Source organism: Astyanax mexicanus, chromosome 2, assembly GCF_023375975.1.
Source record: "Astyanax mexicanus isolate ESR-SI-001 chromosome 2, AstMex3_surface, whole genome shotgun sequence".
Lineage (NCBI taxonomy): Eukaryota > Metazoa > Chordata > Actinopteri > Characiformes > Acestrorhamphidae > Astyanax > Astyanax mexicanus.
In genome coordinates, this window is record NC_064409.1 from 10,855,329 (window position 1) to 10,999,507 (window position 144,179).

General features: G+C 38.1%; 6 protein-coding genes across 25 annotated transcripts in view; 2 read left to right on the top strand and 4 right to left on the bottom strand.

Moving 5' to 3' along the window:
* Positions 1-10,543: 10,543 nt before the first annotated feature.
* On the bottom strand, positions 10,544-32,399 carry msrb3 (methionine sulfoxide reductase B3). Of its 4 annotated transcripts, none has more exons than XM_007259743.3 (7): positions 32,246-32,355; positions 28,964-29,196; positions 23,272-23,380; positions 20,266-20,343; positions 19,431-19,459; positions 12,270-12,367; positions 10,544-11,479 (listed from the first exon to the last, which is right to left on the bottom strand). In XM_007259743.3, the coding sequence occupies exons 2-7, from the start codon at positions 29,088-29,090 to the stop codon at positions 11,306-11,308; spliced, it is 615 nt and encodes a 204-aa protein (XP_007259805.3). In that variant the 5' UTR covers positions 29,091-29,196; positions 32,246-32,355; the 3' UTR covers positions 10,544-11,305. The 4 variants fall into 4 exon arrangements, with proteins under 4 accessions (XP_007259805.3, XP_007259807.3, XP_007259806.3 ...); XM_007259745.3 differs by lacking the exon at positions 28,964-29,196 and adding an exon at positions 27,314-27,478 and having other exon boundaries at positions 32,246-32,336; XM_007259744.4 differs by having other exon boundaries at positions 28,964-29,131; positions 32,246-32,334.
* Positions 32,400-35,162: 2,763 nt separating this feature from the next.
* On the bottom strand, positions 35,163-47,569 carry lemd3 (LEM domain containing 3). The gene is made up of 13 exons (XM_007259742.4): positions 46,093-47,569; positions 43,005-43,045; positions 42,592-42,661; positions 41,311-41,387; positions 40,974-41,053; positions 40,664-40,809; positions 40,415-40,516; positions 39,720-39,822; positions 39,316-39,494; positions 39,126-39,207; positions 38,138-38,243; positions 37,913-37,991; positions 35,163-37,778 (listed from the first exon to the last, which is right to left on the bottom strand). The coding sequence occupies exons 1-13, from the start codon at positions 47,519-47,521 to the stop codon at positions 37,615-37,617; spliced, it is 2,658 nt and encodes an 885-aa protein (XP_007259804.3). The 5' UTR covers positions 47,522-47,569; the 3' UTR covers positions 35,163-37,614.
* A 1,374-nt stretch (positions 47,570-48,943) lies between these two features.
* On the top strand, positions 48,944-74,648 carry wif1 (wnt inhibitory factor 1). The gene is made up of 10 exons (XM_007259741.4): positions 48,944-49,207; positions 49,381-49,523; positions 54,268-54,376; positions 55,756-55,896; positions 60,515-60,610; positions 64,239-64,334; positions 64,433-64,528; positions 69,605-69,700; positions 70,830-70,925; positions 73,658-74,648. The coding sequence occupies exons 1-10, from the start codon at positions 49,066-49,068 to the stop codon at positions 73,786-73,788; spliced, it is 1,146 nt and encodes a 381-aa protein (XP_007259803.2). The 5' UTR covers positions 48,944-49,065; the 3' UTR covers positions 73,789-74,648.
* An 11,593-nt stretch (positions 74,649-86,241) lies between these two features.
* On the top strand, positions 86,242-89,203 carry vhll (von Hippel-Lindau tumor suppressor like). The gene is made up of 3 exons (XM_007259740.4): positions 86,242-86,468; positions 86,597-86,731; positions 88,378-89,203. The coding sequence occupies exons 1-3, from the start codon at positions 86,258-86,260 to the stop codon at positions 88,539-88,541; spliced, it is 510 nt and encodes a 169-aa protein (XP_007259802.4). The 5' UTR covers positions 86,242-86,257; the 3' UTR covers positions 88,542-89,203.
* Positions 89,204-91,741: 2,538 nt separating this feature from the next.
* Positions 91,742-99,714, bottom strand: tmbim4 (transmembrane BAX inhibitor motif containing 4). The gene is made up of 7 exons (XM_007259739.4): positions 99,526-99,714; positions 97,367-97,475; positions 97,155-97,260; positions 97,015-97,048; positions 95,397-95,514; positions 95,263-95,308; positions 91,742-93,983 (listed from the first exon to the last, which is right to left on the bottom strand). Exons 1-7 carry the CDS (start codon positions 99,614-99,616, stop codon positions 93,777-93,779), a joined length of 711 nt encoding a protein of 236 aa, XP_007259801.2. The 5' UTR covers positions 99,617-99,714; the 3' UTR covers positions 91,742-93,776.
* A 4,697-nt stretch (positions 99,715-104,411) lies between these two features.
* grip1 (glutamate receptor interacting protein 1) overlaps positions 104,412-144,179 on the bottom strand; it is a 554,262-nt gene continuing 514,494 nt past the window's right edge. For 6 of the 17 annotated variants that reach the window (XM_049473333.1, XM_049473330.1, XM_049473334.1 and 3 more), the window contains 11 exons: positions 143,699-143,844; positions 133,607-133,811; positions 132,082-132,221; positions 129,804-129,989; positions 120,083-120,251; positions 116,082-116,120; positions 115,652-115,763; positions 114,496-114,540; positions 110,565-110,798; positions 109,461-109,607; positions 104,412-107,881 (listed from right to left, as the gene is read on the bottom strand). In XM_049473333.1, coding sequence (XP_049329290.1) covers positions 107,618-107,881; positions 109,461-109,607; positions 110,565-110,798; positions 114,496-114,540; positions 115,652-115,763; positions 116,082-116,120; positions 120,083-120,251; positions 129,804-129,989; positions 132,082-132,221; positions 133,607-133,811; positions 143,699-143,844 — 1,687 coding nt within the window. In that variant the 3' untranslated portion in view covers positions 104,412-107,617. The remainder of the gene's footprint in view (positions 107,882-109,460; positions 109,608-110,564; positions 110,799-114,495; positions 114,541-115,651; positions 115,764-116,081; positions 116,121-120,082; positions 120,252-129,803; positions 129,990-132,081; positions 132,222-133,606; positions 133,812-143,698; positions 143,845-144,179) is intronic. The other 11 variants (XM_049473336.1, XM_049473328.1, XM_049473329.1 and 8 more) reach the window with 7 other exon arrangements.

The following is a 144,179-nucleotide window of genomic DNA, read 5'->3' on the forward strand; positions in this document are numbered from 1 at the left end:
CTGGGTCAGCGCTACAGCTCGGTTACAGGTGCTCCTTCCTGCTGCGCTCGTTTCGGCCCGAACAAGATTGTTTGCGAAAAGCCACAGTTCCAAAACGTGTCACATATAAAAGCTTTGCTAGCGTAGCAGCCAACTGCCTTCCGTCAGGCCCTCAGACAGCTGTGGGGTCACGCCCAGGCCACAGTCACAGGGTTCATCAGGACATGTGCACTGGACGCAAACAGAGTAGGTCAAAACAATCTGCCAGATTCAAAACAAACAGGGCAAGAAATTACTTTCTGCGGCCAAAAGGACGAGTGGAGGGGAGGGAAGGGGGGGGGGCGTGAAAGGTGCACTCCAACTTCCATTCCCACACACCCTATCCATTACCCTCCCCGTAACTGCATAGAAGCACACATATCCACAAAAACACACGCGCTCCTAAACCAAACACAAGGTTGCGGCACGCCTCATCCCCCTTAACCAACTTCAAAACATAGGGCTGGCCTTTAATTCCCAGCCCTGGGAAAGGAATGTCTTATTGAGGCTGCAAATGAACTATGTAAGGAGCATAGATCACCCCCAGACACTTCCTGATAGTAATGCTCGAAACAACAAGCCAGCTGGATCCCCCCACCCCGTTTATTTGTGTTCGGCATGCCAGAGGGGTGGTTTGGCGATCGCCTGGTGGCATTCCAAAAGCTGTGATTTATCGCTCGCTAACCCCCGTGTTCATTTAGCAAATCACAATTTACAAACAGCTCCAGGGGCTGGAGTGTTTTTCATCTATTTATAAAGCCTTTCTGAAGACAAAAGTTGTAAAGAATGGAAGAAAGGTGCATGTGTAGGAACTGCGAAGACAACTTCATTTTATGTTTTGTGTTTTAAACATCCCTGTGAAATCCTTGTCTTAATATTTTTCTGAGATAAATGTGAATACAATATACACATATGAGACCACTTGAGTTTCTGAATCATTTTCTCTGATTTTGCTATTTATAGGTTTATGTTTGAGTAAAATCAACATTGTTGTTTTATTTCTATAAACTATGCACAAAATTGCTCCAAAATTCCAAATTAAAATATTGTCATTTAGAGCATTTATTTGCAGAAAATGAGAAATGGCTGAATAACAAAAAAGAGGCAGAGCTTTCAGACCTCAAATAATGCAAAGAAAACAAGTTCATATTCATAATGTTTTAGGAGTTTGGAAATCAATATTTGGTGGATGAAAACTGGTTTTAATCTCAGTTTTCATGCATTTTGGAATGATGTTCTCCTCCACCAGTCTTACACACTGCTTTTGGATAACGTTATGCCACTCCTGGTACAAAAATTCAAGCAGTTCAGCTTGGTTTGGTGGCTTGTGATCATCCATCTTCCTCTTGAATAAATTCCAGATTCCAGGTTTTTAAATTGACTCTGTTGGTAAGCGGCACATTTTTTAGACATGTTAATAATTAATAGTGCATCACTAGCTAGCTAGTTTCCTTGTTAATAAGTATTTGTAAACATTAGCTAACTATCTAGTTAACTAGTTGGGCACTGGCACCTTTCAAATCTAAAAGAAAAAAAGCAGAAACTCTTCTAATTGTTTAATTTCAAATTTTTCATTGGTGAGATACATTAAACTAAATACATGTCCTATATTGTTCCATATTTTTGCTAAAAAGCTAATCTAGTAGAATGCCTTTAGTGAACACTAGAGACAGTTACTCTGAAATAAACAGCAAGATAATTTTTTTTAATACTTTTGAGTTAGAAAAAGCAATGAATAAGCACTACAGGGGTTGGACAATGAAACTGAAACACCTGCCATTTAATTGCACATTGCACCAGTAAGAGCAGAGTGTGAAGGTCAATTAGCAGGGTAAGAGCACAGTTTTGCTCAAAATATTGCAATGCACACAACATTATGGGTGACATACCAGAGTTCAAAAGAGGGCAAATTGTTGGTGCACGTCTTGCTGGCGCATCTGTGACCAAGACAGCAAGTCTTTGTGATGTATCAAGAGCCACAGTATCCAGGGTAATGTCAGCATACCACCAAGAAGGACCAACCACATCCAACAGGATTAACTGTGGACGCTGTAAGAGGAAGCTGTCTGAAAGGGATGTTCGGGTGCTAACCCAGATTGTATCCAAAAAACCTGAAACCAAGGCTGATCAAATCACGACAGAATTTAATGTGCACCTCACCTCTCCTGTTTCCACCAGAACTGTCCGTCGGGACAATAAATTATTGTCGTCTAAAACTAGGTGTTTTAGTTTCATTGTCCAACCCCTGTGTGTCCACATAGTGTATGTACACTATTTTATATGGTATTATGCTCAAATAAAAAGGTACATGTGCCTTCCTTTGACATAAGAGCTGAAAACCTAAACAGTGCAGCAGCAACAAATGTGTTAGAAGGCTGTAGGAATGACCACAGCTTCCAGAGGCAGGGAATAATTAGGAAAACTAGACAAGAGGTTTAGTGAGGAAGTGTTTAAAGAGGCTGATAATTGCAGCAGAATTGGGCAGAGAGGCCTGAGCAACATCTTGAGAATAATTGGAAATACCTTGATATGCCTAAGCTCATAGTTTACACACAACAGCCACCTACTCTAGTTAAAGAAATACAAAAAAAAACCACAAAGCAGCAGCAGAAGCGGAAGAAAAATATTCAGCTTGCAGGTCTGAACTGGTCTGCAATTAAGGAATAGGTTTCTCCTCTCTGCTCTAATGATTATTTTCTGATTGGTTCTTCCGCTGCAGTACTGCAGTCGAGCTCAGATGCTGCACATTTGGAACTAATCGAGTGAAAGGCGCACTAGGTATGAGAGAGAGGCTGAGCGTGAGTAGTTCCGTTGAGTATAGCTTCTACGCTCCAGGCCCCCGGCCACTCTGTGGCCCAGCACTCGACCCTTCATGTGGTTTCTGTCAAATTGCATCATTTGGAGCAAGGCCACAGGCAGACTCTGTCCCGCTGCCCCCACACCGCCCGCCGGAGAAAAAAAAGAAGGGAAATACTTGGCAGGAGTTAACAGAGCTGAAATGAGATCACTGACTTTTCTGAAGGAGAGGAGTTGCTTCGCATCCATCAGGCTGCTGCTTGATAAAGTTGGCGGAGCTGACAATTCTACAAAATTCTGCTGTTTTTTTTTTTTTTTTTACCCCTTCTCCTGTATTTTCAGTGTAGAAGCACATCCTCCCTTTCTCCTTCTCTGCAGACTGACCAGATCCAGGAATCTGAAGCATCTCAGTTGTGGGAGCAGAGGGGTGTTGTCGTTTAAGACTCTTAGATGTAGAGTGGTTTTTAGGGTGGTAATGAGCACAAGACAGAAAAGATAAGTTTAGCCAGGCAGATAAACGGCTGTATCAGAATAGACCAATTAAGCTGGAACATGCGGCTTAGTCTCTGCCCCCGTAACGGTTCGGGATAGTGGACTGTAATGAGAAGCAGTGGCTGAGCATGATGTGAGATACTGTGGAGTGCTTTTTGTTCCTGGTGTTGTTGTTTTTTTTTGTGGGCAGAGCTTTTATATAGATTTTATTCTTGTAGGTGGGGGTTGGATTAATTTCTTAGTTAGATTAAGATCTTAGTGGAAATAGAAAGGTTGAAAGGAATATTATGCAGCATTTTTTTTTAAAACCTTCAAAAGTCAGGTTGAGGCTGCACTGACAGTAATAAGTGTGAGGCAGTAATAATGTGGCTGCTACTGCACTGTGTAACTTTGGTGGAGCTGCAGGAGACCTATTGAGACCTCTTATGTAAAATTATGTAAAATTACTCTTCTATATCTGCCTTAGATCTTCTTTTATGGCTTTGTATCTTTCATCTTGCATAATGCTGCTTTTAAAAAGCTTGAAGGATCATTAATTACAATCCAACTGGCCAATCTCTGCTTTGCCTTCTGAAAGCGCAGCATAAGTTCTACTAAAGACTCTAATGCTAAGTCACCTAATTACCTATCCAATCAGCTGTTCCCTTCTGCCTTTAAATAAGATCATTCATTCAGTACCTTTGCTGCTTTTCAGACGCTGATGGTCGTTCTTACTCTCCTATTTCCCCACCGCCTTCAGGTTGGTCCCGTTTGGTTGCCTGGGGGTTGGCTCCGCCCCTGTCTCTAATGTATGACAGGATCAGCAGAGTCCAGATGTATCAAGTCCTGGGCCGATGACAGGGCCTACGCCAAAGACTCTACTAGAAGAGACTGTTTCAACAGCTCCTTGACAAGACAAACTTTAAGCATCTTTAACAAATGCACCATTAAACCCAAATAGAAACCAGCATGGTTAGGTTAACTGCAGGAGCACAGATTCAAATCAGTGTCAAATCAAGATGAGATGAGATTCTATTTCTAGTTAAATATGGTTTGTTGCCATGTAGAAAGTTGCATCTCAAACAGGTTAGTGTATCAGTGTGAGGACTCCATGTGCAAAGCCTCCTGAGATACCACAGTGGTGTTACAGATTATATTGGCAAGCAAACAGACAGCATAAGCCTGTACTGTCCAACATTATCAACAAGACAGGAAGTAGATATTTATGTGGTGCCCAGCTTGGAGATCCTAGGGCTCATTGGCAGTGTTTAGGTGGTATAACTGCTGGTATGTATCCTTTTGCTTGGGCTAAAGCATCTACAGTGTAGAAGAGGCAACTAAAGGGGCTAAAACAGGAGAGTGTGACATGCTTGGGTTGCGCCATCTATCACACAACAACAGTGTTGATAAAGAAATAGCTTGTGAAAAATGAGCAACTACCCGAAACATAAGGACCTTTCCTGTCAAAACCTTTCAAAGCCATTCAGTTTCAGTGGTAATAAGTATCTCAAGGTTGTTCCATTCTGCCTCTAAATAAGATCCCTCATTCAGTACCTTTGCTGCCTTTCAGACGATGATGTTCGTTCTTAATCTCCTCCTTCCCCACCCCCTCCAGGCTGGTCCCGTTTGGTTGCCCGGGGTTGGCTCCACCCTGTCTCCAATGTACGACAGGATCTGCAGAGCCCAGATGTATCAAGTCCTGGGCCGATGACGGGGCCTACGCCAAAGACTCTACTAGAGGACTGTTTCAACAGCTCCTTGACAAGACAAATTTTAAGCATTTATAACAAATGCACCATTAAACCCAAAGAGAAACCAGCATGGTTAGGTTAACTGCAGGAGCACAGATTCAAATCAATGTCAAATTAAGATGAGATGGATTCTATTTCTAGTTCAATATGGTTTGTTACCATGTAGAAAGTTGCATCTCAAACAGGTTAGTGTATCAGTGTGAGGACTCCATGTGCAAAGCCTCCTGAAATCCCACAGTGGTGTTACAGATTATATTAGCAAGCAAACAGACAGTATAAGCCTGTACTGTCCAACATTATCAACAAGACAGGAAGTAGATATTTATGTGGTGCCCAGCTTGGAGATCCTAGGGCTCATTGGCTCATTGTTTAGGTAGAATAACTGCTGGTATGCATCCTTTTGCTTGGGCTAAAGCTCCTACAGTGTATAAGAGAAAACTAATGGGGCTAAAATTGCGCCATCTATCACACAACAATATGTTGATAAAGAAATAGCTTGTAAAAAAAGAGCAACTACCAGAAACATAAAGGAATTCTCCTGTCAAAACCATTCAAAGCCTTTCAGTTTCAGTGGTAATAAGCAGCTCAGGGTTGTTCCAACTGTAACACTTTCTGAAGGTTCATCTGAAAGGTGAGATAACAACAGTCAGACTGATAATTTTGTTTCTACAGACACCACCATTTTTGTGACATCCATAAAATGTCCTTCGTGGTCAGCACTGTTCCGTAATTGACATACTTGTTTGTCTTCCGGACAAAAAAAGACGACATCATGTTGAAAATTGGCTTGAAAGAGTCCAGCTGCCCACCCCCCCAAAACCTACATCCTACAGCCACAGCCCCCTCTCTCTGCGCCAGCGCCCACCCCCCCAGTCTAAACACACCTGACTTGTAAATATTCTTTATTGCATTCGTAACGTAAACACTCTCAGCGACAGGCCCGTTGGACGACTTTTCCCACACTCGTGGAGTAAGGCTGGCCACTCTGTTCTCTAAACAACAGCACTCCGGAGAGGGTGGCGAGCGGGGTTGACGTCACCTCTCAGGGCTTGGAGCACTTCCAGCCACCCACTGAGAGAATCACCACCACCCAACTACCCTACAGCACACTCGGAGGTTGCCTGGGACTTCTCCTCTACTGTGGCACCTTGGGACGACATACCCTGAGCAGCAGTAAACTGAAACAAAAGAAAAGGGATATGGTTAAGTGTTAAAAATAGCTTAAAAATTATGAGTTCCTTTGATTTTACGAAATTGAAAATTTATGGAATATAATCAAAAGGAAGATAGATGAACACAAGCCATCAAACCAAGCTGAACTGCTTGGACTTTTGCACCAGGAGTGAAGGCATAAAGTTATCCAAAAGCGGTGTGTAAGACTGTTGGAGGAGAACATGCCATGATGCATAAAACTGTGATTGAAAACAGGCTTAATCCACCAAATATTGATTTCTGAACTCTTAAAACTTTGTGAATATGAATTTGTTGTCTTTGCATTATTTGAGGTCTGAAAGCTCTGCATTATATTTGTTATTTCAGCCATTTCTCATTTTCTGCAAATTAATGCTCTAAGTTACAATATTTGTATTTGAAATTTGGGAGAAATGTTGTCTATAGTTTATAGAATAAAACAACAATGCAAATCATTTTACTCAAACATATACTGATATATAGCAAAATCAGAGAAACTGATTCAGAAACTAAAGCAGTCTCTTATTTTTTTTCCTAAGCTCTACATGAACAAAATTATTGGGACACTTGCTCTTTTAGTGTTTCTTCTGAAATCAAGGGTATGAGGTATGGATTAACAATCTGTACTGTCCAGTGAAGGCTCTCTTCTTTTAGATTTTGGATCATTGCTATCAGAATCTGATTGCATTCATAATATGAGTGTTAATGATACCAGAATATTGAATGATAATCACCTTACCTCATACCTCATGAAGATGACCCGCTGCCATTCTGAGTCACAGCACAACAGTCTGGCACAGCTACCCACCAACTCTCATTTCTGCCGATTTCTTCTGTGTACATAATTTTTTTGACCATAATTGTATTACGAGTCAAGAGTACATAGTTTTGTTTGTTTTTTCTGGCCTGTTTTACAGCTCTGTACTCATTTGAAGGAAGACATAACAGTGTTTAAAGCTCACAATGTAGGAATCCAACCACAGCATCTTTACAACAATCTTAAAACTGTTAAATCTGTTTTTTTAAAGGCAACACTTAACAAAGAAATACATATGCATGCAAACTTAAATTTAAAGTACAATCCGCAAGTAAATGATTTAAAGCTCACGTCTACACAAGGTAAACCTTTTATTACGTTACCAATTGGTTAATTAAATACAAAGCAATGCAAACTGGATGATATTCTTTCAAAATTATAACAGTTGAGAAAATTGCCAGATACCACCACACTGCAAAAAATCCACTGGCAAAAACTAGATAAAAATCTACTTAAATTGAGACATAAACGCTTAAATTAAGCAAAACAATCTGCCAATGGGGTAAGCTAAATTTTCTTGTAAAGTATTCTTAAAATAAGCAATGACAAAGCCTCAAAATGAGTGAGGTAAGACTCAAATGAAGCAAAAATAATTTATTTCTATCTTAAATTTCTACACAAGTATCAGAATAACTTGACTGGTGTATTTTTGTGTTCATTTTGAATTACAATTATTTAAAATAAGGTAAAAATCAATCTTACATTTACAATGCTTAGTAAGACTAAAGATATCAGAGCAAGAAATAAGATTTATTGCTTGAAACTAGGTAATTTCACTTGTCAATATTTCGTTTTTTTTTTGCAGTGCATTGCTGGTTCTAAGGAGTATAAGAGGTTAAATGATAAACACATCATAACTGCCATGGCCAAAAAAATGATTTTTTTTGAGTAGCGTTTACAATTAAGAACCTTAAGACTCCACTACACACACACATTCACCTAATTCAAAAAAATCTTCTTCACCATTCTGTTCACTTTGCCTGGTTGGTCTCTCTGCTTGGTATCAGTGCTAAGAGTCACATCCAACATTGATCTTTTCAGCACTTGTGTGGCACATTTAAACAGAACCCGAGCAAACATTGACTTTTCAGTCAAAGAACCAAAGGCTCTCCGCCGAACTACTTCAAAGGGGAGCAAAACAGCAGATAAATATTGCCTTAGTTCAGGCCTCTGATAGGCTTGGAGGTGGGCCACGTTCTGCTCACTGTGAAATTGTGAGCTGTGTTAGGTAGCGTATATCTTATCAGTTCATATAGTCAAACATGGTCAACGTGGGAATACTCGAACTGCTAAAGGTCACTGTTTTAAATCAATGTTAGATATAAAGCAAACGTTTCACTGATGTGAAAGGTCAAAACCTCTTAATGCTGAACAGATTAAAGCTTTGAAGCAAATGAAGGGATTTGCATTTCATTTCAGCACTGCAATTAAGTCATAGATTGGAATGTAGATGACTCAATTACTTGCATGGCTGTCTTACATTTTCTCGTCAATTAGAAAACTTACTTTACTTAATAGGCTGGTTTTACAAAAAAAAAAAAAAAAAAACAGACACAAAAATGGTTTCTGACGGTTGCTTTGTCTGTTATTTTATTGCAGACAGGATAAACACAAGATTTAATTTAACTTGAATTTCTTAATATTTATCGATTTTAAGCCTGAAAAAATTGAGATGGTAAAGGATTTATGAATTTAATGACATTCGTCCATAAAGTGTTTAAGATTTTACTTTAGGTTCCCTTTGCAAACATGTGTGCAGAAGTGCAGGATCATCTTTGTCACATTCTTAATTAAAAATTCTGAACATATGCTATAATTGGGACAGATCAAGTCTGCAGGTAGACTAGTCCAGTACCCATGTCCTCTCCTCCACAACCATGCCTCTGTAATGTGTGCAGAATGTGGTTTTGCACTGTCTTACTAAAAAAAGAAAAATGCATGAAAGTCTCTAAAAAAGGAAGCATATGATGCTCTTAGGCCTCAATGTACATTTTGGTACCACTTTAAAATAAGACTACCGTTATAAAGGTTTAATAAATGGTTTACAATTGGTTTACTAATGGTTAGTAATTAGGTTGTAAATGCCTTAAAAATCTTTAACAATCAGTTATAACTCATACGTAGAAAGAGCAACAGTGACCTGTTGTTTGCCAAATAGTGAACCCACAGCCATCTATATTGTAGCACTTCTACGTATGTGTTATAACTGATTATTAATGATTAAGGCATTTTCAACCTAATTAGTAACCATTAATAAACTAATTGTAAACCATTTATAAACCCATCTTATTTTAAAGTGGTACCTACATTTTTTTCATTAATGCTTTCATCACAGATGTGTGCTGACACAGAGAAAACAAAACACTTTCTGTGAGGAACATTTTTATTATTAGACATTTTGATCATTTTCGTTTGTTACAAACTGGATATCCTTTGCCCATCTTTGCTCATCATAGACTCAGCTCTCCTGGATGCTACTTTTGTACCAAATCATGACGGCAAACAACTGATGACATTATCTGTTTAAAATTACATTATGACGAATTTCCTTCCCCTTTTTACCTCATTACCATCTCTAAAACTCTCTGCGTTCCCCGAACATTTTTGAAATTAGTTGCAGGTCTGGTGGATGTATATTTAAAAAAAAATGTTTTTTTTTTGTTTTTTTTTGTCATTTGCAATTTCCATACTGTTTCCAACTTTTTTTTTCCCTGAGATGTGGTTGTACATATGTTAAATGATTTTGTAGATCAGCTCATTTTGCCTAGCAAAGTAATTTAATGTACCCAAGTATGGGAGAGCAATCCATCAAATTACTGAGCTTGAAACAATGCTGCGTTCCAAAATGTTTTGCTTAGGAACCAATTATGATATTCCTCTACTACCAGCAGCATTGTTTCGAACATGCTCATACTGCATGATAATGAGGCTGCAAGTGTAAAGAAACATTTGAAGTATTTGTATTTAAATGTCTTTTAATAGATCATTGCTGTCATGCAAAAATTTATTTATTTTTGACTCTTTCCTTTTTACATACTTAACAATTGTCTTTTTGCAGTGTGTTAAATTTTCATTTTCTAAATAAACCAACTGTAAAGCTCCAAAGGGAACAAATATATATATATATATATATTTTTTTTTATATTGACTTTCACTAAAAGTTAAGCAGGATCTTTTATTACCTATACGTTTTCAGATTTTTACGTGCAAAAGTGTCAATTTATTAAATCTCAGTTTTCTACCTTTATTTTAAAGGTTAAAATTTAGATCTGGCTTTTACCTCTTTCAGGTCAGGTCAATACAATGCCAGTACTGTAACTTGGAGCAGCTGGAGTTAATGTACGTCTTGTTCAGTAGGCACACAGCCACTCCCCCTGATAGTTAGAGTAGGTATTTGATGTCCTATCACAAAGAAGGGCTCATGAGGATTCCCGTGGGCTAAACGAATGTGTAGATTTACGGGTGTGAGATGAATTCATACACACAAAGTCTGCCAAACTGTACTCAATAATTCTTTAATAACACTTGTCAACACCATCAGTAAATCAACACCCCTCCCCCTATCACAAAAAAATCCACTCCAAGAGGAAAAAAAGAGGCACCGCCAACAGGGAGACAAAAAGCACCCTTAAAAGTCAGGCTACATTTGTGTTCAGACTAAACATTTGTCATCTGTTCCATTTTATTTGAAAGAATGCTTTGTTCTCTGCTTGATGCTTATTTTACCGCTTACAGGAGCACTTTGCATAGCATTTTCCTGAAACCCATGACCTCCCGGTATCAAATATCACTTCAAAAACAACACATCACTCTGAGAAAGTACACATATATAATTCATTTACAAGCAACAGCATCCTGCTATATGTTTGAGGAGAAAATCCCACAGTCCATAGTCTTCCACTATCAAAACCTCCTAGTGGATGATAAAAGCAGTAGTGCAGATTTCCGGGAGAGCGGGTTCACTTTACAGACATCTCGAACATTTAGGCATAGGTGCATTCTGATGGGCAGTTAACTTGAGGAGGCAAACCAGCCAAGGCCATTGAAATGATGCTGTTGATGTTCTGCTACTAAAAAAATAGTTTTCTGGTTCATGGAGGACCAGACCAGATATTTAAGGTAAGGGTGTTCTCGTCTTATTGCTAGGCTTACCTGTAACATGTCAGGTTTAATCTGGGTTTGGTAGTCCAGGTGATTTTTAAAGGGATGTACCCCCAAGGGTCTGAGGGTTTGATATTTGCTTGGTCTCCAAAAGTTCCTCTCAAAGCTCACTCTTACTACAGGACGCTGACTGGCCTGTGGCTCCTCCGCTTGGTTCGACCCCTTCAGCAGCAGCGTCTTTGGGCTGGAAGCTGAGGGAGGCGGAGTTTATGCAGTAGCGCTTCCCAGTTGGCCGCGGTCCGTCGTCAAAGAGATGTCCCAAGTGAGCGCCACACTGAAAACATGCATTAAAACAGTCAAAATATGTTCATTACAGTAGTGTTTTTTGCATACTGTTACTGCTTTAAAATGACTTGTTTGAAATCTAAATGACTTTCTTTACATTTTGTCTAATTTTTGAACGAAAAGCATTACAGTATTTGACTATAATTATAATTACTAGAGATGTGAATTGGTGAACCGTACAATTTGATATATATTGCGATATATGAATTCAATATATTCAGATAGTTTTTAAAACTGTAATCAAGACAATATATTGGGATTTGGGGGAAACTGTCTTATTGTAAAAACAGAAATTTGAGTAAAGCCTTGAGCAGATTATAAACAGAGTAGACATATTACAACACTACACAACTGTTTTTGCTGTTTTGTAGAATCTGAACCAATATATATATATATATATATATATCAGACACTACACAACTAGGCATGACTATGCGACCATATTCCTGAGCACATGTGTAACCATGCATGTGACTCGCTTTTCCTAGAAGATTTAGATGCCAATATGGAGGTGCACAAACTTGCTGCAGTCATTGTTTGGGCTGCTATTTGTGCAGAAGCAAAAAAAATGTTGGTTAAGAAAAAAAGGCTGTAACTACTTTTTCTATGTGACCCACTATGGTTTTTGTTATAGATAAACAGTTACATCAGCAATTTGCATCTAGCGGGATTTAATGTCTTTGGTCTATGATCTATGGCTTTATAGTGCCACCTTCTTTATGCTAATCTAGGCAGAAGACAGAGCTAGTTCACCCCTAATAATTGAATAACTTTCCTACCTGACTGCAGGCAGTCTCCACTCTGTGCATACCATAGGAGAAATCATCCATAGTTGTTATAGATTCCTCTTTGATCAGATCAAAAAATGATGGCCATCCTGTAAAAAAAATAAATCAAAATAAATAGAGTAAGAAAGAAGCACGGATTGGTTGTGTACTGTAAACTAAGTTACATTAGAAATTCATTTATGCATGAGTGTGCTGTGTTTATTCATCCTTGTTTGCTCTAAACTGGAAGCTCTAACGCGACGGAATCCCCCTACTACCTCCTGGCTTCTTCGCCTTTCCGTCTCGGCCTTCGCTCCGTCTACAGGACAAGTTCCTTTTTATCTAACGCTGCCAAGCCACGGCTAAGCGTTTATTTTTGTAGCTCATTCCAGACTAGACGTTTGGCGTGCCCCCCCTCCAACTTCCCTTTCATTGCTTAGGGAGATCCCTGCCTGCCTCGTAATTAAAGGGCAGAATACAGCAGTGGCCTTTATTAAACATAAAGCACATTTCAGCGTGCTCAGAATGTAAAGCAGCAGGGTATGTTTGCCAGGATATGTTTTTGAGAAGGGCTGCAGAGGATAAGAAGCACAGTGCCCCCTATAGCTCTTTACCTTTACCCTCTATTTTTTCCCCCCAAGTGTTTAAAAGAAGGAACAGTCTAGCGCCCTCAACCTAAACTTTATCTGCTGCATGTGTAGCAGCATGTGGTTTGATGCAGCGAGAACAGAAAACCTGTTGTCACTTAAAACAGAAGCTAATGGGTAGGGTAAGATAAGGAGCTTTTAAATTCCTTCTTTGTATGAATGAACACATTTTGGACGCATAAAGAAAAATGGAACTTCTTTATGGAATCAACAAATATGGCATATTTAAAAGAACCCTCTATAGCAACTTATTTTTTAATCTATGTTCATCAGGCTAAAATGACTTGAATCTCATTTTTATGCCCTAATGTGACACAGATCAGATTTTTTCAGGGGGGGTGTGGGAGCTTTAATACTATCTTTTTTATTAGCATTTTTGCAGTTCCTATATGAAAATGAACAGTCACATTTCTTGTCTCTTTTTGCGTGTATGTATGTGTATTAGTCCTGTTGGTAAAGGAGGCCTTATTGCAGGGGTGTCCAAACTACAGCCCGTTTCCTTTTTTGGAGCGGCCTGCAAGGTATTTTAGAAATAGAATGAAACTTGGCCCGTTGTTAAGCAGGTTTTTATAATGTGAGATTCAAAGTTTGGACGCTAGGTGTCAGAAACGGGCCAAAGAGTCTAAAAGTGGAGAGGGTGCACATTTCTAGCACAGATAATCGGGCCAAAGAGTCTAAAAGCGGAGAGGGTGCACATTTCTAGCGCAGATAATCGGGCCAAAGTGTCTAAAAGCGGAGAGAGTGCACATTTCTGGCGCAGATAATCGGGCCAAAGAGTCTAAAAGCGGAGAGGGTGCGCATTTCTAGTGCAGAAAAACAGTGCAAAAGAGTCTAAAAGTTGCCGTAATTAAGGAGTTTATATAAAGACACATTATGAAATTGAACATCAATTAAAAAAATCTTAATTTACACAACACTGTCAAAGATAAAGATAGTAAGTCAAGTAAAATGGTGTGTAAATAAAATATTTAGGAAAAAAGTATTATTTAAAGTGGTGTATTTCATTATTTGTTTTATTACGGAGTGGGGCCCGTGACTTCAAATATATTTTTCCACTTTTTGGCCCCCAACAAAAAAAGTTTGGACACCCCTGCCTTATTGGAAAGTGTGTTTATTCAGTGGCCAGCTTATGTTTTTATTTGCACAAGACTAGGCTCTGATCTTTATAAATGGGGAGAGACTAAATATTTAAAACTGATATTAATATCATGTAAAAACATATTTTAAATCACTACATCTCATTCTGGTTATTGCGTTTATGCAGAACTGTATATCGAAGAGTAGTTTCTCCACTACTGTCACACTCTCCCACTTGTTGCTGAATGACAGCACTTAACAGATGAATTGTCAAGTGCTATAAACACATACTCAAGTAACCCAGTTAGCAAAGGCATGAGCCATAATATTCAGAATTTACTGTAAGCTTCAGATTTATTTTCATCACCACCGCGAACAGTCTTAACGTTTTTTCTAGAAACTGATGATTCCACATCAGACCACTCTGAATCACTGCTTGCGTTTTAACCCCTTTTAATTTGGTACAAATATTAGAATTCTTCTTTAAAAGTTTTCTTTTTGAGTTTGGAACTCCTCTTTAACATAAAAACCTGAAGGTTTCTGAAAATTCTGCCTGCACCTTCTTCACAAATGACTTACTTCTAATTTCTATATGCACCCCACATTTCTGCAGGAAGTTGTGGCATTTGCAAAGCTTAGACAGTCAATGAAAGACAGTCAGTGAGCTAGCAGGCTATCTCTGCACTGCACAACTTTCATTTGAAAGATTTCTGCTCTGTAGCAGGAGAAGCGAATGGAAAGAGAGGCCGTGCTGGCTCACGGGTGGTCCCGCTCATGGCTCCCTGGATAGCTGGAGAATCTGGAGGAGAGGGAGCTATGGCGCTCTCGCATTTACACTGCTTCAAATAAGCACACTTGCTTTAGCAGCCGTCCACATTAATACACAGAGTAATCACAGCTAAAGGCCTCGCTTCGGGACTTCACTTCAGATCTAGGTGGCGAGATCGAAGTATGAGTTACGACTGTTGTGAATTCCCATGCAGGACAGTTTGAAACAATTTTGGTTTGAATTAGTCATTCTCTGGAGCGCTGATGATTCAGAGGGTATGAAGTAAAATGTTGGCAGGCAAAGGTAATATAAAATGAAAATATTTAAATCTGCAAGCCTTGGCTCAATTTTTTCTCTGAAGTCTTTTCTATCCCTGGAGCTAACTTGATTCAAAACATAAGTGAAATCAAAAAAAGTTATTTATAAAACTAAAAAAAATGGTACGGGGGCAGGAGCAGTGGGCTGAGCTGAAAATAAACCAACCCCTAAGGTTTCCACCGCCTTAGCATTATCCTGCCTTTCACCCCGAGTTCAATAACCAACAGCATGTTCCTTCTTAATTGCTAAGCGGTACCATACATTGGTAATTCTAGAGCCTTTTTCCTTTCAGCCAACTAGACATGAGGCCCTGACGGTTGAGACCATATGCAGAACATCAACAGGGGCTTAGACAAAGCATGGGTAGCGAGGGAGCACGTCGCAGACGCTTATGCGTCCAACCGACCAGCGACACCAGCGCGCTCTGATTCTATGGGCCTGCGGGGACCATCCTTAGCCCAGGTAGAGTTATCCCTGTGTTGGGAGATAGATTTAAGCTCTGTAGGAGGCAGATCACTGGCGAGATGCTATCTGTGGTGAAAAGCAGAAGTCAATTCTTCACCCCCTTCCAGGCCCAGCACACTCCAGCCTCCCCCGACCATCAACCCCCTTCTTTTCCCTCCTCCCCAGCTAGGGAGGCAGTGCTTGGCCACAACTACAAAGAAACGAAATTCCACTCAGACACAGGAAGCTCTCAGGGGAATATAGGAATCCTATGAGTCAGAGCAGGAGAATCCCGGCGGATCGTTACTGCGCTGATCTAATGGAGCTTTTTATCGGCAGGGCGAGCTGCCCAGTGAATGGAGCAGTGTAGCAGCGCTCTAACAAAACAGGAAATTGAGTCTATATGAGGCCGGGGCTGCTGCACGGGCCGCATGCAATGCAGGAGGTTTTGGCTCTCGTCTCCTCAGCGAAGACAGAAATCCTATTTTTTCAGGACGGGGGCCCACATGGTTCCCATTACAGGTTGTTTTCTGTGGAGAATTCTTGCATGCATACAGATTGAACAGAGAGCGAATAAAAATAGTGTGCGCAACACCACAAGAGTAAATGTTTTGGAGTCTAGAGCTGTGAGGCATTAACAAACTGTCCTTGCATCACGTCAGTCAAAACGTGGACAGTTTGAGGGACTTTCCGATATGAGAAAAAGCAGTTGTAGGATAATTTCTAAATCATTTAGATCAGTAAATATCCATGAAAATACTCAGCCACAGTAAAGGTGTTCGTCCAGACCAATTGACTTTGTTGTGCAGGTGTGAAAGGTGTCACAAAAAGTTCTGACCTAAGATCTAAAATGTTTTGATTAAAAGATTTCAATCTGAAACAAGTAAAACAGTTTGGTTTAAATGCAGTGTAAAAACAATTTGTTGGTTAGCTAATAACCACAAAGAATAATATATCAGCATCATTCCTAAAAATATAATACTAAAAAATATATATTTTTAAAAATCTTCCTTTTGAGACCCATGTTTGTAATAAGGATGAGTGTAAATGTAAGGAACCTTTAAAACACTATTTACTGCTTATGTGTTTTTTTTTAACACAGTTCTTCATAGAAGCAAAAACTGTTTCTTTATCACTAAAAGAACCTTTCAAAGAACCTTAATTTTCAAGAGTCTATACTAGGCCTGTGCTTCCTGACCTCCTGCTCACTGCTGTAGCAGTTCTAGAGCTTCATTAGATAAAAGTATGTGAGGGAAAAAGAGGCATAAATAAACTAGACACAATCATTTTTTTTCAGTGAGATACAAACATGCTCAAAGTTATGCGCTAATTGCAAATAAAGATGGAATCGCAATGTTCACTGCTCACAAATTAAGATTTGGGGAATTCCAAAGGATTACATATGACAGCAGCGCAGTGTTTACAGCCAATAGATTAATCTCAGAAGGGCAGATAGTATTCATTAAAATAATTGGCTGGATATTTTGTAAGCTTCTTAAGTCAGTGTGTTTTTTTATGTAGGTAATGTATCTCAGATTAATAAGCATGTGAGCTTTTGTAGCCTGCACTTAGCGCCTATTAGACAGCTGACTGAGTACACATTCGTCCTTGCAATCAACCATAAAGAGGGTGAAGAGGTCAAACTCTCCCTTCGGAGGAGTAGGAGCAACACAAAATGAGCGAGAGGCAGAGACAGAAAGAAAGAGTCAAAAGCACCAAGTTTATACTTATTTATACTAGAGTCACAGAGATAATTCTGATATAATGTACATCTCAATTCAAAGTCTGTAATGGCTACATTTAACAGACCAAATGAGTAGCACCTAGTAATAATTCTGAAACTACTAAAGGTAAAGGTAGACGTGTGCTTTATTTTAGCTAGATTCGCTTTACCAGAGGAGGTCCGGTAGTGTAATTTGTAAGTGATCTGACTGTTCAGTTTACACAGGATAATTGATCTGCGCAATTTCCCCAAATTACTCTAGATTACTTGGATTGAAACATCATAGCCTGGACTTTCATGTCAGTATTTAGCCCACAATTAAACATACAAGAAAGATCCTTTCCCAGGCTAAAACAAATTGTACTGGGACAGTCATGTGACCTCTCCAATTTACCAATGATGTCCAACAAGCTTTGCAAGGGGTACTTTGCAGATCAGCTTTCTTTTCTAGTTAGCATATAAGAGGTGTGGATGTCTATTAGCAGGTTTGTTATAACAGTACTGTGTTTAATTTGAACGGAAATACTTTTATTGACGGAGCTCCAGGATCAGCAAATACAAGGCCTTTTTAAACTGCATTGGTTCAACCTGAGAAGGACTACAATTTGAGTGATTACCTATGAGAAAAAGCTGTGGTTTTAATGTATTATTGTATTTTACAGTATAATTTTATTTAACTAAAATATATATTTAGGACATTACATGTTTAGCTCTTTAAAATATTGTAACCGCATAATTATGGTGTTATATAATCATTAGACCAGTGGCATAAAATGGTCTTAAAATTACAAAAAAATATTTTCAGGACAATTCAATATATTTATAATAACTGTGTTAGTGTGAAAGATCTAAATGCAATTATTACCAATTGTTTTAGTGTAAAAATCCTATCTTAGTATTGTGACTTACATTACTGTATATCCAACATTGGTCAAAATAATTAATGCTTCTAAACTGACGCACATATGCAAAAAGACAATGCTTCATAACAGGTTTAAGTTTCATCCTACTCATCATCACAGGAGCTTTCAAGCTGTTCTAATGGCTGAGAACTGTGCTCAACATAAAGAAAGTGTTCAAGCTTGTTACCTCCTTAGTTTCCTAAAATCTTAATTTTTCATCTTTCGTTATTTCTTCCTACACACAGTTTACAGTATATGTCTTCCAATTCAGTTTGAACAAAGACATCACCACAAATATTTATCCTACCACTGAAAACTTTCCTAAATGGTGTTTTGGTCATTTTCTTTCTCTGAGTTGCGTTGCAAAATATTAGATATGTATCAGATATAAAAGTGGCCCAAAAAAGAAATGAAAATGTCAGATTAACACAAAAGTGTACTTCTGTACTTTTCACCCTGCCACACTTGATAACATCAGTGTCACATATGACAAAAAAAATACTAGATTCAGCCCACTTTTATTATATGCATAAATATAGCCATGTTCACACGGATGATTACATGTCCTGGACCTGTCTGCATTTGTTTGAATCCTTTTGATTTCTGTCTTAACACTGACCTAAATATCCAGACTTTTGTGTTCCATATTTGAATTATAGTCAGGCCCATATCTGCAAAATGATACATTAGATTTTTAACATAGTTCTTTAATATTCACAGGCTCACAAATCATCACAGTGTGTTTTGGGCCATTACACTTATGCTGTAATCATCTACTTTATCTGTCTTTCGTGGTTTTACAGGCTTGTAAAACCACATTCCTTCTTAAAATGTTAAAATTGTTGATTTGGCCACTCTTAAACATTCACCTCTCTCTCTCTGATAAGTTAGTTTTGCATTGTCAAACTGAAATGTCTACTTCACTTGTATCAGCCCCTCTCTAAAGCACATACAGACCACAGACCTTAAGAGTTCCCAGGAATAGCTACCAAATGCAATTTCAACACTTGAACTCCAGACCTTTTATAATTTTTAATCTGTCATCAATAATGGGAGAACAGGCCACAACTGGCCACAAATATATTTTTTCAGGTCTAAAAAATGGTGGAACAATACGAAAAACAGCTCTAATTCTAGTTTCTTTTTATTCAATATTTTTGTTTAACACCTTGAATTAAAGCTAACTTTGCAGATTTTAACTGGACATTAAATCATAGATTTTAAAACAACAACAACTCAAAATCATATCACACATTCATAAAGCATAATTTTAGTGTCAAATGTAAAACATACCTGAGCCCGATTCAAATTTTTTATCTGACCTGCAATACAAAGTCAAACAGTTATTACATTTTTAAAAAAAGTCCAGATTTGGGTTGTTCAGCAATACTTTTACAGAACATGGGAGAACATTTTTCATCTTGTCAAATCAGAGTCCAACACCAACCTCAATCTTCCATTCTGAAGCTACTCTTTTCGTGAGTGTTTCATTTTCTCTCATTCCTCTAACCCCTCCACAAAAAAAGGGAAATATCTAGTGAGCAATAAGCAGGCAATTTGTGCACTCTGGGATGAGAGTTTGGAGGAGGGAAGGTATGAGGGCTTTGCCTGTCTCCTTTGAGAACATCGTTTGTGAGATATGGGCTAACGCCAGCCATAAATTCAGCAGCCTTTGATGCTCTCCAGCGAGCTGTGGGAAAAAGGCGACCTGGTAATGGCTCCTGGGCCGGTTTCGGACACCCTGTCAGGTAGAGTTAACCTCAGGCTGCCCGCAGCCAACTGGGCCTGCAGCTGGGCCACGTGTGGAGCAGCCAAAACCACCAATTACACCGCACCAGAGACACACAGTGGCTTCAGCTGGAGCGTGAGCTTGGCTACTGCGTTCTCCAAGCACATCCAGTGCTTACAAAACAATAACTCGCACATGAGCTACATGAGCCTTTCTGCTAGGAGTAGAACAGATATGTAAGCTCTACTTTTATACTTTCATAGAACCCCAGTGTTTTTACATCTTGCTTACATTTTGTAAGTTTGAATGGCATAAATAAAAAAGAAATCATGTAAAATAATAACTAATTCAGTGACTAGAAATTAACTACCAAAAAAAAGAAAAAAAGAAAAAACTTACTTGAACAGAGGGGTTCCGCAAACAACACAGGTATACGTTCCTTCTTCTTTGTGGTCTGCATACTCTCCTCTGAATGCACTAGAAAAGTAATCATACATGTAAGTGTTTATTCTATATCCTTAAAAAAAGGCTACACAGCAGTTTAATAAAGCCCTTAAAGTGTAAGTTTTGTACTGCTTTTTGCTGCCTGCTAAACACTCAAAAAAACTTGACAGTAATGCACGTAATGTTGCTATTCCGCAACACTTAAAAATACGTTTTTGCACTAAGGATACCAAGCGAGGAAGTGTTTCAGGTGTATTTTTCTTATCTTCCTGCAAACACATGAGGTGTGCAACAGTGCACAATTGCTCTTAGATCTCTATATAATTTTCTGCATTAACGCTGTATCACAGAAATGTACTGACATTCCCCCATACCATCCTCCATCATTTTTTGGAATGTGTTGAATGCCTGTAATGCAGGAATGGATGTATATAAACAAAATGTAATAAAGTTGACCATATAATGTAAAATATATTGGTTTTATACTGTCTGGAATAAAAAAATAATAATTTGTTGCTGTAAAATATCAAACGCAAAACAAATAATTTATCAAAAACAAAGTAAGTCTTAAAGAAGTATTTTGAAAATGATCACTATGCAAAACAATGTAACTCACGGTACAACATGTAAACTGACTGTAAGCAAAGTGGCCTCTTTTGTGTCTTCAGTACAGTCTAATTTCCTGTTTTGTAATTTTTTCTCTCTCATTAATATAGACACATGTATATTTTGGCACATCTGTTTACATTTGTATCTACATAAACTATTCTTTGCATTTATCTTTTATATTGTATCTCCCCTCTCTGGGGTAGTTTGAAAAATTGGAAGAAAAATAAAAAAATAAAGTAAATATATATATATATATATATATATATATATATATATATATATATATATATATATATATATATATATATATATATATATATATATATCGAAGTATTTTCATAGGCTTTCTAAATTGGTAAAAGTAATACAGATAATAGTTTTAATTTCATATATATTAAGCATTAATACACAATTAAATCAACATGTGTGGTCAAATATGTGCATACCGTGTATTTTCAGCAGCTTCAATCGTGGCTTTGTCAACCATCTTTAAGAAGCGGAACTGTTTTAGAAGTCTCTCTTAGTTGTTAACAAACTGCATTTTTGTTGTTTTCACTGAGGTTTCTCTCACTCATGAATCAAGAATGAAGAATCAGAATCAAGCCAGTTCATCAACGGTTTCATTCTGACCGCTACGGTTAAGAGGCTCAACCGTCTACTCAAACACCGCTATTCCTGATCTGGCTGCGGTGAGGGCGACATGCCGTGGGACAGCGTATCTAAAAGGGGAGCAGCTCGGTTGGTAACAGGCTGGGCTGCAGCCACAGGCCACACTGCCGGCGAGCAAGCCACAAGCCTCAGAAAGCTCAGCACCCTCACCCACATGCAGGCTCGGTGCCGGAGGCATTTTTCACATTCCTCCTACCAATGGGCCGACAAATACTTTCCCCACGTGTGCTTCCCAGTGAGAGGGGGAGACGAGCCACAGAGTTCCCCCTTCTTCTCTCCAAACGCACCCTGACGCCCGCTGGCACAGTCCTGCCACTCGCTTGCGCCCTCAACCACTCAGCTCCGCCAGGCCAAACAGGGCCAGCAACAAGCTCGGGCCAGTCGGGAGGCAACCGTCCATACAGGCGTGACAGGAAGTTCATGTGACACATCTCAGAAACATTTCTCATCCATAAATCTGTACGGCGGATGTTTTGAATATTTGCACAGCTCTTTGAATCCAAGAAAAAATAAAACGGATTAAATAAAAGGAAAGGAATGAAACAAACAAAACATTAAAATGCATTTTGGGTTTCAATGTTTGAACTCATTTACCTAGAAAAAACAACAACAAAAAAAACATTGCGCACTCTGTAATGATTGTGACGTCACAGCAGCTCTTAGCTTTTCATGCATAAAAGCCAGATTCAAACGCACTGCCAGATTTCAATTTGCATAATAAATGACAATTAAAAGTTGTTAACTCTCAACTGTCCTACAAAAACTAGACTAGTTTAAAAAATGTGTTAAAAAAGCGTTCTCATATTTATTTATCTTTTTTCCAATTCTTTCAAAATCATCTCACATAAACATCATGATTAAATTTATATTTAAAAGCCTGTTTTAAATGTATTGAAATCATTATGATGTCATACTCAGTACTGCAGTGGCACTGACATAATGGTGCAGTGTGAGTCTATGTTGAGTCAGTATGAGGGGTTCACACACAGCAGACAACCAAAAAATAAACCAGAAAAGCTTCTGTCTCTTTATATTTACAAGGTGGATGAGCTAGGGTGGATGAAACGTATTGTTGTATCTGAACATTATTATATTACTATATTTATATTATATGTTTATAAAATAGGTAAATATACAGACATATAAATATATATATATATATATATATATATATATATAAATATATATATATATATATATATATATATATATATATAAATATATATATATATATATATATATATATATAAATATATATATATATATATATATATATATATATATATATATATATATATATATATATATATATAGGTAATTTTCAGCTGTATTTTACCAAACAGTAGTACAAGTTTATTTATGTTTTTATTTAAAGCAACTGAACATGCACTTGGCATTGGTCATTAATTGCAACTCATTAACATGACAATTTTTTATGGATTTTACAGAATATATGTAAAATACTACATAGAGAGCAGAGTTCACCACCATGGTGACTTTATGAATAGGTCTTACATACCATGTGCAGCTCAATAACCTCTGAAGTAATATGAATATTAATAATTTTCACTGATCAACCATAAACACAGCCCACAGAGGCTTAGGCTGAAAAACCCTTCATTTGGGTACCTGAAATAACCTCCAGGCCATAAAAGTGTTTACTTCACAGAGTGATGGTCTCACCTTTCTGTGCCTTTCTCCTGAGTGACATGATACTGCATGGGAGTCAGGCGCTTCCTCAGCTCCTCCTGAGGAAAGCTTTTGGGCCACGTCTTCTTCGAGCGGCATGTCCCTAGAGAGGTTAAAAATGTGTAGAATGCAAGTCAGTGTCTCCAGACTTGACTGCGACTGATACTACTGCCACTGCAAAAGAAAGGGCAAACCAAACCAAGCCATCATATAAGCAGTTTTAATGACAACCACTGTTCCAAGCAGGAGTCAATGCTTACTGTGCTATCGGTGTGTGGCGAACATGAAATTATGCGCACATTCCTATATATGCATATATATTTTACAGACACGCAAAAGCATGCACTCAGATGCGCCTGAAGATGGTAAAGCACATTTATCAGGAGTACATGCTGCTCTAAGTGATCTGGATCATTTTTGTATTTTGAGAGCTTTGGTTCTTACACTGACATGGCAAAAGTCATAGTACATACATATATAAATTGTATATAAATTAATCATAAAGTGTTACCTCAGGTAACAGCTTGGAAATGCTCACACCTGTATGAGTTGTGAACTGTTTTCTTATGAGTAAAGCTAAACATTTGCAAGCTAACGTGCTCATGGCAAGGCGACATGAATTATTGATTGTTGCCAGATGGATGAGACAATGGTGAAGTTTGAAAGGATGATATTTAACACTTCTCGTTTCACAGCGTCACATTTGTACCAGTAATAAGTCAAATAAAGCATTATACCAAACACAGTGAACGATTTTGACTGAAAGTGTATGTCTAGAATGGTCAGTGCAAATGGACAAGCGACTAGTTCTTGTTTCTACTCCATGACTTTTGTCACGTCAGGGTATTTCTTGACTCTTGCCTGGAAAAAAAACATACAATAACAATGGGAACACTGTACTACACACTTAAAAATAAAGGTGCTTCAAATGGTTCTTTAAGAAATGCCATAGAAAAAACTATTACCCAAAAATGTAGAGTGGGAAGACCCTTTTTTATGAAGTCTTGAAAGTTTTTATTTATTTTTTTTCAATTCAAAGGTTCTTCACACTCACATATTACTGATATACATTATAAATCAAAAGTGGTTCTTCAACAGCATCGTTCAAAGAACCATTTCAAGTACCTTTATTTTTAAGAATGTTCAAGACAGCAGGTCAGTGCAAAATGATGTGCTACAGCCAAAGTATATCACCACACACTGCACTCTGTTATTTACAGTGAAATTACGACTTCATGTAAACGTTCATGTTACTTAGGGAAGGGAGTTTCTACCACTACAGGCAACAGTGAGAGCGCACAGACTGTCTAAGGTTGCAACAATGGTGACCTCTAGAGGTCAAATGAGACTTGAGTTATTATCCCCACACGGGGGCAGTAGGTTTTTACCAAAAGTGAACATTCCAACCTCCCAACAATAAAGACATTTCTGCACACCCTTTTCCATCCATGAAGAAAATGACACTGTGTATTAACAATTTACAACACCAACGATCCAGTGAGACTAAATACAACATGCTATAAATCAGAAATTCCTTCATTTTAACTCCTAATAACCCTGATAATAAACTTTGCAAGCAGGGTTTTCACAATGGGTCCCGTCTGCACCGCTGGGACCACTGTAGATAACGCTGAAATACAACTTCCACCCATTATTTCTTCTTTCAGCTAATATTAATTAAGTCCCCCTCATCAGATCAGAACACTTTTACGATGCACGTGGGGCCTGTGGTGGCTGTGTTAGTTAGTGCTGCTGCTTTGCAGAGGGGCTGTGCACTGGGGCTGTCACTTGGGCTATGTGGAGAACTTTTCCCCATCTCCCCACAAGATTGAAACCATGTGAGCAGATGAAATAATGGGGTCTTTAAAAGGTCCCATTGGTGAATGGGCTTCATTGATGGGCCCCTCTCTGTCCAGTGAGTACAAAGTTACTTCTGACACAAATTCAGGGAGGAATGGGGGCAGAGAATGCAGAGGAGGGGTGGTGGGGTCCCTTCTTTACAGGACTCCCCCATATTCTTCCTCTCTGTTAGGGCACTTCTGGATCATATTAGAGACCAAGAGAGAGAGAGAGAGAGAGAGGAGAGAGAGAGAGAGAGAGAGAGAGAGAGAGCTGTAGCTTTATTTATTTGTCCAGAAGAGCTTCTGAAGAGGCATCTAAAGAAATTTGGGAATTTGACCCATGTTGTCTCTGCAAATTGTTTAGTTTTTGAGTATCAAGAGCACATTTTTCCCAACATTCTGCCTCAGTATGATTCTATCTGTGTTGTTTTAAATAGCTGCTATCCGTCCCACAATTTGTTGTAAAAACAAAACACTCAGACTCAGGGAGACCAGCAAAATTCAGGCATAGTCATGTCTGTGTTCAGACTTGTTACACCCCAGACTAAGCTCCTGTGGATTGTGACCAGGGGTCTACCTACTACACTACATAAAAATGTTGTGCAATTCTATTATCTAACGTACAATCTATTTAGGACCAAAGTGACAAGTGATTTAGAAAAAAATAAAAGAATACACTCGAAGCTCAGCTGTGCATGCAAGCTTATAAAAGAAGTTAAAGAATATGTTAGGAGTTAATCCATGAGCAACTGAAGAATCTAGAGAAAGGAGGGACAAAGAAAAAATGTGACATTTCATAGCAAGGGGTTGTCAAATGCAGAAAAAACCCTTCACAAAAACAACAGCGCATGCTGTTCCTCTGTAATCTCTAAATTATATCTGAATTTTATCTCCTCTCCCAAGACTTATTCTGACAACTGTCCTTACTAGATCAGCTGACACAAGTACTAATCTGATATTAGTCATTTGACAAATTTAAAATAGGAAAACCTCACTCACATTCATGTCACTGATCTAGACAATCTAATTAAATTCTTAGTAAGTCTGGCACAATAATTACATTTTTATCATACAATATATGGACATAACCTTAGTATTTTATGCTGAACTCAATATTACCCATTGTGTTTATTTAGCAAGAAGAGCCCATTTTTGTGAATGAGTAGGTATGATGGCTTTCTTTAAAATGAATTGATTTACTTATTTACTTTATTTATGGAAGTTCACTGCTCTTCAAAAGAAATGTGCAAATACATTATTACACTGTTGTAAAATCAAGTGTAATAAAGTGCCATGATAATGTCCTAATATGACCATAATATCATTTATAGAAATCATTTTTTGGGCAGTTCATCGACCAAAAAAAACTAATTATTGTAACAGGCCCCCAAACAACACTCCCCAAACAACTACTGAGTTCATATCCCTGTGCAGCAATGTTGCAGGGTTTTAATTCGCCAAAAGAAAAAAGAAAAAAGGTTTTCTCAAACTAATCATCAGGAACTTTCCAGGTGGTGCTTAAAATGGTTATTTGAGTGATTCATTAAATGAAACATTTTTATGAAAGAACTATCTGCCTGAAGACCATTTTAACAGTTTATATAACAGTTACAGTTATGTAAATGTTCTTTAAAGTTTGTTCGCAAAAACATCTCTTCTAAAGAACAGTTCTTTATGGGACCAAAATGGCAATGCTCAAAGAACCTGTAGCACACTCTTTTAAAGATCATTTAATTATTATAAATCTTTAGGAACTAAAATTGAATGAAATTAAAATAAATATTTAAACTTAAACAAAATAAACAGTTTGGGTCAGTTGTTAAGTAAAAACTTCTTATTAAGTAAAAACAAGGGGTAACTCTTTTAGAGTATATATATATATATATATATATATATATATATATATATATATATATATATATATATATATATAGTCATATTTGTAACTGAAATAATTTCATTTATAGGACCCAAATTACATTTGTGTTTCTTCTGAACAGCAGAATTTAAGTTATGTTGTCAGGTTAAAAACTCTGCAAGGAGGGTTTTCCTGCAAGTGACTACAGTTCGAACCCAACACGAGCCCCTTGCCAAACACTCACGCGTGCGCACAAAGAGGGAAGCGTGTGTTAGAGCTCGCAGAGGCAGAGCACACTACACACACACTGCACACACACACATAGCATCCAGTGGACCTGAGGGAAGCCCGCAGGCCTTGAGTTTAACAGGTTGGCTTTTGGTCACCAGATGCAGCAGATTGAACCCGGACATGGCTGCTGTTACCACTGATGCTGATGCTGATGCTGTTGCTGCTGCTGCTGGAAGGAGAGCAAGCGACAGAGGGCCGTCTGCCGCTCAGGCTAGAAAACAAAAACACAGGCGGGGCACAGGAAGGACAGAAAACACAACACTGGTCAACACAGGATGTCAGTCACAGACAAGTACACGTACGGTAAAGAGGTCAACCACAGAGCGGCCAACATCTCAACTCTCATGCAAGGAAATGCCCTTTAAATGACGGGATGAAGGAAGAGAGGATGGTAGGTACAGATCATGGTGTTAACATCAAGCACCTATTCCAAATGGGATTCCTCGCAGGCAAAGAGACTGAACTGATTTGAAATGAATTTCAGTCAGAGGATTTACACACTAAAGGAGGACTAGAGAAAAGAACAGGGGGTTAATAATGAAGTTAGAAAGTTTCAATTAAAACAAGGTAAGATTAATTACACATAAAGCCAACCCCTCCCAGAATAAACATCATACATAATCATGTTTTTTCCCTGCCATACCTGTGAAGATCCTCAAAACAAGAAATGCAATGAACAAGCTTTATTCCACTTGAGTACTGGCTTTTTATAGCTTTTGAGGTGCTGTCATTTCTGAAAAGAGTTGTACAGAACAAAGCTAACGAAAAGAAAATGGTTATAAATAGATAACCAAAGTAGAATGCGGATGAAAAGGACTTGCCAAAGAATTCTCTGTCTGTCAAAAACACCAGTGATCACTCTGGCTGTAGCACATTAAAGACCCTCTGATGGGAAGAAAACTAACCTAAAAGCAAAGGGAAGACTATGTTATTAGCTGGGGTCTGACTGATAATATACACAAACCAGCCATTGCATTACAATCAAAAAATTCCCGAAAATTGCTAGTAGCTGATTCTTTAGATACTGTATAAATGAGGCATCCATAGATTGCATGAAAGATTGCATTTTAATTCAAGCTTATGATCCAATAGGTCCTTTGATCTCTTTTGATAGTTACTGACAGCAGTAAACTAAGAACACACTGCAAGTGTTGCATGATGTTTCATAACAATTTGGCCCTTGTAAAAAGTTTCTTACATCCTTAATCAATTACATAACATATAGTATCAGTCAAATGTTTGTACACATCTTCACATTTAAAGTTTCACATTAAAGCTTCACATTTAAAGTGTTTATAAATTTAATTACATTTCTACATTAAAGGTTAATAAAAGGCATTAATTTAAAACATAAAAAATAAATGTTTTGTTTCTTTGCTTAATTTTACATATTGGGAAAAAAATAACTTAAAATCTTAAAATCCAGGAAATAATTAGAATTTTAAGAAGTTCAGTCGTATCAGTCAGACCCAACTAGTAACTCACTTATACTTTATATGGGTGAAATGAATGTGGTGCCTCATTAACAGGTCGGCTAGAGAACACTAATGGGGGAAAAAATAAAACACTACCTTTAACACTGTTTTGTCAACTAAAGTAAAATGTGGTGACACAGAAAGCTCATTAACAGCCTTGGAAAGACAACCTCCCTCCTCAGGTGGTCAAAATTAAAGCTGAGGGTTTTAAGTTACAGTACCTAGTGAAGCTGGTGATGTGACATTAAGGAGCCGCCCCACATTCAAGGTGGTCCTTCTGTGCTGGCGCATCGCCAAGGACACAACCGGGGCCACGGGGGCCAGGCACCGGAGAAGACGCCAAGCCATCCTGGCTTATAGCAAACTTGAGCAGAGACAGTGGGGCGGAGCTATACGGAAGAAGTTGGAACGAGTGGGCGAGGGTCACTCAGCAGAAAGGTGTGAAGAGAGCAAGCTACAGAATCAAACAAGTTTAATTTCAGAAGAGCACTCGCTAGTTCAGGCCTAATCTTCAAAATTAGACATTCATTAATAGAGGGCAGTAATAAATTAGAGCATAATGCATGTATGACAAGACTGCAACTGAAGTAACAGAACACAGTTTGAGATTTAAAAGGGCTAGAGTTTATGTGAGAGGTCCATCTAGTGGCAGATAGGAAGCAGATTCTGGGACACAGAAGAGGGATATTTTTATCTCCTGGCCAAAAGTGTCTGCTAAAAGTGTCTGCTAGGTCAGCACTAGCTCATCAGAACCTAATGTAATTCAAATTGGCCTTTAATTCCTGTAATAGTCTTCAATTAGCAGGCATGAATAGAACATGTACAAATTATTTACAGGACTGGGCATAAGATAATAAGTTATTTACAAAAGGTAACAAAGCAACAAAAATCAGAAACACAAACAGTTAAACAAATATCTTTGCTTCAAACTGGCAGTTTTACAGAAGAAGGAAAAACTTCTTAGTTGATTCAATTGAAAAATATTTTGTTGCGTGTAACTGTGAAGCATTTTGACAATGTAAAGAACAATGTAGTTAATTGTTTTTGCACTGCATCAATGATATGCTACTCTAGCTATAGCTTCACTTTGCTAGGAGATTATTAGATTAATTCTAAAAAAACACCTGAGATATATATTCAATATTGTTTACTTTAACTGTTAGTAGTTTTAATGTTATGGCTGATTAATGTAACTTAGTGGGGGAGGGGCAACGTAGGAGGCAACTTAAAAACATAACATGTGGAATGTACATTATTTATGTTCTGGCACATTATTTTATTTATGTTTCCTCAATAAATTAAATCACGATAAAAACGTAGTTTTTTCAGTTATTTACAGTTATTTGTGCCAAAATGCTCAAAAATTACGATTTATTGGTGTAAGCGAGGCCACATTTTAAAAATACACAGACATGAAGCACTAGCACTGTCTATAAATAGCAGGGTATGCTCAGTTCTTCAGCCTGTGCCTGTAATTGTTCCTAACTCAAGGTCCACGCCACTTGCATTCCATCGACTGCTGTGGGTCATTCTGTAATCCTTCTGAATCCCACAGTGACAAATTCCAAAAATAAATCATATTGACATCATTTAGGTTCATATAAATAACTACCAGGCATTACTGAGCACCATTCCCTTATTGTTTCTGTCAGAATCTGCAAATGAAATCATCATTCTAAGGCCTGGTTTTCCAAACAGGAAACAAGACATGGACTATACTTTTATCTGCTTCAACTGTCACATAATTCAGATAAATTTCCTTATCAAGCTCTTCTAAGATACTAAAGACTTATATCTTACCCACTTCTACATTTTCTACAATTCTACAATACTCAACCGATGCAGAGTCACTCTTTAATTAAAAATTCTAGACCTTCACTTGCATGAGAAAAGTCCCTCATTTATTGAGACAAGCCACCTTCCGTAGACAGTATCTAGGCAAAGGTCACATCATATGTTTTGTCTTCTGTACAAATGTCCAAATTAAGACAATTCAGTGAGACAAAAAAAAAGGACACAGCATCAGAAGATCAGTAGATATGGTGAAATTCATAGCTTCAGTCTGCTCCCCCCAGATACTCACAGCTTTATATAACCTTATAAGGCTGTGATGGCTGGATGAGCTCTGTGCTCTGTAAACTTCCAGCAGACATTTCCACTGAACCTAGTTGATTTGCATGCAATCTTCCAGTGCTATGAACACAATGCTCCTTCTAAATGCCATTCAGTCCTAGTATGATGAGGAGCCTACTCTGTCAAGCAATTTGCTGGTAAATGAGATTGGCAGCCAAAGGTTAACTGCACAAGCCACTATTATATTTTTTAGAGATCCGGAACTGGTTGGAAATGTTTATGGTTGATGGCTGGCTATATGAGCTAATTAGTTAACAGCTTTGCTTTTAGTTTGGGGAGGCATTTCATGTTTAAACAGTGAGCTGTGTGCTTTATCAACAGCTTAACTAATTATTTTATGAGGGTATTATATTGGGCCTTATGATGTATGGCTGGCATCAAGTCAAGCTGCTATTATCTGTTATGTAATTTATAAAGCTACTCACTGAACCAGAAGGTCCATGACATTCTTGTATAACCAGATAGCTAAATAACTAACAAACAAGATATACAGCTCTGCAAAAAATGAAGAGACCAATTCAGTTTCTGAATTAGTTTATCTGATTTTGCTATTTAAGGTATATGTTTGAGTAAAATAACATTTTGTTTATTTTATTCTATAGGCTACGGACAACAATTCTCCTAAATTCCAAATAAAAATATTGTCATTTAGAGCATTTATTTGCCGAAAATGAGAAATGGCTAAAAAACAAAAAGACAAGCAGAGCTTTCAGACCTCAAACAATGCAAAGAAAACAAGTTCATATTTAGTAAGTTTTAAGAGTTTAGAAATCAATATTTAGTGGAATAACCCTGTTTGGTTTGATGGCTTGTGATCATCCATCTTCCTCTTGATTATATTTCAGCGGTTTTCAATTTGGTAAAATCAAGGAAACTCATACTTTTTAAAGTGGTATCTTATTTTTTTCCAGAGCTGTAGTTAGTAATGGCCAACTAATAAAACAGACTTCTACAAAATACTCGTTTTACTAGCTAGCTAACGTTAGCTGTTTTTAAATTAGTGAACTCAATACACAATAACTAGCCAGAATCCGTTATAGGAAGCCTGAAGTTGAGTTTGATGATAACGAGCTATCTGTCCATAAAGACTGACAGCAGGCTGTTGACAGCCATCCACAGAAACAAAATAACTATAAAAGCATAATCAACACATTACACAGTACCGTTATTTCCTAGCTACAAAATTAGCTAACCTAGCTACTTAGCTAAAGTTTCACTGCTGTCTACAGTGCTAAACACAGTGAAACATAACCTAAGTCGTCAGACATAAGCTAGCAACGGACCCTAACAAACACTTTAACTAACGCTGACTCTGCGCTGAGGCTAACTGGACACCTTTTCATTCTTCTGATGAACTAAAGCGAACATACCAGTAAACAGAAGCAGAGCCAAACTCAGGAAAAAGCTGGAGAGAGGAGGACTGGCCGGTCGGAGGCGGACGAGCTGCATTTGTTGACAGCAGCTAAAGCGGTCAGTCAGCGTCGGGGTGCTCGGGAATGTGCAGTGCATTGTGGGAAATGCCTTCCCCACAGTGCCACAATCGCCAAATATGAGCAATAACGCCCGTTTACCTTCACACAGCGGAATAAAGAGAACCAAACACATAAAACACTCGCAGAAAATACTAATGGATACTCTTATATCCCCCCCCCCCCCCCTGTTATAAACGGAGAAACAATGATATTATCCTGCCTGTTAGCATGTATGCTAAAAACTTTACACTTTACAGTGTGGGATGTTTCCAGAAACTTGCCATTTAAAGCAGCTCCATAATTTTAAACACCTGTTTAACTTTACATAGGGGGTTGCACATCACTGCTTGGGCGAAATGTGCTTAACAAGGTTATTCACTAAAAATGAAGAACCAAAATATCGTTTTATATCCCCAGTGTTATAAACTGAGCCAGTCTGGTAACTGTTAGCTTAGCTATAATCCTGCCTGTTAGCATGTATGCTAAACCTTTACACTTTACAGTGTGGGATGTTTCCAGAAACTTTTCATTTTAAGCAGCTTCAGAATTTTTTAATCACATTTTTACCTTTTCATAGGAGACTAACAACACTGCTAAAACGAAATGTGCTTAACAAGATTATTCACAAAAAAATAGTAGACAAAATATCTTATTATATCCAGTGTTATAAACTGAGCCAGACTGTTAGCTTAGCTATAATCCTGCCTGTTAGCATGTATGCTAAATTTCTCCACTTTACAGTGTGGGATGTTTCCAGAAACTTGTCATTTTAAGCAGCTTCAGAATTTTTTTATCACCTGTTTACCTTTACACAGGGAACTAAACAGCACTGCTAAAACGAAATGTGCTAAACAAGATTATACACTGAAAATTAGTAGACAAAATATCTTATTATATCCCCAGTGTTATAAACTGAGCCAAACTGGCAAATGTTAGCTTAGCTATAATCCTGCCTGTTAGCATGTATGCTAAACTTCTCCACTTTACAGTGTGGAATGTTTCCAGAAACTTGTCAGTTTAAGCAGCTTTAGAATTTTTTAATCACCAATTTACCTTTACATAGGGGACTAAAAACACTGCTAAAACGAAATGTGCTAAACAAGATTATTCACTAAAAATTAGTAGAAAAAATATCTTATTATATCCCCAGTGTAATAAACTGAGCCAGACTGGTAACTGTTATTTTAGCTATAATCCTGCCTTTTAGCATGTATGCTAAACTTCTCCACTTTACAGTGTGGGATGTTTCCAGAAACTATTTATTTTAAGCAGCTATCTGTTTACCTTTACACAGGGAACTAAACAGCACTGCTAAAACGAAATGTGCTAAACAAGATTATTCACTAAAATTAGTTGAAAAAAGTTCTTATTATATCCCCAGTGTTATTAACTGAGCCAGACTGGTAACTGTTAGCTTAGCTATAATCCTGCCTGTTAGCATGTATGCTAAACTTCTCCACTTTACAGTGTGGGATGTTTCCAGAAACTTGTCATTTTAAGCAGAATATTTGTATTATCTGTTTACCTTTACACAGGGAACTAAACAGCACTCCTAAAACGAAATGTGCTAAACAAAATTATTCACTAAACATTATTAGACAAAATATCTTATTCTATCCCCAGTGTTATAAACTGAGCCAGACTGGCAACTGTTAGCTTAGGCATAAGACATTATTTTATAGATTTGCCTCACTTGCTTCTGTCTCTGTACATCTCAAAATAATGACTTAGTATCTCAAAATGATTAAGTAATAATACTTAATAAGTAATTAATTAGTATCTTAAAATAATGAGATAGCAGTTTACTTAATAAGATGACAAAAGTGAGCTGGACTTTTTTTAAATTTAGGTGGCAGGAATGGGCTTCCATAGTATAACCTTCTGTGAAACTGTAACTATACTGTATACTATACTATACTATAAAATTTGCTAAACACTAAGAAGTGATGCATTACTACATCCCCAGTCAGAGAAATATAATTCTGCCTGTTAGCATGTATGCTAAACTTTACTTTTATTACACTTTACTTTGGGAACTTTACATTGGGATGTTTTCAGAAACTTCTGTCATTTAAAGCAGCTGCAGAATTTTTGTATTATCTGTTTACCTTTACACAGGGAACTCAACAGCACTGCTTAGACGAAATGTACTAAACAAGATTATTCACTGAAAATGACAAAAGCAATATATTATTATATACCCAGTGTTATAAACTGAACTAGACTGCTAGCGTATCTAACATAACCCTGCCTGTTAGCTTGTATGCTAACTCCCACACTTTACACTGTGGGATGTTTCCAGTGGACTTTTGATTTTTTTTTGTAAATAATTAATCTTTTTTAGCACATTGTGTCTAAGCAGTGCTGTTTAGCCCCCCATGTAAAGGAAAAGACATTACAAAAAAAAAAAAAAAAAAAAAAAAAACACACACACACCAGTGCCTGAATCTTCACATAAAATCATGAGCCAAATGCGAAAATTTCAGATGACGGAACAGACAGTCAGCACACTATGTGCTTTTCAAAAGTAATTAAACATCAAATATTGACAAACTGATAACATTTAATTTGTTAATTTTTTATTTTTATTATTTCTGTTTTTTTATATTTTAAGAGTTTTACCCTTATGTTTTTTAAAGGCCAGAGACACTTCTGTAGAATGATCCCTTTGTATTTTTAAGTGGATTTCACTTGTAGATATTCACTTTATGTAGATATTAAAGTCTATTTGTTTGTTCCAAAATATTTAGTTGGTGTGCTCAACTTTTTTTCTTTTTTGTGAGACCTGAGAACTGACGACGCAGAACACTTCAAATTAAAAACCCCTAATAAACCTTTAATTAGAGCAGTTTTAACAAGACAAGTGACAAATTACATTAAAACATCTGAAGCTTTAAAAAGCCTGGATTATTGTACACCTTCCCCTCTGGCTTGCAGGACAGGGACATTGGTCAAAACCATACAATGTATTGAGACTGCTGTAGAATAATATTACATTTTACAGTTATAAATGTACAGTGTTTACATAAGATACATCAGAGAAAAGAAAATAAAAACATCCAGAATGCAGATGCAAGTCAGGTGACACTTTGGAGACGTGCCACACCAATCCAACTTTACATTCACTCTCTTTACAAACTGCAGGGAAAATAAACAACCAAAAAAATAAAAGGTTCAACAGGCAATGCCAGGCTACAGACATGAAGGAAGATTACAACGATGTGTGCAAGTACAGCAAAAATAACTCCTGGCTTCAATTTTTAGTGTTTTTATATCTTACACAACACCAGCTCTGTTCAAAGTTAAAAATCCCCCTTTACCCCAAAAATAAAAAGCAGAAAGGGTGTAGGGGCACTAGTGTGGTAGCATGGTCAACTAATGAAGGGTTTGTATTAACTAAAACCATGTGTATACATTATTTTAGACACAAGGACTCAAACTTCATGTCATTACAACATAAAATATCGAAGGGAGATTAATAGAGGATAAATCTTTAAGCAATTAGACGTTTTGGACCGTTTAAAAATACGAATACATTCCCAACAAATGCAGTGCCAGTCAATAAAACAGCACAAAATTAAGGCACGATTAGGTTATTTGCTGCAGAGGAGTGCACCTGTTTTTTTACTGCACGTGCATCGCTTGTACATCCCGCTGCAATATTCCAACTGCACTGCATTTCCCACAAATACAAAGCTCTCACAGAGCAGAAATCATGGAGACTAAAGGGGCAGATTTACTAAAACTAACTTGGCTTCCTGCAGTTTAAGTCAATCTGGCCCTTGATGTTCACTAGGGGACAAAGCAATTTCTATTTCATAGAAAGGTATACAAATTTACTAGGAAAGATTCAGATCACCTCAGAATATGCAATTACGCTTTATTAACCTCAAATTAACACCCACCGCAATTTTTTACAACAGCTGGCATCTTTCTGTAGATCTGAAAAGATATGACTAACATGACAAGCTTGTGAATCTCTGTAACATATGAACAGAATGGGTATGGCTTCTCAGACCCATGAATGAGATGTAGTAAACCTGCCACAAGTGCAACCATGCACATGAGTACGAGTACATTGTCTGAATAGAACCTCTTATACATGGCCATTCTCACCAAAATGGGCAGTGTAGAGGTGGTATGAATGCCAACAGACAAAACCAGGTCAACTGCACCACCTGTTGACCAGACATAGCTTCAGACATACACTGATCACTTTGGCAGGCAGACAATGCTGGATGAGTAAACAAAGTCAATACCAAACTGCACCAATCATAATGAAAAAGCACATTTTATCATGAACAAAATAATATAATAATTATAATAATACATTAGAGTATACTGGAATACAATCAAGATGGGAAGATTGGGGTAGTCAGTAAACTAGAGAGGGAACCATTTTAGCTCTCCACACACCTTTCAAAAAAATAATAAAACACTGACTTTCTCTGAACTCAGAAATGAAACAATGTAGTTGGCAAGAAACGAATTAGAGCTTATGACAACTTGCAGTTTTATACAGCTGATTTCAGCCACCACCATTCAACAAAATATTTACAGCATCCCTTCCAGAGTGTGTGCATGCCATTGTTTCTGGACTAAAACTACAAAAAAAGAAAATGAAAAATAAGGAATACATCAGCTAAAACATCTTCTGGGAAATAAACATCCATTATATGATACAATTCAAAGCTTAAATATAGGGATACTTTAACCAGCACATGCAGCTACGTACGTATAGCCTGACAGAACTCCTTTCAACTATGGAGGGGAGTTAGCTGGAGAAAACTGGAGGGAGAAGAGCAGAACCAGCTCTATTGTTTTACTTTCTCAAATCTGGACCATGAACTTAATTTGAAGGTGTTTTTTTCCTTGTTTAATCCTTGAAGTCTGTAAACAAAACAAAAAAACAGGCATAGGAAAAAAAACATTATATATATTTAGTGTCCACTGCACTGAAGTTGAGGAAAAGGGATATGAACGACCAGCTCTTCTAAGAAAAGCTCTGATAATTCCACATATATCCACCACCAGTCTCGATCCAGTGAGCACACCCCCCTGCTCAGCATAAGCCAAAAGATGCAGTCAAGGAACTCTTTTAAACCGACCTGTGAGTGATGCTAGCAGGGTGTAGCACTGTGTCCTCCAGCCCACAAAGAGGAGAGACCTCTTGAGCATGATTCTTACTGGAGAGAGGAGAGGAAACAGGAAAGAAAAGTGTATCACGGAGTTGGTGGTGGAGGTTAGAGGGAGGGTTTGTGTGGCCCTCAGGAGAAGCCCAGGGAGCTGGATGTGCTGGAGCGCTGGTGTAGACGAGCCATAGTGTTCATACTTGAGCTGGAGGCCTTTAGAGGTGTGTTGCAACCCAGTGCCTGTGGGAAACGTTGGTGGTATCGGTCCAGACGCAGGTATTTTACTGTCACAAGTTTCCCTGGGAAAAAATGAGGGGAATCAAATATTCAATAAAGCCATAAAGCAGTTTGCAGATAAGCACAAGATCATTGTAATCTGTGGTGAGTGCTGTTTCACAAAATCCTTTCTACTGTAATTATTAAATCCATTTACCATCAAACCAAGAGCCATGAAGCGCTTTGAAAGCTTTCCCAGCATGCTCTGCTGAAAGGCACTTCACATAAACACAGCCCTATAGGGACAGAGAAGCACAGGATGAGACTTTTCATACTTATATTACAATAAAGTTAATGTTGATGTGATGATCTGCTTTGACATTACATTTTGATCTATTAGCAAACAGTACACTGAAAAGAACAGTGAATATTGAAAAATCACCTCTCTTGAGTTCTTGTCAACAGCAATATGGACAATTCCATCATTGTCGCTGCATTTCTCCAGAATGGCTTCATGAATGGCAAGATGCCAGTTTTCCCCCACTTCCCTGTTAAAAGCAGAAAAGTGATTAGAAAAAGTGGGTTTTCTGATTACAATACACTGTCCTAATTTTTCTGCCTAATCAAATGTTAATTTCCAAACAAAACTTGATCAGGACCACAATGTAAAGAGGGCCACAGGCATAGACTAGTGCTGATGTATGCTTCAAAACTTCAAACCAAAGTCAGTATATCAGAATTTTAGAATTATTATATAAGGCCATCTGGTACTTTTGACAGTGTTGACAGTCCTGCTGGAAAATGAAATCTGCATCTTCATTAATCTCGTCAGCAGAGGGAAGCAGGAAGTGCTCTAAAATGTCCTGGTAGATTCCAGCAGATTACATGATCCACTAAACCATTACTGACTGTAGAAACATCACAATAGACCTCAAGCAGCTTGGAATGTGTGCCTCCTCACCCTTCCACTAGACTCTGGAACCTTGATCTACAAATAAAATGCTTAATTTATTGACAGTTAGTGATGGTTGGTGAGCCATGTCATCTGCTGTTGTCGGTCCATTGTGTTCTATCAAGTTTAAAGTCAGCACAGCTGACTCAGGAATTTTTCATGCTTCAATATAATGACTTTGCACTTGAAAGAACACAATAGAGTAACAACAGCAGATGACATGTTTCATCAAACCATCACTAACCATAAATTATCCATTTAAACCATCAGAGATGTAGATTTAATATTTGACATCACCCAGTCATGAGCACATCAGCAACCCTTGAGTCTCTGTTTAAAAAAAAAAACACTCCACAACTAAGAGGTATGAGTGATTCCAAGCCATGCCCTGAATTAACACATCATGGTAAACTAACATACTGCAATCCCATGACTTTTGGCATCTCTATGCATTTTCAATCTTTATGAAGATACTTACATTACGGGGTCAAACATGTTCCGAATCTTTAGACATGGCGTCAAGCTGTTTGGTGGTGAATTCCTCCGATCTAGAGGGAATGCTAAAATATAAGACAAGACCCGCATGTTAAAAGATGAGGCCTTTCAATAACAAATACAAGAACTGTATTTGGCTGTGATGGCTTATGGTATGTCCCAGACAATCTTACCTTTGCCCTGCCACATTTTTGAGGGTATACTGCCCATCTTGTCACAGGACATGGAAGGCTGGAGCCACCTCCACACCAGAAAATCAGCTCCCCCAATTCTCTGCGTTTCTGTCCGGATGCGAGACTCGTTGGCAGAGAGGAAGGTCATAGATCTGTCCCATACTTTCTTCATCTTCCTCCTGATATTAACACACAAAAACCACCGAGACATTAGATTTCCAGCAAAACAATCTATGTTCATAGGTGACTTGGTGTTAACAAAAAAAATAGCATCTTTACCAGTAGCTCTTATTGTTTTCATACTATAACCAAAAAAACAATTTTCTTATTTTGATGAAGGCTTTGAAAAAAGTGGGGGGAGGGGGGGAAGGAAAATGCCTGTGGTAAAAATAATGTATTCAGACCTGTCCTGAGGCTGCACAAGGGAGTCCCGCACATGGACGATGGGCAGGTATGGCTGCAGGTCATTATTCTCCTGGCATGCTTCATTATGGCTCCTCAGCACATCTGCTCACAAAGAAACAGAGCTTTTAAACAGGCATAATTTGCCTCGAAACATTTTAACTTAAGGTAGATGAAGCAACCAAAAAAAAAAGTCTGTTAATGATCCCCGATCTAGGACCTGTCTTAATTAATAAGGTCAAATTAAACCTGCATTCACACTAGCAGGCGACAGAGTGACAAGCAACAAATCAGATAAGATTTTCTCTACCTAATGCAAATTATGACTCAGTGAAGCAATATTCTAAACCAATTGGTCCAAGGCATTCTTCTGACCAAGGTCCCCAGACTCTTTTCTCCAAGTTTGGTTCCTCCCTAACTTTTGTTCTAATACTAAACAATGTGAAAAAGAGGCTAATAGCCACTGCTTCTTTTTTGTTTAGTTTATATGAGGCATCTTTGCACAAACAGAGAGACAGTTTTAAAAATATAAAGCGTGGAAAAAATGTAGTAGACTTTGTTGGTATCTATAGAGGATTGTATGCTCAACAGGCTTAAGGTCTACAAGTGTGAACACAGGGTAACAAGAAAGAAATCTCATCTTACATCAGTACTTCTACTCTGAAAAGCTTCATGAACAAAATACAGGTGTCCATACCTATAATTCTCTCCACCATATCATACATCTGCCTGGTCTCTTCCTCCTCTCTTCTCCAGCGGTATTTCATGTAATACACCAAGCCCCAAAAACCACCAACGGCTGTTAGGATACAGAAAGAAAAGCAAAGATTGACCAATGAATGAAGTCATATAATACTGTTTTATATTAAGTTACCTCCTGTTCCACTAAGGGGCACCATCATGCAAACCCTTAATTTAATATTGGCAAAAGTGCTGTGAGACATACCAGCGAGGACGAGGACAACTCTGTAAATCACTGTGAAGAAGGCTCGTCGGAAACGGCAGACAAAAGACAAGCGTGGGTGGGTGGACTCCAGACGGGAGATATCAGACACTTCCTCCACTGCTTGCGCAGGGTCAGCTGCAATCAACCTGAAAGCCCAGCCACCATGAATGAATACAACAGGTTTTTACACAGCTGATCCACAGATGTTACTGTGCATTTGCATTTCATAACTGAATTTAAAATCTTCCAGAAATCTAAGAAACACACAAAATAAAACACAGACACAACTATTTCATGTGTTGTTTGTTACCTTATTCCAGCAGTTTCTCCAGATTTAATAACCCACTCAAGAGAAATGTGAATCCAATCTTCATAGTCCTTATTTCGGAGCTACAAGAAGACAATATAATATTTTTAAGCAACTCAATACATTCTTACAAACCCTGCAAAGCTACACAACACAGTAATTGAAGTAATTGAAGTAACTAAAGCAGACGTGAGTGAGGATATGTTTTAAATCAGAACAGACAGCTCACTTTCATACACTCAAATAATTTAAAAGCCACTTAGTAGGAAGGAAATGAGAAAACCATTACCAGAATGTTAAAACACAGTCCAACACATTACATATTCCAAACTAAACCTACCTTTAGATACTCAGCAGCCTCAGAGATGGAGACACTCCTGTTTAACGGCAGGTTTAGATCTCGGCAGTCATGTTCCCCTGAAATAAATGAAAAATGAAATATTTTAAGCGCAGCTTTGACACCTACCACGTTTTGTCCGGACCTTCTGACTTTTCAGTTTGGACCCGAACCAAAGCAGCAGGAGTAAAAGGGGCCAAAACCACAGACCAGACCAAAGGACAAGAGTTTGGTCCCACCAGTAGGTGGTCTAGGTTTGGTTCTACTAAACCACGGTCCGGAGTGAAAACACCCTAAGTGATGCTTATTAGTATTTGAAACTAGAATCAAAAGACTTATTTACACCTGGCATTGGGCTTTTTGAATCAGAATACTACCTGAAAAAAACAGAGTAGATTCAATTTTACATACAAAAAGCACACCAAAATGCACATCATTTATGTTTACTTCCTGTTTGCTATTTCGGACCACGCCATCAGTCACATGATTTGTAATTAGACTGAACAGGATGGAGAGAACTCAGAAGACCTTTGTGATGGAGTTACGGTGGTGTCTGCTCCGAAGCCATTACCCCATCTCTGATTAGTGGAGCCAAGAAGGAGAGATATGAGTGAGTTAAAAATGATTGTGAAGGGTGGAAGACAGTCATGAAGACGTGAAAAAGATTGTATTTAGAAAAATTGTATTTATAGGATGCAAGATTGGAAGGTGGGCTTAAAGCATGTTCTTTAATTTTCCCTCCTTCAAAGTTTTTGTTTGAAATGCTCTAGATGGTGAACATAACATGTTTAACAGTTTTAACACTGCCAAAAAAAACTCAATCAGAAAACAGAAGTCTATTTAGACTGCAAAAGATCAAACTCTTTAATATTGCTGGTAAATATGCATAAAAGTACAATAGGAGGGTGATGTCTAGCCCTTGCATACTAAGGCCTATAAAGTAATCCTCCAGCTATTTTTGAACTGTAGCTGACGTAGCATCACTGGGTAGCCAGAGCACTGGGGAAGAGGCACAGTGTCTCAGCTCAGCCTCTAGCAATACAAGCTAACGGACGCCTGTGCCGACCAACATCACATTAGAAGAGCGCCATCTTCCCACTCTGCCTGCTAATGGTAAAGCATCCTGAACTCAAACCGAAGATCCTTGAATATACCCAACTTTACATGCAGACAAGTAAATCCTGAACATGTCCCGATCACCAAAAAACAAAATGTTAATTCCAGGTGTAAACAGGCTCATATTTACAGTAACTCCCACAGGATGCATTTGAAATCTTAAATTACCTGCAATATCAGACAGATGATTGTGCAGGTGAAGCAACAGGCTGAGAATGAGGTCTCGCTCGCTGTTGGTCTAGAAGGAAAAAAACAAAGCACTGTTGTGTTAGATACCATATTTCTGGCGACTCAACCAGTTCTACCAGGATATTCTATTGTTACTAACTAAGTGAGCCCATTAGTCTGACATTATTAAGATGCTATACATACCAGCTTTCAATCAAAGCAAACCAAAAAAATTAATGTATCATATTTCTAGCAAACAAATTGTTTGTTTAGCACCTCAAAACACTGCAAAACATTTTTAGTTGTTCTAATGTAAATTCATTTTAAAATCTATTTTTTGAAGAGAAAAAAAAAGATTACAGATTTTTATAAAGATAACCAGCAAAGATTGCACAAAGACACTAGGTACTTACATATGCGTTGTCAAAATCTGCACCGAATGGGTGGGTCTTAACTGCAAAAGAAAAAAGAAAAAAAGAGCGGATGCTTTTACAGCAGTAATAGCTATAAGCTTTTTAAAGTCAGCTTAGCCTGGTGAGAGAATTACATTCCAAGCAAAGGCAGGACTGCATTTCCCAGTCATGTCTGTTGAGGGCAGACACATGCAGTGGCAGGGAGCATTTGAGTGTCTCACCCTTGTCCTACTGTCTGCTAGAGAACATAATTGGTTTCATTCCTCTCATCAGCCACGAAATAGTACAGACAGATCTCCCTGCAGACATGCTAGTTCTCTGAAAGACTGGGGATGGGGTCAAGACAAAAAACACAGGGCACTGAGTATTCTGTATAATAAATAGTAGGGGAAAGAGACAATTTGAGCTGAACAAAAGTTCAATTTGTGTGTTTCATTTGGTCCTTCTGAGACATTGTAACACTAGATAAAATTGTTCAAATGATAATTATTTATTTACACCTTTATCTGCAGTTTTAACTTTATGGAAACAACTTCAGTTTTTAAACCTTTTAAACACTTGCGTAAACATACAGACTGGCAGATAAATGTATAAAAGTCAATCAGAAATGGCTCCAATTCTCATATTGGTGCGTGCCTAAAACATCACATACACCCTGAAATCCACGAGTATCGAAATTGTATGGTAGTATCCACTAATGTCCTGCCTGAATGTATCAGAAAAGAAACTGGGAGTAAGAAAATAACAGGAGGACCCCTGCATCGCTACACAACCATTCCCAATAATACGCACACCATACAGCAAACATCTGATGTAAGTGGCACTGGACGCAGTCAGGCAGCCAGCCAGCAGTCAATCACTTTAGCTTTGGCCACAGACTTCTCAGGTCTCTTGAGAGACGAACAATTAGGCCGCTTTAGTTCGTCTGTGACCTAGATGTCTGCCACTCGCTCTTCACGCAAAGCTCCCTCCCCGAGAGCCTCCATGGGCACACCACACACTCAGGCTTTCGTAATACACCCACTGGCTCCTTCTGCCATAGCGGCACTAGACAGAAAAAACGTTAGGCCTACTACTACACCGTTAAACATCAAAACTACAACTGCTGCAGTGTCAAGCCTGCCTCCAGCTTATCACAATGGTGTGGGTACTGGTTCACATCCTTCCCTCATGTTTAGAAGACTAAACATACCTTAACCTAAATGTAAACTATATGGCCATTAGCTGTGAGGAATTTCCACATACTAGCAAGGCTAAAGACTGTTATTTTCCAGTCTAACTGCAGGCAGCAGCAGCAACTTCACAGAGGAACTTTTTTTTGTAGCTAACAGAACTGTCCTAAACTGAAGTTCACAGCACTTCCTCTGCTGAGAAAACCTAAAGCTGACCCAAGGAATGACTCAAGTATAAAGCTGGTATGCTCAGAGATCAAGCAGAGCTGATAACACACAATTATACTACACTGACTTACTGATTCATTCTACTTCTTTTGAACATTTCATTACTGCAGCACTGTGGTAGGTGAACACAGGGCACCTACAATGAGCGCGAGTCATACCACAAGGCAGATGGAGAGGTGGAACACACACATTCCACTGCCTTAAGGGGTGTTTCGCTCCTGTTCTGATGGTAATGCCACCCCTTCATGCAGGCCAAAGTGGCATATTCTGTTTCCTGTCTGAGGGTGCGAACAGCTCAGGGTGACAAGTGGTAACGTGTGTGTCTGACACGTCTGACTGGGATAGCAAACACAGTCATTTAAAGGCTTTCGAGGTCAGGTTCAGTCCTAGACAATTTCAGCAGTTTCATTTTTTTTCCATTGAAAGCTCTAAACAAAATGAGACATTCATTTAAACATCATACATGGGTCTTATGAGCACTGACCACATAACAGTCTTATGCATGAGAACACAAACACTGGTTAATCATTTTGACTAACAACTATGCTTATTTAAGCAGTCTAAAGAAAACTCAAGGAGCTAAACCAAGCATTAACAAACAAACATGTTTGAAGTAGAGTATCAGTGAATGCATCTCTGAAATAAAGCAATGAAAGTTACTTAAATCTTACTAGGGCTGCACAATACATTGTTTTGAGACAATCCCAATGTGCACATGTGTAATAGTCACATTGCATAATGTACAAAAGTCAAAAAAGGAACATAACCCACACGTCATATTATAACTTCCCTGATTCAAAAGGAAGTTCTAATGTACACTGCTCACACTTTATCACAAGCAGATTATTTCGATCCAATTTAATTTAATTTAAAGCAATTTTTGTTACACAGAGCGCATTAATAATATCAAGATCAGGTTGGACTGTTGACATTTTGTGACTACTGAAAAGATTTGGTGAAAAATATTAAAGCTTGCAAATTATCTCAGTTAACATAATCTTCTTAACTCAAAGCATGATGTTACTAAATTTTTTTGTGTAGCACCTTATAGTTGTCACTGATCATTCTTGCAATGGATTGACCTGCAATGTTGGTGTTCCAGTCCAGAAGTTGGGTTGCAATTAACTATTATTTTGGTAATTGGCTAAATTGTGGACTATTTTTTTCCTGATTAGTCAACAATTATTTCCATCCCTTTTAAAATGAAGTAAACTGTTAAACGTGTGTAAAGGTGCTCTTTAAATGCCCAGATTATGTTTAAATATTAAATATTCTGATATTTAATGAGTAAACATGCAATCTAATTGTAACTGTGTTTAGGCACTTTTTGGAGTGACAGATCATTATGAGTGTAAACTGTATGAGTGATTCCACTGCATTTCTGTCCCGCTTAGTTTGTGTAACGCAATTTTGATTATCGACATTGGCGATTTTACTGAATAATCGTAGCAGCCCTACAAAGAAGACTAGTACGTCAGATGCTAAATTAATTTCACCCACCAGTTCCATTCAGTTCAGCATAAGACTAAGATCTTCAATACGCATTGGCCTTAAACTGTGTCTGGGAAACATTCTCAGAAAAGAACTGTGAATGAATCTCAGTCACTACTACAACACATCTGTCTGCACATCAAACAAACTCACTGTTCTCAAACCAATTATCTAATCAGGATTTTTTTAATACTTACTGACGACCTCGTCTGTGGACCCAGTACCCCTCATTCTCAGGTACATGAGGCCAAGCAGCACGAAGAAGAGGCAGGCAGCGGTCAGGAGGAACATGGACAGGTAGTGTGCGCTGAAGCCGCCGGTGCCAGACGCCTCCTCCCTCCGGAACTGCTCCAGGAGCTCGTCCTCGGGGGCTGGCTGCTTGCGTTTGGTGGAAGCCTGCCCGTAGCTGTGGTTCGAGCCGGTGTGGTTCGAATGGTTGGGTCGATAAGTCGTTGACAGGCTGTTGTACGACGAGGAGAATCGAGGTCTGAGGCCGAGGCTAAACGAGGAGCTGCTGCTGCCTATGCTGGTGGTCGCGCCCTGCCCGCCGTCGACGTGGTTCCTGGGGCTGCTGCTGCTGCTGTCAATGTCCCCGCCATTCTCGCCCATGATGCCGGAGCTGAAGCGAGCGGGCCTCGTGTAAATGCGGTTCAGATCGAACTCATCGCGCTTTGCGTTGGATCTCCCGGATCCCGCGGACCTCCCGTCCTCCTCCTGGTCGTCTTCCTCATCCGGCTCCCTGCCTCTTCTTTTGGCCGGAGACGGGGAGGCTTTGGATACGCTTCTCCTGGGCAGCAGACGACGTTCGCGTTGGCGTTCACGGTCCTCCAACTCCTCCTCCTCCTCCTCTTCTTCTTCCTCCTCTTCGTCTGTGTCTGAGTAATCCCCCGCCAGCTTACTGCTGCTGCTTCCACTGAGCGCTGTGTAAGGCTGTGTCCTGCTCCCGTTCAGAGCCCGACTGCTCCTCTCGGTCTCCTTCTGCTTCTCCTCCAAGCTGTTCTCCTTCCCCAGCTGGGTGTAATCCTCATCCCACGCCAGGTTAGAGCGGGACTCCCCTAAGCTCGCCTTACCCCGGTCTGCCCACCACGCAGACGCCGCCACGAGGCTACTTTTCCGACCCTCCAGAACCCCGAGAGCCGACTTTCTGTGGGCGACTCCGGCGCCACTTTCCTGGGGAGGCCTCAGCGGCTGCAGCCCCAGCCCGGAGCCCCGCTCTCTCCTAGAGCCGCTGTGATTCAGGCCTGCTTTGTGCTGGGGAAGCTCCGCGTCCGACTCGTCCGAGCTAAAGCCCAAAACAAACTTTCCCGGCCGCTCCGACCGCTTCGCATTCAGCACCTGGCGGCCCCCAGCCGGCCTGGCGCGCACGGCCGCAGCTCCCGCCGCTGGGTGGCCGTTACCGCCGCCGCTGTTGTTGATGCTGCTGCTAAAGCTGCTGCTGCTACCGCCGCCACCGACACTGCTGCGCCCCTTACTGCCCCTAGACCGCTGCTGCTGTTGCTCCTCGCGTAGTTTCTTCAGCTTCTTCAAGTACACAGGCCGCGTGTTCTCGGTAACCGGGCCGGGAGTGAAGCCCAGCTGTTTTAACTCGGAGAAAAGCTCCTCGTCCGTTAGCTGCGCCGCCGCCATCTTCACACCAAACTCGCACAGGACGCGCTGCAGGAAGTGACGCAAGAGCAGCCAGTAAAGTCGGGCAGATGAAGTTCAGCAGCGGAATGATCAGCAGATTAACGTTTACATCACCACCACAGACTAAAATCACCACAAAACCCACTACAAAACACACAAATAAAGCCCTGTATTCAATAAAAAAATAATAAGAATATATACATATATTTTAGCCGTGTTATTTCACCAACTAGCACAGTTAAGATGCAAAAAATATGTATAATTTAAGTCATAGACTAAAATACCCTCACACAGAATAATTAGTTATGTAGTTTTTTTTTACACTATCGGACACACATTTAAGATCATCTTAATTTTTCCCTTTAATTTGCCATACAGCTCTGAAAAAACAACTACTAATAGAATAGGGTTTTAAGTGGATTAAGATTAAGTTTATTATATTTCCAGTGCTTTTATGTGTAAGTTATGTACAGAACATATGAAATGATCCATGTTAATAAAAAAATATTATGTCAAGGATTTTTAAACTAAATGTTATTGTTTATTTAAGTAATTTAGTTCAATATCTTAATTCATGGACCAATATTCCCTCACTTAGGATTTTGTACTGTTATTTTATACATTTTATTCTAAGATGATGACAAATTATTAATATTAATGACAATTAAACTTAGTTTTTTCATGAAATTAATTTATATTTTAATGAATGGTCTCAAAGTGTTCACAAAATATTTCTTATGTACAGCTCTGTAAAAAATAAGAGACCACTTCAGTTTCTAATTCAGTTTATCTGATTTTGCTATTTATAGGTATATGTTTGGGTAAAATGAACATTGCTCTTTTATTCTATAAACTAAGGACAACATTTCTCCTAAATTCCAATATTATTTGCAGAAAATGAGAAATGGTTGAAGTAGCAAAAAGATGCAGACGCAGGCTCAAATAATGCAAAGAAAAGAGTTCATATTCAGGTGTAAGAGTTCAGAAATCAATATTTGGTGGAGTAATGCTGTTTTTTAATTACAATTTTCATGCATTTTGTGTCCTCTTACACACTGCTTTTGGATAACTTTATGCCACTCCTGGTGCAAAAATCAGGAATTATTGTTATTATTATTATTATTATTATTATTATTATTATTATTATTATTATTATTATTATTATTATTGTACCTTTATAGAAATTAGTTGTAATGTGTGACTTTTAATCTCGGAATAATAACATTTAAACTCTGTATTATTATTATTATTATTATTATTATTATTATTATTATTATTATTATTATTATTATTATTATTATTATTATTATTATAACAGCAGATTGATAATAATGTTGTGGTCCTGTTCTGGCACATCACGCCACCGTGTGGCGGGCGCTCGGAACTGCAGGTCCCGGCGTCTACAAGTAGCCCTGCGAAGCAGCGCAGACATTTCAGTCTGTCAATCCCAGAGGCGGTGACGATACATTTAAACCGGGATTTCAGCGCGAGGAGGGACACGTTAAACCCGGCTCTTCACTCAGCATCCAGAGGGGTCGTTCGAAATGGCTCGGGGGTCTCCTGCTCTCCAGTCTTGCCTGAAAACTTACTTTTTTCTACTTTTGGGAGCTTTATCAGCCGGAGCTGCCCCCGAGCAGGGGAGCCTGTACATGTGGATTGATGCCAACCAGGCCAGGATACTGATAGGTAAATAGTTCTGTGTGTGATGCTGTGGGGCAGTGTGGAGGTCCTGGATCTTCTGAGGGGGTTTCAAACTCTAAAACTTATTTTTTGATCATGTAAGCAGGTTGATATTGCTGGGCTTTAAGGAGGAAAAAGAGAGAGAGGAGCTCTGAGTTCTGGCATGTTTTCTTTCACAGGTTTCGAGGAGGATATCTTGATTGTGTCAGAAGGACAAATGGCCCCGTTCACACACGACTTTAAAAAAGCCCAGCAGCGCATGCCCGCCATACCTGTCCACATCCACCACGTGAACTTCACCTGGCAGGTCACTGATGATCAGGTATGGAGAATATATTGAGAGGTATTATGGAGGTCAGTCTGTTTAGATCTGTAATAGCAGTGTTATAATATGTTTAGAAAGTGAATGTAAAAAGAATGTATCTTTGGTATGGAGCTGTTATAACACCTGTGCAAACATTATAGTCACAGGGCTCTTACTGAAGTGCAGCTGTGGTGATTGCAGCTCTTTGAGTAAAGCTCAATATGTTTTTTAAAGCATGCTCACATTAAGAAACTACACTGAAAAAAAAGTTTTTATAGGCTTTGCTTACTTTGTTTTAGTATGTTTTAATAGGTTTATAGGATTTCCCTGTAAAAAAAAATCTTGTGATGTTGTGATTTACAAAGAACGAAATATTATACATTGAATACATGAATTAGCCGTCTTCTAACAGCTTTTATTTGACTATTTGATCAAGAATGTATTTATTAATAAAAAAACAGCAACATTTTCTGTAAATGTACACATAATTACAGTTGTATATACAACTCTTGAAAAAAATAAGAGACCGTTTACTTTCTGAATCAGTGTCCCTGATTAAATGTAAATGTTTGAGTAAAAACATTGTTTTTTTTTTATTTTATAAACTATGGACAACATGTCTCCCAAATTATAAATAAAAAAATATTGTCATTTAGAGCATTTATTTGTAGAAAATGAAAAATTGCTCAAAAAACAGAAACGATACAGAGCTTTCAGACCTCAAATAATGCAAAGAAAACAAGTTCATATTCATAAAGTTTTAGAGTTCAGAAATCAATATTTAGTGGAATATCCCTGTTTTTAAAGCACAGTTTTCATACATCTTGGCATATTCTCCTCCACCAGCCTTACACACTGCTTTTGGATAATGTTATGCCACTTTTGGTGCAAAATTTCAAGCAGTTCAGCTTGGTTTGATGGCTTGTGATCATCCATCTTCCTGTAGTATATATAATATATATACAATAAATAATATTGGAAAAATGCATAAAAGAAATTCTGGCAGCAGGGTGCAGGAAAATAATATGTAAAAAAGTAATAATAAAATTTCCATCACCCCTGCTTCCAGAAAGTCACAGCGAGTGATTGTGAAGTACATAGGTTTTAAAATTTCTGTTGTAAATTTTTTTTTTAATTTTTTTGGCAGCAGTGGTGCCAGAAAAAGTATGTAAAAAAAAAGGTAACTCACCGGTCCGTAACTTACAGAAAATGACAGTTTTTATATAGATATTATCTGGCTCCACTGCTGCCAGGAAACTTTTTTTTTTAGATATTATTTTCCTGTAGATTATTTGCAACTTGTAAATCATGTAAATTACATTTAATTTCATGAAATTAATTATACATGTTCTTTAATTGGTCTAATATATTTGAACTGGTCTAAAATAATACAAGGACATTTATACTTTGGATTTAGTTACAAATAAATGATAAAAAAATAATACAATTGTAATAAATAACACAAATAATATATATTTATGTATATGTATGTGTGTGTGTGTTGCCTGTAGTGATTCCTCAGTGTGCGAGCTTATCTTTAGTAATATGGTATGAGGTGCTGAAGGCTGAGCGGTGACCTGTTGAAGGCGGCTCTGAGCTCCCCTGTTTCTGGTGCTATTGTAATGTCCATGTCCTGCGGTATTTTACGTGCTGGTGTGGTGGAGCTGCCTCCTCGGATCAAAGCCTCTGCATGCATGTGCCAAACATCTGGGCCATCAGCCCACTGAAACATGCTCCACTCTTTCTCACTCTCTCTCTCTCACATACACACACTCTCTCTCTCTCTCTCTCTCTCTCTCTCTCTCTCACACACACACACTCACACATATACACACACACAGGCCTCAGGACATGTTTTAAGGCCAAAACTCTATTTGGAAGGGGCACTGTGCATGTTTGATCCTCATTGCTATCCATCACTGGTTTGGTAATAAGCGGTGGCTAAAATGACCTCCCTACTCCTCCTTTACACATGGTCTGTGGGCTCTGAAACTTCATCATTATGTGAGTTTACTGGCTGAATGAGTGTTTAAACAGAGCAGCAGCTCCTTCTTAAATATCTATTAGCTTCTAATACGTCTCATTTCTGCAAATTTGAGCAATTATAATTACACCATATCTGATTACAGTGTAGACCCAGGCACTGTCTGGTTTCTTTGAACTTTAAAAGGAACTTCAAAGCTGAAAAATGATTAATTCAATATGATCACTATGTCATAGCAGATACATTACTATTCCTGTATGATTCCACAATGGGTTATAGAAGTAAGTACATAAACAGACATGGCATGCATTAGGTAATCCCTACTGTTGCTGTTGTTGGGGGTATTGTTGGGGGCTTCACAGTTTGGTCACAAAACTTTCTCCTGGCTAAGTGTATTGGGTTGATTGGCACCTACGTTCAACTGGGAGGGGGGGGATCTTGACTTTTAGAATGCTAGTATCATATATATTTCATTTCTCGACTACTGATTTTTTTTTTTTTGGGGGGGGGGGGTCTACCAGTAGACCAGGGCATTCAACAGGTCCATAGTCTGTACACATTCAAACTGAACAGGTTCAGAGACCTAAGACACTTTTAGTTGTATAAAACATTAAGTTTAAGTAAAATGTACTGAAGGTACTAAATATTGATTGTGGAAACAACTGAAAAGTCATAGATGTGATCCATATACATCAATGCAGTTCATAACTCTGAGTGTGCCTGTGACACATTTAAAATATTAAATGGTTGATGCAACTTAAAGATCTAATTTAAATGTTAAAATGAACAAAAATACTCATGTAACTCAACTTACTTTTGTTTAAAAACTTTGCTCATTGTTAAAGTGCCCTGTTGCATACTCATTTATTTAAATGTAGATGACAAGATATGTATGCAGGTTAAATGAAAAAATAAGTTAAAGCTGTGGTTACGGGTTCAACAGGTTTTGATTGATACACCACAAAATAGGGCTGGGTAATATTGAAAAAATCAAATAAATTAAAATAAAATCTCAACAATCTAATTAAACATATGAGAGATTTTCTATTGCAATTCTTTCAACCGTTCAGCAGCTTTTATATTGAAGAAAGTCCAAAAATAACCTTCTTATATTTTAGGAAATTTATTTATTAAATATTAAAATCACTGCCACATTAAAGTTCTACAGGTTCCTGACTAAATCACAAGCGTATCTACTGAGATCCCTCAGACAGGTTCTATATGTAATGATGCACAATGTCAGTTTGAAAGTTGCATTAAAACAGTAATTTAATCAGCACTACCAATAATGTTAAAATCACTTTTTGGATTTACATTGTGTGCGCCATTCTGTTTACACATACAGCTCTGATTTTACCAAATTTACCAAATTATACCTCTGGAATATAATCAAGAGGAAGATGGGTGATCACAAGCCATCAAACCAAGCTGAACTGCACCAGGAGTAAAGGCACAAAGTTATCCAAAAGCAGTGTGTAAGACTGGTGGAGGAGAACATGTCAAGATGCATGAAAACTGTGATTAAAAAACAGGGTTATTCCACCAAATATTGATTTCTGAAAACTTTATGAATATGAACTTGTTTTCTTTGCATTAATTGAGGTCTGAAAGCTCTGTATCATTTTTGTTATATCAGCCATTTCTCACTTTCTGCAAATAAATGCTCTTAATGACAATATTTGTATTCAGAATTTGGGAGAAATGTTGTCTGTAGTTTATAGAATAAAACAACAATGTTTAATTTAGTCAAATATATACCTATAAATAGCAAAATCAGAGAAACTGATTCAGAAACTGAATCACACATATTTACGTTCAGTTTAAGAGACTGGAGTCAGCATTTACGGAGTCTTCAACATAGAAATTGCAGATGAAACAGAACTGCAGTCTGTTTGTCTGTGTGTTTGGCCTGTGCGCTTCACTTTCTTGTTGTCAGCTTGTCTTCTGGATCTCGCTTTCACTAACGATGTCTCCGTGCACATTGAGATCATAATCCACAAATGGCACGTCGACCCAGCGGAGAAGAGAGAGAGAAGTGGGGCTGGAAAGGGAAAGGGAGAGGAGGTACAGAACAAAGAGAGAGGTACAGAAAGAGGGAGAGTGAGAGAAAGAGAGGGCCCACTCTCTCCTCAGCTCTGTTACTCCACACTTCAAAGCCTGCCGCTGAGGCTTAAGAACAAAAGCCTGGGGCATAAAAGGCTGGCGGCGAGAGTTATCTGTGTTGGTTATTACCATTCAGCGGTAGGATTAGCAAAGCTCTCCACACGGCCTGTGTGTTTTTCCCTTCATCAAACGCCGCCATGCTCCAGAAACCTAGAGAGGAGAAAAGGAAGAGGGAGCAGTAGAGAGAGAAAGAGAGAGAGAGAATGCCGCACGTCCTTTGCTTTCATCTCGTTCTGGGACATTTTTTGTGGTGTGTGTGTTTTGCCCCGCTGTCACGGCCATTCTGACAGGGATGTAATTTTCAAAGGTTGAAGAGCATTATTTAGGCCGGAAAGCCTCATCCTATTTCGGAGTAAATAAACCCATTCACAAACACACACGCACAAACCAAACGCTCCCATTCACTCCCCGCAGATATATGTGTCTCCACCGCTGGGATGATTTACACAGCGTAATTGAATTTACGAATCTCTTTTCAATGGGCCTCTGCTGGCCCCAATCGCCCTCCTTCAGCGGCAGGGCACTGGAGGCCCACGCCTCCACTATAGAGGCTTTGCAAACTTTTGTTATTTAAAAAAGGTGAAAGAGCAAAGACGACGTCTCTGTCCTCCGCAGGCCGAGTATTTCTACGAGTTCCAGTCTCTGCGCTCATTCGACAAGGAGATCATGGACGACCCCATCGTCAACGTCCCGCTGCTGGGATCTGTCCCACACAAAGCTTCAGGTGAATAAGCACTACACTGCAAAAACAGAATAAAACCTACATAAATAACATGTGGTAAAAAGCAGTTGAACTTGGCTTATTTATTAGCTCAAATCGTTTGAATCAAATAATGGTCCATTCCAGTTATTTATTAAAAATTTTAGTTCAATAAGAATTTTTACAGTATAGAAATATCCAGCATGACGCCACAATTTATTAGATAGATTTTTTGGCAATTATTACATCTGTTTTGGTTGTACTGGAAAGTTAGTGCACCCACACACAAGTTCACCATTCTTTAATTTTGTGTGTTATGAAACTAGGACGCAATCCTAGTTTCGGTTTTACGGCATGTCAGTGTAAATTGCAGCCCCATGTAAAGAAATACAGGCAACATTATAGTACCAACATAATTGGTGCTCTCCTCAACGCATTAGCGTTTCATTTTAGTGCATAAATGGTGCTGCATAGTGAGAAACCTAACCTAAAGTACACTATATTTCCTATTCCATAAATTAAATTCAAAAGTCAGCATAACTTGAAAACACATACATTTGTTGTCCGGTAAGGTAAGAAAGTCAAACTAACTCAATAGAAATTAATAGTTGAGATATACACTCATACAGTTCATGTAAGTAAGACCAAAGTTTTGGATTTAGGGTAAATGAATTCAATTGAGTTATACTGAATGCAGAGATCTGAGTTGATTTAAGTAAATATAATGACCTTTAGGGTGTGGTGTATTTGTAGGGTAGTGCCACGTTCATGAGTAACACACCTTTTCCATTGGCTCCTGTGGCTATGTATTTGCATACTGGGTGTATCTATCCCCTTCTTTACTCACCATTAGTATGTGGTCATTTCCCTTATGTTCACATGTATATATATTTATATATATATATATATATATATATAGATAGATAGATAGATAGATAGATATAGATATATATAGATATGTATATATAAATATATATAAATATACATGTAATAAATATGCCATCAACACCAATCCCCAACTCTGGACAGGTTTTAAAATCTGAACCTCGAATCCAGATTATAATCCTGGTTTTGCTATTGCTGGAAGGTAAGGGAACAGTGTTAATGTAAATGATTGGTCACTTAGCATCACACCTACCAAGAATTACGAAGTCCAGGCCTGGACATTGGTTTAAGTCAAGATTTAACTTTAATAGATTAAGTAAAATTCAGTTAATTTACTTAACAAGTGCATTGTTTGTCAGCGTGTAAACTCAAATGATTTAAGGGATTGAAACTTAAATGATTTAAAGCAATAGCTTTCCTCAAATTATTTAAGTTCACTTAACTTACTGTTTGAGAAACAGCACTTTATTACCCACGGTTTTTCCACACTAACACAGTGAATGTGTGTGTATGCTCAGTGATTCAGGTAGGCTTCCCCTGCCGAGGCGACCAGGATGGGGTTGCAGCGTTTGAGGTCACTATCTTAGTGATGGATGGGGGTGGAAACATTATTCTGAGGACCCCACACAATGCCATCTTCTTCAAGACCTGCCAGAGAGGTTAGATCCAGCATCCCTGCTTATTCCCACTTCTATTCACACATCTGTTCTGTATCCACGTCTGCTTATAGACTGTTCAAAGAACACCTCTGTCACTTCTCCACCTGATCTGTAAACATGTTTGTTTCCAGGGATGTAACTTACTATGAATATATTATTTAGTCATATATTCAGTCATAAGTTCTAGTTTTTAATTTACTAGATTTCTCTCTCTCAATTTTACTTGCTCTCATTGGATTAACAACAAACTGATGAACAACTTTGAGCATGGATAACTGTTTGAGTCTTGTGAATAATTGCAGTTATCTGCTTAGAGTTATTCAATAACTGTGATTTAGTTAATTGTGAGTAACTAAACAGTGTCTACAATCATATGATTAATTGTAGGGATTAATTACAGAAAATTGTGCAGTTAATCGAACAAATCCCCCATTAAATCACAAAATCAAGCACAGTTTATTTGTATAACTGATGTTGACACAAAGTAGTTTTGAAGCCGTTGATTCTAGTAATAATGACTTTTAAAATAGTTAATATTACATAAACACTTTAAGACTGGGACTAATGAATGGACTAATATAGATTTAGAAAAAAAAAGTTTCCACAAGCCTTTACTTGTGACAGCAACAAACTACTGGTCTTAAAAAGTTGTCAGAGCGAGTTATAATGACCATAACTCTTCTGTTCAAAGGAACATTTAGTATTTTTGGTTGGGTTGATGCGTTAAACCATAGTGGATGTGTGCACTTTCGTGGAGGACACGAAAGGCATTCTGGGGAAAACCTCAGGGCTTCTGGGGCCTCAGGCAGAAGCCTGTGCTCTGTGTTTGATGACAGACTACTGAAGTTGTGGTCTAAGGGTTCAGGCCTAAGTATAAGCAGTGAATGGATCTTCCTTTGTCACAGTGGGGCTAATTGAGGCCCAGGCTAATGTGTGGTTTTGCATTGATGGAAAGATATGAGGAAGCGCATTGGGGAAGCGTTTTCTTTTTTTTTTTTTGCTGCAGAGTGAGCTTGGGAACATGTTGGGTCTCATATAGAACATGTCTGTATAGAATGGTTCACACTACATGATTTTGGGTCCGATTTAGGTCTGATTTGCTTCACAGGCCCCGAGACATATTTGGCAACCAAGATTGCATGAAGAATCAAGCCGAGCTCGTCTGATGTACGGCAGCACTGACTGAAACAGGGTTCTGACAGGATAGGCTCTACAGAATTGGGCCAGGCGTGGTGTGTATTTGGCAACCAGAGAGTTGGCACAGCAACCAGGGTTTTGGCACATACAGCTCAGGCCGAATTTTACATATTTAAATACGGGGGTGTTGGCACATGCAGTACTTAACCTGGATATTAGCCGAGCTGTATGTGCCAAAACTCTGTTTGCTGAGTTTAATATGGGAATTGGCTTCATGCTGTCTGGTGTGTATTTGGCAACCAGAGAGTTGGCACAAGTGGCAAGGGCCAATTTCCATATTATACTTAGAAACCGGGGTTTTGGCACATACAGCTTGGGCCAATTTTTTTTACATTATACATAGAAAACAGGGGTGTTGGCACATGCAGTACTCAACCTGGATATTAGCCAAGCTGTATGTGCCAAAACTGTTTAATATGGGAATTGGCTTCATGCTGCCTGGTGTGTATTTGGCAACCAGAGAGTTGGCACAAGTGGCGAGGGCAAATTTTCATATTATACTCAGCAACCGGGGTTTTGGCACATACAGCTTGGGCCAATTTTTTTACACAATACATAGAAAACGGGGGTGTTGGCACATGCAGTACTCAACCTGGATATTAGCCAAGCTGTATGTGCCAAAACCCTGGTTGCTGAGTTTAATATGGGAATTGGCTTCATGCTGTCTTGTGTGTATTTGGCAACCAGAGAGTTGGCACAAGTGGCAAGGGCCAATTTCCATATTATACTTAGAAACCGATGTTTTAGCACATACAGCTTGGGCCAATTTTTTTTACATAATACATAGAAAACGGGGGTGTTGGCACATGCAATACTCAACCGAATATTAGCCGAGCATTTGGGCCAGAATCAGAACCAATGCATTGCAGATTCAAGCCATGTATTCGGCCTGGAAATGACTCGAGGGACTGCTACAGCCAATAAGAGCATAAAACACAGGGTGAGGAAAAAGTCTTTTACTTTTACTTTTGTTTTACTTCTAAGTGAGTTTGTATCACTTACACATGTTTTACTTACATCCATTCTGGAATAAAAACATTTTTAGAGAGCAGACAGACTTGGTGCGAGTTCCTCCTGGTGAGAGACCATGTCATTCATGTAGTGTGAAAACCACGTCCATTAAACTATACCCAGTAAAGGTGTGTAGCGTGGAGAGTACAATGATCTGACAATTCTGAAAGGCATGTAGTGTGAACCTTGCATTAGGAACAGATGAGAGATGAGAGAAAAAGAGAAGAATATGGGATATGATACGGGTTCTGTTGCATTTCACACACAAAGGCCATGGCTAGCCCATGATGTCATGTGAAATCTACCAGCTGCAGCCATGAGAATGAGAGAGAAAGCGCAGTGCCCCCTAACACACACACACACACACACACACACACACACCTAGTGTTGCATTCCTTACACACCCCCTTCCTCACAGACACCACAGATCAAATGGTCCATCTGGCTGAAGTCTCTCGGTAGGGAGGAAGCAGCACGTTCCTCACTGACAGCTGAAGGTGCTCTAATGATCAAAACACAGGAGAACACACTGCAGTCGTTGTGAGCTGAACTCTCAGTCCTCTGGTGCAAAGCTGACCGCTTCAGATTCACTGCTTAAGCAAAAGATGATGTTACAGGTGTTTTTAGGTACTTTTCTTGTGTCAGACTACACTTCACTATGGATAGGAAATTGCTATACACTGCAATATTTTACCGAGTGAGGTAAACATTAAAGGGGAAGTTTGTAGACTTTTAAAAGTGGATGCATAAGTCGTGTTTCAAAGCCTAGTCTGCATTTCTTGACCTCAACATCATTGAAAACTGTTCCAAAGTAAAGAAGCCTTCATATATAGCCAAGAAATGCAGCCAATGAAAGCTGACTAAATTACCAACTGATGTATCTTTGCTCTCCCACAGTTTGACTGTGAAAATTAACAAAATAAACATTTCTTAATGTAAAAAATGTTAAATAGAAACATTATTGAAATGAAAATGTAAATTGATCAGATCTCACATAGGAAAACATTGGTGAAAATTAGAATTACAGTCATAACTGTGTAAATAGGTTTTAAGAAGACATTTCTCATAAAGCCCATTGTCTCTTTAACCTCTTTAGGTCTCAACATGATGCAAACATTACTATACTGTATGTATATATATATGGTATATTGTATGGTATGTGTACTGGCATCCACATGCAAATGATATTTTTTTCATGGCCAGATGGGGCCTTTTCCCTCTTTAAAGGATAAATTACAGAGCTCAAAGATCTGGCGATGATTCCGCATGCTGAAGTTGCATTTTTTTAAATCAGCTTTTCTGTTTTTGCAGACATATGCAAATATGTACTTATTTAGCTGGAGTTCTTTGCATACCTAAATATAATTGTTTTAGTGAAAAATATATGTAGAATTGGTTAGCGTGGAATTTTTTTAAACCTACTCTTTGCACCTGTAGTGTCTTGGCGTACTTTATGACTACATGATTTATTGCTCAGTTTTTTTTTTTGATAGCTAATGACCTTTATTTTGTTGTTCAATAATGGCAAGCCTATTATTTATTTCAGTGCAAAGAAATGATAAACATGTAAAGCATAATTTCTTATTATAAAAAAAACTGCTGTGCTGCTGTGATGTAACTCCTTTTCGGGTTTACCCTACTCAAATCAAAATACAACACCTAATTTTTTTATGTATCACGTATCAAGTTGAAGGAGCATCAAACAGATTCTGATTAATAAATGCTTTTGTTATCATGGGTGATAACTCTAAGAGTTAAGTCTGCGGCCTGTTGGAATGTGTCTTGGCTGTGACTGGAGACTGAGTCAGTGTTGTGTGGAAAAGAACTCTTAGAGGTCTCAGACAGGATTTGTTTCTGAAGAAGACAAATACTCCCGGCTCGTTCCATGTCCGCTGCGTTTCTGTAGCGGGAGGCTAAGAGCTGGTGCCAGGTTCCCCTTAGGGCAGCTGGTCAACTGTTGCGAATATTCCAGACACCGCTATTGCTTGTAGACAGAGAGGAAATTGTTTTTAAAACACGTCTGGAAGCTACACTTGTTTCCATGGAATAAGCCTTTAATGTGACCGGACCACATGGCCTTCAGAGAGGAGAGTACCAATATGAATAAAACCTTTGCTAGACCACTGGCGTCTAAATTGAAAGGGCTATATGGGATGCGACGTGTTTGACAGACTTGATGACATTGTGGCTTCACCTCAAAGCCTTCACAATTTTTGCAAATGCTGTCGTTCGGCTCTTTTGAAGGCGAGTCTGTGATTGAAGTCGGTTCCTTTCTGCCACAGTGTATAGGAATGCGGCGGGCCTTGAAGTGGTTGTAGGAAGGAAGTTGGGAGTGAAGTGGCGGGAGAACAGGAGAAGAACTCTCATCATGTCTTTTGTCTTCTTATTTGCTCTCTCTCTCTCTTTAAAGCTAAGTGTCCTGGTGGCTGCAGGAATGGAGGATACTGCAATGAAAGACAAGTCTGCGAGTGTCAGGATGGCTTCTATGGAACACACTGCGAAAAAGGTAACCCTTCCTGCTGTACAGATTCCTGTTGGGGAAAAAAACAACACCTTTTAAAATCACTTTTCAATAAAAAGCCTGAACAAGAGTCTGATCATGGCAGTATAACACCAATACTTATATAATGCTTGGCCAAAAAAATAGTTCAATATCCTAGAATGCATTTTGCACTGGTATCAGCACAGGTAAGCTCACACCCAGCTCCCACATAAGTTATATGTTTTCACAATAGTTGTGCGACAAAATTGTAAAGCAAGAATTGTAGAGACTGTAATTAGAGTAGCACCATCTTGTTTCTTAACCCTTGTGTGGTGTTCGGGTCTATGGGACCCGTTTTCATTTTTCATCAAATGACACTAAAAAAATATTTTTTCTAACTCAAACTCATAAACAGATTTTTGATAAACACACACTGTACACCCCCCCCCCCCCATTGCTTCATTTGTAAATTTGAAACTTAACAAATTTTCTACTCTACTATATCTTGAGTTATAATCATTTTCTTTGACATTTTATTAAAAAACTAATAAAAAAAGAGTAGCACTTTTTGAAAGAAATGTAACATAAGAAAGGTAAAGGGAAAATATTAACCATGTAAGCTGTTTATATTGCTTGCAATTTAGGTGAAGCAAGCATGTGTAAAGCATTTTAATGTAAAATTGCTTAATTTTGCTGAATTAAGTACAAGTAACAAAGTAAACGAGTAACAAAAATATGAACACCACACAAGAATTAATTAGCCCACCAACCCTGTCTGTCAGCTCTTCAGCTGCAGGTGTTTAATTTATAATTTCACCTACCGTATTTTACAAACTATAAGGTGCACCATCAATAAACATCTATTTTCTATTTATCTATTTTTCTCTTCTGAAAACTGTTTATTTGGGTGAGTAAAGCACTTCCGTTTATTTACAGCAGGCTTAGATTTCAAATATTTTTATAAGCGCAGTTAGCAGCAGCGCTAACCTCGGTTAGCAGCGTTTAGCGCTAGTAAATGCCGCCCGACAGAGCGACACTGAGGAACCCTGAGTGTTGCAGTAAGCCAAGGGGCTATCAGCTAGCGGTTCGTCCCATGTAGCTTGTTTTAACATGGTAAACACGCAGACTACAGTCTGATTTACTCGCCTATGAACAGCAAAGCAGAGCTAGCACTGCGGTTAACGGCTAATGCTAATGCTGCTCCAGCCTCAGTGCTGGAGAAAAACTTCACTGAAGCTCCTTTATAGTGCTGTAGCGAAGTGGCTTTACTGCTCCTTACAACCTGGCAGGTAGAATTCATACATAAAGCGCACCGGATTATAAGGCACACTAATGATTTTATGGGAAAATTAAAGTATTATAAGTGTGCCTTAATACGATAATTTCTTCAATTAAAACAGAACTTTTGATCAGGCGTGCTCAGGCACGAGTATCACACTGACTTAAAGTGCAGTCTTAGCATCCATCCAGACTCCTAAACTGAGCACTTTTTCATTTAAGCCACTTTTATATTTAATACTTTTTATATATATCTTGATTCCAAATAAAGGTTTTCATACAAACCACACAGCTTGGTAGGATGTTAATGTGTTAGATACATGCAGTAAGATGCTCTTGAAGCTTTTCCTGTCATTTCTTCAGGCTTTTCCTTTAATATGTATAGGTGTATAGATTTATACACCTATATATAATCACCCTACACCTATATATAATATAATCAACCTACACCTATATATAATCACCCTATTTTTTGTTGTATATCATGTGGAATTGCATCCTAAAAACCTGTTACAGCTGGCCAATATCCAAGCATGGAAATCAGCCTAGATTTTCAATGTAGGTTTCTTTACAAAATCAAAGAGTTTTTCTCGACGTTATGACCATGGGGGCACGTCCAACGGACATAAAGCTTTAAAGCAATATAAGTCAGAAACCAGCTGAAGTACAAGATTTATGGAAACCCTATTCTGCAGGAAGGTGGAAGGTTAAGTCTTCTTTATTAACAAATAATTCTAGTTGATCATTACAGTGATTATGCCTTACCAATGCACACAGCACATTCCAAAACATCTTGTGCAAATTACAGAGCCCACTAAAGCCTGCTGCACATTAGCAGGGTATATGGGAAGGCACATATATGAAGTCAGACATGAGGCAGTTCTGAACAGAATCAGAGTTTGGGTGGCAGAGCCATGTGGTTTTCATCAGTTTGCAGCTTTGAAGAAAGAGAATTATGGATTTTTGACAATGTTTTCAGCTGCGTCTTCTGCTACCTCTAAAACATTAGAAGCTCACCTTAACTGAATATATATGGCTGGCATCCTAGACAGGGATTATGCAGAGAAGTCTCAGGTAGAGGATGAATCCCTTTGTTATAACGTAATGGCTTGGGAACACCCGCATATGTTGTGAGGTGTTATCTTGTGAATGAGGCTGAACATTAGCCAGTGTGCTCATGGCAAGGCATGGGTTTGAGAGAGGCTGTACTGGCATTTAACATTTCTTGATCAATGTTCTTACAGAGTGTGGTAATGAACATGACCGGCAGAATCTGGCTAGAATTGTCCATGTAAATAGACAAGTACCAGAAAAAATTTACAATCAAACATGTAAAGATCTTTTAAAATAACTTTTAACCATCATTGTCAACCATCCCTTGTAAAAGAAAAGTAAGTTAAGTATATTTTCTAAAAGTATACTTAACATGGAAAAGTACATACTTTTTAAAATGAAAATACTTAAATACTTAAGGTACTTTTTTGGGACACCTTATGGCAACTTAAGTACTTTTCAATTGTAATAAAGATATATTTAAACACAATATAAAAGCATTAGGTTTTGCTCTTGAGTGCTTTTTTTGTACAACTTAAGTACAAAACCTTTTTTTTATTCTACTGAATAAAAAATATACTAAAGTGCACTTTCAGCAGATGATAAAAAGTATATTTAATGTGCATTTTATTTTTAGTATATTAAATTGAAAATGCACTTTAAGTATCTTTAACTAATTTGAACATACTTTTAATGCTCTTAAGTATACTGTCTTTTTACAAGGGATGATTATTATATTGTCACAGAAACAACTGCAATAAATGATCGAATATTAAATGAACATTGTTAATTTCAGATCCATTTGATAAAATAATGCAGAAATACGGACAAAAAAACACTATTTAAATAAAGTCAGTAATGATAATGTTGACATTAATGGGATCTGTAATGTATAAATAATTGAGGTCATGTCCATTTATTGTACAATAATAGCTCTTCAATGGATCATATTTAATTATACTTTTTTCTTTAAATATTCAATTCAATAATTTTGGCCAGTATTAGACTGCTATCAATATTGAGCTATAGATCAGCACACCTGCCAGTCCTAAAATACATAACATTTTGAATGAAATTTTTAAATTCTGATCGAAATATCAAGTCCAAGACTAGGCTTGGGGAAAAAAAAAACATTAAAACCTATAATTTGTGTTGGATTTACCGTAGTTTGCTTTGACTGTGTTTGCTCTACCTTAGCCTTACCACTCAGCTCATCAGTTCAGTCAGTATACACAGTTTAGTGTTTTAGGCCTTTTGCTAAATAAAAATAGACACACATATACACAATAATCAATCTGCACAATCTGTTTTCCTCTCTCAGCGCTGTGTTCACCAAGATGCCAGAACGGTGGTCTGTGTATGAGTCCAGGGGTCTGTATTTGTCCTCCTGGCTACTTTGGAGCCGGCTGTGAGAAAGGTATGGTAGATTTTTACCCTACACACTGTTTTATTACTGTAACATAAAGTAAAATAGTCTTCAGTGACTCTAACTGCACTTGTTCTATTTGTCTGCAGCTAACTGCAGCACTACATGTTTGAATGGGGGAACCTGTTTCCATCCTGGTAAATGTATTTGTCCTGCTGCATTTGAGGGCAGCCGCTGTGAAATAAGTGAGTACAAACAGAGTTCTTATAGATCTAAATACAATTTTACACATAATGTGAGTTGTTTTTAGGGTGTATTACAATTTTTCAATGAATGGGCCAATAGAAATGCTCCAAAATGACCTGGATACAAAATTTTGACAAAATTTCTCCCAAATTCCAAATAAAAATATTGTAATTTAGAGCATTTGTTTGCACAAAATGAGAAATGGCTGAAATAAAAAAGGTGCAGAGCTATTAGATCTTAAGTAATGCAAAGAATACAAGTTTATATTCATGAAGTTTTCATGCATCTTGGCATGTTCACCTCCACCAGTCTTACACACTGCTTTTGGATAACTTTATGCCAAATCCTGGTGCAAAATTTCAAGCAGTTCAGTTTGGTTTGATGGCTTGTGTTTATCCATCTTCCTCTTTATTATATTCCAGAGGTTTTCAATTTGGTAAAATCAAAGAAACTCTTTTAAACATTTTAAGTGGTCTATCATTTTTTTCCAGAGCTCCATATATATTGCCATTATTTATATATATATTTTATTCAGGGACGCTTTATAAAATTTAACCTCTTAATCAACACAGAGCTGCCATTAGTTCCAGACTAGCATTTTAGGCTGTAAAATACACCAAGTTCTCTACATTCTAAGTAACAAATTAAATAATCTCACTTCTATAACCTAAGAAAAACATATTAAAGAGTAAAATCTACAAATATATGAATCAGTCATATCAGTACAGCATTAAGCAGTTTTTTTTTTATTTCTTTAATTTCTAGTGACTGATTTTTAAAGAAATGGCTGAAGCCCTTGTCTTTGACACTTAACCATGAGGGTCACATTACCATGAGGGTCTTCAGAGCAATTCCCTAAATAAACTTCCTATCTGAAGTGTGTTCTCACACTGATGGCAAATGGGCCAGCACCTCCATGGGCAAACGTGACGTAAAACAGTTTAACGACGACCACGAGCAGTAACTTCCAGCTCATGATCTCAGGGCATTACACCATTAGTAGTGCTATTAGGCCGTTACACCTGGACGCTTCACGGGTAATTGTAACACAGCTAATAATTTATATTGACTTTAAAGGGATCGTATAATGGAAAACCAAATTCTCCTTACTTTTTCTTAGAAAATGAAAGAGTTAGAAGTACAGTAGTATGTAAACACTGTCAATCACTTCCAAGTCCTTGTAATCCAGGAATTCTCAACTGGTCTCAGTCTGGGACCCACATTTTCTCATGGTCATTAAGTCATGACCCACTTTTTTTTAGAATACAAACAAAACAAATTTAATATTGAAAAAAATAGTTTTTAAAAACCCATGCAAAAATACATATGCATGCAAAGTGAATTTAAGAGCATTTTTTTAAAGACAGCTACATGTATAAAAGTTATAAATATCAAATAAAATATCAAAACTCCACACAATTATATATTTTACTCCTCTGCATTCATAATACATTAGTAAGAAAATATATTGTTTCCTAATATAAAAGACAAGTACAAAATCAGATGAACATGGATTTTTTTATTTTTTTATTTTACTTTTGGGTCCCAACCCACCAGTTGAGAATCGCTGTTTTAGTCAATATACAGAAACTGAGCTCAACTGTGATGTCATAAAAAACTAAATATGTTCATTCAGTATATTACTTATTCAGTATATTATCATGCAAAAATATGTCTATATCCAAAAATAGACAACTTTTCAGGAGAAGGAACAAAACTGTACATTTCAAAGGCAGTCAATTTAAAGAACCACCAAAAAAAGTGGAAAGCCATAATATGCACCTATTAGTCTGCAGCAGATTAGCTCTATCAGTTCATGGTGACATTGATGGAATGTTTTTCAGTCTAGACTTCATTATTTGACCAGGCGCCAACCTTAGTCACCATTTGTATTGGGCACAGACAGAACGTGACCTTCGCCTTTAACCCATCTGTGCAGTGAACACACACAAAATAACACACTAGTAAAATACACACAATCACAGTGATATAGTGAGCATGCATGCCCAGACTGGGGGGGAGGAGAGGGGGGTTAAAGACAGCTTGTCAAATCAGAGTACTAAATAATCCACAATGCCATTGATTGATAACCTTGTGCGCCACCACTACCCCAACGTAGCAATGCACAAATTAATTGGACAGCCAGTTAGAGCACTCGTTAATTTACACATATCTGTCTCAAAGACAAAGCAACAACAATGTAATGTAGGATATGGTTATTTTGGCAAAAAAAGACAGGAAGCGTTAATGTGTAATGTTAAACTATATGTCTAGTAGTTCTCTTTATTGAATATATGTGTTTAGTCTGGTTCCTGTCTGTACACTCCGCCTCACCCCGTACATTTCATCCTGTCTCACTGTCGAGTCTCAACACCCCTCCTCAAAGGCAGAATAAATAATTTCCCTTCATAGGCATCTTTGCGTAACTCCCACTACCTGATATGTAAGAGGGAAGACTATTAAGACATTAAAGCCGTATATCTTTGGACACACATACACTTCAGCTTAGTCCTGCAGTCTTTAAGAGTGACTGAATTATTTCCAAGAGTTCCTCGACGTCTGGAAAAGGCTGTTCTGAAGCAACGCAGCAGCATGGAGCTCACAGTTCCCTCTGTTCCTCTCTCTATCTCGCTCTCTCTAGGATCAGATATCATGCTCTCTGCACAAGCCTGCTTTGATAAATGTGAAGATGTGTTTTTATAAAGATATCGCCTATTGTCTGTCCACGGAGATGGATTTCATGCATGGAGGCACAAAGGGCCTATTGAAATTCAGCAGGTTTCCATCATCGCTAGAGATCCGCAAGCATCCATCCACACCCATGCGCCTGCTTTTTTTTTCTCGAAAGCATTAAATTTCCCCTCACCTCGTTTCCATTACATTTCACTTTTATATCGCTTTGTTGGCTCTTAATTACCTGAGGGCTTTAAAAACTAAATAGGTGCAATTATTTTCTTTTCAAGTTGCATGATGCACAGTTTCCACTGCGTACTGGATTAGAATGGAATTTGTTAACCCTTTACTATTCACAGATCTGGCCACAGATCTAGATTTCTGTTGTTTGCTTGTTGCTTGCTTGTACATATTAATATATTTTTAAAATTCGAATAAATTGTCATGCATTAATTCAGCATCCTTAATTAATTTTTACTTTATTTTATAGACTGAGATCAGCCAGATTTTGGGCTATAAATCTGTCAAAGGTCATATTTATGTCCTTTAGGTATCCAAGAGTGGTACTTTTCTGGCTTTGTTCATAGAACAATTTCTGTCACCTTTATGTGCTATTAGAAATTAGTATCACTGATATCACTGAACACAAAAATCGGACAAAAAGTATGTATTGATTTTTATTTTTATAAAGGTGCATACGCATGGGGAATTTAAGCTTGTATACTTGTGTCCTCTAAAACAAGGGTCGCCAATCTTATCGGTAAAGGAAAGGTGTGGGCGCAGGTTTTCATTACATTCAAAGGCACACCCTGTATAACAAAAACTACTTGTTTAAAGGCTGAGAGCAGCTGATTAAACAATGGAATCAGGTGTGCTGCTGGTGGTTTAGAATCAAAACCTGCAGCCATTTCGGTCCCTCTATAAAATGCAGTATACATAGCATGCAAAAGGCATCAGATCCATAGTGTCTAACTGGCTGAATACAGCTAAATACGCCTTTCTGACTCTTTAGTTTGAGAGCTGTGAACTACTACTCCCAGAGTTTGGTCCAACCAAAAGAACTGGTCTCGGTCTGGATTTACTGAACAATGATCATAATCAGGTTCATCTGCAGTGTGAAAGCATTTGGACCATTTGCAGGAAGTTGAGTCAGTCTTTAAGCAAACCAGAGGGAAAATCAACTGGTGTTGTGTCGAATTCCGATTCCCTTTTGGCATGCAGATGAGTCACGCAGCAAGTAAGAACACAAACGCTTAAACTGGGAATTAATTTATTTACAGTAACAGTAAATTAACACTTTTTTATAAACGAAAGTAAAAGGAATCTGATGATAATCTTTTACACTCATTCTGCTGGGGGGTTCACATGTTCCCGAAGGGGAGTCAGATTCTGACTTCTGACTGAATTTGTCACAACACCTGGCAAAGCAACTTGCCAAACTTCTAACTAACATCCTACAAACCAATTAATATGCAGTATAAAGAGACTCCGCCCATATAGTTGATGGCAACAGGATGTAATAAAGTTCTTTAGTTTGTTTGCTAAACTGCAAAATGAAATCCAACAAAACTAACAAGACTAAATATATACAGTGTAACAAAGACCTAGTGACCTAGTGCAGACTGGTCCGGACTTTCAGGTGTGAAAACACCCTAAAAAGAATCAAATGTATAAAATCAGAATCACTAATTTGGATTACTACATCCCTGTTAAAAACCTATTACAAATTGATTTTACAGGGGCACCGAGTGGTCCAGTGGTCTAAAGCGAATGGCGCTCTTTCCCCACATCACTCCTAGGGTGATGTCGATCAGCACAAGGCATCTGTGAGCTGATGTATCAGAACCGAGTAGCTCTGCTTTCCTCCAAGCGCATTGTGATGCTACTCAGCAATGCTGCATCAGCAGCAGTTCGAAAAGAGGCGGTGCCTAATTTCATGTATCGGAGGAGGCATGTGCTAGTCTTTACCCTCCTTGTTTTGTGGCATCACCAGTGATGGAGGAAATACAGCTGAGTAGCAGCTGAATGGGTGGGACAATTGGCCTATAGCTAAATTAAGAGAAAATGGGAAAATATAAAAAATACATATATAGAATTTGGAGATTTAAAGGATATTTAATCTAAAATATGAATCCCATTCCTAATAGGAAACTATTAATACATTCATCAGCATTCATCTGTTTTCTGGGGACACAGGGCAAGTTACACTGTCGTAAAGCTAGTAAAGGAACACTCAGAGATTTGCCTCTTTTGTGTGTGTGTTTTTTTTGTATATTCCATGTCCTCATACAGACCAGACCAGCATAGACTGAACACTCTATTTCAACCAGTTTACCAAGTTGCGGTGGTGATGTGATACAGGGTGTGTGTGTGTGTGTGTGACTCTGTTGTTTGTTCTGTAGGTAAATGCCGCCAGCCATGCAGAAATGGAGGCAAATGCATGGGGAGAAACAAATGCAAGTGCAGCAAGGGTTATCATGGAGATCTGTGCTCTAAAGGTGAGACTGTAACCTGCTGTTCTTCTCCTGCATTTCAATTCTGTAGCCATCTGTTATCTATAGCCATCTCTAAAAAAATTATATTTAGAGAGTTTAAAAAGTCGTCTTTCTGTTCAGATTGCTTTCAGACGAATATGGTGGACCTGTTGGTCATAATGTCAGGAAAGCAATAGAGGAACACACCACAAAATACTATGAAATTCTGAAATTCATGTTAACATTCCAAAGATTTTAGTTTTTAATAAAATAGTTACGCTGTTGATTTGTCATTTAATAAGATAAGCTGTTAATTAGTCTTTTAAAACTCAATTACTTCAATACCAGCGCCTTCTGTTATGTTATTATAAATAACAACTTGTACAAAATAGATTTAATATTAATATTGTTTAAATAGATACATGCTAGTTTTAAAAGCATTATTACATAATTCAATGAGTCTGTGTAGTTATCTTATTTATTTAGTGAAGTTATCTACCTTGAGATAAAAAAACATTCTGCATATTCATTGTATTATAACTCTTTATATATATTTTTTTATTTACAGCTTTATAGTTGAGATAGAATAGTGTATTTTAACAAGGCTTGTTCTTATTATTGAGCCCACAAGATAAAATAGTAGTTTGTTACCTTACATATTTTTTTTGTGACCTTAAAAGACTAAAGAGTGTTATCTAATCAATCAATAATATGTTATTTTAGAACATACATATGTTGTCTTATGACCTTATTTTTTTTATTGTGGCAATATAATATTTTATTGTTTTGTCACCGTAATATATTATCACATGTCTGTGATATATTATCTTGTGCCCACGTCTTATAAAAAATAACTCTTATAGGGCAGATTATATATTTTATACATTGCATACCATAATGAAGCATAATTGAATATTTCATTTGCTTAGATTACTTTCCTAATAAACACTGATGTGCATCGACACACACACACCCACACACACACGTGCGCGACACACAGTTTGCTGTTGAATGGACGGCTGGTGGTCAGTGCAATTGCAATAGATATTAAAACTTCCTGTCCAGGATCCCATCTAAATCTGAAGGCTAAACATTGTGTCACTATATATATGTGTGTGTGTGCGTGTGCGTGTGTGTGTATGTGTGTGTGCAGCTGTCTGCGAGCCCAGCTGTGGAGCACACGGGACCTGCATAGAGCCCAACAGGTGCCACTGCAGGGACGGCTGGCACGGACGTCACTGCAATAAGAGTGAGTGAGGAACCCGATCACACCACAAAGCGGCCGGTCCAACACACACATACACACACACACACACACACACACACACACACACACACACACACACTCCTCTGCAATCCCCAACAGCCGCTTTCCCAAGCCCCGGCTACTAATTGCAACCTGTAAACAGATGAGCACATGTAATCCACTGTAACCCTAGAGCCAGCCCGGGCCCTTCCGGAGGTTTGGGAGAAAAATAAGAGCAGGATGTTGGGCGGAGCCGCCTCCTCCCTGCAGCCAGGGTTTCATTCACTTCTTTAGCACGAAGGGAATGCTTCATGTTACAGCCTTCATGTAATTGGTAACTGCCAATTACCTTGATTCCGTTCACTTTTGTGGATGTGCTGCTAACTCACTTTGGAGAGTCCTCTCTCTTTAAAGCAACATTATGTAGCATTTTAAGCTAAAATAATATTATTGTGATGCCCCACTCACTTTTAACGGGGAGAATGGCGTAAAAGTCATTGCCATTTTGGGCACGGAATGCAGCTACCTCCACTATGTAACTTTGCCTCTGTTAAACTGTGTAAAGCTACCTAACCCACATCACACAAATCATCTCTGTGTAAAGCTCTGTAATATTACTGTAATGAAATGAAGTACACACACTCAAAATGTACGTGTGTCACGAGGACGGGGTTAAAAGTGTGATTTTTCTTAAAGGCAGTAAACTACACTCTTCACCCATAGCGGGAGCCCATGAGTAAAACTACCTGCTACTTTTCACATAATGCTGCTTTAAATAATTTATGAAAATAAGCACAAGATTTTATTTTATTTTTTTGTGACCAATTATTTATTGAAGGCATACAGGTTAACCTTTTATGTACAATTTTTAATTTATTTTTTCTTTTAAAAACCCTCACCCACCTAAAACCTTCCCCTAGGCAACACAAATATTCTCCATACAATGGACATTTAGTTAAAAGCTAAAAATGTTATTTTTTGTTTAATTTTAAAGTTCTGTTCTATTTCTGTTACTTTATTAAACAGAAAGATTGTGTTACAGTATTTTTCAAAGTAAAAAAAAAATATATATATATATATATATATATATATATATATATATATATATATATATATATATATATATATGTGTGTGTTTTCACAGAATTGAAAGTTAACAATTGTGAAAAGAAGCATAAATATTTTCTGTCTGTATTTTGTGTTTGTAAAAAAAATTAAATGTAACATATTAAATGTGCCATTACTGTATTAACTGCAGAGCATTTGTACTTATTTTCACATGTAAAACATGTAAAGTGCCAACTGTTTTGCATGTGACTGTATGTAAATGACCTCTGGTTTGACTGGTTGAATTGTTTTTTCATTTAAAAGTCAGTCTGGGCTGAATTGCCCAGTGGTAGGCCACAGACCAAGCCCCAAAATAGGCAGAAGAAGCTGCAGCTTGGGCAACAATTAACCAAGTAGCCATGTAGTTGAAATATTGAGGAAGGGTGGAGGTGGAGAGGTTGTTTGAAATAGCAGTAGATACATTGTTTTAGAATTCTGGGTAATTTCCTCCCAAAACACCAATTTTTAAGATTCCTTTCGAAGTAGATTAGGTTCAGGTCTAGCTTTAGATATAAAGTTAGCTACTTCCCCAACTATCATAAATTAGCATGCCTTTGTGGGGCGTCAATGGGTAACCAATGTTCCATGTTGTCCCCGTGCGACCAGGAGGGGTTAAACATGGACCTTATCTGGGTCGTACACTACAAATGGGAAACCCACATGGGTCGCAGCAACAACACATATACAAAACCCATTCAGAACTCTTGCCCACCTGAAACCCACCTATCCAACATTTCACCCATGTGGGCATGTTGGCTGGGATGTTAGCTGTAAAAGTCATTTCAAGCTATTCAACTTAAGTACAGCATATCATTACTAGTACAAGATATTTTGTTCGCAAGATAACAAGATGCGCTGCCACTGTGAGTGGGAGGTCGCAGGTTTGAACCCCTGCTCAGGCAGCTTTGGCATTAGCTGCCGGCGCTCAGAGGTAGCACAATTGGCCCTGCTCCCTCCGGGTGAGAAGATGGCGCTCTCTCCCCATCAATCTTAAAGGTGGCACCGGGCAGCACGAGGCGTCTGTGAGCGGATGTATCGGAACCTAGCCGCTGTGCTTTTCTCCGAGCACACTAGCTGCTCAGGCAATGAGCAGCAGCTCAAAAAAATGAGTGACTGACTTTTTTTTTTACTGACACGTGTTGGAGGAGGCGTTTGCTCGTCCGCATCCTTCTAGCCAAAATGGGGAGAAAATGGGGAAAAAGGAGAAATGAAATGATATATTAAAAAAAAAGATAGCACGTCTAGTTTACTTGCTAGATTGTTGACTAATGTTGTGTTTCATTTGAACTTGAATGTTGGTCTTCCCATGGGTCATCTTCTGTCCTAGATGAAGCTTTGCTTTTCGCAAGTTATCGTGTCCCTGGGTTGGAAGGCTGTTGCTACAGATAGTCTCTGAAGGAATATGTTCATAATTATCACAATTTTACAGTCATTAGGAACTCAAAATGAGCTGTTTTGAACAAAATATCATCACAATATTAATTAACAGCTCTTCTTTCCAAATTGCCAAACACACTTCATGTACTAATGTACTAAAATGCATTGATGGTGACAGCTGAGGAATCTGTAATTGTTAAGCACTGGACCTGTTAGCCAACTTCTGTTCCTCTGTTCCTCTATTCTCCCAGGGTACCGTGGTGGATTCCCTTTCATCCACCGCCCCACCATCTCCAGACCCAAGACCCAAGCCCCATCAGCAAAAGAAACCAAGGAGGCCTCTGATAATAACCAGCCCTCTGAGACCAACTACGTCGTTTAAGCTTCACACTCGCCCTCCTGGCACTCTCTGCCCCCTCCCGACCCAGCCTCCCAGGGGGCCGCTTCTCGTCCTCCCCCTTCAGATCCTCATCATCCGCCCTGGGATCCTCCCTCCATCCCTCCGTGGACTTTTATTTTCATAGTCCATTCTCCGTATCCCCTTTCACAGTGTAAACTCCTTTGATAGAGTATCGGCCGGTTCGCAGCTCTGTCAGGTCCTTTCCCCTGCCCTGCAGATGCTGCGAGGGAGAGAAGGGGGTGGGGGGGGGTGAGGCAGTCACAGGCTGTTTTGTAATCCAGATTTGGCTGGAATTCAGCCTGTGATGTTTGTGAGCAGTCCTGAAGCTCAGCTGTAAATGTGGACATGAATCACAGGGAGTGCATTACAGTCCAGAGGCTCTTTTGTGTGGGCTTGTCCTGACTGAGGAGGGTAATTACTGTCTTCAGCTCATGTTCATGGGTTGGCTCGCCTGTCCGGTTGGTTTCATCAACACTCACTTTCTCCTTCACACAGAGACAATGACTCAGTGGCTGAAGGTCTCTGAATAAGTACAGTTGAGACTCTAGAACATTTATTCTGTAGTGTACACACCATGGGAAGTGGATACACACACACACACACACATACACATATATATATATATATATATATATATATATTTAGTTATTATGATAAAGTAGGGTAGTTATTGCGTACTTTATTTACTCAAAGTTTTGATACTTAGTTGAGTTGTTGAAGGTATAACAATTCAGTTATACTTAATGAATAAGCTTCTTATTGCATCATAGACATAAGCAATTAATGGACTGTTATTTTCATCTGGGTGATTATACCACTCGAATAAAACCATCTCAATCATGTGAGGTTGTTTTGTCTTTTCTTTAAGAATTATTATTATCAGACAGCTTTAGTCTTAAAACAAGTGTTAAGACATTAAGAGCTTGCCTGGTTTGTTTAATATGAACAGTTTAAATAATATGGCTAATTTTCTGATAATGCTTTTGTCAGAATCTCTTGTCTGCACGGGCATTTCCAGCCAGATGCTGCCAGTCACAATCCACAATACATTACCATCCACTGTGCTGCCAACTGTGGGTGGTAATGCCCTTTATATCGTATTCCTACTGCACATGTAACGCTGTGGATCGAGGAATGTTAAATGCCCACACAAAAATGTGAACAATTAATGTCTAATCCATTTGGCACTCACTATCAGACTTCACTCAACCTCAAACCCATAATTCATGATGCCTTGCCATGAGCACAGTGGCCAGTGTTCAACCATACTCACAATATAACATCTCACAACTCCTCAACATTCTATAATGAATGGACTAATATATATGCTCAAAAATGACTTGAAATCAAATCTTTTTACATTGATTTTTTTGTATGAAATTTCTTATATATTAAACATTTTATATGAATAATTTTATATAAAAAAGTTTTTCCGTATATAGAGTGTATGGACAATGGCTGAATGATACTTAAAAAAAAAAAATGTTTATATTCTCCGCCAAACAATTATTAACTGCTGAGACATCCTCAGTCCTATTATAATGCCTAATGCCAGGCATGGAACAAAATGGTATTAAGCCCCCAGCATTAAGCTGTGGAGAAATGGAACTGTGTCCTGTGGAATGATTGAGGTGGTGTGGTGACCTTCCAACACCCTGTCCTCAATATTGCTTAAAATATCTATTAGTCCATTCAAAAATGCGTAAAATGCATTTTTGGTTAGTTAGTTTTTGATTAACCAGGGCTGGCTAGCTTCAAATTGAGGAACCCTGAGTGTTCCAGTAACCCAGGGCGCTATCAGCTAGTGATTTGTCTCATGTAGTTTGTTTAACACAGTTAACATGCTGACTACAGTCTGATATACTCACCTCTGAACGGCAAAAAAACTAGCACTGTGGTTAGCGGCTAATGCTAATACTGCTGCACTTAGCCTCAGCTCTGAAGAACCTTCCCTGAAACTCCTTTATAATGCTGTACTTTAGCAGAGTGGATTCTGGAATATAATCAAGAGGAAGATGGATGATCACAAACCATCAAACCAATCTGAACTGCTTGAATTTGTGTACCAGGAGTGAGTGGCATAAAGTTATCCAAAAGCAGTGTGTAAGACTGGTGGAGGAGAACATGCTAAGATGCATTAAAACTGTGATTACAAACCCGGGTTATTCTACCAAATATTAATATTAATATAAATGAATAAGGTCCATAAGCTCTGCATCTTTTTTGTAATTTCAGCCATTTCTTATTTTCTGCAAATAAATCCTCTGCATGACAATATTTTTATTTGGAATTTGGGAGAAATGTTGTCCGTAGTTTATAAAATAAAACTACAATGTTCATTTTACTCAAACATATACCTATAAATAGCAAAATCAGAGAAACTGATTCATAAACTGAACTCCAGAGCTGTATATAGTTACAGTTATATATATATATATAATTATCCAATATTATCCATTCAGTTAAGGATGTGTATATAAACAGGCTTTGCAATATGCTGCGATTGACACATTCTGAAACTACTGCTAATCACATGCTTGTGATGGAATGAGGCACATAAAAGAAAAAGCAGAAAAGCACCATGCTGTTTTAAACATGTATAAAGCTTCTATTCCAGAAAGAGTGAATATTATCTAATGAATAGTCCTCTAGGAACTTAAATGTAAAACAACCACTGATTACATATGCATTACACCCACCAGTCTCAGTCTGGAGTGCAAGTTTGGCCTGTTTTGCTTCTCCGTTTGGTCTTGGTGAAAGGCTGTTTCATCTGAAAAGAATGTTCATGTTTAATTATCGGCCCTATAAAGTGGTTTGTTCCAACCACCTGCTATTGTTAATGAGTAGATGCCTCAGTGCTGGTCCACCCACAGATCCTACACACACACACACACACACATATACAGTTCCAGAGCTGTGATTCAGTCTCCAGCTTACTCTCCTCCAGCCAAGACTTACGGTTACCTCAGGACACACATCTACACTCTTTTAAAAATGGTGAACGGTTCTATATATCAATCATTTTCAAAATAAACATACAGCTAAACATACAAAATATTAGAAGTAGTCATTTATTTTTGGAGGAAAATCCAAGATGACATTTGTGAGTGGCAAAAGTATGTAAATCTTTGCTTTCAGTATCTGGTTTGACCCCCTTTGTGAAGCAAAATCTACAACAAAAAGTTTCCAGTAACTGCTGATCAGTCCTGCATATTGGTTTAGCTGCTGCTTTAGCTCCTCTCACAACCTTTCTATTGGATTAAAGTTAAAAGTTTGACTTGTCGTTTATAAGAGAACACTTATACTAAACATTATAGGTTTCTTTGATTTTTTCCAAATTGAAAACCTCTGGAATATAATCAAGAGAAAGATGGATGATCACAAGCCATCAAACCAAACTGAACTGCTTGAATTTTGCACCAGGAGTAAAGGCATAAGGTTATCCAAAAGCAGTGTGTAAGACTGGTGGAGGAGAACATGCCAAGATGCATGAAAACTGTGATTAAAAACAAGTGTTCTTTGAGATCTGAAAGCTCTGCATCTTTTTTGTTCATTTTACTGTTTCTATTTTTATTTTGAACCTGTGAGAAATGTTCATGTCCATAGTTTAATTCATAAAACAACAATTTTAATTTTACTCAAACATCTGCCTATAAAGAGCAAAATCAGAGAAACTGATTCAGAAACTGAAGTTGTCTCTTAATTTTTTTTACAGAGCTGTATGTTATATTAATATACATTGACTTGTGTGTTTAGGGTCGTTGTCTTGCTGCATGGCCCACATTCTATTGAGATTCAGCTCAAGGACACATTTACTTGTTCTATCTCTGATGAAAAGCCACCCTGGCTTGGTTGCAGCAAAATTGCCACAAACCATGATACTACCACCACCAAGTTTCACAAACGGGATATGGTTTAAATGCTGGAGTGCAAAAAATATACATTACATTCACATTCAATGCAGGAGGCCCCATACAAACACAGTACTTGTCCATGTCCCATGTGATTTTGCATGTCTGTGTAATAGCAAAAAATATAACTAAAATGTCAAATCATTTTAAACTTTTGAACTGTAGTGTATTCTGTACGCTGTTGTGGAGATCCCTGACGCCTCATGTCTACCCAGTACATTCTTCAGCAGTACTTCACCAAGGTGAATCACTAACCCCATCCTTCCTCCAAACATTTCCACTCACATATTACACCAATTAACCCTGGCTTAGCCATTGTTGGGGGTGTGTGTATGTGTGTGGCACTGGTCAACCAGCCGTGTCTCCCCAAGGCCAGGGGAAGGCAGTGAGGTGGTCAGAGACGACAGGGGAAAATAAACAGTCGGTGTGAGCTGATTATTTGAGCTTCTCGGTGGCACGTAGCATCTCAACCCACTGCGGCACCATCCCACACGGACAGGAGCAGCCGACCCGCCCCCCTAGCCGACCCACCGGCTGACCCTTCATGGGGGAAATCAAACAATAACAAAAACACACAGTGGAATCTGAAAAATGCACTGACCAAATGGAATGGCAGTAACCTTGGCTAAAGACTCCATGTGCTCCCTTCTTTATGGTTCAATATTACTTCTGAAGTTCCTTCTCACATCTGGGGAGCCTCCGAGCAGCAGGTGCAGTCTACATATGGTCAGGTGTGCTACTGTTACGACCGGCCCGGCGGCTCAGCCATAGCAACGACTCCGGGTCACTTTTTACAACATGCGTTCAAAGCCTTACTGACTCAACTAATTGCTGGCAGAGAATCTGGTTTGATGGTCAAAGCCCTTTAAGGTCCTTCCTCCAAATGCTCATGAAAGCAAGCTTCTCTAAATGTTAGCAGTTACATTTTTCTAAAATAACCCCTACTAAAGTTATCTCAAGTAAAATAAAGTAAGTAACACAAAAGTAACGCAATAGTTACGTTTACTGGTAACTAGTTACTTTTATAGTGGAGTAACTCAGTTAGTAACTTTTTTGGAGAAGTAACTAGTAACTATAACTAATTACTTTTTCAAAGTAATGTGCCCAACACTGTTTATTTGTCAGAAACTGCAATGGTGTTCTTGGGTCAATTTGATCAAGTGCATTCATAATTATCCCCAAAAATCCAATAAACCCAAAAAATCCTAACAAGCAGTGTGAATATTTTATTACTAACTCCATTACCAATTATTCTATCAATATTTAGTACAATGGTGTTCCTACCTCTAACAGGTAATGGTTTAATTAGGATAATTCACTCATTTTCGCAAAAAAAAATTGTTCAAACTTTTATAATGTTTCACTACTTTATTACTTTTGAAAGACCAACATATAAAACACAGCAGTTTTTAAGGCAAGCAGAAGAAGTTTCATTTCAACTGAAAAAAATATTTTTAACTATTTTTAAACTTCAAACTTTAAAATGGGTCAATTTGACCTGTAACATAACAGAAGGGATAGATTCTGCTCTATTTCAATGTAAATATTTTTATTCTCAAAGTAAAGTTATGACATTGATCAATTAACATTAATCAATCGATTTCTTGTCAATGTGGTCAATAAACATTCATCGGACTATACCACTATGGTCAGCTACACTTCCTGACCAAAAAAAAAAGTCACACACTCTAATATTTAATTGGAGCGCCTTTAGCTTTGATTGTGGCACACATTCCCTGTGGCATAGTTTCTATAAGCTTCTGCAATGTTACAAGATTTATTTCAATCCATTGTTGCATTAATTTTTTTGAGGTTAAGGTCTGGAATCTGTGGTGAACTCTCTCAATCCATGTGTGAAAATGATGATCTCATGCTCCCTGAACCACTCTTTCTTATCTTGGAATATGCTCGTGCCATCAGGGAAGAAAAAATCCATTGATGGAATAACCTGGTCTATATTCAGTATATTCAGGTAGAGTGACCTCATTCTTTCAGCACATACTGTTGCTGAACCTAGACCTGCAGACCAACTGCAGCTTTACCCCACATCTTTTACTAAGTTAAATCCAGGTGGTGACTTTTTTTTTTTGGTCAGGCAGTGTATTTTAACTTTAGGTCAGGCTTGAAGGTGTTAATGTTGGATCAGGGGTTTATTTTCCTGTCAGTTTAGTTTGACAGTTAGGATTTTCCTCCAGACCATGGCTACACCTCTCAAGAACTTGTAATTACATAAAACTGTTGGAGCTCATATGTTATCAACTCCATCTATATCAGTTACAGCTTTTTTGATTTAGATAAACTGCTGGTAAATCTCCAAAAATCCATGCAATGGCTGGGTTAGATTTAGAAAAAGGGGGAGAAAAACCTGTGCTTTCGAAAAATCTTATCATGTTTCATGAAGAAGTTTTTCAATAACAAGAAATTCTTGTTATATTCTGCTGTTATAGTTAATTAAAAAGTTCATTAAAACATGCATACAATAGAATTTTAATTCTCTTTCTTGGCTGTCATAGCTCTGTACAGCATATGCAACATGTTTTCAAAGAATTCTCTAAAAAAAAATAACCCAGAAGAGGAAGGACAGTCAGGGCAAGTGCAAACACATTTTCTGCTCATCTAATCAAAGTGAAAGGGGGGAGGCTGGTGGCAGGGTAAGGGCCCAGGCTGTGGCAGAGAGCTCAACCCTAAGCCTGATGGGGAAGGGGGGGTATGTGTATGTGATTGTGCCAGTCACTTAATTCCCCCCTCTTGGCACCGAGGAGAGAGGCAGAAGCAACAAAAGCCGTGGGTTCATCATGCCCGCTGCGGGGCAAGGCTCCCATTAGAGTCCCAGCAAGAGAGCAAGACATCAAAGGCCAAGCGGTCGAATGTCTGTCGGAGCCAAGAGCCTGAATCAGCAGTGTGTCCCCATTCATAATCAGCCTGTGGAAAAATACAGTAGGCTTATAGGTGGAGACCAGGTAGCAGGGCACGGGCAGGGAGGATGACTGGTGTTTACAGAACAGGATGATGATGGCGTGTATGAAGCTCATATAATAATTATTATAGAAAAAAACTCCAGAAGAACAGAATGTAGAGTAATTATCCACAATAATACAGTGTTTGTGTATTTCAACAGAACACCCTTCATTACAAAGAGGAACACACATGTTGTAAAAAACAAAAAAACTCGACAGACTCTGTTGAGACGTGGAACAAAACTGACCTGGTCAGATGAGTCATCCTTCACTGTTTTCTCCACCAGTGGACGAGTGCATGTGCAGCATATGCCAAGGGAATTGTACAGGATGCTTGAACCCTACTATAAGGGGCTCTGTTTTGCACTGGTGGAGCACTTAGCCAGCATGTTTAGACTGACAGGTTAGACTCAAGAGGCCCAATTTTTCACGTAGGGTCATAGAGAAATAGCCTTTCAAAGAAAGTTTTTAAAAGTTTCTATTTGCCACAGAACACTGTATTTCGTTAATAAAATTCTAATACTTCCTAATATTTGGTATTTTGCTCTCAAAAGATCCTTAATTATTTGTAGAATAACAGATGTGAAAAACTTTTTATGAGCACTTCTTTCTCCTGTTTTACCGATTCAGATTCAGATCAAGTGACAGGGAAGATCACTAAGTAACACTAAACTCACTGTCATATTAGACAGTGATAACCTTTTCGTGGATTTTTATTTTTTTTTGTGGAGTTTTTCAAAATTTTCCAATTTTCTCCCCAATTTACACGGCCAATTACCCAACCCACTCATTAGCAGGAACTCGGTTCTGATACATCAGCTCACAGATGCCCTGTGCTGTGGACATCACCCTAGGAGTGATGTGGGGAGAGAGCGCCATCTACCCACCCAGAGGGAGCAGGGCCAATTGTGCTCCCTCTGAGCGCCAGCAGCTTGATGGCAAAGCTGCATAAGCGGAGGTTCGAACCTGCAACCTCTCACTCATAGTGGCAGCGCTTTAGACCGCTGGACCACTCGGTGCCCCTTTTTCGAGGAGTTATATAACTTAATTTTAGGAGTTTGATCCACGCCCTTACTCCTCCCACTCTCCGAACTATATAAACCGTCACTTCCTTTCTACCTGCATGTCGAACAACCTCGCACACACCTCCTCCCCATCTTCCTGCATTTATTTTCTCCCTTTCTCTTTTGTATCTCTTTGTGTGGGGGGGGGCTTCAGCTTCACGCTTTTCCAGCAAAGCTGCCCCAAACTCCTGCCCTGCTGTCCTCCTGGGTCTTTATATCTGGGCTTTAAAGGGGACATATAATGCAAAACTCACTTTTGTGTGCTGTTATAATTTCCACTTGGGTCTCAACTGGCCCCATTAACACTTCAAGTTTCTAGCATCTGTCTGTTTTTAGGAATCACTGAAGGAGTTTGGTTTCAGGAATCCTATGCTTTTTTGAGCAGTTTGGACGCTGCCCTATTGTGACATCAAAATTAGAAAACCTGCATAGAACCACCCTGGCATCACCCCTCACCTGCCTACCCCCACCTGAGCCCCACCCAACTAAATCAGTTGAAGATCTACCATTTCAGTCTGCTGGTTGAGAACCGTGCTTCGTCTGAGGGAGGGATCTGTACCTACCATTCGTGGCAAGTCAGCAGATGAGGGAGATGTCAGCACTTTGAAACAATGAGTTTTGTGCTGTATATATATATATATATATATATATATATATATATATATATATATATATATATTTGTGTATTAAAATAAGCACACCTTCATGGCTTGAGTGAGGCCTTTATATGTTCTTGAAGTCAGTGGTTAATAATGTGTAAATGACAGGGTGTGTTTATGAGTGCTTGTGTGGTGAGGCTTTAAATCTGTTAATGATCATAACAGTGGCAGCATGTCAGGGGAAATGGAGAACCAGCCGACAAGTCTGTATGTGTGTGTTTGTATAATGTGTGTGTGTGTGTGTGTGTGTGTGTGAGAGGTGGTTGGGTGGGGGGTGCTGACTTTAATGCCTGGTTTCCCCAAACTCGTCCAGAATGGGCTGAATGCAGCACGCTGCAGCTTTCTGAAGAGAAGGCCAAAGCTCCCACAGCATCGCCGCAAACCTGCCAAGTAAGATCAGAGAGAAACCTGCTGAGCCGTCATCACACAACACACGCTCACACACAATGGAAAATATGCTTCAGATTAAAGCGGGGCAAATTAGAAAGAGTATAAAAACAAAAAAAGCGAGGAGGCGGACATGAAACCAATCAAAACTAAAAAGCAACATGAAAGTGCATCCAGATTGTTGGACACAGTAAACAGCAACTGTGCAAAGAGTGGGGAAGCAATAAACCACATATTTGAGATGTGCATATTTGAGATATTTGGTTGCACAATTATTGATCAAGTATTTTTAATAATCAGAATGCTGTCATAGCGGTATTGCAAAAAATCTGATACAATCTGATACAACCCTTTCATTAATCCCTACTATTTATGACACATGCTGGAACAGACAGCTGATCTTATCAGTTTAAAAATCAATTTTATATTTAATAAAAAAAATTATTAAACACGCACATCCTGCAGATCAATGTTTTGAGTTCTTTAGCTGTTACTGGACTAAGCAAAAATCATGGGACATAATATAAGTGTTATAGTGTGTTTTATGCTGAGTGGTTACTGTATATTGTAGAGTGTTACAGCATGCTGTATGCTGAGAAAGTCTTGCTAGAGGTTTCTAGTTTCCAAGTAGCATTCTAAAATAACCACTTAATATCTTAAAGTAATGATGAAGTATCTCAAAATAACGACTTAATATCTCAAAATGGTGACTTAGTATCTTAAAATAACGACTAAATACCTCAAAATAATGACTTAGTATCTCCAAATAATGACTTAGTATCTGAAACAACAACTTCGTATCTAAAAATAACGACTAAGTATCTAAAACAATTATGATTTAGTATCCTGAAATAATGACTTCAAAAATAATGACTTCAAAATAACGACTTTGTATCTCAAACTAACAACTTAGTATCTCAAAAAAAAAAGTATTATCTCAAAATAACGACTTAGTATCTAAAGTAATGATTTAGTATCTTAAAATAATGGCTTAGCATCTCAAAGTAACAACGTAGCATCTCAAAATAATGACTTAGTAACTAAAATAACAGCTTAATATTTCTAAATATTGACTTTGTATCTAACACATGGACTAAGTAATCCAAAATAGCGACTTAGTATCTCAAAATAGCGACTTAGTATCTCAAAATAACAACTTAGTATATAAAATAACGGAATAGCATCCCAAAATAATCACTTATTATCTAAAATAACTAATTAATATCTCAAAATAATGACTTAGTGTCTAAAATAATCACTAAGTATCTCAAAATTACCACTTAGTATCTAAAATAACGACTTAGTATCTTAAAATAATGACTTAGCATCTTAAAGCACTCAGTGGACTGTACTGTAGAGAGTGCTACAGCATGCTGTATGCTGTGTGAGTGGTCTCACGGTGCGCTGTGTGTGTGTGTGTGTGTGTGTGTGTGTGTGTGTGTGTGTGTGTGTGTGTTTTGGGGGTAAACACTTTAGTTTGTGAGCATTAGTGAATGTTGGTCTCCACGGGATGGGTGCTCTCTAACCCCTCCTCCTCCCAGACTGTCCTGCCTCTCAAGAGACAAAAAACACACTAACATCAAAGTCTCGCTGTCATCCCACAAGAATGTCTAAGTGCCCCCATCCCTCCTCCAGAACACCAAGCAGCCTGGAATTTTAAGTGGATTTTACCATCTTTTGGAAGCTTTGAGAAAGGGGTCTGGAGGAGAACGGATGGCTCATTGTGACCCTTTAAACAAACTGGGACCACACTCAGACTCATCTCAGAGCTGCTTTCACCAGCATGCACGCGTGCACACACACACTCACACATATGCTTTCCCTCCAATTTGAACAGGCATGAGGTTTCTCTCATCTCTGTAAAGTAAACCCCTACACAGAAGTCTGCTCTTTAGTGTAACAGTGTGGATATGCCTATGTGGGTCAGTGAAATCCTGATGAATAACACATCATTAACACTGTCTAGTCATTTACAGAGCCGTTAGATAACTCACATAAGACTGACTCAGAGCTCTGGAGGCAAAATTCAGAAGCGTAGAACCCCACCAGCTCACATCTGCACTTCACCAGGCCTGTGGGTGTTTATCTCATTCTCTAAAGCTAATAAGCAAAGGCTCTCATGCACTATGCTCTGATGCTCTAACGACTGTGAACATGATTCATACCGCATTTTCTTCATATCACTTTGTGATACATAACTAAGCCTTCATATTTTCCATCTTTTAAAAGGTTTGAAAGGGGGGTTTTAAAAAAAAAGAGCAAATGACTCACTGTGGGCTCAATACTACAGTGCTACCATACTTACACAATTTAAAACCTTTACTCACACACACAAAAACACACACTTTCTCTCTTCCGTTTTAACAGACAGTGGTTTTCCCCTGTCTGCTCAAGATAAATCTTAATACACTGTAAACCCACTATTGGTCTGAACTCAAATTCAACTCAAATTAACCCTGTTTTATGAAAAAATTAAAAAAAGGATATTTCCTAACATTACTCAAATATTTTGAGTTATCTGAACATTTGTAGCCACATATATATATATTCAAACAGAGTAAAAATACTGAGTTTAGTCTGTTGCCATTGGCAACTTTTTTTCCAGTGGCTTTTGGCACATATCTATTTGCATATTGGGTGTGTCCCCCAGTTTCTGACATTCACCATCAGTGTGTAGTAATTCCCCCCTGGGCTACCTAGGTAAACTTGTAGCTCATATATAATGATTAAGTGATTGGCCTCTGTGTTGTAGGCTACAAGAACAAGAACCATTTTAAAGAAATGTTTGACTACATATTCAAATTATATTCATGACAAAAAAAATCCCTCCTGTTACAGGCACTCATTCTTGTTACTGGAACTCACTCCTGTTACTAGCACTCATTCCTGTAACTATTTATGTTTTAAGTAACGGGACTGAAAGTAACAGGACATTGAGCACATTTTATTTATTGTAAATAAAATATTTTTAAAGCATAGATGGAATTTGGAGTCACAACAATGCAAAAAATACAACATTTTAATATTTATATTTCATGGTAAAGTTTCTAGTTAGAGAGTGGGGACGGGTAACAGATGCTATTTTTTTTAGTGTTCTAAGTAGTTATTATTAATGTTTTTTAATTACATATCTTACTTTTGAAATTAATGTATAAGACACTATGCTTAACAATAAAATGCACTTTAAAGTTATTGTATTGTTTTCTGGGGACAGAAATGGAACTGATTCGTTGGAATGGCCCTTTGTGGAACATAAACTAATTTCAATACTTAAGTACAATAATTGTTGAATACTTCAGTACTTCTACTGAAGTCTACTGAACTTTTTAATAGAGCGCCTAAAGTGCTTTTACTCAAGTCTGAGTCTGTAGTATTTTATACGCCTCTAAAATTTAGAACCCTGAGCGCGTGGCTCCATCTGGTGGCCAAAACTACACAATTACGCACGTGTGATTCAAACTTTCTCTTTCGATATGATTCACTCAGTCAGTAAGTCTGAACAAATGGCCGAACAGGAAGAGCTGCAGCCGCTCAGATCCCTCCATTCACTGGAACCCAGCTTCGTCAGCTTCCAGAACAGATGCAGCTGCCGGGCGGAGGCGTGGTGGCTGGACTTCGCCGGAGCTCCGGTCTCTTACGGGGAGATCAGCCCCGGCCAGTGGCTGCGGATGAACACATATCAGAGTGAGTAGAGCCGGAGAGAGGCCGAGACCCACCATGAACCACAACACCAGATCCTAACACACACGCTACCCCACATACACTGGGACAGTGTTGGGTAACGCTAGATTGTGTGTGTGTTATTTTTTCAGCACATCCGTGGATATTTAGAGCATCAGACGGTTCAGCACTTCTTATAGACTCTCGCGAGGTCTACTTCCCCAGCGCTGCTGAGTATAGAGAGGATGGACACCCCCTGTTTCGCACCGTCACTGTCACCAGTCCAGGTGAGCCTATACTCTAAGCAAGCATCATATAATATCAGAGGTGTAAAGAAATGAAGTACAAATACTTTATTACTTTACTTAAAGGGGCACTAAACCCCCTGATTTTAGCTCAGATTTGGAAAAGCTTAAAAAAATGCAGAAATGACAGCTGATTGGGCTGAGCAGTGTGCTAGGGGTGCAGGGGTGTCCAAACTTTTTTTGTTGGGGGCCAGAAGGAAATATACCACTTTAAATAATACATTTTCCTGATTACTTTCATTTACACACCGTTTTACTTGACTTACTATCTTTATCTTTGACAGTGTTGTGTAAACTAAGATTTTTCATATTGATGTTTAATTTCATGATGTCTCTTAATATTAAACTCCTTAATTACGGCAACTTTTAGACTCTTTGGCCCGTTTTTCTGCACTACAACTGCGCACCCTCTCCACTTTTAGACTCTTTTAGACCCGCAAGCCACACACACATTTCTGCCATCAGATGAATTGAAGATGCCACAACTGTTACATCAGAGTGTGTGTCTGTCTGTTTGTCCACCCTCCGCTTTGAATTATTTATATTTTTAATATTTATATTATATTTATATTTATAAGTAATATCTTAAAGGGTTTTTTGTTGATTGCATTGAATCTTGTAGATACTGGGTGAAGGGATTGATTCAGCTATAAAAAAGGTGGTTTAGGTTTAGTGGCTCCTTAAAGTATACATTTTTGTTATCTATACTAGTAATTAGTTTTTTTTTCCTACTCATTACATTTTCACACAATTATCTAAACTTTCTACTCTTTACATCTTAAAAATAGCCTCGTTACTCCTATTTCATTTCAGCTTGTTTTCATTCCAGCTTCTTATCTTTAAAAAAAACGTATCCAGATAAACTCTTCATCTGGACACCCTATTGGTTAATATGTGATCCATCACACCTTCACACGTCACCAGTAAGAACATAGCAGACATATGTAGCAAAGTATGAAGATGATCCGTGCAGAGACTAAGCAGAACTCAAGACAAAATCCAAATAAGCTTCTTTCATATATTTAAATTCTACTAAAATACATTTGCTTACAACCCTGCTAAGCTTTTGTCCTTTTTTGTTCACCATATTACTTTTACTTTTATACTTTAAGTAGTTTTAAAACCAGTTCTTTTACACTTTTACTCAAAGAGTAAAAAGCTTAAGGAGTTGATACTTTAACCTTTACAGAAATAATGTTAAACCCTAGTATCTATACTTCTACCTGAGAAATGGATGTAAATACTTTAGACACATTTGTATTGTGGCCCCTTAACTCAAAAGAGGCCCTTTAAAAGTTGTGTAAAGTTCCTTACAGAAATCTGTCCTTTACTTTAACCCATGAAATCGCTACGTGACACATACTGAACAAAAACAAACATACAGCCACACACACCACATAAAAAAATGCATAAAATGTTGTAAAAATGAAGCTTAACATTCATTTATATTTGTAATAATGTCCTCAGTCATAGTAAATCATGAGAAGTGTATGTAATTGTTATTTATTTTTTGTATGAAATAAAAAAACTCGCTGCAAACACAATGTATGTTATATTGACATTAAGCTCTAGAAAATGCTCTGAAATCCAGTTTAACCCTTTCTTTGTCTTTTCTGTTCCCACCACAGTCTACAGTTTACAGGAATACTGTTTAAAACTGATAAGAAAACTGGTGAGAGACACAGATATCGACAGACTGGAGATTCCTGGATTTCTGAAGAAGGAACTTCACCGCTCTCCTGACTTACTGAGAGACATTCAAACCCTCAGAGCCCAGAGGATGAGCAGCTGACCGTGGACTCAGGACTGAAATATCCTTACCTCTGATACAGACATTCCTTTATAATATAAAAATGTTATATTTAATCAGTACAAAATAGCAAATAGCATATTTTTGGCAACTTTATTCAAATGCAGAAATAAGAAACGGTTTACATTCAAAATTTTATTCCAAGGTTTTGCAGGTCAATGAATTGTGAGGATCTGTAAAATAAGGGACGATAACAACATCAAAAAAGAAATCATGTGGGAATATATTATTCTGTTTGTTGTTACTTTGCCTGTTAAACAATAGAGGTTGTATTTATTAAAGGTCATACAGTGATGGTGCTGTTATGGGCACATGCATTAATTCAGATTGGTAGAGTGGAAGAGACACACAGTCCAAACTGCTCGAGGTCTAGTGTGAAGTTTCAATCACACAATCAGTGATGGTTTGGAGAGACATGTCATCTGCTGCTGTTGATCCACTGTGTTTTATCAAGTCTAAAGTCTTACAGCACTTCATGCTTCCCTCTGCTGACAACATTTATGGAGATGCGGATTTCATTTTCCAGCAGGACTTGGCACACTGCACACACTTAAAAAGTTCCAATTGGTCTTATATAATAATCACATTTTCTGAAACACTGATTTTTAAGTCTTTATTAGAAAGAAATAAACGCTTTAAATAGATCATTCTGTGTGTTATAAATCTATATAATATATGGGTTTCACATTTTGAACTGAATTATATTCAATATATTATTATATTTTTTTGAGATGCACTAGTATATATACTTAACAATAAACATTAGACAGTCACACTTATCGTTATGTTTCACTGAGTCAGGAAACTGCACTTTATAATTATGATTTATGGGTTATGAAATGAAGTCATCCTGCATTTAATTGTGATGTTTGTATGGTATTATAATGGTATGGTATTATATTATTTGCACAAAAAGTAGTACCTAAGTGTTATCTCACTAGAAATGACCCATGCTTGTTCTTAATTATGTTAAATTCTCACACAGATGATAGATAACCTGTGTAGCATTTGCAACATTATTATATTGTAATTTTTTTTTAACATCATATTAAATAGTTTTGAATATATTGATGTATTTAGAATACATTGGCCATCTCTGCCTGACATACTGCACACACTTTTTAGGAATGATTCGAGCAATGACACAACAAAGAGTTCCACACAAATTCCACACATCATAGTCCAGATCTATGAAGTCGTCCAACAAGTCTGTGAAGACTCCACCTCCCAACCTACAGGGCTGAGGGTTCATTCATCTGCAGTCATGTGAATCCCAAACAGCATAATAGACAGGCGGTCATAATGTTTTGGCTCATGGGTAAAAAGCCTTGTATGCTGTTTAAACAGTAATAAGATTGAAGCAGATAAAAAGCACAGTCTCTACATGACGCTGTGCTGCACTGTGCTCAGTGCAATCATAATTGCTTTATAATGGCAGAACATTTGGAGTCATTTCACTAACAGTCAGGTTTATGCGGCAATTAATTTAATTGTAATTAAAAGACTCCTAAATATAATCACACCATCAATGTCTACAGAGTTTTCTACAGAGAAAACAGAAATCACAACTTCTATGAGTGCAAGAAGACCTGCCTAAATTGAGATATATATATATATATAGGGCTGTAGCCTAACAAACAGGGCAACCAATTACATCAAAGCTCATTTCCAAATGTATTTGTTCTAAGCTTTATGGGGGATACTTGTGGGTTTGTTGTGTTCATAATTTCTTTAACCGTTCAACGTGGCAACTTCATAGAGGAAGGTGAATGGTGAAATAGAAGCATTTCTATTTACCCAATCATAAATATTAAGAACAGCTCTTAGATATCCATGTGTTTACACATGTCTAAAAGAAAAATCAATAGGAAGAACTGGCCAAGAAAGAGAATTTTAAAAGAAATGTAAAGTAATGCAACATTACTCTTTAACAGGAAATGTGTCTTAGTTTTAAAGAATCACTTACCACTGTGGTAGGAAATGATGTCCCACAACCTTTAACACAAAAATGAGCTCAAACTAAGAACAAACCACAGAAGGTTGTTGTCTGCATACATATATATATACAGCTCTAGAAAAAAATTTAGATACTACTAATTTTTCTATTTATAAATATATGTTTGAGTAAAATGAACATTGTTGTTTTATTCTATAAACTACTAGTGACAATTTCTTCCAAATTCCACATAAAAATATTGTCATCTAAAGCATTTTTTCGCAGAAAATGAGAGATAAACAAAAAAAGATGCAGAGCTTTGAGACCTCAAATAATGCAAAGAAAAGAAGTTCATATTCATAAAGTTTTAAGAGGTCAGGAGTCAATATTTGGTGGAATAACCCTGATTTTTAAAATCACAGTTTTCAAGTTTTCAAGCATCTTGGCAGCATGTTCTCCTCCACCAGTCCTACACACTGCTTTTGGATAACTTTATGCCTTTACTCCTGGTGCAAAAATTCAAGCAGTTCAGTTTGGTTTGATGGCTTGTGATCATCTATCTTCCTCTTGATTATATTCCAGAGGTTTTCAATTTGGAAAAATCAAAGAAACTCTTCATTTTTAAGTGGCCTCTTATTTTTTTTCCAGAGCTGATCGAGGGCTAGGGCCAGTTTCCCAAAACATTAAGTAAAATTGTGACTTTAAACTAAAAAAAAACTGTACTTTGGAAAAGAAAAAATCAAACATTTGTTTTTCTTTTAAACAAATAGAGTTTAATAGAATCAACTCCCATGACACATAGAAAGATAGTATACAGATGTATGGATTTCAATTGTATCATAATTTTGAACCATGTGTTTACACTTGGTAGTCAAATGCATCTCGAGTTAGTCAGATATAATTGCTCTTATAAGTCCTCCTGCTGTGACAATTATTACTGGCGTTTAAGTTGTACTGGGAGTAGTATTGATTATCAAATGAATCTGGTGAGATTGATGTGTTTACACTCCTTATACAGGGCCTAAAACTTAGTCACTTCAAAATATACAATTCTACAGTTTCACAGCCCAATTCTGGGGCTTTAAGAATAGTGACCTTAGGCTTATATGTCATTGAGTGCACTCCAGTGTGTCCAACTTTATTGGCAGCCATTTTTTTTAAACATTTACAAGATGTGTGCACAGCTGAGGAGGGTCTTCAACTGTCAGGACAGCAGACAAAAACTTTATACATGACAGGGCAAACATTTTCAGATATATAATTTTAATCAGTATTTTGTACATTCCTTTTGATTATAACACATTAAGTTATTTCTCTTTTTGTACAATAAGTTGTCCCACTCAGATGCATTTCCCCATTACAATAAATATTGCACTTACGGTCCTGTAAATAAATTAAAGTTAGAATCAAAGCATAGAAAAAAGGTAACTTCTAAGGATTTTCCCCAAATACAATGTTAAAATGTGGCACAGACATGATGTACAACTACTTTCACTGTTATTAGCACTGAAAATTGTAATTTTTCTTGTCCTGTGAGACTTAAGAACCATAATACACTACATAATACTTGCAGATTTATGAAATACGCATACTTGTCAAGTGTTTTAAGCTGTACAAATTGCGCTGTACCTTTTCTGACCACAATTTAACTGTAATTACCTGAAATAATTCAGAAACTGATTAATGACTTTCACTTTACAAACTATTCAAAAATAGTTTACATACATTTTTTTTTACCACATACATACAAATCTACAGAAAATTAATGCAATCAGTTAACCAGTGAAGATAAGAGTGTTCCCAAATGACTAACACTACAACAATGAGGAATCACACTGACTCAGAACATTTCATAAACACCTCCACATTACAAATACCTGAAAACAGAAGCAAGGAATCATGTATAGGAGTTATCATGTACAATCGTAACTGATCTGCTGCACCCAGATCTGTAGGAGTAATCATGCTTTTTAGAGGTGAGATCAAAGTATTGCAATATTAGAAGCATATAAAAGTAGTAAGAAAAATAATTATGATGATTTCTAATCATATTGTAGTACTCAAGGGGAATGCATGTATGTATATGAGAGCACTGCAACATGGATTCAAGACTAATGACTAATGCTGCATTTCAGTTAGCTTATAAATCAGATGTCAGGGCAGGGAATGACATCACATTTAAGTTGACTGTGTTTCAGTTTATCATATAATATATAATTAAACATATTTCCAAAAAACAATTTAAGTTGACCACAATTGGTTTGATTTCTACTGGTGTTTTATGACAAATCCAGCTTTTATGTCCCAAAATAGCACTGTTAGCACTAGGCGTGTGCCATATTGTATCATACGCAATAATATCGTCAACATTTTTGAAAGATATTGTGAACAATACCCTGAAATATTGTGCCATAACCCCCACTCCTAATTATCACATCAGGGTAGTACTTTTTTGCTGTTTTTAGCAAAAGAAAAATTCACACTGTTCTCATTTCCCATTATATATCTACTAGAGACAGATTATATCTGTCCAGTATCATTTATTTTACTTTAATCCTGGATATATGGAGATGTTTGGAGTGCCTTATTAGTATCATGACATTCTGGATCATTGATTTCCTTTACAAATCTGATCAATTTCTCGTATTTTGTAATATCTCAGTTAGGGGTGTGCCATATCATATCGTATGCAATAACAAAATGTATTTTTCATTTTGTTGCAGTAATATATTTTATAAATATTTTTTTTTCATTCGGTGTTTTGTCATATCGTGAAAATACCAGGAAATATTGTGATATTATTTTAGGGTCATATCGCCCACGCCTAGTTAGAACAATAACAAACCATAACATGGTATTATGGACTTTCAAACATATATGGAACACATACTCAAACATATCCATAGGTAGAAATAGGTTGTAACTGGTTTGTAAGACTGATTTAATGGGACACACATAGACAGAAGTGCTAATGCAATGTATTGACTTGTGGATGCGTTTTTTGGTTCCAGCAATCAGAAATTTCGACAGCTAACTTCTAAGAGAATGCAGCATGAGTCTAGCTTGAACATCATTTTCATTTGTGTAAAATTACAATCAAATTAAACTTTAATAAAAAGTTTTCTTAAGTTTTGTTTCAGGACACCAGATCAAAATAATTGAAGATAATTTAAAACCAATGGAACCTGTGTCTTTTCAATTGAGCACCAACATGGCAATACTCTGAGTTCACCCCTGGAGCAGCAGACAGTCCAGATAGACAGACATTCAATCTAAATCTCTCAGTTCTTCTTCAGGGAATCGAGGATACGCAGGATGTGAAGGAAGAGATTGACTATGTCCAGGTAGAGGTTGATGGAGGCCAGCACGTGCTCCTCAGGAGACAACTTGTGCATCAGCAGGTGTGTGTCGTAGATGATGAAGCCACAGAACAGCAGTGCACCAGAACCAGCAAACACCAGCTCCATCGTGTCGTTTTGGAAGAACAGCTACAAACGGAGGAGAAATTTAGTCAAGGGAAGAATTAAAATAGATGGGAAGGGTCTGCAACTTGACACGTAAATGTTCTGAGGTGGCCATTTTATCCAGGATGAAGTACAGTATTTTTGCATTGTCCCACACATTCCAGTAAATAGTCTGGATTATAAGGCCATAGCCAGGATTTTGACATAAGGTCTCCATTCAGCTGCCAAATTAAATTCAACTGGAACAAAGAGGTGTTTTCATACCTGCACTTTAGTCTGGTTAAATCAGATTTTATTTAAGAAAATAAATTAATTTATTGTTTGTTTCAAGCATACCTGTTACCATATTTATTCACTGGCCTAGGCTTTATAGGCTTGATAAATACATGTTGAGAAATATGCGTTATAAAATTGAGGCCATAGACAACGATAACTACACAGCTCTGGGAAAAAATAAGAGACCACTTAATGATAATGTTTTTTTTCTTGATTTTACCCAATTAAAAAATCTCTGGAATATAATCAAGAAGAAGATGGATAATCTCAAGCCATCAAACCAAACTGAACTGCTTGAATTTTTGCACCAGGAGTGGCAAAAAGTTATCCAAAAAGCATTGTTTAAGACTAGTGGAGGAGAACCTGCCTTAAACAGATGCATGAAAACTATGATTAAAAAAGGTTATTTAATCAAATATTGATTTCTGAACTCTTAAAACTTTATGAATTCTTTGCATTATTTGTGGTCTGAAAGCTCTGCATCTTTTTTGTTATTTCAGCCATTTCTCCTTTTCTGCAAATAAATGCTTTTAATGACAATAGTTGTATTTGGAATTTGGGAGAAATATTGTCTGTAGTTTAGAGAATAAAACAACAATGTTTATTTAACTCAAACAAATACATATAAATGGTCTCTTATTGTTTTCCAGAGCAGTATATGATCTGGGTTTTGCTAGGCCTCTATTACTGAGAAAACTATTGGAACAGTGAATTACAGAAGGTCATTCACTTTTGAATCATTACATGTACTTTTACATTTTAACTTGATAAAAGAACAAGCATTGTAAATTTGTACTGTATAAAAATCTCATCAGTTATCACTTCGTAATTGCCTCCCAAGGCAAAACTATCCAAGCTTGAGCTGAAGGCCATATTAGACATGGCTGTGTTATATTTTATTTGATTCATTTCTTTTTATGGTGAAAAGGACTGTGCTTTATCTGCAAGTAGTGTTGAATCGTGTGCTTGACACATAGACTTCCATGCACTGGTCGTACACAAAAGGAACCAGAGAATCTGCACTTACCCTCATAAAGCTCGCAATGATCAGGATCCAAAGAGCAGCAAACAGCCTAGAAAATGAGAATAAGGTAGGGAGTGTCAGTTTGAGTGTCAACAGAACACAGTAAGAACTAGTAAGAGACCAAAAGAAACAGTTACCCAGCTCCCAATTTGCTGAAGTCGCGCTTGGACTGGAAGGTGTAGGTAGTCAGGCAAGCAAACACAGCGGATGTGAGGATGCAGGCCTGGAGCACCACTGAGTATTCATAAAATGTCACTGAAAAGGAAAATTAAATGTCATTAGAATCTTGATGGGACTTTTCAGCAGCTTCATCTCTCAATGGCAGTAAGAATAAGGGGATGTGACCTGATGCACCCAAACCACAATTTTACCTCCTCCAAATTAACCTTATATTTTTCCTTGATAAAAATGAAGGTATGGTAACAGCTTATTTCCCAAATAAATGTCATGATTATGACCAGCCCATATTTTGCTTTATTTTACAAAAAGAGGTTCATTGTTTAATGTCCTCATGGCATTTTGCATGTTGACACGATGTAAACTGCACCAGATAGCTTAATAAATAGCATTATTCTGTTGCAATTAACCATCAAATTCCCATGAGGCACACTGTGACTTTTTTATTTTTTAATTGCCTTGTTTCACCCATAGTCAGCATCTTTCCACCAAACTGCTCACACTGCTCACTCTGTCAATGTCTATCACTTCATAACTATTCTCTACATCCCAGATATTATATGCTGCTATTCACAATGCTTTATCTTTTACACAATGTGATACTGCTCTTACAGTTTACATATCATTTGTAGATAACCTGCACACAGCTATGCATAACAAATTCTTATTCATGTTGCCGTATTGTGATGCAATGATAGAGTATAATTGAAAAGTTACTTTGTTTCAGTAGTTCACTTCAAAAAACTGAAACTCCTTATATAGATGTATTAAACACAGAGTGATCTATTTTAAGCGTAAATTTAAATTTTATATAAGACCAATTGGTACTTTTGGTAGTGTGGGCAGTGTGCCAAGTCCTGCTGGAAAAGGAAATCCGCATCTCCATGGTCAGCAGAGGGAGGCATGAAGTGCAAGCTGCTTGAAATCTAGTGGGAAGTTTCCACGGTTTGGAGAGACAGGTCATCTGCTGGTGTTGTCCCTCTGCTGACAACTTTTATGGAGGTGCGGATTTCATTTTCCAGCAGGACTCAAAATGCCATAAATATTAATTGGTCTTATATAATATTCTAATTTTCTGAGATATTGACTTCTGGGTTTTCATTGGCTGTAAGCCACAATCATCTACAACAACAAAAAATGCTTAAAACAGATCACTCTGGGTGTGTAATACATCTATATAATAATGAGTTTCACATTTTGAACTGAATTATGAAAATAAAGTAACTTTTCAATGAAATTCTACTTTTTTGTGCTATGCTACTGCAATATGTGCCAATATTCTGCACAGTTTACTGTTTTCTTTTCTATTAGCACACCTGACTCAACTAATCAACTCATTAAGAAGAGCTGAATGGGATTAAAATGAAAAACAAAAGTAACATGACTGTGATGAGGACAACTGCACTTTTGTTAAATCATTTGATCTAAAGTTTCTGAGTTGTCAGGGTGGAATGTTTTGTATCAGGATGTTTACACAGCTTGCAGAGTGCCATGTTTTTTTCAATAAGAAGAATACATTTGCCACCCACTTTACAAAAGCTAGAGTTTAGCATAAAAAGAAAATCAAGTATAACTTACCTGCTGTGGCCACAGATACTGCCTCCAACAGGGTCTTAAAAAGCAACAATAATGGTTAAAATCACAGTCACAGTGAAAACATACAAGCACTAAAACTGTATTTCTAGACTGAGAAAAGAAATTAAAAAGTGCACACTTACAAATCCAAACAGCAAGTAGAGGTTGAGTGGGTGTTGGTGACGATAGATAGCCAGGGCTAGAAGTAAAACCAGGGAGCCAATAGCTGACACCAATACCACTGAGGGGCTGTAAAAATTACAGGTTAGAGAATATACTCAACTAATATATTTAAAAATACTGTGCTTAGTCTTTGCAGTGGTTGAGGACACATTGTGTTATGCTGGGCTTTTACCTGGAATGCACAAAGTTCTTGATGGGCTCACAGAACATGAAGAGGGCAGACACAGCTGTGGTTACGATGATCTGCAGCGACAGGATGGTGTACACTTTCCGTAGGAAATCTATAAAAGAAAAAATAGAACACTTATCAGTCTTATCAGTAGATTAAATGTTGATATTGTCCATCTTAAGAGACCCTAAAATATTAGAGTACAAAAATTGTATTAGAGAGTTTAACCATTCCTTTGATTTATGAACTGTTTCCTCAATTTACCAATTTGAGAAACTCATTCCGTCAATATTACAAACTATTCCCTCAGTTTTATACGTTGTTCCCTCAGTATAATAAATTATCTCCACAGTTTATATGGTATGCTTTAGTTCATGTAAAGGAACAATTATTTACACTGACACATTTGTGTTTTAATCATGCTGAAAAGAACAGCCTGACTAGCTCAAGATTGACCAGCATTGAGTATGTTTGAAGACTGAAGGTGTTGGCTGGTCTATCAACATGATAACCAGCATCACCAAGCTGATTGACCAATCATAACCAGCATGACCAAGCAATCTTATAAGTATAATGCAAGTTTGTGTCTGGATGATCCGCTTCTCAACCACATATGCCATCAAAGACCATCTTAGATTATTTTATAGCAGCAATAGCTGATCTTAAGCTGGATTGTTCCAACAACCTGATCAAGATAGTCAACTAGTTAGTTAAGGTAGGTTAGTAGGTAGGTAGTCTTGTCAACTAGCCTGATCAATGATGGTTGAACAAATAGGAGTGGGCGATATGGCTCTAAAATAATATCATGATATTGTATGATATGTTTGTGATAATGATATTCTTGGCAATATTTCAAGAATACACTACTGTAACAAAACAAATATTCAAATCTATTATTGCACACAAAATGATATGGCACACCCCTAACTGAGATATTAGAAAATACAAGAATTTTCATCATATTTGTAACAGAAGTCAATGATCCAGAATGCCATGACACTAATAATGCACACCAAATATCTCAATATATCCAGGATTAAAGTAAAATAAATAATACTGGACAGATATAATATGTCTCTAGTAGATATTTAATGGGAAATGAGAACGGTGTTTTTCTTTTTTCTTTTGCTAAAACAGCAAAAATTTAATACCCTGATGTGATAATTAGGGCTGGGTGATATGGAACGATATTTCAGGGTATAATGTCGTTCACGATTTTCAAAAATGTTGGCGATATTATTATTATTTTTGCGTACGATATGATGATATGGCACACTCCTACTGACAAGTTAGTTAAACATACACTATGGCAACATAGTGTATGGCAACAGCTAAGCTGGTCAACAAATGGGAAGATTAGGATGGTCAGTTCGAATAGTAGCTACCAGCTTTTAGTCTGTAGGACACTAGCTAGCTAACCTACCATACCTCGTAGTTAATAGCTAAGTATTATTATTTTGTGTGTGTAGCTAAGCTAACTAACTAATTAGCTACTATAGTGACTCAATATCCATCTGTCATAACCCGGTGTCAAATATCTACCCCGACATTATGTTTATAAACACTGAAACCTGGATTCTGACTGAAACTGAAAGCTACAGATAACGTTAGCCAGCTATCCTTACTTAACTACTAACTAGTAACGTAGTTAATCATTAAGTATATATATTTTTATAGAGACTCAGTATCATTTGATTATAACGCATTGTCAAATATCTACAACGACATTATGCTTATAAACACTGAAAAACCTGTAAGTTATAACGTTACTGACAGAAAATAAAAGCTACAGCTAGCCAGCTAACTTAACTTAGCTAGTAGTTAATCATTAAGTATATATATTTTTTGTGTAGCTAAGCTAAATAACCTAGAGACTCAGTATCCATCGGTTATAATGCAGTGTCAAATATCTACAACGACATTATGCTTATTAACACTGAAAACCCTGTATACTGACCGAAAATGAAAGCTACAGCTAGCCAGCTAACCTAACTTTGCTAACAGCTAGCTATTAATTATAGTTACTTCTATTAGCTACCGTGCTAACTACTGAGCTAAAAACAATTCAGCATCTAGGTTAGCTTAGCTTAGCTAGCTAGCTAACCCAGCTAGGCTATTTTCCTCGCTAGCCAGTGAATAAACCAAGTAAGTTATCCACCTACCCATACGGATCTGGACGCTCGCCGTGGCGACGTTAGTGCCATAATTAAAATCATCTTCAATAGAAGAGCGGGGGTATTTCTCCTGATTCATGGTGTCTGAACTGAACAGCTATAGCGCTAGCTGTGAGAGAGCTAATGGATCAGCTACCGGTTGCGTCAGCTCTTAGTGTTCTTTAAATGTTTGGAGGAGAACAGCTGTGTGGGGATGAAGTCTGATACTGCCATCTACTGATACCAACAACTGTAGCTCCTCTCGGTACTTTAAATATCTTTTATTTTTATTTTGGCGCAACATACAATCCAAAACACAGAAAAAACACAAAATTAGGTCACGGTCAGTGTAATGTTTATCAATTCAACTGTCTGACCAATTAAGCAAAATTCGACAGTACAAAACCTCTTTATTATTTACTAACCATTTGGTGTAGTAGACAAGTAATGGGTTTTCATCCATTTTCCAATGTATTTTTCTAGTATCTAGTTTCTGCACCTCACAATTACAATTTCAGGAAAAATGAAAATAAACTTCTCAATTTTCTGATTTTTCCATCTTGTAACAAAAGTAAGTCTCAATACATCATCAGAGTGTTGTTACAAGATGCAAACATGGAAAAATAAAAAATAAAGAATTGAATGAAGATTCTTTTTTTTTTTCAATTCTGTTACAGAAAGGCAAAAAAAAACAGATCTATTCCTTCTTCACCAAAATAAATGGAAAAAAGTTAAATAATTAACTTTTATACATACTTTTCTATGCTCAAATTTAACGATCAGAAAATTAAAATGATAAAGATTACACTGACCAATCACAAACAAACAACCATCAATTAAAAATTACAGAAGCAAAAACAGAAAACAAACCTAAACAAAAAAGCGGGGTAATAAAAATTGAAAACTTCAAATTTAAAATTTTAAAGGATATATGACCTTTTTTATTTTTAATTTGTCGGAAATTAGTCAATAAGTGTATATAATTATATAAGTCTAAACAAATGTTTGGAATGAGGGTATCTTTTTAGCAAATTTCGTTTTGTGAATATAAAATTTGCCTAAAATTATAATTAAATTTACTATAAAAAAATAAAGGGTTCTCAAAAATATACAATATATACTGGACTTTTTATGGGTATTTCCTTATCCAACCTTTTCCTCAAGTAAAAAAAAATGCAAAAAGAGCAAGAAAATACACAACATAAATAAGTGTTTAAAAAAAAAACAAAGGTGTCACTTATATCAAGAAATTTACACAAAATAGCATTAACCGGGTGGGATATTGGGAATAATGAACACAGGGATAATGACTGAGACAGCAAGTTTATACACAAATATATTAGTATTATTAACTGAAAATGTTTACTACCAAATGTTTAGTGCCAAGTCCTGCTGGAAAATAAAATCCGCATCTCTATAAAAGTTGTCAGCAGGGGGAAGCATGAAGTGCTGTAAGATTTTCTGGGAAAACACTGCACTGACTTTGGACTTGATAATAAAACACAGTGGATCAACAACAGCACATGACATGACTCTCCAAACCATCACTGATCATCAGTAAATTTATCAATTCATTTGGAAATCAAGGAAGCAGAGTCTGGAGGAAGAGTGAAAAGACACACAGTCCAAGCTGCTTGGGGTCTAGTGTAAAGTTTCCACAGTCAGTGATGGTTTTGTTTGGCATTGTTTTACATACCTGCTTTTGGTGAAGTTGATGTGCAATTTCAAGCTTCTAGTGTCTGGGATTTGGCAACAAGTGCTAGAGCTGTTTTTCAAAAAGTGCATTGCTGCCTTGAAAATCCTTTTTTCACACTCATCACATGGTGAGGTCTGGCTTCAGAAGTCCTTGTGTAGTGTGTAATTCAATATTGATACACACTAACTTAAAACCCAATGTGTGGGAGGCTTCATTCTATTTTGTATCGCCAAAACCAGTTCAGATGGCAATATGCATTTTTTTTATTGTTAAATCAGAGCGTATATGGCTTTTATGCATGATTTACTATTGGGGTGATTAACCTAGCTGTAGATTATGGTAGTGTCGTGTTTCATTTCAACAATTTTTTTTGCAATTTCAATAAAAAAAATAGGAAAATATTAATCACATACTTAATGCTGTACAGGATGAACTTTTATTGCAACATTTTCCATTTGTAATCATTTTTTGTTAAGGTTTTCTTCTGCGTTATCTGTCAGAAACCTCATTGTTTGCTTGGTCTGCAGAAATTCTAAAAGGAATCTGTCAGAATTTCTTCATGGGGCTTGTTTCTTCGTTCAGGCTTTTGCTGAACCATCAACTCTCTAACTTTCCACTGTGTAGGAGTTGATTGGATTTGGGTTTTTTTTCAGACAATGTTTTACATTTTTACCTCTTCAAAGAAAAATAATATACACCATTTTAATACACCATCCCTCCTTCCACTCCTTCACCTTTTCTCTGCCTTTTTATTCAGTTTTATACCTTTTATCCAACCATGATCGAAAAACAACAGCCCCTGTCAGTGGAGAGGTTCTTAAGTCCTTGAAGTCCAGAAAATCAAGAAATGTCCAAAGCATAGATGTTAGAGATGTGTAAGCCCCCTTGAAAAGTTTTTTTCTCTTCTTTTGTGTGGCACAAAACATTGTTTTTTTAAATCAAGTATTTAGGATCATCCCTGAACATTATTACCAGGCCCAAGAGATCATTTAGGTTTACTTTGAAGTAACTACCGATTATTTACCTTTTTTTCCTTACCTTTGTTTTCGTCAGGACTCAGTTCTGCTGTAAAACTGTTATATTGCTATGACCAGCAGGGGGAGGACTCTTACTAAAATTGCCAGTAGTTCTGGAGGAATAGAGACTACCAAACCAAATGTGTTATCAGTAAAAGGCTAAGCTGGAGATACAAATGGCAATGACAGCGTGGAAGAAAGTATGATCCAAAACATTAACCATTAAAATAAGAAAAAAATAAAAAACTTAATCCGAACAGCATCTTTTACATATGATGAACAGCAACTTTACAGGAGAGAGATAAAACCTTCTTAACTCTTACTGGAAGTCAATGCGTATTTATACAGGAGAATTTCTATTGGTCCATTCATAAAGAGATTTTGACACAGAATTAGAGACCGTTTGGGTGTTCAATTATGTAAAAAACTAAAAATAGTCAAAAATGGAGATACTTATTTTTTATTGGACAGCAATGATATATATGGGTTACAAATGTAGGTGATACAAAACCCTTTTTCTGCAGTAAAATGTTACTGTATTTTACAGACTATAGGGCACACCGAATCATAAGGTGCACTATCAATGAACGTCTTTTTTACGGTCTATTTTAATACATAAGGAGCACTTGATTATAAGGCGCATTTTAAGCGACACTAGTAAGGGAAAAAAAGGATGTCCCCTTGTTTCCCATCTAATTCAACAGAAAACTGTTTATTTTGGTGAGTAAAGTGCTTAGTTTATTGACAGTAAGCTTAGATCTGCAATATTTTCAGCAGCATGGTTAGCAGCAGCGCTAGTCACGGTTAGCAGCGATTAGCGCTAGTAAATGCTGCCTGACAGAGCTACACCAAGGAAACCTAAGTGTTCTAGGAAGCCTGGGCGCTATCAGCTAGCGGTTCTTCCAACGTAGCTTGCTTTAACACGGTAAACACGAAGACTACAGTCTGATATACTCACCTTTTTTTTTGTTTTATTAACAAAGGACAATATTCAAAACTAACATCAACATGTACAAAAATATATCTTTCAAAAAAAAAAAAAAAAATGGCACCTCCCCAAACATCACACAACTATATGCACAATTATATTAGCATGTTAAACAACAAAGCATTAAACCAATACAGTCGCATGTATGTTCAAGAATATAAGAAAGTTGTGGTTGATATACTCACCTCTAAACAGCGAAAGAGTAAGCGCTGTGGTTAGCAGCTAATGCTAATACTGCTCCAGTCTCTGTGCACTGAGACTCCATCATAATGCTGTACTTAAACGGTGCGTCCTCACTGCTCCTTACAACCTGACTGTTAGAATTCATATATAAAGCGGATTTGATTATAAGACAGTGTCTATTTTCTTTTGAAAATTAAAGGATTTTAAATGCGCTTTATAATGCGAAAAATACTGTATTTACATTCTGAAAACTGTGAGGGCTTTGTGAGGACACATGGAGAAGCTACCTGTCCACTCCCCACTTAATAATTTCAGTAACAGTAAATAAAATCATTAACAGGCATCACCCTCAAATTCTGCATGTTTGGAAATAATTGATCATATTTTGACATTTGAAGATTTACTTCAAATTAATAATGATCAAATTAATGATATTCAGTAACGTTTCTTATGAAACAGGAGACATTTTTATCTAATGTTTGAAAAAAATCCTTCACGTGAATGGCTGCCTGCTAAGGGGTTAAGTAAAACACTGGTATGAGAATAAATACAAATAACATTTTATCAAAATGTTAAAAAAACTTTGCTATTAGCATGCTGGCCAGCGACTCACTTACAAGATAACACCTCACAGCTGACACAGGTGTGGCTGTTCCCAAGCCGTTCATTTTACATAGCAAGTGTCTTTAGGCATGTGATATGAAATGTGCTATAAAGGACATTACCTCCCACAGTGGACAGTGCTGCGTAATGGTGTCCTTACAGAAAAACATCAGCTTTAGTGACAAATCCAGGTTCTATTTGATACCATTGATGATTAGTTTCATGTATGAAGGGCTTGTGGTGAGAGCGTTGCCTTTGCTGTGGAGTAATTGCTGGTGTGATGATCTCGGTGTGATGAGCCCAGTCAATTGAAAGGTTTACCCTGAAAATGTATCCTTTTGCATCAATTAGTGTATTAATCTACACACAGACAAATAATCACATAATTCACAAATCATTCACCACAATGTGCCCACTCTGTATCTTTTTATTGTTTCTCTTTTTGTTGGCCATACAAAGGTTTACAGCTGTAGGAATCCCCAAAGTTATACATAGACGATAAATATCATGCTAACAAAGTATTAAATTTGTACAAAAATACTTTACAGCTCATAATACCTGTCCATTAGAAATAAAAATACAATATTTCAGGGACATAACTGTGGAATTGATTCATTAATTCATCATACACTGAAAATGGATACCCACTATTTTAACTGGCAGTGCTTAAATCCACTTAGATGATTCCACAAAAGGAACATAAAAATGAGATCAACTGCATTATCATCATTATCATCATAATCATCATCAACAGCAAAGAAAAAAAAAGAAATAAGTAAGTTAAAACATTTTGCATGTGACTACATGTTATTTGCTGTAACACAGTGATGTCATGTCAAACGTAAGTCACGGACAAAGCCACGCATCGGACGACACAACGCTTACAGTGAAAACCTGCTCTTGGATCAGGCCTCGCCCGTCAGAATTCAGCATGCGACACGTCGGCATGTCAGCAGAACGCTAACGATCTCAGAAAATCCAGTGCATGAGATTTTGGGGAATGAACCCGTACCTGAAGGAACTTTAGAAAACAAACGAAAAACAACACAGTTGCTTTTTTTTTTTTTTTTTTTAAACAGTCTCGGTAAAAGATAATCCCACGTGAGTGTCCCCCTGATGAGATTATGACCGATAATCAGATTGGACCGCTACGTGCCATTTTAAATAGTGAGTAGACAGGGTGTGTGAGCACGGACGACAAGGGTAGTAACATCACTCATCAAAAGCCACGACTTTACACACACAGGTGGGTGAAAGAATGTGTTGCCATAATGTGCAGCATATGTGCTTATGGACACATTATTTTTATTAGCGTTATTATTATTATTATTGTTATTATTTTTTTTTTTTGAGCTACAGTTCTTTTGTGTGAAGTATCAAGTTTCCTTGATGTTTTACCATTGTGTATGGTAGGTAGGCAACGACTCACCTTACAAACCCCATTCTCACATGATTTAACACACAAGTGCCATTATCTTTTTTTTTTTTTAACCCTTTTTTTTTTCTCTTTACAAATGATTTGTACACCCTTTGGGCTTTTTTCACCCTCTGAAGAAAAAAAAGAAAAAAAACAAAAGAACAAAACATTTTAACATACAAAACCATACCATTACCACATACAGTAGATTAGCATAAGTTCATATTCACTTAAACAACAGGGGGATGTGTCGGGGGAACGGGTGGTATAGTCTAGATTATAGTCTAGAGTCTAGAAGTTGATTTGAGCCTTGTGTGTGTTGACAACCTCATGCTGGACACTTTAAAAAATTTTTTATTTTCCCCCCTTTCTAGTGATGTTGGGATGGGAGCTGCTTCCGCACTGTACGTCAAAAACAAGAGTGAAGAACAAGTGGTCTTGACGGCTACAAATCAGTGTAGTGGTCTGAAACTGACTCCAGAATGAGGAGCTGGTGTTATTCTCACTGCACGCTTATTCTCTTCTATGCTTTAATAGACAACTCTCTGGTTGCCAGCATCGCTCAGGAGCGATGTGTCAGTTTCCGTTCTCTAAATCTGGTAAAAGGCCCGATTTAGGCCAGCGTGAAGCGGATATTTGGTCTCTGCTTTGCTTTGTGCTAGTAATCGAATTCTCCCGAAATGGAACACATGCCTGGGGGTTTAACTAGACCTACTGCTTGGTACATCAAAACACCTCTTTCCAACCAAAATACATCAATCATCTGATACACAAAGGGTGTTTTTCGGTAACCGATTGCTTAGTGTACCAGTGTGCCCCTTTCCCCATCACTCAGATTGCAAACATTTGCTCCCCTCTCACGTATAAATCACTTCCCTTTACTAATAAAAATAGAAATCTGTCCAATTCTAAGATAAGGTGCCTTAGATACCAACCTTTCAGTAGCAAAATGAAACAATCCTCCTAATTCGATGTGAAATCAAGGTCTAAACAATGATATTAGATAGATTAGATTAGATTAGATCAGTGTTTACACCAGCAAGCAAAACCTGCAATAAAAATGATGATGGCATGGCCTTTGTGTGTTGTTTAGAGGGTTTTCGTTTTCTTTTGTGTCTTCTTATTTTCTCTTTTTAAAACTACATGTAGCCAAGTTCTCTTTTTGTACATTACGTTTTGTACGTAGTCTACCGTTACAAAATAGTAGTTCAGAAAAAAAAGGTCTCATGCATTATGCTGCTACCCAACCCACTCAGGCTGACTCACTCATTATTACGTTTTTATTTTTTATCTTTTTGCCACGTTTTAAAAAATGGCTATTGGATTGGTTGTGCTGAGCTCGTGCCAAACTCTTTGTTTTTTTCTTTCCACTGAATGAGTAAGGCAGGGAACTCAGGCCTTGGCATCACTTGTGAGGATTTAACAGGGGTGTTCACTATACACACGTATGGGATTCAGCGCTACAAAAGAATGGAGCTAGAGGAATCGATTCCAGGGTACAAGGTGGACACAGCTGAGGTTTAGGACTTTGCCATGAGAGACCATTCCAAAACTCCAAAACAGAGCATGTGGAGAATCACTCTGGCCTAGACTTGTATATAAGAATGTCCGTAAGAACGCGCGCACACACACACACACACACTTGTGAAGAAGGCTCACATAAGGAGCTTTCGTTCTCAAATACACACACACATACAGACAGAGAGAGAGGCCAGTCCAACATCATGTGTAAACGTCTCAATGTTTCCTTTCGCTTCTTTTGCTTCACGTTTTTTTTTTTGTTCTTCCCTAAAACTAGTTCAGTTTATTGGCAATAAAAATGAAGGATGGCACTGTTTTGTTATTTTTCTGATTCTCTCCTCACTTTTTAGTTTTTTTTTTTCCCAGTTCAGTATTCAGTTCAGAGGTCATTATGGTCTTCCTCCATTAGTTAGTGTCATTTCCACAGGAGTCAAAAAAACAACAAAAAAAAATACGCAACCCACCCAGCAGGCATGGAGAGGACAGCTCTCCCAGTCAGTGTGGCTCATGCTCTGGCTCAGGGAGGAGACTGGGTGTGCTATATCACGGACAGGCTCCGACACGCTCACTCCCAGCAGGTGGTGGGTGGGGAGCAGTCGGGAGGGGTTCAGTTAGCACCATGAGGAGCACTCGTCTGCCTGTGCCGGAGAGGAGGGGAGGTGGAGTGGGAGGTTCTGCTATAAGGTCTTGTTGGGGTCTCTGTCATCCACGCCCGCCAGCAAGGAGTTCTGCTGGCCGGCCTCCTGTCCTGTTCCCGCTTGTGGGAGGGGCTCGGTAAGGTCAGTCCAGTCCACTGGCTCGTCGTTGGGCAACTGGTTTAGTTCAGATCCTGGCACAGACGTTGGGTTCCGGCTGATGACCAGGTCCAGTTTGTTTCCGGACTCGGCAATGAGAGGAACCACCAAGCAGCAGTCAAAGTCCCTGGTTCGGACGTGGTTGATCTGTGAGAAGAACAAGAAAAGAAACATGCTTTATAAAGGTCTGCTATTGATGGGAAAGTTTACACATTTAAGGCACATATTTAAACTTGTGGCATGTACTGCATATCGTCGCTGTCCAATAAAAAAACAAGTATCTCTAAAACAGCAACTTCACAGGAGAGAGAGAGAAAAACATCTAAACTTTAAATGGAAGTCAAAGTAAAAAGAGTTCAATTCAGGTCATTTTGAAGTATTTCTATTGGCTCGTTCATCAAGAAATTGTGGCACAGTCTAAGGAATTGTCCGAAAAACAATCTGTAAAAATGGACATACTTGTTTTTCATTGGACAGCAACGATATACTAGTGCATCAACAATTAAAATATAATTAAAAATATACTTTATTTCAGTAATGTGAAACTCTCAAAATGATATAGCTGTATTACACACAGAGTGATCTACTTTAAGCACCAGCATATAATATGGCTTTCCAAACCATCATAGACCATCAGTAAATTTTGCTTTTAATTTGGAAATCAAGGGAGCAGAGTCTGGAGGAAGCAAGCACTTCATGCTTCCCTCTGCTGACAACTTTTACGGAGATGTGGATTTCATTTTCCAGCAGGACTTGGCACACTGTCCACACTACCAAAAGTACCAATTGGGCTTATATCATATTATAATTTTCTGAGACACTAATTTTTGGGGGTTTTATTGGCTGTAAGCCATAAAACTAAAGTATATATGGACAGAAGTATTGGAACATGTACTTATTTATTCATGGGGGTCCACAAACATTTTGACATACATTCTCTTCATTTTTTCCCTACATTGAAAATGATTACCAAACTCACCCATGTAAGGAATCATGTGGGGTGCTCTTATTTTGGGTGCTGTTCACTTGTGGTTTCTGAGGCTGGTCACTCTTATGAACTTATCCTGTGCAGCAGAGGTAACTCTTGCTCCTCCTTTTCCTGGGGCGATTCTGATGAGAGCCAGTTTCATCCTAACATTTGAGGGTCTTTGTGTCTGCACAAGACCCTCAAATGTTATGATGAAACTGGCTCTCATCAGGACCGTACCAGAAAACAAAGATCAAGAGTTAACACTGTTGCACAGGATAAGTGCTTTTATTGGATTAGTGCTGTTATACTGCTAATCCAATGAGAGAGGTTGCAGAAATTAGCTTTTTTGTTGTGGCCTGAATGAAATCCTAAGCCTTAAAGTCACAGTTCATTTTCCACTGGTATATTTGTATGATTAATGAACACGCACTACAACAACATCTATAAAACAGTTGTTAGGATTTGCAAGTATTTGGATGCTGTTAAAGTTGTTTGTTTTGTTAAGCTAGATGAGAAGATCCATTTCTCATTGACTTACTGCGTTATTTTCCCTGTTGGCTAATTTCTAGCTGTCTTATTCAAACAAGATAAATTTTTCTGCAATGTGTTTTCTGCAAAGTGGATTTTGTGTGCTTGGAATTTCATCAAAGCACAAATATAGCAAGCAGCACCAAGCATAGAGAACTGTGCCAGCTAGAAAAGCTGCAGATCAGATTCCTAACACTTCTAAAGTAAAAATATAAAATAATGGATTACCTGTAGCAGCCTGTCGTATGGTTTCAACCCCCCCACTTCTGCAGGCCCCCCTGGACGGATGTTGTTGACATAGACGCCCTTCTCCATTAGCCCGTCGGACACACTGAAGCCAAAGTCCTCCAGGTCTGACTCTTTAAACAGACTCACCTGCATTAAAGAGACAGAGGTCAGGCACAAGCGGCCATATACAATAACATACATTTCATCCAGGTCATTAGTACAGTTCACCACAGATTTAAAAAAAAAAAAAAAAAAAAAATGATTTTAGTAATTCAAAAGTGCTTCTTTTTCCTTTTGACACTTAATGTTTGTCCAAATCGTACCAAAACCTTGCATAAAACAGTGAGTATATGGGGCACTCCACCGAATAGGTGCCCTTTGCTTGTTGTAACTCAACTTAACTCCAAATAAAACTTTTTTTTTCAACTCTGAATCTAATAACACATGGACTGGTCAGCTTTATTTAATTTTTTACAAGTAACATACAAGGTAACAAATGCTATTTTTCCAGTGTTTTCAGTAGTTTTTAATAATGTTTTTAATTACATATCTTACTTTTGCAATTAGGTCAATGTACAAGACACTATGCTTAATAATAAAATGTATTATAAAGTTATTTTGAGTGCACATTTATACATGTAATTTCCTGAGGACAGAAATGACACCGATTTGGCAGAATGGCCCCTATATATTGACAAGTGGAAAAATTTGTATACATTTTTCAGCTCCTTCAAGAAATGGGGAAAATAAAAGCTTTCCAAAAAGAGAAGGGGAGAGGAGATGGTACAGTCTTTATGACTAAAGGGAGCATCTTTTTAACTAATTATTAAGAATGCACTTTCTAGCCAAGAGTAACAACTTGTCCAGTAAACTGTTTTCAGAGTTATATGTTGCCAAAATAACAATTAAAATTTATACTGTACAATTACAATGTGTAACTGAATCTGTTACAAATGTACATTTGTAAGTCCCTGCTGGTTTCTTTCCTTTCAGTGTCGCCTACTAAAGCTCCCACTCATGGAGAATCATCAGCCTGCTAAATGTGTGCAAGTGAGTGAGTGTTTTCAGAAACTGTAATCAGTCCAATCAGTGTTATAAAGCTACCTTGTGCAGCTCCACTGGGTTTGGCGACATGATGTCCTTGATCTCCTGCTTCATCTTCCTCATGGCAAAGGCCTTGCGGCCACCGTCACTGGGCAGTGTGTTGCTGCGGTTGGCCTGGGTGTACTGAGGCCTGTTGCTGCCACGCTCCTGGAAGCTGGCCTGCCTTCCCAGGTGGCTCCGTGTGGGTGCCGGGTCGTGGTTCAGACTGAGCGTGCTCCCAGACATGATGGTGGCCTAGAGTGCAGCAAGGGGGGAAGCAGAGAAAGAGAGCGGGCTCAGAGGGGCTCATTACCGTCAACACAGTGAACAGTACATGCTCCCTGATGGCTTTGCATGGCTTGGTCGGTATGCATATCTGCATATTCAGAAAATGAGGTTAATGAGGTTATCAAACACACAAACACAGAGATATGATGGACTACTGCATTGTCTAGCTCTCTTTTGACAAGATCCCTTTTTTTGGGAAGACAGACAGAAGACAGAGAAAAACAATGGCAGATTAACCCCCCTGCTTTCTTCATCACCATCATTCCTCATTTCATTAAGAGACTGATGCACAGACACAGGTGCTTTCATGCACTGTAGCAGACAGAAGATGAACACCCAGTACAATACAGTTCCAAAGGAGTTCCACCATGGCAAGCCATGGCAATGACTAGTCACACGCACAGTTAACGACTCGGATGCATTTTAGTCAAAACAGACGTTCAATGGTTTCATTTGAAGCGAGAAAATCCTTCAAACATTAGAGAGCCCGGTTTAGAAAGAGATGGTTACACAAGACTGAAAGAAAAAGAGAGACAGAAAAAAAGCCTTGCAGTGGCTCTCCCATCATGCTTTGCATGAACCCACATCATGCCAACTTCTCCAGACCTGCATCACTGGACAGTTCTGAGTGACTCTCACCCAAACTGTGCTGAACTGTATTCCAGGTTAGTGATGGATGTCAGAATAAACTGAACGCTCCATCTCACCGAGGTGATGCATTTTTTTTGATCGATACGACAACATGTAGTCATGCACCTCTGCACAAAAACCTACTCTATCACCTCCAGCTAACAAATGCTTCTCCCCGTGTGTTTGTTTTTATTCTGTTTTATTCTGTTTGTTTTTTTTTTTTGTTTTTTTAGTAAACACTCTGTAAAACACTAAAGACGTTAACCAAAAGACAAACACTTTATCAAGTCAAATTAGAGCCCAAGGGTACATTCGATTTAGGAACTTATTTTTTAGATAAGCCAAATTAGTCAGAGTGGTTTTATTGTGAGAAATTGTGTAAATACTGGCGCAATAATGAAAATCATAAAATTATCCAGTGAAAGAGGTCAACTAAGAACAGTCAGATTTTCAGGTTTGAGCTCACAAAAAGGCTACAGTAGCTCAGATAATCGGTCTGTATAATAGCATTGAGCAGAAAGCATCTCAGAGTGTAAAATAAAAGTCCTAACTTAAGGAGGGTGGGCTACAACAGCATAAAACCACAACAGGACCCACTTCTTTCAGCCAAGAACAGAAAGCTGAGGCTGCAGTGGGCACAGACTAAATAAATAATTATTCAGAGTGGTGGTAAAAGGAACATCCATTCTTTCCGTTCCCAACTCATTACAAAATTATAGTTTGGATTACCATCATTACAAAAAAAAAACCAAATAGTTTTATAACCTCTTGCCCAAACTTGGTATTTGTGTCTTAATGCCAATATGTTCATGTTTGTCTTCTCCAGTTGGTCTTATTCTATTGGCAGTACTACTCAAATATTTGTACTTTATTAAGCACGGTTTTCAGACGAGTTTCGATAGAGTGGGGCGTGGCAAACCCCCTTATTCACACTTACTCTGTCTGCGGACCTCGTGGGCGTTATGCCCAGCATTAAAAGGCAGTCTGGTCTGTACAGGAACAAAAGCGCCTGCCAAATGTAATGTAATGTAATATACTCCACAGGGGCTAGAGGAGTTTGCACAAACATTTAGACATATAGAGTAGCTATATACAATATTTGCATTTATCAATAATCATTCATTTCACAATCATTTAACACCACTCTGAATGCTTTCATTTACATCTTACCAAATGAATTATGCAGTGGTATGCCTGTTTAGAAACAGCCTTATCAAACTTTCATCGTCAGTTGAATGTCTACAAACATACCCCTAGAGAAGCCAATAGACAGGCTTAGAAATACTGTGGAATTCCACTCCACCAAGCATTTTATCAGAATTTTCACATTATACACCCATACTATGTATGGCCTGTCTCACTTTGCTCTTAAAACTTGGCCTCAATGTCTCATAAATGGAATGGATTCCAAGTATTAAGGTTCTGGTTCATGGTAATACGACTGCGTCACAAAGCTCCAAGTTGCAGGTTTTTACCATTCATGACTGTAGACACAAGGCTGGTTGGGTGCACTGATTTCAGCTGTTGAATTAGGTGCTTAATTCTGATCCTACTCTCTGTGTTAGCTTTAGCAGCAATCAAGATGCTGTAGAAATCAAGCCAGGCTACAGTTTTCCAACCTTCAAAGTTCCAGTGTTGGTGAGTCTGTGCCCACTGCAGCTTCAGCTTTCTGTTCTTGGCTGAAAGAAGTGGGTCCTGTTGCAGTTTTTATGCTGTTGTAGCATATCCTCCTTAAGTTGGGACTTTAATTTTACATTCTGAGATGCTTTCTGCTCAACTCAATTATACAGACTGGTTATCTGAGTTACTGTAGCCTTCCTGTCAGCTCAAACCAATCTGACTGTTCTTAGTTGACCTCTTTCACTGAATGATTTAAAGATTGTATTTATTGCACCATTGTGAGAAAATTCTAGAGCAGGGGTCGGCAATAGGTGGCCAAGCATGAAACATCTGGCCTGTGAGGTTGTTTGAAGCTTTTGTTTACATTGACTTTAGTTTCCGCCCAATCTCGTTTTTCCGTCTGTTCTGGGGCTCCCTATCTCCTTATAAGGGCGTTTTTCCTGGCTGTGTCCCAATTCACTAGCAGGGGCAGCGGTAGTATATTGGACTGCGACCCTGAGGACACTGATTTTTCTTATTTTCTTTTCTTCTTGGGTTTACCTGCTTTGAGAGAAACTGTTCTGCAATTGGGCTCAACAACCCTCTGGGCTGTAGAGCTACTAGTCTGTAGCACTCCATCCTATTACACTTCATTTTCCAAAACAGATTTTTTATTTCTGCGGCCCACCATGTAATGGCTTGGAAAATATCTGACCTGCGGTTAAACTTAATTGCCGACCCCTGATCTAGAGACTGATAAAAATCATGAAAATCAGCGTTTAATCGAATCTGATTGAAATAATAGCACCAACAATCATGTTAAGCTCAAAATCTCAAAAACTAAAATGTTTTTTTTTTTGCAATGCACTGCTAACACATGACTGAATGATTAGATAATTGCATAAGTTATTATATGTGCAATGGTCTTCCTAATAAATTACTCAGTGAGTGTATATCATTTTAGGTCAAATCCATTGGTATTCAGTAAAATGCCGTTCAGAATTAATCACAGTGAATGTTGATTCAATGTGATACGAGAGCAAAAGCAAATCAGCCGCTTCATATTACCGAGAGGCTGACAGGAATAAGAAACAGCATAAATCACGGGCTGACGGCTGATGGCAGGTGAAAATGTCTTCACAGGTTTCTGCAACTGAGATCTGCTGTCTAACTCTGACATTTATAAACTGTATATCAAAGATTATTTACACCTTACATCTTTTGAATGCACCCCCAGGATGTGAAGTGGATGCCAGTAATGGTTGTATTGTATGTAAGACAACCCCCTCCCCCCCCCACACCACACCACAACCCAAGCCCACCACCCCCCACAGCAGGCCCCCAGCGTGAGACACTGAGCCCAGCAACACAGGGAGAGCACCAGGGTGCTACAGCGCTACAAGCAGAGAGGAAGCCCAAAAAAGGAAAGGGGTACCAAGATGGCCAGGTTTCTCTTAGTCAGAAGCCTGTCTGGCTTGTCCTGGAAAGAGAAGGAGCAGTTACACAAAACTAAAGGTGTGACGGCATGCGTGTATGGACAGGGAGTGAGTGGTGGTGTGGTTGGGTGTTGGGGGTGCATATATAGTGTGGTGGTTGATAACCCTGGTCCAGGAGTTTTCTTTCTTTTTTTTAGCACATCTCATCCAACTTATCAGGCTTTCCTGATCAGAAATTGATTAATATGTATATTTGGGACGGACCTAGCTTGAACCTAAATTAGTGCCCAATTACTGGTCCAGGAGATCTACTTCCCTGGCAGAGGTGTCAAGTAACAAAGTACATTTTACGGAAATATTTACTCCTTAAATTAAAAAAAATAGTGTTATCAATTCTATTTAATTTCAGCTCATTTTTTTTATTCTGGATTGTTCCCTGGAAAGTTCAGATTATAAACTGATAATCCAATGAAAGTTTCTATGAATCTTTATGCAAATCTAATGATGTCGAATCTACAGTTACAGAGTAAAACAATACATCTATTGGGGGGAAACTGTACAACTGAAAAAAGGTTTTAGTACCTTGTTGGGAATATTTGCCCAAAGATGTTGTAGTTGGGCCTTTAGATACTGCACACACATAGGTTGCCAAAGCTGGCATCCCAGCTAATCCCATAAATGATACACCCTTTCCATAAAGTCTATAAACTGGGCAAAATGTCTTCTGGTACCTTGTAGAGGTCCAGTTTGTCTAGCAATTAATGACATATTTTACAAAGAGGTTCACTGCCTAAAGGTAGCTTTGGTAGCTCTTTTAAAGAACAACGGGTGATAGATAACCCAGACCAGGATTTAGGCACCCCTAAGTGATTAGCTCTATCTCTCTTGAAGGCTCCCCATTGGTCAAACCAATAGGCAAATGCAAAGTAGGCTCACATCTTTGCAGTTGTGTTGCAGCAGTTGATGGCTATGGTGGATGTTAAGGAAACTGGGTCCAGGACCAGGGTCAGCGACCAATGGAACAGTGGTAGAATGAGTTGGAATGACAGATAGCCGTGACTTCATGACAATTTACACTAAAAAGGACAAAAATGGCCACATCTAGGTGATAAAATGAAGAATGGCTCTATGAGAGGGTGTTGATAAGCAAGTTACCTCAAGTTCCCGGAGGATCCCTGACTGGCCGCACGTCTCCAGGTCCTCCAGTGCCTGGGACCAGAAGTTCTCCTCCTGGTCTGGCTCTGTACCGTCGTGGCCTACAGTGAACCTGCCGAAGATAAGTAAATAAAAATTACAGTTTTGCCCATCTTTTTCAACTAAGGTAGCCAATGAGCAGGCAGGCACCACAGTGATGAGCGTTGGAGACGACCAATGGGGGCTGTGCAGGCACTGGCAGTGGAGGCGGGGCTCGGAGGAAAACAGACACACAAGAGACACACTGTCCGGTGTAGCTGATTACACACAAATGGGGACGTTATGCCGGGCGATATGCTGGTGACGCCCGCGGGTAAGTGGAGTCATGGGGTGAGGGGCCATTTGGGAAGCGGTGCAGACACTAGGAGGTGCACACGGCACTGAGCCTCACCTGCTGTCTGAGATAAGGCCAGTGGGCAGCGTGGCGGCTCTGCAGGTAATGGAGAGGCAGCTTCAATCAACAGGCTCACGCAAACACATCTGCTTTAGAGCAATAGTCACCAAACCTTCTACTGGAGATCTACTTTGCTGCAAAGGTTGAGGTGCATTTTGGACCTGGGCTGGACCAATATAATCATCTGGCTGGTGAAGTCCGCCATAATTCATGACTTTTAGTTTCATTGGTATCAATGCCTTGACTTTTTCATTTGAGTTTTCATTATTTACCAATGAAAGGGCAGCTTGTCCTACTGTTTAACTGTACAATAGCAATACAGGTACTGCATGAAAAAACATATAAATACTGTATATGTTTATTTAATTTCGTATTTGTTTCTTGAAGTGTTACAGTTGCAAACTAATTATGCTAACTAGTAGAGAAGTAACTAGACATACATCAGCCAAAAGATGCCTATGCCAGCCAACACCAAAATATGAGTGGTGTGGGGAGAGAGCATGGCCAATTGTGCTCTCTCTGACTCTGGCTGCTGATGGTGAAGAACCATGAAACGGGAGTCAATGTCACAATCATTAAAAGCCATAATATAAGACTTATATAAGTAATTCATACAGTATTTCTCATGCGTATTATATATATAATAATTACGTTACACTTCACACAACAACCAGAGACCTATAGTACATCCCAACCCAAAGACTTAACAGACAGAACAATGGATTTCCCACTTTACCACTGGTATTAATGCCATCTCATTCTTTCGGGCACAAATGGCAAACTTAAAAATCCCTAATTTTACAAAGGTCACCCAAATGCACCATATCATTCCACCTGTTCTAACAGAACACTGACAAACCGGACTCAGCCACTCATGACCTTTTGAAGTCATTAATTATATCAGCCGGGTAAAATGCAGCAGATTAAAGCTTGAGCTAGACTCTGCAGTAAGGTAGGTCTCCAGGATCTGGCTCTACAGACGCTCCATATCTGTTCTTAGTGCTTTTTGTGTCTCGCTGCAGAGCTACGCCATTAGCATCGCTTTAAAAAGAGCTGTAATAGCCTGGCCTTCATCAGAGATGTTTTTTTACATTCATCTTTCAATGGGGCTTCTCAAAGTAGAATGAATGCAGAAAAGAAAGTGGCTTAGTAATACAGTAAGCGTCTGCAGCTACTAAAATTGACCTAGTTTTGAGAGATTTTCCACAGATTTAGCCTTTATCATGTAGAGCTGTTCCCGAAGAGAAGCTTCACTTTTATCCCACATGCAGAAGCTTTGATGCCAAGCTTTTTGTCAATGTCATGCAAAGAGCTTATATAGTTGTTCACTTTTCTGACATGGTTTGAATTTTGCAGTACTTTTTTAACTAATGCGTCAATAGAAATGCTCTAAAATGACTTGGAAGGAAATCTTCGTACTCTGATGATGATGATATATATACAGGTTTTAGGTATATAAACACATTATACTGCATAAAAAACATTTTCCTCCAAGCCATTGGACAGTTTTTGCTTGTAGTAACACAAGATGAGTTTGTGTTACAGATGTAGGGTAAATATGAATACAGTAAGATGTACAAAGAATGTCTAAGTTTGAAAAAAGTACAGGAAAAACAATGCTTGGTTCAGCTGGTTCCTCACAGACAGTGCATAGATTTGTTTAATTTAAATGATTTAACATCATTAAACACTGATTTACCAAACCAAGTGGTGGATGATAAAATCACTATTTTATGTGGATGAATATTGTTTGTATTAATCGTAATATCAGTGTTTCACTGAGTAAATAAACACTTACTGCCCAGATAAGGAGCTTTTCCATTTTTAATTTTCACAGGAATTTTATACCGTATTTTTTGCACTATTATGTACGATTTTTACCAGTCAGGTTATAAGAAGCAGTAAAGCCAGCGTTATAAAGCTAATTTTAAAATTAATTTATAAAGTTTAGTTCTGCAGCACCGAGACTGGAGCAGTATTAGCATTAGCCGCTAACCATGCTAGCTCTTTTGCCGTTCAGATGTGAGTATTATCGGTCTGTAGCCTGCTGCTACTGCTAGCACTGCAGGAGCAGCTTTAGCACTAGTCACTAACATTAGCCGCTAAGTGTTAGCTCTTTTGCTATTCAAAAGTGAGTATATGTTACCCTGGCCTTCTGGAAATCTAAGCTTACTGTAAATAAATGGAAGCACTTTACTTGCCCAAATAAACAGTTTTCAGGAGAGAAATCTGTGTAGATTAACATCCGGTGCACATTTAAGTTTAAAAGAAAATGTTTTTGTAAGAATTACAGTTTTGTTTAGGAGAAAAACATGGCTACACCCATGTCCCTTACTAGTGTTGCATAATGCGGCTTAAAATCCAGTGTGCCTTATCTATGAAAACAGACCAGAAAATAGACATTTATTGATAATGTGCCTTATAATCCGGTGCACCTTATAGTGCAAAAAATACAGTACACACTACATATACACACTCATATGCTCAGCTGAAATATATACACTGACATGCCAATAGTCATGGGACAGGTCTACTACTGTATTTAACGTATATAGACTAAAGAGTGCTCCACTGATCTGTGAAACAATCATCTGGTGCCTCCTGCAATAAATGTGGATGTGATTTCTGACGGAAACGCTCATCTGTGCGCACTGACTTTTCTAGCCAGTTGTTGCCAGTCACATACTGTCCGCTGTAAGTGGTAATGCATTTATTGATATATTCCAGTCACACATATAACACTGTCGGTTGAGAAATGTTAAAATGATCCATCTGGCATCCACTATTGGGTCTCACCTAAACTCTGGGAAACTCTTAATTCATGTCACACTCACATGATAACACCTTACAACTTACACAGGTGTGACCGTTCCCCAGCCAACCCCTAATATAACACTTTTGGCATGTCAGTGTATATTTCATACTGTTATATGGATGCTGTAGTTCTGACTCAATTTCAGGTTATTTATTTTTGAAGGATTGCTATTCGACACTCTCATCTAAATGTATGAAGATTTATGAGCAAATCCTATAAATCTCAGGAGCCAGGAGCAATTTATACACCTCAGATGCTTTCCTGTATCCTGATGCTTATGTTAAAGATGCATTTATAGAACTACTGTAGATTATACCACTACAAGGCTTCAGCTGGCTTCTTTTTAATTTGGTTTTAATATCCTCAGCATTTATTATACTTGATCATAAACTAGCAATTAAGCTTCTTTCACCGCTATTGATAATTATCTTTTCAGCTTCATATCTGTGATTAAACATGAAGTAGCCATCTGTGCAGAATAGTACAGTGCAGAAATCTGTTCCTGTGCAAACTTCTATGCTTTATAACTGTAGTAAAAAGAAGACTTGAGGAACATGATTAATATATTTCTAAAAGAAAGGCTCTGTATGCCATTCTGAATCAAAAAATAATTATGTGCTTGAATTAGAAGTGCCTATTATACTTTCTAAAAGCCCTCAGCTTGCCAATCAGTGCACAAATCCGCATATTACATTTATAGCATTTAGTCGTAGCAACTTACAAGGACACTCCTATTACAGAGGAGGGCCAATGTATTGTTAGGAGTCTTTTCCCAGGGACTTTTATTGACTTTTTTTTTTACAGGGACTTTTATAGATGTAGCACAGTATAGTAACCCATACTGGGAATTGAACCCCAGTCTCCCACATGATTTGGTAGCTCACTGGCTCACAGAGAGTGTTGTTATCCACTGCACCACACCAACCATGTATTATTACACTCATATTAATATAACTTTTGAATTTAAAAAAGACAGTTTTTTCACATTAAGCAAAATATAATGGAAATGGATCAATAGATAATACTCTTAAATTACTTGGACTTCCTTCTCACATTAAATAACAATTACCTCATTATAACACCGCATAGGCAAGTCTCCCATTACCTATGTGGACAGAACATTAGCTTCAATAGCATCTATCTTATGTATCATGTGTGTGCAGCGGTGCAGTAGGTAAATTACCCGCTAGCCGTGGGTCTGTCCCACTCGTCATCGCTGAGGCCCAGGTCCTGCAGGATGTTGTTTCTCTGGCGGCTGCTGCTGACCGGAGACAAGCTGCCCCGGCTAGCTTTGGCGTTCCTCCACTCGTGGCTGTGGAAACTATAGCCAGATGCCTGGAAGCCTGTAGGAGCTGGAACGCAGGTCCATGCACACAACACAAACACACACAGAGAACAAAAGAACACTGTTAATGTACAAATTATAATGCACCAACACCAGGAGGGTGAAGACTAGCACATGCCATGAAGTCAAAGTCAGTCACTGGCTCTTTTCTTGCCGAGTAGCATCACAGCGCACTCGGAGGCAAGCGCAGCAACTCGCTTCCGTTACATTAGCACTACAGACATCACCTTTGGAGTGATGGGGGAGAAAAAAAGCCATCTACCCACCCAGAGAGAGCAAGGCCAATTGTGCTCTCTCAGGGCTCTGGCAGCTGGCAAGCTACATAAACTGGATTCGGACCAGCGAACTCAAGACCACACTCTTGACAATGTTAGATAAAATATAAAGTTCCATAACTGGTCTTGAATTGTCCATGTGTCTAGATAAGTGACTCGGTCAGTGCAAAATACATTTGCGTTCATGGGACATGAAAAAAATCATGAGACACGGCACTAAATCTATTAAATTCAATGACCTTTGGCATAGACGTTCTAGCATTGATGTCTATTATATGTCTATATGTCTATTATTATAATCCTTAAAGAACCTCTTTTAAGAGTAGTATATACATTTTACATTTTATGAAGTTCTACATTAATAAGAATTTAATTTAACCATTTATAAAATGTTCCTTATAGAACATACAGGAGCTTCGAAGAACATTTAATCTTGCAAATCACCATTAAAGCATTCAAATGATTCTGTGATTGTATATAAAACCACTGCTTGTACTAAAGAACCCCAGAAGCTCTTCTTAAAGGTATGCCTTTCACTATGAAAATAGCCACAAGAGAATTCATCAGTATTCATGAACCTGACCATGAGCAGAAACAGAATATTCTGGTATATATATTTCACCTGCTTCACATACTAAGAACGCCACTTCTATTCAGGTGAGTGAAATGTCTTAAGGTAAGTTTAAAGCGTTATTTGAAGTCTTTCCTGGAAATCCCTGAATGAAATGAGAGATTACATCCAGGCAGGACATTCTTGATCACAGCCAACTTCCCAATGTGTCTAGACCCTTCACACTAGCTGAGTGAAGAGACTAAAGATGAGATGAAGGACATCACTAGCTGACAGATCGTTTCATTTCATTGCATTTATCTCTTTTCGAGAGGATGGAGGATATAGCTGTGTTCCAACTGATCCAACGGGTCCAGACTTCTAATAATTCTTCAATAAATCTGTTAAAGAGCCACTAAACCTACAGCATACCTTTTTCCATTAAAAGCTGATAAGAGTTCCTTTAAAGTAATGAAACATACCAATCCTGTTTAATTTTTTTTATTAACATTTTCTAGCCTTTAAAAAACGCTTTTATTGTGGTAATTTCTGCCTCTGTAGTCCCTTTACAGGTTCAACTGTGCTATAGGCGAGGATGATGTGTCCTTTGTGTACTTTAGTACGCAGATACATCACAATATGAAGATCAGTCAATCAATAATACCGCCCCTCAGCTGACATCCAACCATCTGAGCCTAACTACTTTTTAGAGGCACACTCAGCCATTCAGCTTTTCCACCTGACCTGCCTCTAAACCCATACATCACCCAGTGCCCCACCCACACTACCCCTTCCATTTTTTTAACCTTTTTCAAATTTGAGCTGAGGGTGGAGTCAGCTAAAATCAGGGGGTTTAGTACCCCCTTTAAGAAACCGTTTATGGAGAAAATGAACAAACCAAAAGTAAATACATGATACACTTTTGGAACACCTTAGAAACCACATTAGTAACAGAATAGCAACTACATAGAATACCATATAAACCACTTAGTAACCAGTAGTATACCAACCACTTGGAATAGCATAGCAACCACCCAGAAACATGATATTAACCACTAAGCAACACCATTGAAACCACCTGGAATATCATAGCAGTTACTTAGAAACAGCTTAGCAACCACATGGAATATCGTATCAGCCCAGCTCTGATGAGCTTTATACAGCTCTCTATCTGACCCTTCATTTAGTATCTACTTAGGAACACCACAGCAACCAACTGAGACCCCATCGCAGCTATGTATCAACCATCTTAGATACCAAACAACTCAAAACTAACTACTAACAACTTAGCAACACCACAGCAACCACACTGGACACCAGAGCAAACAACTACCAAAACCACTAACCACTAACCCTGGAAAATAGCAACCAGACCACCACGGAGAGCGGGAATAATATAGCAGCAGCGTGGAATACCACATTAACCACCATGAAAATCATTTGTAATAATATAACAACTACTAAGCAACACCAAGGCACCAAGGCAAAGAAATTATCTGGAATATCACAGCAACTATATAGTTACACTATGGAGACCACCTGGAATAACATAGTAAAACTGTAGCATCAATCTGGGACACCACAGTAACCACCTAGCAACACCTTGAAAACCATGGAACGGAATACCATAGTAACAGCCTGGCAACTGCCTGTAATGGATATAAAAGCCATTTAAGTAGTTCTAGAAAGGGATACACTATTTTTTATATTTAAACTAACCCTTTTTTTAAGAAAATATAGATTCCACTGACCCTATCTGACACTTCGCATATAGTTAGCTTAGGCTAACACGTGAAGCTCCAGAGTGTCCAGTTCTATTGGCAATGCTCTGAAATGATTTAAGATCTTTACAGTTAAAATATCTTGATAAAATAATATATCTGCTAATACCATAAAAACATAAAGGGTCCTGATACGTTTAAGTCATTTTGCTCTTTCTTTTTTTGCTCTCTCTTCTGCTTCAGCTCAAAATAAGGCCTCTACTGGACTTTTCTGTGGCCTCCTATAAAAGCCTGGCTGTCCTACATAGTCTCAGACCTGCGGCAAGTACACCACATCCATTATTTAGCAGGCGGTATTGCCATTTCTCGAGCGTGTCTCGAATACCTGTGTAAACATCTGTGATTCAGACGTCTATACAAAGCAGAGGGGGCCGGAGAGCCCAGGGGGGTGGAGATGTGCTCCACATAAGCATCTTAACATGAAGGGACTGTCTCTCTCTTTCTCATTTCTTTACAGGTAGAGAGAGAGAGGGAGAGAGACAGAGAGAGAGAGAGGGAGAAGATGGCCTTGAGGAGGTATACATCAGCCGTACAGCGGGAGAGATTTATCATCACTCTAAGTGAGAATTGATTGAAGGTGACATGCGATCGTTAGGGGGGAAGGTTAAGGCCTCGGTGGGAGGTGGGCTGAGCAGGAAGATGGGCTTCGTCCTCAAACGGATCCTGGATACCAATAAGAGAGTAAGTGAGCTGCAGCACTGATGATGCATCACTGCGCTCAGTGACAAGTCAGAGATTTGCCCTTGATTTGCCCTCAGTGTAGTTTATTAGAACTATCTGTTAGTGATGATGTAATCCCAAACAAACCTGCTAAGGTGGAACAAATCTAACATCAGCAATATATCATCCACTGAAGCTTAATTTGGTGTTCATTTCTGTCCATTTCGAAGTTAAACAAATAGTTTTTCAAGGGTTCTTTATTGTTCACAAACATTTGAAAGCCGTCTGGTTATGGTTGCACATTGCCAAGCATTTGTAACACCCAACTGTTTGGCAACACCTGAGCAACCATTTAATGCACTTCAGCAACCACCAGGGATACTACAGCAACTGCCTAGCAACACCCTAGCAACCACTAAGCATTATCATGGCAACTGCCTGAAATATCAAAGCAAACACCTTGCTGTAGTGTAGCACTCGTATAGAGTCCACTTCAAAAGATTACAGCAACCACCTGGGATAGCACAGCATCCCAGACATTGCAAGCACTAAGGAAGACCACAGCAACTACCTAACAACTAACAGGCATAGCAACCAACAAGCAGCAACCACCTAATTTAGTAACCACTTAGCAGCAGAATATCAACCACATGGAATGCCACAAAAATTACTTTGCAACAACATGGAAACCACCTGATCTATCATAGCAAAACCTTAGTAACACCATAGCAATGGCAAATGCTTCACAGCAACCAGATTTCAGGTTTCACTATATACATTACCTGAAATACCATAGCAACAATCAAGGATACCACAGTGAACACATAACACTAAGAAAACCACCTGGAATGCCATATCAACTACTAAGCAACACCACAGCAACCATCCTGCAACACAAAAACACCACAGTGGGACCACCACAGTAACCACCATGACACTCATCTGGAATAACTAAACTACTACTAAGCAAAACCTAGGCAAACCTTACTGCAACACCAAAACAGCCACCTAGCAACAGCTTAACAACAGTATAGAAACTATCTGAAATATCACAGCAACCATATAGTTACAACATGGACACTACCTGGAATCACATAGCAACAATCTGGGACACCACAGTAACCACCTAGCAACACCATGAAAACCACCTGGAATACTATAATAACAGCTTGCCAACTGCCTGTAACAGATGAAAAAGCCATATACATTTATACATATATACACATGTGGTGTAATAACCCTGGTTTCCTATCACAATTATCACGCATTTCTGCATGTTCTCCTCCACCAGTCTTACACACTGCTTTTGGATAACTTTAGGCCTTTACTCCTGGTGCAAAAAATCAAGCAGTTCAGTTTGGTTTGATGCCTTGTAATCATCCATCTTCCTCTTGATTATATTCCAGAGGTTTTAAATTTGGTAAAATCAAAGAAACTCATCATTTTTAAGTAGTCTCTTATTTTTTTCCAGAGCTGTTAGTAGTTCTAGAAAGGGTTACCCATTTTTTATATTTAAAAAAACCCTATTTAAGTAAATATAGAACACACTGACCTTAGTGCTCATGGATACCAATAAAATACTGAGCTGCTCAAGGAACATCACTGATGATTTATCACCATGTTTCATGACAGGTCAGAGATCTGCCCTTGATTTGCCCTCTCAGTCTAGTGTATAGAAGCTTGTTGTTAATGGTTTCTGTCACTGTTTGATTTCACACATACAACATCAATAAAAATCAGCAACTGAAGCTGACATTTTATTCTTTTTTTTTTGTTTTGCTCATTCAGAAATGACATGAGCGAGATTTTTTTTGTTATATGAATGAGACAATTACAGACATTCTGTTTAGCTCAGGGATAATGGACAGCGATTTATCTAAACAAATACATTCATGAAAAAAAATAAAATGCAGGCTAATTAGAAGCTAAGGCTTTGGGCTATGAAATCCTACATTTAATTGCAGTCTTTCTCAGCCTTAAGATGTTTATTAGAACATAATAATGTCCCTTTGTGGGTATAATGATGCCAGCCATTATCAGTTAATAGAAAATGAACACTTTCTTAACATTCCTGCTAGCTCGCCATTCTCTGTGAGACGGATGATTAGATTGGAGGAAGAGGCCTCCGCTTGCTGAAAAGACTAATTGCAATTCAGACGCATTACTGATACGAGGTCCCGTCGCACATTAGCAGTTGCTAACCACTTAGCAAAACAAAACGCTGGCCCACGTGGACAGAGGGCAGAAGAGACTAATAATGTATTGTAGAGATCTAATGAATATAATTGTATATAATTATTAGTACCAGCCAGTGGTAGCCCTGTTTGGGTGGGCAGGGGTAAAAGGGGTGGGGGAAGGGGTGTTAACAGCTTGGGAGTCAGGAATCATTATAATGTCCCAAAGACATCACAATAGCAAATTTGAGAACTACCAACATTAGCCTGACCAACTCTTAATCTACTTTTATCCAAAACGAGAGAGAAAAAAAAATAGAACAGTGCAGACTTTCACACCAGCTGCACGCGTCACGAGTCTATTTTCAATGTGTGCTGCATGAGACATTCTAAAGAACAGTATGAAGAAACGTTATAAAATGCAGTTTTCTTTCTAATATATACAATGCAATAAATAATCAAGAGAAAGATGGATGATCACAAGCCATAAAACCAAACTGAACTGCCTACATTTTTGCATCAGGAGTAAAGGCATAAAGTTATCCAAAAGCAGTGTGTAAGACTGGTGGAGGAGAACATGCCCACATACATTCCAACAAATATTGTTTTGAACTTATTTTCTTTGCATTATTTCAGGTCTGAAAGCTCTGCATCTCTTTTTTGTTATTTCAGCCATTTCTCATTTTGTGCAAATAAATGCTCTAAGTGACAATATTTTTTATTTGGAATTTGGGAGAAATATTGTTTGTAGTTTATAGAATAAAACAACAATGTTAATTTTACTCAAACATAAACCTACAAATAGCAAAATCAGAAAAATTGATTCAGAAACTGAAGTGGTCTCTTATTTTTTTCCAGAGCTGTTTATTATATATTAATTATATTTATTAACTTACAAACACTTCATGTATGCATTCGGCTCAATAACACAAATTTGACAAATATTACAATAGGGTACCTTTTGCCACAGTTTAAACATGAGCAATGTTGTGCACACATACATTTATAGTAACATTTTAGATTAAGTGATTTTAGTTTTTTTTTTTTCTAGATGAATTGGCTGTGGCCTTACAAAATATCAAGGTTTGACCATGATTCATTTTCTTATTCTATAATTTCACAGTCATCTTCTTAACTGTAATTTTTGTCAGTAACCTGACTATTAGATTCCATATCTGTGTGCTCTTTTACTTTGCAAAGTATTGCCAACATCAGCATTGAAAATCCTCATTTGGAAGCCTCTCCATGAGCTACACCTTAAATGTTAGTGTCAGTTAAATACTCCTAATCCACAGTGAACCAAACGCTTCAGAATAAACTCTAAAACGAGTTCTGTGCAGAGATATGTGGAGGTTTATGAATCAATCTGACAGCGGAAAGTGAGCAGATAACTGCAGACGTGAAAGCTGCAGAGGCTTATTGAGAGCAATGATAGCAATGACTGTCAGAGTGACTGAAGTCTTCTGATTTGAGATTTTATGAAAGGTCAGAAGCCAGAGACAAATTGGACAGTGTGTTATTTTTTTTGTTATTATGGCTACTTCTCTTCTAGACTGAAAAATAGGTCACTCATGACACTCTTGAGACCTTTGAATCAGTGTGTGATGATGTTCAGTGTCAGCTGGTGTAGCGGCCGACTAGGGTTCAATTCCCCAGCTGGACTAACAGTACAAACTACATCAATAAGAGTCATTGGGAAAGACTCCTGTGATAATATTAATGTTTTAGTATGGATGGAAAGAGAGCTAGAATTGGAATTAAATTAAATTAAATTTGGTATCACTTTATTTGGATGGTCCATTAATGATTCCTCAGCTAACATTCAGTTTACATTTCATCACAACTGCATGTCTATTAAATCAGTTGTCAGTGTCATTCAGAAGTTTCAGTTTAGTTCTTCCGCACAGGGGCTGGAGAAGCATTAGCCGCTAACCGCTATTTCCCCATTCAGAGGGGAGAATTATCAGCCTATAACCTGCTCCTAACCTTGGCTAGCACTGCTGGAGTAGCATTAGCATTACTCGCTAACCACGTTCACGGTTTCCCTTGTCATAGGGGAGTATTATCAGCCTCTCTATTTAATGTAAACCTACACCCAATTCTAATCTAATCATTTTAGGGTTAGGTTTAGGGTTAGATTTAAAATTTAGGTTAAGGTTTGGGTTTTAGGGCTGATTAATGGTTGAGGTTAAGCTTAGGGTCGGGGTTAGGTGCAGGGTTAAGGTTCTGTAGAGAATCTTTTCCTTCAACTAAGAATTAAATTGCATTTAATAGACATTCAGTTGAACGCTAACTAAGTACCTATGAGTCTGTTATCTGTTATGGACCATCCTAAAAAAAAGTGTTACTGTATATTCTGCCAAAATAGTCAAAGCTCTAGAAATGTTCCCCTATAAAAAAAAAGAAGAGAAAATAATTTTTTTTTCAACTTTCCTAAGGTTTTTGCAAGGAACTTGCAAGCTAGACTTTTAGCACTGCTGGAGCAGTATTAGCATTAGCCGCTAACCACAGTGCTAGCTCTTTTGCTGTTCAGAGGGTGAGAATATTGGAGTGTAGCCTTCGTGTTTACCATGTTAAAACAAGTTATGTGGCACAAACCGCTGGCTAATATCGCCCTGGTTTACTGGAACACTCAGGTTTCCTCAGTGTAGCACTGTTGGGTGGCATTAGCTGCTGCTCCTCTACTATAGTTACATATAGTGTTGCATTAAATGCACCTTATAATCTGGTACACCTTTTGTATTAAAACAGACCAGAAAATAGACGCTTACTGAAAAGCTCTGGAGAAGTTCCCTAGTGCAGAAAACAGAAGAGGAAATATTTTTTCAGCATTCTTCAGGTTTTTTATTATCTGAATTTGCAAGCTAGACCTTTAGCTAGCGGTGATGTCATTCATATCATTGCTGCTCACATGGCTGTACTGGTATTAATGAATAAATTCTGACAAAAAAAAAGTCAATTAAACTGCTCTGGCCTCGGCAAAATGAGATTTCTCTAAACCCAGAGCACCACACAAAAGATACTTGATCACTCTTTATTAAAATTAATAGAGCTGGAAGCTTGCCCAAGGTGATAAGGCCTACGGTTATAACTCCTATTTGCTTAAATAATTAGGCCTAACAAATGCAGCAGTTCTTATAAATTAATGAATCATAAGAATAGACTGGGGAATGAATGCTATTGTGGATGTTTTTTTTTTTAAACCCAGTCTCAGTTTTAGTGTCTCTCTCCCTGCGTTCACACTGGCATTAAATAAATTACTTAAGTCATTCAAAATGTGTCTGTTGTGGGTCTATTTGAGGCCAGACAAATTGTTGAGATCACACAATACGATATTATCACAATACTTTGTGCACAATAATGATAATATCGTGTTACTGTAATTCTGTGATACTCAATATATCGCAATACAGCATATAAGTTAAAATCTTATTTTTAATTTTCCAAAAATTGTCAGTTTGTCTCATAATCCTGTGCACCTTATGTATGAATTTTACCAGTGAGTTATTAAGGAGTAGTAAAGCCACTCTGCTGAAGTACAGTGTTATAAAAGAGTTTCAGTTTAGTTTTTCAGTAAGGGTTAGCATTAGCTGCTAACCCTGTGAAGCGCTATCTTTTTGCCCATTCAGAGGTGAGTATTATTGGCCTGTAGTCTGCTGCTAACCCTGTGAAGCGCTATCTTTTTGCCCATTCAGAGGTGAGTATTATTGGCCTGTAGTCTGCTGCTAACCCTGGCTAGCACTACTGGAGCTGTATTAGCATTAGCTGCTAACCACAGTGCTAGCTCTTTATCTGTTCAGAGGTAAGTATATCAGACTTTAGCCTGCACGTTTACCGTGTTAAAACAAGCTACGTGGAACTAACCACTAGCTAATATCACCCTGGCTTACTGGAACACTCACGGTTCCTCAGTGTAGCTCTGTAGCTTTTTTGACTTTTCTGACTCGTCTGAAATGTTTTTTTAAGCATTAAACAGTTTTGTTTACTTAAGTAACTTAGCTTTGAATTGAGAAGGAAAATATGGCGACACCCCTGTTCGGTGTAAACAAATGCACACAGACACACACACACTTACTCAGTCACTCAGTCACTCACTCACTCACACACTCACACACTCACCTTGTGTGCTGAAGGTGGCGTCGATGGCAGAGCCGTCCCAGGATTCCACAGCGCTGTCCACACTGGGGATGGTGGTGGAGTAAATGTCCGACAGTTTGCCTGTTTTCTGGCCGCTCTGATTCTCATCCTCCACATCACTCAGCTCACCCAGACGCCCAGACACAGATGGCTGTTTTGGACTCACCACTGTGCGTGTACACACACAAACACACACACACACACACACACACACACACACACACACACACAGAAAGGGTACTGAGCCTAGGGGTACAGCTCTTAATAAATCATCTTAAATATCACATCATAAAAGACATGTTTTCCCCCCTAGAGCTGTAAAGCAGTGTTAGTTAGCCTTGTACAGTGACTCATGCACACTCTGCAGGAAACACAAACGCTTAGATCTGTCACAGACACTTTTCTGTTCTTGTAGTTGGTTTGTGTATATTTTCAGAACAATTCAAACAATAGTGTGAGCATCAGCAAAATGGTTCTGACAAGGCCAAGTCACAGAACAGCAGCTGTGTTTTTTTAAACAGGAAAGAGAAAAACTCTTACTTTTTGGTAAATTCTTATTACAGTCAGATAAAGTAAATCATATTGCTGCTGTCCTAAAGAAAAACTCAAATACATTCTTTTACTGGGTTTTCCCCAATATAAAACACTTTATAAACAACAGATAAACAGCGATTTAAGTCACATGGCAAAATCTTTAAGGGGTCAAAGACAGGAAAAATGTATTTGGTATAACTTGGCAATAGTTAGAATAGTTTGGTACATGGAGGTGATATGATGCAAACCACAAATATTGTTTGACATAGTCAAAGTAGAGCTTTAATAGGCCCTAGTTTGTATAACTGTGTTGTGTTACAGTGTTATACTTAAGCAATAGAACACGAGAGGGAGTGTGTTATCGCGAAATAACATCACGGCTGTGATTTGGTCGCAAGCACGAGCCGAAGGCGAGTGCCGTAGATCATCACACGACCTCGAGTGTTCTATTGCTTTTATACAACAGTTTCTTTTTTTACTAAATATATAAAGAAAATAAATCAAAGAACTTTAAGAAATTCAGTTTGAATATGCTTTAATATGGACTGAGCCTTCCGCCAAAAAGTAGTTCGACCCCAACTTAACTACATACAGTGTATGGTTCAGGCAGACTAACACCATGAAAGTTAGCTTGAAAGAAAAATTGGGAATAGTGAAGATGGTAACGTGCAGATGGTAACTCTGTGGAGTCGTCTTCAGGTGAAAACCGCAAATTTTAGCATTTCTGCTTATTTTCCTGGGTGGTGTTGGTTTTAGCTAGCTGGTTGGACTGTGGTTAGGTTAGCGTAGCTTGCTTTAGCTCAGCATTAAGTTAGCTTAGCCTAGCCTGGCTGGTTAGCGTTCTGGCTGTAAGACGGCATTAACCGAGCGATTTTCGTTCCCTTTTTTCCACGAAAGACGAGCCTGCGCTGCGGGTGAGCGTGCCGCGGCTGAGCGCTAGTCTGTGCTAAGCTAACGCTGCTGCGGGTGTCCTGTGTATATACGCCGTTACTCGGCAACGCATCGGCGGAGAGATACAAGTTTAGTGTGAGAAGGCCGTGATGTTATCACGAAATATCATCACGGCTAGATCACTTCTCAACCAATCAGATTGTGAGGTCGGAACTAACTGTTGTATAAAGTGTGTTATAGTGTTACTATTAGTAGTTGTTCTGCTACATTCACAATTGTTTTAATTTGAAACATGTGTCAACACGCACAACAGCTACCTTATGACTGTTCTGTAGAACAATAAGCGCTGTTCCACCAAAAGAACTCTGGTTCTTGAACCAGTTCCATTTAGGCTTATAAGAACTGTGGAGCTTTTCAGCGAATTAGCCTGTGTTTCTGCCGGTTTTGGTGGAACCTTTAAAGCGTCACATCATACGCCACCAACAGAGGGCGCTGCACAGTAGTGGTACTGCATTAAATCAAAGCCATATCAACAAAATGTCAAGTCCCATTAGACAACACGGGACAAATGTTAAGGCTAAGTTACCTTAACAAATGCTACTATTCTAGCCCTGTACAGCTTGTATCTTTCAGCTGGAAAGCAGCCAGTTTGCAATCAAAGCTATAGGCGGTCCAACAAAATATTAGAGTGTATTTTTTGGCCAGGCAGAGTATAATACACATATTCCATATTTATTACATGCATGACTCCTAATTCTTACAAGCTATAAAACACAGTACTGTGTGTATGTGTAGGAAACAAAACGAGAGACTGTGTGAAAGCTCTAGTACTCACGTTCTCCCTGCTTTTTGATCTTGAGTGTAACAGACTCTCCAGCCATCTGGAGCAGGTGAATGGCCTCGCTCAGAGGTTTGCCCTTCAGACTGTTATTGTTGATGGCCAGGATGCGGTCTCCAACGTGGATCGCACCCGTCCTGTTCACAGCACACAGCCCATCAGCATTCATACAGTTCACACAGTCAATCCCCTCAGAGCACCAACGCTAAGACTTTCATCATAATCCCTGCACAACCGCTTCTCCTGAAAATTCAGCTCGGAGAATAGAATTCATGTGTTTTTCTTTAAACCCACAGTACTGATCAAAAGTTTAGACACACTGAAACACATGGGCTTTCATTATTGTGTCTTCCTTATCTGGAACTGCAGTGAAGACAATCAACTATGGAGTTACCAGAACAGAATTACTGTAACTCAAAACTGGCTATTGATTTCTCAGATGCAGTCCCCTATGCCTTAATGTAGCTTTACACTCTTGCAAGCTGCCTTTAAAAAAAAGACTTGAAAAATATGTTCTAGCTTATAAAAATGCAGCTGCTCCAATTCAACAATTCACATTTAGGCAGCTTTTTTGTATATACATCTATACTATTTATATAGAAAGAGATTTATATTTATTATGATATTAGGTATAATATTAGGTTGTGTCCAAACTTTAGATGAGTACTGTACATGTGTATTGGGTGAAACCACAAGAGAAATAAAACAGCAATTTTTTATAACCTGCAGTTTTAGTAGTTAGCAATAAAAAACATTAGTGATTCAAGTGGGTCAATCTTTCACTATCCAGATCAATTTGGAATAAATTATAAATCATTAATTATTAAAATATGTAAGTAAATTATGCTCTATAGTTAAATGAATTACATTTTATGTGTAAAAAAACAATTCACTGTGTAAATAGTTTATATTTGTGTATTTACTGTAAACCAAAATAATGCACAGGCAATATCTTAATTCTTAATCAATATCAGTATTATTAATATTTTTTGTATATATTCTTGTGGTTACTATAACCCACTAACCAGGAATTTCTTCAACACTAGTGTTATCAGGGTAGGAAAAGTGTAGGCTAATGGGATTTAATTAAGACTAATAAAGCTTCACCACAACTTTTCAAGCAACTCTCAACTCACATCATTGGCCATTAAAGTGTCATTGGACACTTTGTAAAAAACTGGCTAACTGGCAGTTTTACATCGGCTATTAGAAGCAAGAAGGCCAACTGTCTAGCCATGGATGCAGTGAAATCAGTTGGGATTTTATTCATTTACATCATCTTCTAATGACGGAGTGAACACTTACATGGTTGCTCCACTCAAAAGTCCTAAACTGCACTAAAATATCTTATTGATTATGATGCACTAAATCTTTTTCTATGCATTCACAATCCAATCCAATAACTAATGGTCAGACCCCTGTTGGAGGTCACAGACCATAAACACACTGGTTAAAACCCTTCCACTTTCTTCCCACAAAACAGGTCCACTTTGGGCTTGTTTTGGGGGCAAGGCAGCTGTACCTCTCGGCCAGGCCGCCCTTAGTGAGGCTGGAGATGATGATGGGGTCGAAGGGCTCCTCGGTGCCGGAGATGGTGATGCCCAGAGGGCCCCCGTAGCGCTTCAGCTCCACTGTGTAGATGATGGCCCCGGAGGTCTCCTGCTCGTCTGCAACACAGGCCAACAGCACACGGGCGTCCATATCAACACGGTCTGCACGCAGGACACCTCGCAGAGGGGCAGAGAGCAGAACGGAGACAGCCCTCACAACACCGGACAGAGAGAGAGAGCGAGCAAGGGGGGAGGGGCACGGGAGTGAAGGGGAGGGTGGGGTTGATGGTAGGGATGCTCCAATCCGGCTTTTTAGATCAAACATTATTATTCTAAAAAGAATTCTACTCTCCATGTTCTTGGATATATACTAACACTGAGTGTGATAAACGTTTCTCTACACCTCTACAAGGTTTTATTGATGAAAAAAAAAAAAAAAAATCTAACTTATAAAAAGTACTGGAACTAGGTATCAACTTAAATAGTCAATTTAGAAAGTCAATGTTGAGTGAAATTGGAATACAGCCGATTTCAGGAAATCGGCATTCGAACGATCAGAGCATCCCTAGATGATGAAGAGGTAAATTTAAAGGTTTATTAAAGGATAAAGTTTAATTTTTAAAAAGGAAACAACTGTAAAAATTAATCAGGAAAGGGAAAAGTAAAAAAAAAAAAAAAAGTAGGTGACAGGCTTGGAAAAAGAAGGAAAAGAAATTTTCAGAAAAACATGACATATTCTGGACACTGGAATATGTCAGAAATTAACTGAAAAAGGAACCAACAGGGGAATAAATGTGAAGAATAAAAAAGATTGTTCCGAAAAAAAAGAAAAAAAGAATCCTCACTCGCAAGAAGCTTTGTGAGGGGACACCTGTTAACTCTTTTCCACACTGAGTTAATTTGCAAACATACTGTATGTTAGCAGTGGAAAACACTTCTTGCAGCTGCTCCAATTCAAACAAATTCACATTTAGCCAGCTGTTCCTACGTACATGTCTTAAAAGTACCTTTAAAAAAAAAAAAATGAAAAGGAACTAACACGCAATGGAAAAAGTATGAAGCAAATAAAGGGCTTGGAAAAAGAAGGAAAGGAACATTTCAGACAAATATTATATTTTTTTAGACACTGAAAAATTTAAAGATCCATTTGGAGAAATATGAAGGCAAAAATCAACGCTTGCAAGACGTCTCATGGAGGAACACCTGTAATCTCTTTTCCAAACTGACTTAATTAGCAAAGGTAATTAGCAAAAAATGTATCAGCAGAGGAAAAAAACTTGTTTCAGCTGCTCCAATTCATTTCCTTCAGAAGAAGTAAATTCACATTTAGGCAGATTTGTATTCCTATGTACAGGCTTTAGCATGCAGTTCAAAATATCATTTAATAAGCATTTATTTACATTGTGTCCATACTTTAAAATCGTACTGCATATGTGTAGATTTTTATTTGGGAAAAACCAAAGTAAACCACAGCTATCTACAACAAAACAGCTGATCTCATAATCTGTAGTTTTGGTCATTAAATATGCAAAAGGTTGTGAATATGTGGGCCAATCTTGGATTATTCAAACCAAGATATGAGAAAGAGGGTGGAGTTAATGGCAGGGATGCTTCAATCAGGCTTCTTAGATCAAATACATCAAGTCTTAAATATTTAGTAAATGTTTCACCACACATTTATGTTGGTAAAACCATAGACTGTGTATAGCTGGACAGAGCATCGTCTCTCAAACGTGAAGCCACCACAGTTCGGGCGCCCCCTGCTCTTCGGTTGCAGAAAGCTGTGTAACCCCACCCATCCCCATAGGTTTCAATGGCAAAACATTCAATTTTCAATCACGTTTTTTTCCAATATACTGTAATTCTACCTCCATTATTTAAATGCAACAGCTAGTGTAACCTCTGCTTATATTGTCAATTTTTTATATCCCCACAGAAATCGTTTTTTTTTTTTTAAGTTATTCAGCTCTATTCCAAAAAGGTGTGGTTATTGTAAAAGGGCTGGGTTACACCTAGCCGGGGTGGGACCAATGACTGTATGGGTGGGACCATAGACTGTGTAGAGCTCTGTGGAGGCAGCTCTCAGGGGCGGGGTTATTTAAATGAGTAGGCTGTCTCTCCACAGTCTTTCTCCCTCCTCTGGTCTCTACTGCGCTCTACAGACTCGGGTTTCAGGATCGCCAACATGGAGGAAGGCTTCATTTTCATTGAATGAATGGGAACGGCAACACAGCGTCCGACTTTTTTACAGTCTCTGGGTAAAACAATAAGCCAAAGATAAAAATAAATAAATAAAATAAATAAAAATAAAATAACAAATAAATAAATAAATTACTGGGTGTGAATGTAGCGACTGGCAGTAGATTGACATAAGAAAATAGCCGATTGATCAGAGCATCCCTAGATGATGAAGAGAAAATCAATGAGAGGTTTTTGTGTTTTTTTTTAATCATGCTTACATTTTTCAGATTTACAAACATATTTTAATATCAGACAATATATATATATATATATATATATATATATATATATATATATATATATATAACCTGAGTTGTTTTTTTCCTTCATTTAAAATCATCATTTTAAAACTGCTTTTTGCATTTACTCAAATTATCTTTGATATAAAAGTTTGTTAATCTGAAAAATGTAAGTATGACAAAAAAGCAAAACTTCACAATAGAGAGAAAAAAACCTTGTAAACTTTCAATGGAAGTCGATGTGAAAAGAGTTTATTTTAGGTCATTTCAAAGAGTTTCTATTGGTCCGTTCATCAAGAAATTTTGGCACAGTGTAAGGGACAGTTTGTCTGTTCAAATTTTGTAGTAAACTAAAAATCGACAAGTGTTTTTCATTGGACAGCGACAATATAAGAATAGAGTAGTAAAGGAAAACAAAATGCTTGGAAAAAAGGAACAAATTAAGGCATATTTTGCCTTATATTCTGTATGCAAGAAAAACAAAGGAACTGAAAGTGGAAAATACGAAGAAAATAAAATGAGGTTTGTGGGTGAAAATTCTCAGTGAAATAATACAGAGTTAATACACAAGGCAGCTTTCGGAAATGTCGGCGCAGTTCCCAGAAGACGGAATATGTGGGGGAACACAGCTCCACTGCACTTTTACAAAGCATGCCTATCACCGGGTTCAAAAGGAGCAGCAATGTGTCCAACACCCCGGACCTGACAGAGGAAGAGAAGAATGAAGGGGTGGATGGGGTGGAGAGGCAGAGTCTACTGGAGGGATAATTATGCACGCTGACAGAGAGCAGACGCGCAGAGAAAAGGAAATGTGTGTACGAGCCAACGTGTTCAACTTAACACTAGTGTACAGACATGACAGCCGCTTTAATGCAGACCCAGATCCGTCAGCAGTGGGCACCATCACTTCTGCATGCTGGAACTGCTCTGCAGGGCTTCCTCATGACGAGCAGAACCTACTCTACACTGTCGGTCATGCAATTAAGGGGAAACCTGGCTTTTCAGAATGATTTTCATATAGATTTCAGGTTCATTCCCAATGCTGTCAGCTACCAGTAGTAGAATAAAGACATCTGCCACAATATGGCACCACTCGTGTGTTAGCTGTGACACAAATGCTTTTTTTCAATTGTGTGATTGTGCGTTTTCTTATGATTGCATAATTCATAACTGGAACTACATAATAGAATTATTATGCATTACCATCCACAGTTTACAGTGCAGTGGGTGGTAATGATTGTGAACGCCAGCATGGAACAACTAGAATTGTCCATGTGAAGTTTAATCACATCTACTATCAATGCAGAAAACCCTACATTCATTACCCACAGGCCATTGCAGTGTTCTTTAGTGCCTTAGTGTCCATTAGACAAGAAAAAAGTCTAATCATTTCTCTCCCATGTTTTCTCAAGTCTTCTTCAAGTACATGGCAGACAGGTGGTGCTTGTATTTGATAAAACAGAACCACTAGTTTTAGCTAGGAGCTGTAGAACAAATACTACAAAATGTTTTACAATATCTTAAAAACTGTGCCAACTTGTGTTTGAAGTAGTTTTTTAATGTACATCATTTCATCAAAATATATTCATGTACAGGGATGCTCAATTTTGCTTCTGAAGATCCAACAGCTAAGCTAAACTGTAGAGTTTAGCTCCAACCCATTTCTAACATAAATGATTGAGACACCTTAAAGGAAAATTGACTTTGGGTGTAGTAAAACATGCTAAAGAGTACTAACCTTTGTTGAATAGCCCACCTCCTGCACCAGGAGACAGGCTATGCAGCGTCTATATATATATATGTTTATGTCATCAACAGTACAGTGATGGCGGCGCCCGGAGCTGTAGCTAACGCTACAGGTTGTAAACAGAGGTTTTTAATAAGCTTCTTTCGCACTTTTAAAGTTATAAATGTCTCGTTTTTAAATATCAGGTCTCTCCAGACTCTACCACTGAGGTGTGGAGCTACATTGAACCTGGTTAATGGTGTAAAAACCGACTTATCAGGGGCAAAATATGCCCCAAAGAGCCCGTTGTAAAGAGCACTGGTTAAAAAAAGCACAAAATTACTGGATCTCGGAAAGCTGCGAGAGAACGGAGGTGAGCTATTTAACAAAGGTAAGAACTCTATATCATGTTTTACTACATCAAAATCAATTGTACACTGGAGTTCTCCTTTAATACAAAAGCCAGATCTGGATCTGAACTTTCTAGGGTGGTAGATCTCCAGCACCTGATCTACATGGGTTGGACAATGAAACTGAAACACCTGGTTTTAGACAATAATAATTTATTGTGGTGATGGACAGTTCTGGTGGAAACAGGAGAGTTGAGGTGCGCATTCTGTCTTGATTTGATCAGCCGTGGGTTTTATGTTTTTTTGATACAATCCAGGTTAGCACCCGAACATCCCTTTCAGACAGCTTCCTCTTACAGCGTCCACAGTTATTCCTGTTGGATGTGCTTAATCCTTCCTGGTGATATGCTGACATTACCCTGGATACCGTGGCTCTTGATACATCACAAAGACTTGCTGTCTTGGTCACAGATGCATCAGCAAGACGTGCACCAACAATTTGCCCTCTTTTGAACTCTGGTACGTCACCCATAATGTTGTGTTCAGTGCAATATTTTGAGCACAGCCTATACTGTTGCTCTTACCCTGCTTATTGAACCGTCACACTCTGCTCTTACTGGTGCAATGTGCAATTAATGAAGATTGGCCACCAGGCTGCTCCAATTTAGCCATGAAACCTCCCACACTAAAATGACAGGTGTTTCAGTTTCATTGTCCAAACCTCGTAGTGTGGATGTAAAATTAACTATATTAAATGCGAAAAGAAGCCGTCAAATGTCGTTTTAAACCCTTAAGGGTCCCTTAAATAACTAAAATCAATTAAACAAACAAAAAAATCTTTTCACCTTTTATAAAGGGTGTAATAGAGGCCAGGCTGTTTACTCAAAAGGAGCTGAAGAGGAGAGAGGTAAGGAGTAACAGGTAAGAGGAGACCTTTCTCAACAGGAGCTCATAACCACACAAAACACTTTCTGTCAATCGCAAAAAGGTCAACCAGTGAATTTTATACTCGCCCAGACAGAGCAGGAAGGACAAGGAGAGCGAGAGAGAGTGAGTGAGAGAGTGGGGGAGAGAGAGAGGGGGGGGGGGAGTGATAGAGAGAGGAGGTTTGTAGATCCCCCCCATGGGTCAGTCATCTCATCCTTCAGTCTCTCAACCATACTAATGAGACAGGGAAATCTCACAGCACCTCAGGACTCCAGCTCCAGTGCTCAGCTCAGAAGCACCGCAGCAGAGCAAGTGTGCTTTTAACCCATACTGATGAGGAGGACATGTTCACTGACTGCACGGGGGAAGTCAGGGTTCATCCGCAAAGTACATTTTAAAACTAATGGAATGATGGTGATGAGAATGATGATGGTGAGAAAACTTTAAAACTTTAAAAGGTGCCAAACAGGTTCTTGTGAAGCAATTTGAGCCCTTTGTGCTCTCCAAAGAACTTTTCAATTAAGTTTTTTTTTATAAGGTAAACCCATACATTGTTTAAACTCAAATGATTTAAGTCTGTTTTACATAAAATTGGATATTTCTAAACAATACTCAACTATTTTGAGTTAGTTAAACATTTGTTGGCACATATTATACATATTTAAAACTGAGATCTTTGAGTTGAACCAATTTATAATAACGGAGTTTAATCTGCTGTCAATGGCAGTTTCTTTTCCATTGGCTTCTGTCACAATCTATTTGCATACTGGGTGTGTCCAACAGTTTTTGACTGACACTCACTATCAGTGTGCAGTGAATCCCCCTGAGCTACCTTAGAAATAAATCTAATTCCCCTTTAGTTGTAAAAACTTGATGTTTTAATTAATGCTAATTCCATTTTTTATTACCCATTACTTAACTTTTTTAAGGCAACCGGTTTCTTTAAAATTCAACTGAAAAAAATTGAGCAAAGTGGCTGACTTAAAAACTTAAAAACTTATACTTTTACAGTATAACAAAAAAAAAAAGTTAAATCAACTTCCCCTTTAGATGTAATAACTTGATGTTTTAAGTAATGCTAATTGAAGTTTTTTCTATTATCCATTACTTAACTTTTTAGGGCAACTGATTTCCTCAATTTTTTTTAAAGTAAATTCAACTTATCCAGGCTTACAGTGTGTGCATTCAAGCCAAGGGCCATTTTTTTCGTAGCTTCTTTGACTGTTTGGTCAAATGTCATGCTACTTATTAACACTTTAATGAGAAGAATGAACAAAGGAACATTTCCCTATCCTTCCCTCTAGTCTAAAGACCTAGTCAGTCTCTAATAATGACAGCATACAAGCAGTGATTGATGTCTGATCTGACAGTAGGGGTGAAAATGCTTTCAGGCAGCAGCTCCCCTGTGCTCTCAACAACAAGTCTTTAATATGCTGTCAGTAAAAGATTCAGCTTTAACAGTAGAGCAGTTTATTTTATAATAGGGTTGTAAATAGGCTTGTAAAAACTCATCTGAGCAAAGTCACATACTTACTATATACACAGTAATGAAGATAAGATTTAAGATACTCAATAACTGTAATAATTCTCAATTTCACAATTTTACTTCAAAACCTCGATTTATATATCTGCATTCAAATATCGAACTATGTGCAATCTATATATTGTATTTTACGGATTATAAAACACAGCGTATTATTAGGCGCAATATCAATGAGCGTCTATTTTCTGGTCTATTTTCATACATAAGGCGCACCAGTTTGTAAGGCGACAATAGTAAAGAACAAGGGCGTTGCACAGTAATAATCTACACAGATTTCTCCTCTCCTGAAAACCGTTTATTTAAGTTTATTTGAGTAAAGCTTTTCGTTTATTTACAGTAAGCTTATATTTTCAACATTTTCAATAGCGTGAATAGCACAGCGCTAGCTGTGATTAGCCGTGGTTAGCGCTAGTAAATGTTGCCCGACTGCGCTACAATGAGGAACCCTGAGTGTTCTGGAAAGCCTAGAGTGCTATCAGCTAGTGGTTAGACCCACATAGCTTGTTTTAACATGGTAAACAAGCAGTCTGCAGTCTGATATGCTTACCTATGAATGGCGAAAGAGCTAGCGCTGCGCTTAGTCAGTTAGCGGCTAATGCTAATACTGCTCCAGTCTTGGTGCTGGAGAAACTTTACTGAAACTCTTTTATAACGCTTTGCTTCAGTGAAGTAAGCTTTACTGTTCCCTACAACCTGACTGGTAAAATTCATACATATGGTAAACTGACGATTTGTGGGAAAATTAAGGAATTTTTAAGTGCGCCTTACAGTGTGGAAAATACGGTACTTAAATTATTATAGATTATGAGGACCATACATAATTATATGATGAACGGTAGAGCGAGCTTACTGAACATTCACTCCCAGTCAGAAAGAAGGCACTCGTGGGAGTTCTAATTGGCTAATTGAAGCGAGCAAGCGTTTAATTGGACTGATTAAACTCATTTTCCTCTGTGTGCACAATGGTAACAGTATTAGGGATTAGGGAAGAATGGAGGAAAGCTGGGAAGTTGCTGCAGTGCAGCAGAGGCAGTGTGAGCAGGGGGGCAAACCAGGGCCAAAAAACACAGCAAGAGCTTTTGGGTAGCAGCCGGACCTGTAAACACACACCGCTGGGGAGGCTGTATTAGTGCCTACATTTGCTTAAAGACCAGCATTAGGTTTATGTATATAAAAAAAAAAAGGAGAGCATTAGAAACAGTAGTGTTTTCTGTTTTTGATGCTGCTGCTCTCCTTCGGTGTAGTTTTTATTTTCATTTATTTCAGACTCAAGTACTTACTGTAAGTATGTGTGAAGCATAGCTGTAACAATATCACTAGAGGTGAGCAACAGGTCAATATGCAATCATTATTATTATTATTATAAACTAGAAAGAATATCACGGGTATCACCAGTACAATATGACCTATGTGGCACATTATGTATATATATATATACAGCCAGGCGCAATATGATACAGCTCATCGATTGCAGACTCTCTCTCTCTCTCTCTCTCTCTCTCTCTCTATATATATATATATATATATATATAATCAAATAAAAATATTTCACAATATATCACAACTCAATCTATATACTACATTTATATCAATTAAGAAATTAAGATGATCTTAATCGTAAAATGCTTTTAAGAAACTGGCCCTGGATCAAATAATCCAAAACCTACAAAGTTGTTTGTGGGGGCAGAAGGTTCTGAGATGCTGTACTAAATGTTAAACTGGGGAGCTGTTTCACCCTGTTAGAAAATTAAAGCGATCAATAGCAATTTCCTAAACTGCACACTGAGATGGACATTTGGTTTCCTTAAAGTGACAGTCTATAAGTTTTAGGTGAGAATGTTTATTTTCACAGAGTAAAAAAAGTGCTTTTAAATTGTGCTTTGTGTTGCAGTCTCCTTTTTAGAGTGTATATTAGTGACGATTCTGTTGCACTTTCCTTTATTGTGCCAGCTCTCATGTAGTTCTTCAGGCTTTGAAGATTTTCTCAGTATGCAATATCTCAGTATTCACAGTAGCTCTTGAATAAGCATCATTAGCAGCACCATACAATATTATTAATTAAATCCCTTCCAAGCAAGATTTGATTATATGAAAGAATTCCTAAAAATAAATAACAGTACAAAATATTAAGAGTGATGGCACTATAACTGTTTTTATTTGTTTTTACTGATATGGTGCTAATATATTTTGAATAACATGTATTACATTTGTTTTTTAATTGCTGCCTCAGAGAGGATGCTAAACTCCATTTCACTGTTTAAACATTGTTCTTAACATTGCTTTTTCAGCAACAATAAACAATTCTATTTTATTCTATTCTATTTTTGAGCAATGCCAAAGAGGTTTTGGACCAATGTTTGTTATATTAATGTCTGAAGAACCTTTAAAGGTATTAAAGGTGTTTTTTTTTTTCCACCAAATGAACAGCAATTTGAATCCAACCAACTGAATACAGTTGGATTTTGCTAAATTCATTATAATCCATGCCAAAACATTAGTATTCAAGCCTTTGTTGCACAGCTAAATGTAGTAACGTACAGCATACCAGATACAGAGAAAAAGAAAAAAAGCAAAGGCTGCTGTAGGGCTAATAATCATGCTTCAGTGCGTTCACAAGCTAAAAACAGAATACATTATTATCTGTTCCTATAGGCCATGATTTTAATACTGAGCAATTCCTCAAACTCAAACCTCAAACTTAATACTCTGTTTACACCTGACAACCTCAGGCATCTTTACAACCAAAACACCAGTAATAACTGCTGTGAATTTGCATATTTTAGCCCATCTGACTAACGGAAGATGCATTTGACTATCACATGTAAATACACGTGGCTAACATCTTCATGTGGCTAACACTCATATTATAATGCCTTTCTGATGCATTATAATCTGTGTCTTATAAAGTATCATTATGTTATATCGTTATATTGATGTGTCACCCTCAGTTCGAACCCACTTCATCATTTAATTTGATTCTCTAACCCCAGTCAGATTGTGTAGAGCGTGTGTGAGAGTGTTGAGAGCTCCAGGGGTACCTGAGTTGTCCTCGTCCTTACGAATCTTGAGCTTGACCAAATCCTCGCACTGCTGTAGGATCTGGACAGCGTCCTCCATGGAGCAGTTATCCAGGCGGATGTTGTCTATGGCCAAGAGCTTATCACCAAGTTCGAGAGTTCCCGTCCTGAGCAAGACAACAGGGACCACAAGTCATAGAATATAAAGACAGCGACACTTACAGTATTTATCTAAGGCACAAAAAAAAAAAAAAAAACAGTACATTTATTACCATAATTGTCATTTATTATGTACCAGTATTATTTTATTATTCAGGCTATAAGTAAGTCCACATTTTCCTGGTGAAAAAAAACAAATACAATAGTACAATTGCACTTCAAACATATAGAGAAATGTGTGCTGTAACTATAAACAGATTTATGTACTTATGCTTTCATCAAATGTTTGAAGATAACCTTGATCTTAACTTTGTTTTAAGTACAAGTACTTTTATTTTAAGTA

Coding starts and splice junctions, on each gene's coding strand:
- wif1 (XM_007259741.4), top strand. CDS start 49,066: ATGGCTCGGGGGTCTCCTGCTCTCCAGTCTTGCCTGAAAACTTACTTT. Junction 54,377..55,755: donor TGTCCCACACAAAGCTTCAG/GTGAATAAGCAC, acceptor GTGTATGCTCAG/TGATTCAGGTAGGCTTCCCC. Junction 69,701..70,829: donor TGGAGATCTGTGCTCTAAAG/GTGAGACTGTAA, acceptor GTGTGTGTGCAG/CTGTCTGCGAGCCCAGCTGT.
- tmbim4 (XM_007259739.4), bottom strand. CDS start 99,616: ATGAATCAGGAGAAATACCCCCGCTCTTCTATTGAAGATGATTTTAAT. Junction 97,476..99,525: donor GAGCGTCCAGATCCGTATGG/GTAGGTGGATAA, acceptor TTTCTTTTATAG/ATTTCCTACGGAAAGTGTAC. Junction 95,515..97,014: donor AGTATCTGTGGCCACAGCAG/GTAAGTTATACT, acceptor TTTCCTTTTCAG/TGACATTTTATGAATACTCA.
- vhll (XM_007259740.4), top strand. CDS start 86,258: ATGATTCACTCAGTCAGTAAGTCTGAACAAATGGCCGAACAGGAAGAG. Junction 86,469..86,596: donor GCGGATGAACACATATCAGA/GTGAGTAGAGCC, acceptor TTATTTTTTCAG/CACATCCGTGGATATTTAGA. Junction 86,732..88,377: donor CGTCACTGTCACCAGTCCAG/GTGAGCCTATAC, acceptor TTCCCACCACAG/TCTACAGTTTACAGGAATAC.
- lemd3 (XM_007259742.4), bottom strand. CDS start 47,521: ATGGCGGCGGCGCAGCTAACGGACGAGGAGCTTTTCTCCGAGTTAAAA. Junction 38,244..39,125: donor AACATGTTTGACCCCGTAAT/GTAAGTATCTTC, acceptor TGCTTTTAACAG/GGAAGTGGGGGAAAACTGGC. Junction 37,779..37,912: donor TCATGGCTCTTGGTTTGATG/GTAAATGGATTT, acceptor ATTTTTTCCCAG/GGAAACTTGTGACAGTAAAA.
- msrb3 (XM_015608482.3), bottom strand. CDS start 32,384: ATGCACTGCACATTCCCGAGCACCCCGACGCTGACTGACCGCTTTAGC. Junction 20,344..23,271: donor CAGGAGAAAGGCACAGAAAG/GTGAGACCATCA, acceptor TTACTTTTCTAG/TGCATTCAGAGGAGAGTATG. Junction 11,480..12,269: donor TGGAGACTGCCTGCAGTCAG/GTAGGAAAGTTA, acceptor GCATGTTTTCAG/TGTGGCGCTCACTTGGGACA.